General features: G+C 43.3%; 1 protein-coding gene across 2 annotated transcripts; it reads right to left on the bottom strand.

Moving 5' to 3' along the window:
* Nucleotides 1-48,849: 48,849 nt before the first annotated feature.
* LOC125465154 (PHD finger protein 3-like) lies at nt 48,850-93,145 on the bottom strand. 2 transcript variants are annotated; one of them, XM_048558357.2, is made up of 6 exons: nt 92,981-93,145; nt 90,563-90,752; nt 72,207-72,318; nt 69,758-69,847; nt 62,517-62,712; nt 48,850-50,911 (listed from the first exon to the last, which is right to left on the bottom strand). In XM_048558357.2, the coding sequence occupies exons 1-6, from the start codon at nt 93,021-93,023 to the stop codon at nt 49,770-49,772; spliced, it is 1,773 nt and encodes a 590-aa protein (XP_048414314.2). In that variant the 5' UTR covers nt 93,024-93,145; the 3' UTR covers nt 48,850-49,769. The 2 variants fall into 2 exon arrangements, with proteins under 2 accessions (XP_048414314.2, XP_048414315.2); XM_048558358.2 differs by lacking the exon at nt 92,981-93,145 and adding an exon at nt 82,129-82,166 and having other exon boundaries at nt 90,563-90,608.
* Between the last annotated feature and the right edge of the window lie 51,034 nt (nt 93,146-144,179).

The following is a 144,179-nucleotide window of genomic DNA, read 5'->3' on the forward strand; positions in this document are numbered from 1 at the left end:
CTGTTACACCCCTGTCAATTTGACAGAGTTACCAGCATGTGAGAGGAGCCCCTGCGTCTGTGCCACGATCAGGTGGTTTTTCGAGGTGACCTCTCTGAGGTTGGAATCACACATCACATCACACTTCAATGTTCACATTAAATTCTACAAGCTTCATATTAGACTGGAGTTACTGGACAGTAAATCTCTATACTGGACAGTTCCCTCGTGTCTAGTTAATCCCTACACTGGACAACTCCCTTGTGCCCAGTTAGTCCTTCCAGACAGTTTTATCTAAATGTATGTAGCCAGCAATGAACATCAACCACTCCGTTCAGCCAGGCTGATGGCAGCAGCTCCTGGCTCCTCCATTCACGTGGGTTCCAGAATCAGTTAAGGATCCCATTCAACACTAGGTCTCCACACGAGGGATTTGGCTGCTGATGGGCTCACTTTGCACCTACAATGAACAGTTTATGGATTAACTACTCCTCATCATCCAACCACTTGGTTTTGGATCACACCCTTCATGATCCAACACACTTCACAGGAGCCGCATGGGAGATATTCGTAACATCAGTCCCAATGCTGGTCCGAGGAAAAGGTTTTACAGAATGTTTTAAAAAAGGGGAAGTTAGACAGACAGAGAGGTTTAGGCAGGAAATCCCGGAGTTTATTGAAGGCATGGCTACTGACTAAGAATAGGAGTGTTGAAGTGGCCCAAGGTAAGGGAGTGTAGATAACTCAGAGAGTGTGAATGGAAGGGGATACCAGACACAAAGAGATGAATAACTCAGTCAGGTTCGATCTTCTTACTCAGTGACTGATACTGAGGCTGTGAAAGTTGTTGAGGAGGGTCACTAGATAATGTCCATTTTGGTCACTGAGAGAGGCCCAAAGCCTTTACAACAGCATAGATTATTGACCGGTTTATACAATGATAAAAGCAGTAGACTGTGTTTGAAGTAATTATAAGTAATAAATCACGATGACCATGAGTACACAATTTTAAATTGTATGAAGCCAGATCTAGTTTGAAGACTTCTCCCAGAGAATAGTAGCTCACTGCTCCAGGTGGCCTGTTTATAACAGGGGTTTTGATTGATTTGGGTCTGTTTCTGGCTGTTTAGAGATTGCCTCTCACAAAAGGGCACATCCTGCACAAAATCCAGGGCAGAGTGCTTTCCTGCACCAATTTTGATCAGCGATGGAATTTCTGAAGATCATTTTTTTCCATAAATTGTCCTGACTTTTAATTCTCTCTCCTGGGACATCTCCAGTGTGTCAGGGGAGATTCTAAAATCCCTCCATGACAATGCCCCTCCCTCGATCTGTCACCTCCTCCAGCCCCGTGACCCTAACCCTATTGCATTCTGCCAAACCTCGGGCCCTTGTAGCTCCCCACTTTCTAGTATCTCACTGGTGGCAGTATCTTTTCTTTCTGAAAATCTGGAAATCCCTGCCATTAGCTCTCCCACTTTCTAACAGCCATATTCCTCCTTTTGAGAAACTGACATCTTTGATGAAGCTTTTGTTCATCTGACATGACATTTAAATGTATATTTTTCTTATTCATCCATGCGATGAGGGCATCACTGCTAGGCAGCATTTATTGCCCATTCCAGAGGGCAGTTAAGAAACAAACACATTGCTGTGGGTCTGGAGTCACATGTAGGCCAGACCTACAGCAATTAGTGCAGGAAAATGGCAGTTTCCTTCCCTTAGGGGCATTGGTGAGCCACAAGAGATTTTCCCCCTGACAACTGATAATGGTTTCATGATCATCATTACACTTTTAATCCCAGATTTGAATTCACCATCTGCCAGGATTCAAACATGGGTCCCCCATTCTGAAGAAGGGTCGAGGCCCGAAACGTCAGCCTTCCTGCTCCTCTGATGCTGCTTGGCCTGCTGTGCTCATCCAGCTCAACACTGTGTTATCCCCCAAATATTACCTGGGTCTCTGGGTTAATAACCCAGCAAGGATACTACTCGGTCATCACTTCCCCTAATGTGAATTGAATTGTGTGATGATGGTAAAGATGCTTTATGAATGCAAGTTATTGTTGTTGATGCATAAGGCATCTCTGCAGTGTGGAATAGGTTGACTGTACCAGCCTTTCTTCAAGGGGTTGTTGTGTATCAGTGCAAAGAGTATGTGCGTTGGCCAAGTGCAGCTCCAAGATGCACAGACCAGGCTGGTTCCAGCTCTGTTCCTTGGCACGACACCCTTGAGAGGAAATTAGAGGGTATGTGAATTAGTCAAATCTCACAATATCTATCCATTAACCCTGGCTGTCAACAGACTGGGCAAGGGCATGGAATAATGTAGAGGTTGGTGGTGTTAGCCAATGGAACGAATGATGGAGAGGGTGGATAGTGTTGAGCCCGAAAGTCGTCATGGTGGAATAGTCCACAGAGCCAGGGATTTACTGCAAGAATGAGTTACTGTGGTGGTCAGAATGGTATCAGGCAAAGACAGGCGTTTTCCGGGAAAGAAGATTTAACCAGCCCAGGAAGGTCATCTTCTATAAAAAATGTAATTAAAATGAAACAAGACCAAGCTACACTAGTGTAAATCTGATTCGCAGTGTGACCATTAAGTAGACTCGCTATAATTTGTGCTAGGGTGCACTCCTAACAGGTTCCACACTCTCACTGTGATAAATAGGATCATCAAGAGTGAAATGGTGAGATGTTGACTCTCCCTGCTCAGTACAGACAAACATCAATCACCCTGACAGCAGATTACAATCAAAGCAGAACGAAAACTGCTTCACTGAAAGGAAGCATGGAATGAAGACGCAGCACTGACCCAATCACTGCCCATGGGTAAGCTCCAGATATAGGCCTTTACTCCCACCTACTGCTCACTGCATGTAACTGCAACTGACTGCAACATGCTTCTGGCCTTCATTGAAACAGAATATCGAGGGAGTTTGAAGCTCGAGGACTGTGACGGTTGAGATGCAGGAGTGGCTGTTAACGTTATGAATGATGTCTTTAATTTGATTCCCTGTTTTCTGCTTTGAATTAGGGTGTACTTGACTGCTTGTCTCCATCCTTCTCCAAAGCTATGAGGTTAGCAATCATACTTTAACCAGTGTATCATTTTATCAGTATCACAATGGATAACCCGGGCTTCCTCACGTTCATGACTGGAACCAAGAGGAGCAGAGATTGGTATTTCATTTAATTCATTGAAATTCAGGGGAATGCAGCAAAAGCACAAACTGGGAGAAGTTAATTTCCTCATTATTGGCAGTAATGGAGGATAAATTTGAAAATTGGAAGTTTTTGGGAAATCTTAAGTTAAAATGTCATACAAGAGCACAATCTCTTTCCTGTAAAGACTGTGACTCTATTTTTTAAACATGGACTGAAGTGAAAATTGACTTCTCAAACCTGAGGATTTGTAAGGATGGCTACATATTTTGAAGTCCTAGGCCCAACCATCTTCAGCTGCTTCATCAAAGAACTTCCCTCCATCATAAGGTCAGAAGTGGGGATGTTCACCGATAATTGCACAATGCTCAGGACCATTCCTGACTCCCTAGATACTGAAGCTGTCCATATTCAAATCCAACAAGATCTGGACAGTATCAAGGCTTGCTCTGACAAGTGGCAAGTGACATTCGCACCACACAAATGCCAGGCCATGACCATCACCAATAAGAGGAAGCACGGTTTCTCAGTGGTTAGCACTGCAGCCTCACTGCACCAGGGACCCGGGTTCAATTCCCGCCTCAGGCAACTGTCGGTGCAGAGTTTGCACATTCTCCCCGTGTCTGCGTGGGTTTCCTGCAGGTGCTCCAGTTTCCTCCCACAGTCCAAAGATGTGCAGGCTAGGTGGATTGGCCATGCTAAATTGCCCGTAGTGCTCAGGGGTGTGTGGTTTCTAGGGTTATGGGGGGATGGGTCTGGGTGGGATGCTCCAAGGGGCAGTGTGGACTTGTTGGGGCTGAAGGACCTGTTTCCACACTGTAGGGAACCTAATCAAAGACACAATCTAACTACTACCCCTTGACATTCAATGGTGTTACCATCACTGAATCTTCCACTATCAACATTCTGGGTGTTACCCTTGACCAGAATCTCAACTGGATTCACAACATTAACACAGTGTCTGCAAGAGCATGCCAGAAGCTAGGCGTGGAACTCACCTCCTGACTCCTCAAAGCCTGTCCACTATCTACAAGGCACAAGTCAGGAGTGTGATGGAATACTCCCCACTTGCCCGGATGGGTGCAGCCCCAAAAACACTCAAGAAGCTGAACACCATCCAGGACAAAGCAGCCGCTTGATTGGCACCACACCCACAAGCATCCACTCCCTCCACCACCGGCGCTCAGTCGCAGCAGTGTGCACTATCTACGAGATGCACTGCAGAAATTCACCAAAGATCCTCAGACATCACCTTCCAAACCCACGACCACTTCTGTCTAGAAGGACAAGGTCAGCAGATGTATGGGAATACCATCCCCTCCAAGCCGTGGGGCAACACAGTGGCTCAGTGGTTAGCACTGCTACCTCATAGCACCAGGGACCAGTGTTTGATTCCAGCCTCAGGCAACTGTCCTTGCTTTCTCTGGGTGCATCGGTTTCATCCCACAGTCTAAAGATGTGCAGGTTAGGTGGATTGGGCTAAGTGTTCAGGGCTTTTTGTAGATTAGGTGGGGGTTATAGGGGAATAGGTCTGGATGGGATGAGTATTGGTGTGGTCTTGTTGGGCCAAAGGGCCCGTTGTAGGGATTCTATGATTTGGAAATACATTGCCGTTCCTTCACTGTCGCTGGGTCAAAGTCCTGGAATTCCCTCCCTAATGGCATTGTGGGCCAACCTAGATTACGGAGATTCAAAAAGGCAGCTCACCACCACCTTCTCAAGGGCAACTAGGGACGGGTGAGAAATGCTGGTGACACCCACATTCCACAAATGAATTGATAAAAAAAGCTAAGGAATTTGATACCCATTGTGAACAGTGCTTGCGGGCTGTGGGTTCCAGCAACGTGCAGATAACTTGGAGCCAAGCAGGTATTTACAAGTGAAGCTGATTTGTTTGTGCGTTTACCAATTATGAAAGTGAAAGGTTCTCAACTCACCAACAAATAGTGATTGGCTGTTGGTCAGACCGAGAAAGAAACCTTATCTGCAACAGCTAAAAACTCTCTCTGTCTCTCCCTCTCTATCTCACTCTCTCCTGCCCCCGTTAGTTCTCTGCAGTAAGCCACTTTACATAGAACAAAAGAGCTCAGACAACAGTACAGCGCAGTACAGGCCCTTCAGCCCACAATGTTTGCCAACCTATTATCCTACTAAAATCAATCTACCTTGAACACCCTACATTTCACTATCCTCCATGTGCCTATTTAAGAGTCTCTTAAGAGTCTCAAAAGTATCTGACTCCACTACCACTACCACCATTCTCTGTGTAAAGAACCTATCTCTATCAGGTCCCCTATGCCTTCCAGCAATCACCTTAAAATTATGCCACCTCATAATAGTAAATTCCACCCTGGGAAAAAGTCTCTGACTATCCACTCTATCTATGTCTCTCATCATCTTGTACACCTCTACCAAGTCACTTCTCATCCTTCTTCGCTCCAATGAGAAAAGCCCTAGCTCCCTCAACATTTCCTGACAAGACCTGCCCTCCAGCCCAGACAACATCCTGGTAAATCTCCTCTGCACCCTCTCTTAAGCTTCCACATCCTTCCTGTAATGATAAGACCAGAACTGAACACAATATTGCAAAAGTGGTCCAGCCAGAGTTTTATGGAGCTGCAGCATAACCCCATAGCTCTTAAAATCAATTCCTCTGCCAATGAATACCAACGCACCATACACCTTCTTTACAACCCTATCAACTTGGGATGCAACTTTGAGGGGTCTATGGACGTACACCCTAAGATCCCTCTGTTCCTCTACACTATCGAGAATCCTGCCATTAACCCTGTATTCTGCATTCAAATTCGACCATCCAAAATGATTCACTTCACACTTTTCCAGGTTGAATTCTATCTGCCAATCCGTTGCCCAGCTCTGCATCCTGTCAGAGTCCTGTTGCAACCTACAACAGCCCTCCACGCTGTCCACAACTCCACCAACCTTCATGACATCAGCAAATGTACTAACCCACCCTTCCCCTTCCTCATCCATGTCATTTATAAAGATCACAAAGAGCAGAGGTCCCAGAACAGATCCCTGCAGGACACTATTGGTCACTGAGCTCCAGGCTGAATACTTTTCCATCTACTACCACCCTCTGTCCTCTATTGGACAGCCAATTCTGTATCCAGGCAGCCAAATTTCCCTGAATTCATGCCTCCTTATTTTCTGAATGAGCCTACCATGGGGAACCTTATCAAATGCCTTGCTAAAATCAATGTACACCACATCCACTGCTCTACCTTCATTAATGTGTTTTGTCACATCCTCAAAGAATTCACTAAGGTTTGTGAGGCATGACCTGCCCCTCACAAAGCCATGCTGACTATTTCTAAACAAACTGTGCTTTTCCAAATAATCATAAATACTATCTCTCAGAGTCCTTTCCAGTATTTTGCCCACCACAGAAGTAAGACTGACTGGTCTATAATTCCCAGGATTTTCCCTATTCCCTTTCTTGAAAAAGGGAATGACATTTGCCACCCTCCAATCATCCGGTACAACTCCAGTGGACAGTGAGGACGCAAAGATCATTGCCAAAGTGGCAGCAATCCCTTCCCTCGCTTCCAGCGCTAACCTTGGGCATATCCCACCTGGCCCAGGGGACTTATGTATCCTCATGTTTTTCAAAATTTCTCGCATATCCCCCCTCCTAACATCAACATGTTCAAGCATATCATCCTGTTTCATATTGTCCTCACAAACGTCAAGGTCTCTCTCACTGGTAAACACTGAAGCAAAGTATTCATGAAGGACCTTCCCTACCTCCTCCAACTCTGTGAACAATTTTCCTCCACTATCCCTGATAGACCTCTGGCCATCCTCTTGCTCCTCATATAACTATAAAACCCCTGGGGTTTTCCTTGATCCTACCCACCAAGGTTTTCTCTTTAAACTTTAAGAAAATCAGCTTTAACAGATGCTAAAGATAATGACTTGAAATTGCAAAAGTCAGGGACTCTACCAGTGGAAGCATTTAGAAAATGGAAAGTTGTAGAAAATCCTTCAGATCAGTGAGAACAACCCCACCAGCACAGGGGGCAGATGGGGCCTCACAGCACCATGGACCCGGGTTCAAGTCCAGCCTCGGGCGACTGTCTGTGTGGAGTTTGCACGTTCTCCCTGTGTCTCCATGGGTTTTCTCCCACAGTCCAAAGATGTGCAGGTTAGGTGGATTGGCCATGCTAAATGCTGGGATAGGTTGGGTCTGGGGGAATGTTTTTCAGAAGGTCCATGTGGACTAGATGGGCAGAATGGCCTGCTTTCATACTGTAGGGATCCTTGAGAAAAAGGACGATGGAATCATATTCCCTCTGCCCATGTGCTTTTGGTTTCCTGCTTATGTTCTTCTGTCTGTGTAAGTGTGTACAGGAGAGGTATAATAGGTTACAAGTTTAATTTAGAGACACTACTTAATATAGTTTAATTATTTTCCCAGTAGCTAGAATTTAATAACCTGTAATAATAAGTGTGATCTCATTAAGTACAAAAAAACAAGGTCTATCCCAGCATGGACCATCCTCAGCACCGACCACTAGCACTGACCATCAACATAACTGACCATCTCATCACTGACCATCTGACCAATGCTGTGCGCAGTTTTGATCACCTTATAGAGAAAGGGGTGTGAAGGCATTAGACACTGTTCATGGGAGGTTTGCTTCATTGATTCCAGGAATAAGCAAACTGCCTTATAAAGATATATTGGAGAGATTGGGCTTGTTTCCATCAGGACATAGAAGCGTGTTAAATTAAACAACATCAGAATGGTCTTGACAAAGTGCTATGGAAAGGCTGCTTCCTCTTGTGGGTCAGTCCAGAACAACAAGACACTTTTTCTTGGTATGTAATTAGTGTGGCTGTTATAGAACAGAGATTAGAATATTCTTTTATCTAGGGTTGTGTGATTTTGGAACTTGCTGTCTCAGAAGGCAGTGGCGGCAGGAACATTCAGCATGATTAACACAGAGGTGGATACATTCTGATTAGGGAAACATTTATTGGGCGGAGATGAGAATGGGAAATTCAAAACACAATGATCTCATTGACAATAGACAATAGGTGCAGGAGTAGGCCATCCGGCCTTTCAAGCCAGCACCACCATTCATTATGATCATGGCTGATCATCCACAATCAGTATCCTGTTCCTGCCTTAACCCCATAACCCTTGATTCCACTTTCTGTAAGAGCTCTATCTATCTCTTTCTTGAAACTATCCAGAGACTTGGCCTCCACTGCCTTCTGGGGCAGAGCATTCCATATATCCACCACTCTCTGGGTGAAGAAGTTTCTCCTCAATTCTGTTCTAAATGGCCTACCCCTTATTTTTAAACTGTGTCCTCTGGTTCTGGACTCACCCATCAGTGGCAATACACTTCCTGCCTCCAGAGCGTCCAATCCCTTAATAATCTTAGACATCTCAATCGGATCCCCTCTCATCCTTCTAAACTCAAGTGTATACAAGCCCAGTCGCTCCAATCTTTCAACATATGATAGTCCCGCCATTCTGGGAATTGACCTCGTGAACCTACATTGCACTCCCTCAATAGCAAGAATGTCCTTCCTCAAATTTGGAGACCAAAACTGCACACAATATTCCAGGAGCAGTCTCACCAGGGCCCTGTACAGCTGCAGAAGAACCTCTTTGCTCCTATACTCAATTCCTCTTGTTATGAAGGCCAGCATGCTATTAGTTTTCTTCACTGCCTGCTGTACCTGCTTGCTTGCTTTCATTGACTGATGTGCAAGAACACCTAAATCGCATTGAACTTCCCCTTTACCGAACTTGCCTCCATTGAGATAGTAATCTGCCTTCCTGTTCTTGCCACCCAAGTGGATAACCACACATTTATCCCATTAAACTGCATCTGCCATGCATCTGCCCACTCACCTAGCCTGTCCAAGTCACCCTGTATTCTCATAACATCCTCCTCACATTTCACCCTGCCACCCAGCTTTGTGTCATCAGCAAATTTCCTAATATTAATTTTAATGCCTTCATCTATATCATTAATGTATATTGTAAATAGATGCAGTCCCAGCGCCGAACCTTGTGGTACCCCACTGCTCACTGCCTGCCATTCCGAAAGGGACCCGTTTATCACGACTCTTTGCTTCCTGTCAGCCAGCCAATTTTCAATCCAAGCCAGTATTTTGCCCCCAATACCATGTGCCCTAATTTTGCTCACTAATCTCCTATATGGGACTTTATCAAAGGCTTTCTGAAAGTCCAGGTATACTACATCCACTGGCTCTCCCTTGTCCATTTTCATAGTTACTTCCTCAAAAAATTCCAGAAGATTAGTTAAGCACGATTTCCCCGTCGTAAATCCATGCTGACTCTGACCTATCCTGTTACTGCTGTCCAAATGATTTGTAATTTCATCTTTTATAATTGACTCCAGTATCTTTCCCACCACTGACGTCAGGCTAACTGGTCTATAATTTCCTGTTTTCTCTCTCCCTCCTTTCTTGAAAAGTTGGACAACATTAGCCACCCTCCAATCCGCAGGAACTGATCCTGAATCTATAGAACATTGGAAAATGATTACAAATGCGTCTACGATTTCTAGAGCCACCTCCTTAATGGGATGCAGACCATCAGGTCACGGGAACTTAACGGCCTTCAACCTAACAGTTTATCCAACACTATCTCCTGCCTAATATAAATTCCCTTCAGATCATCTATTACCCTCGATCCTTCAGCCACTACTACATCTGGGAGATTGCTTGTGTCTTCCCTAGTGAAGAAAGATCCAAAGTACCTATTCAACTCTTCTGCCATTTCCTTTTTCCCCATAATAAATTCACCCATTTCTGTCTTCAAGGGCCCAATTTTAGCCTTAACCATTTTGTTTCTTTTTGCATACGTAAAAAAGCTTTTACTATCCTCCTTTACATTTTTGGCCAGTTTGCCTTCGTACCTCATTCTTTCTCCATGCATTGCCTTTTTAGTTATCTTCTGTCGCTCTTTAAAAACTTCCCAGTCCTTCGGCTTCCCGCTCATCTTTGCTATGTTATACTATGTTATACATTGAATGGCAGGATGGGCTCAACGGGGTCAGGGGTCACCACCTGCTCGTAATTTGTTTGTTCTTAAGTTTGTATTTACTCTTCGCTGACAGTCTCCATCATTGACCGCCCCTATCGCTGACCGCCCCCAACACTGACTGTCCCTATCACTGACCGTCCCCATCGCTGACTGTCCCCATCACAGACTGTCCCCATCACTCACCATCTCCATCATTGATCATCCCCATCACTGAATGTCCCCATCGCTCAACATCCCCATTGCTAACCATCCCCATCACTGACCGTCCCCATCTCTGACCATCCCCATCACTGAATGCACCCATCACTGACTGCCCCCATCACTCACCATCCCCATCATTGACCATCCCCATCACTGAGTATCCCCATCGCTCACCATCCCCATCGCTAACCATCCCCATCACTGACTGTCCCCAACTTTGGCGATCCCTATCACTGACCGTCCCCATCACTGACTGTCCCCATCGCTGATCATCCCCATCACTAACCGTCCCCATCACTGACTGTCTCCATCACTCACTGTCGCTATCATTGATCATCCCTATCACTGAGTGTCCCCATTGCTCACCGTCCCCATCACTAACCATCCCCAACACTGACCGTCCCCATCACTGACCATGCCCATCACTGCCCGACCCCATCACTGACTGTCCCCATCACTGACCATCCCCATCACTGCCCAACCCTATCACTGACCATCCCCATCGCTGACTGTCCCCATCACAGACTGTCCCCATCACTCATCATCCCCATCATTGATCATCCCCATCACTGAATGTCCCCATCGCTCAACATCCCCATTGCTAACCATCCCCATCACTGACCGTCCCCATCTCTGACCATCCCCATCTCTGACCATCCCCATCTCTGACCATCCCCATCACTGAATGCACCCATCACTAACCGTCCCCATCACTGACCGCCCCATCGCTGACCGTCCCCATCACTGACTATCCCCATCACTGACCGTCCCCATCACTGACCGTCCCCATCACTCACCGTCGCCATCATTGATCATCCCCATCATTGAGTGTCCCCATTGCTCACCATCCCCATCGCTAACCATCCTCAACACTGACCATCCCCATCATTGACTAACCCCATCGCTGACAGTCCCTGTCACTGACTGTCCCCATCATTGACCAACCCCATCGCTGACAGTCCCTGTCACTGACTGTCCCCATCATTGACCAACCCCATCGCTGACAGTCCCTGTCACTGACCATCCCCATCGCTGACCATCCCCATCACTGCCCGACCCCATCACTGACCGTCCCCATCACCGACAGCCCCTGTCACTGACCGTCCCCATCACTGACTGCCCCATCGCTGACCGTCCCCATCGCTGATCATCCCCATCACTGACTGTCCCCATCACTCACTATCCCCATCACTAGCCACCCCCAACACTGACCATCCCCATCATTGACCAACCACATCGCTGACAGTCCCTGTCACTGACCATCCCCATTGCTGACTATCTCCATCACTGACCATCCTCATTGCTGACTGCCACCATCGCTGGCCATCCCCAACACTGACCATACCCATCACTGACCATCCCCATCACTGACCATCCCCATCGCTGACCATCCCCGTCACTGAGCATCTCCATCGCTCACCATCCCCATTGCTAGCCATCCTCATCGCTAACCATCCTCATCATTGGCTGTCCCCAACTTTGACCATCCCCATCATGGCCCATCCCCATCACTGACCGTCCCCATCGATGACCGTCTCTATCACTGACCATCCCCATCACTGATTGTCCCTGTCACTGACTGTCCCTGCCGCTGACCATCCCCATCACTGACCATACCCATCACTGACCATCCCCATCATTGACCGACCCCATCACTGACCGTCCCCATCACTGACCGTCCCCATCACTGACCGTCCCCATCACTGACCGTCCCATCATTGACTGTTTCCATCTTTGAACATTCCCAAATGCAATTTCTGAATTCTACCTGATTTCTCCTTGATCACACACCCCGAATTCTGAATATTTTCCCATCACACTCTCCTCACACCCTCTCAATATTGGCCTGTCTTCACTGATTTCTAATTCTTCTTCAATTGTCCAGTTCTGCTGCGATTTTCAGACACCCCTCCAAACGCTGGCACATTCTGAACTTTGCCCTCTCCATGCTCACCTCTGACCCTCCAAACTAGGCTGCACTTGAACTATAACAGAGATAATGGGAACTGCAGATGCTGGAGAATCCGAGATAATAAAGTGTGGAGCTGGATGAACACAACAGGCCAAGCAGCATCTCAGGAGCACAAAAGCTGACGTTTCGGGCTTAGACCCTTCATCAGACCTCCCTTCAGACCAACCCCAGGGGATCTCTCTCCCACCGCAACTCCCCTGGATCCCTCCTCGGAACTGGATTCGACTGAGTCTGATTGGTTTTTAAATTGAATTTCAACAGGTCCAACACCGAACTTGTCAAATACCATCCAACACCTTGAAATGTCTTGCATCCCTACAGTGATAACAAATATTATGTGCCACAAAGTAATTTTGCCATAAATTCTCTTCAGTGGGTGCATGAAAATATTCAGTCCCGGGGAACACATTCATGTTTTTAAACCAACTATTACCATTATCGCCTTTAATGTAATGTAAAACACTGAATACCAATTCTTTGACAAACCTCTCCAAACTTTCAGATGATAAAAAAGTAACTTTTCCAATTTTTTTTATTTCTATTAAAACATCCTCTTTCAAAGACCCAGCTATATGCTATATATATGTGTATGTGTGTACGTATGTATACATTGCACCTCACTGGCTGGTACTTTGCGGCAAAGGGCTTGCTGTGGAAAGGGAAACATAGAGATTTACACAAGAGCAGAACCACCATCAGCATCTGCGGCTATCTCCTGCAATGCATTGACCCAACAGCAGAGGATGCTATAGGCACACTTGGCCTGCTGTGTTCACCCAGCTCCCCATTTTGTTATCTCAGATTCTCCAGCATCTGCAGTTCCCATTATCTCTGACTCTGAAGTCCTATTGGGCTCATTATTTACCAGGCTATTCCTTTCAGAGCAATGTTTAAAATTCTTAAAGCAGTAAAACAGAGTAGTTCACAGGTTTCTTTCAATGTGTGACTTGCTCTGGGGAATCGGGCCTTCTGCCTTGTCTCACAGCCAGTGACCTTGGGAGGGCAACAGAGGGTCTGCATGAGAAAGCAGAAACTAACAAAGTGTAAACATACCATTCCATTTGTACATTTATATATATTCACCTTCAATGATAAGTACTGGGAAGATTGAAGCCATTGTTTTTGGTTACCACTCCAGACTCTGCTCCCTAGCTATCATCTCCAGCACCCTCCCTGGCTACAGTCCGATATTAAGCTAGTCTGTAGGTGTTACATGGGATCTCAAATTGAACTTTTGTCTTTGCTACCACTAATACCACAGACTTCCACCTCTATAACATTGCTCAGCTTCACCCCTATCTCAGCTCATCTTGCTACAGAAACCCTCATTTACCTTTAAACTATTCCAATGCATTCCTGTCTGGTCAACTAGCTTCTATCCATCATATTTACTCCACAGACACTGCCAGACCTGCTCCAGCAATTTCCTGTTTCATTCTCATCCTTGTTTTGGAATCATTCCCAGGCTTGGCCCTCCATTTCTCTGTAATTTCTTCTAACCCCACTATCCCGTGAGATCTCTGCATTCCTCTGATTCACAATTTCAATGCCTCCCCTTCAGGTCCAGACCTTGCCTCGCCTCCCAAGGTTTGGAATTCCCTACCTACAACTGTCCACTTCCATACCTCACATTCTTTCCTTAGACATTCTTTGAAATATATCGCTTTGACTAAGCTTTGGTCATCTGTTGTAACATCACACTATGTATCTCTCATTGTCATATGTTTTCCAAGTATATCTGTGATTCATCTTGGAATAATTCATCTTGTTAAAGGCATTATATAAATGTATATGTTGTTGGAACCAACTGCTTATCTCTCTTCTGTGATTACATCTGCACCTGGTTAGCTCTGGAAAGGAAGCACAGTGCCCACTACCAAGATTCAGACTTTCCCCAAGCAGTGGGCACCACAGGGATCAGAGTGCATTATCACGGCCATTAAAAAATATTCTAATTTAAAATTTGAAGTTTCATCTGAACTTTTAATTTTGCTACAGTTTCCCTACAAGGACCTGTTAGCTTTTAATGTGGCATTTCCGTTTTATTGTTATTTTCAACAAGGTGTAACTGTAAGATTTTTTTACTGTTTGTTAACAAAGATATTAAAGTCCACAATCAGGAAACATTAAAAGAGCAGAGTTTAGGTAGGCAACAACTGGGGAGCTGGATTTGACTTCAGTGTGCTGAATGGCCACATGCTACCCCTGAATCTCAGCATGGGATTTGTTATACGGCCATAAAAGTTCACAAAGCTGAGCTGCTCAGACTGACATTTGCTGTCACCATCCTTTGTAAATGCTGGAAACTGCATAGCCTGCTTACAGTGGCACCGTGGTGGCAAACCAGCCCTTCATTATGGTTAATCTGGCTCAAGCAATTGACCCATCAAGTTCTGGCAGTGGCCTAATACACCCCCCTCTGCAATATGAACAATATATAATTGCTGCTGGCCTGTAGCTCCTTGGATGACTGTATAAAGCTGATCAAATCCCTGATTTACTCCCTGGTCTAACTAGAAGAGTCTCTTGTAGTTAACAAGATACAGCTGATTTCATGTAGCAATTAGTTACAAGTTGCATTAAGATGACAGACATTGTTAGAGAGACTCTAAGGAATACCAGATATTCAGCCCCATTCCTCAGAGATTCTAAGCTGGTCAGCTCACAGCTCCTTCAAACATTGCCATGGATTGGAAGAGGGATGGGATCCTGACAAGTAGTTCAGAGAGGAAAGAAAGTGAGATGGAATGTAAAGTTAAAACATGAGTCTGGAAAGCAGAAGAAGTATAGGCTAGTTGAGAAAAAAAATGAGTTTGCAAAGCTAGATGGAACATATTTAAATGCAAGACATGTGAGCAAGAGGACATATAAGCTGAGCACACAGATAGGCACAAGGGATTATGATAATATAGCAATGACAGATTCAGCTAAAAGATGGGATGTCTCTTTCTGGACATTCCTGGTTCTAGGGGGTTCAGAAAAGGTGGAGGGAGGATAGAGAGGGTGGAATTAATTATAGTAGGGAGGAGGGATGTTAGCTTGGAAGAATTATCAAATGAAGCCATGGGGGCAGAAATCAAAAACACAAATAGAGCCAGATGTGCTGTTGGGTGAATACTGTATGCCCCCAAATAGACCAGCAGAAATCTAGGATCAAATATGTAACTAAATTTCACAGAAGTGTAAGAAATAATAAAGGGAAGGGATTTTAACTACCCAAATATTAACTGGTGTACTTTCAGTGTGCTGGGGGGTGGGGGTGCTGGGGGGTGGTGCAAGGTGGTGTGGTAAGGAATGAAATTCTTAAATAGTTCCATGAAAACTAATTGTCGCCTGACATTGATCCAATGTTCAAAATAAACCCAAGAAGGTCGAAGATCATTGAATCCCTGTAGTGCAGAAAGAGGCCATTCGACCTATTGAGTCTGTGCTAACCTTATAAGGAGCATCCCACTCAAACCCCACCACCTCCAAGACCATTACTCCACATGGGGTTTTTGCTGTTGCTAACCCACATAGCCTGCACATTATGGGCAATTTCCCATGGCCAATCCACCCTAACCCGCTCATCTTTGGACTGTGGGAGGAAACCAGAACACCTGGAGGAAACACAGGGAGAACGTGCAAACTCCACACAGACAGTCACCTGAGGGTGGAATTGAACCCAGGTCCCTGGTGCAGTGTGGCAGCAGTGCTGACCACTGAGCCACCAAGAGACGAGAATTGAATTAGATTCAGGGTATCGCTGGAGAAGGATAAGAATGATCTAGGTAGATAAGTTTTAAACTGGGGAAAGGCTAATTTTACAAAGATAAGATTTGTCCCATGTAGACTGGGAGCAGCAACTTGCAGATGAAACTGTGTCTGGGCAGTGTGAGGCAATCAAGGAAGAAATGGTGAGAGTATGAGATAAATATGCTCCTGTAAAGACAAAAAGTGAGACCAAGACTGGAGAACACTGGATGTCAAAGGGCATAAGGCTGGAAAAAAGAGAAGCTTAAAGCAGATACCAGGGACTCAAAATGGCAGAGCCTCTACTGGAGTATAAAATGTGCAGACAAAAACTTAAAAAGGAAATTAGGAAAGCTAACAGAGCAAAGGAGAAAGCATTGGTGCATACAATAAAGGAAAAACCCCCCAAAAGAGGAATTCTTAAAAAATATATAAAAAGAATAATTAGCTTCAGAGTAGGGCCCTTCAGGGAGGATAGAAGTAATCTGTGTGTGGGTTCAGTAGAACATGAGCACTGCCCTTAGTGAATACACTGCATCAGTCTTCGCAATGGAAAAGGAAGATGCAGAGCAGAGGGCTGCTAAAAATTAGAACAAATTCATGCGAGCGAGGGCAAGTACTAATGGATATAGCAACCTTAAAGTTTCAAAATCCACAGGCCCAAGGGAGATGTATGCCAGGCTGTTGAGGGAGGCAAAGAATACCAGCGCCTCTGGAAGTAATTTTCAAATCCTCTGCGGTCACAGCCGAGGTACCAAAGGCCTGGAGGACTGCTAATGCTCCATTATTAAACAAAACAGGGAGGGATACACCAGGAAATCACTGGCCAGTCAGCCTGACCTCAGTGACATTGAAGTTATTAGAAAGAATTCTGTGGGACATATTATATCTACACTTGCAAAGATGCTGATCAATCAGAGATAGTCAGCATGGATTTGTGGAAGGAAGGCTGTGTTTGATAAATTTCATCACATTTTTTTGCAGAAGTAACCAGAAGTAGTGCATTCAAAGCAGTCCAGATAGATATTCACAAGGTTCTTGACGAGGTCCCTCATAACAGGCTGGTCAAGAAAGTAAGTAGCCATGGGATCCAAGGCAAAGTGGCACAGTGGGCCGAGAGGCAAGGGTGATGGTAGAAGGATGTCTTTCTGATTGGAAGTCAATTTCCAGTGGGATTCCACATGGCTCAGTTCTGGGGTCTTTGATGTTTATGGTGCACATTAATGATTTAGATTTAAATGTGGGTGACATGATCAAGAAGATCACAGACAACATCAAAACTATTAGGGCGTAAATAGTGAGGCAGATAGCCATAACCAGTAAGTGGAAATCAATGAACTGGTCAGCTGGAATGAGCAATAACAAAATGGAATTCAACTCAGAAAAAAAGTGAGGTAAGACACTTGGGAAATGCTAGCAAGGCAAGGGATTACAGTATGAATGATAGGACCCCAGCATGTGCTGAAGATCAGATGTACCTTGGTCTGCATATCCAGACATGCAAGAAAGTAGATAATGTAGTTAAAAAGGCATATGGGAGATTTAATCATTGAATCCCTACAGTGTGGAAGCAGCCTATCAGGCCCATCGAGTCTACTCCAACCCTCGGAAGAGAATTCCACACAGACCTACCCCCACCTTTACCTGTAACCCTGCATTTCCCAACACACCCCTGGACACTATGGGCAATTTAGCATGGCCAGTCCACCGAAACTACACTTTGGACTGTGGGAGGAAACTGGAGCACCTGGAGGAAACCCACGCAGACACAGAGAGAATATGCAAACTCCACACAGACAGTTTCCAATGCTGGAATCAAACCCGGGTCGCTGGCACTGTGAGGCTGCAGTGTTAACTGAGCACCACAACACCCTTAGCAGAGGCAGTGAATACAAAAAGATGAGGGAGCTTATGCTGGAACTGAATAAAACACTGGTTGGGCCACAGCTGGTGTGCTGTGGGCAGTTCTGGTCACCAGCTTATAGGAGGGATGTGATTTACCTGTATGGGGTGCAGATGAGAATCACCAAGATACTGCCTGAGCTGGAGGGTTTAAGATATGAGGAACGATTGGATAGGCTGGGATTATTTTCCTTGGAACATCAAAGATTGAGAAAGAATCTGATTGAGGTGTATAAAAATGTAAGAGGGATGCATTGAATGTACAGGAAAGTGCTTTTCTCATTAGGAGAGACAATAACTACGGGGCAGAGACTTACAATAAATGTTAGAGATTAACAGGAGAGGTGAGGAGAATATTTTTCAGCCAGAGGATGGTGGGAGTTTGGAACTCACTGCGGAAAGAGTGTTTGTGTCTAAAACTATCATAGCAGTTATTCAGTGTTTAGATATTCACTTGCATTGCCATAACCTCCAGGGATATAGGCCAAGAGCTGGAAAATGGACTGAGCATACCCAGATCTTTATTGAACAGCTCAACCATGATGGGCCAAATGGCCCCTTTCTGTGCTGTAAATTTCTATAAATCTATGAGACACTCCTCAGTGTCAATGCCTTCAGACCGATGTAAAACAGGATTAGTGCTGCATCATTTCCTGTTACCATAATGACTGCACCTCAACAGTGTCACAGTGACTAAGTAAATTTGAAAGGCAGCTGCATTTGAATTGAAACTTTCAAAATATCGAAAAATCCCGAGGAGCCAGAGAGGCAACAAAGGGTGTGTGAAGTGCTGTCTTGCTGTAAGGCAGGAAACCTGGGCAGCCAATTGGTGTAAAACAGGCTCCCAAAGAGCGCAATACGACAATGACCCAATAACCTGTTTCAGTCTGGTTGAAAAGGGACACTGGGATAACTCCTCTTCCACATTGTGCTGCTGAACCTTTTACTTCCACGAGACAGCAGCTGATAGTCAGGAGCTTGGTTTAGTATCTCATGTGAAATACTGAACTTTCACAGAGCAGCACTCCCTCTGTACAGCAATCAACCATCAGCATGAATTTGTGCTTAGGTTTCGTAAGTGAGACTTGAACTCACAACCTTCTGACAAAGAGTGTAGAATTTGATTTGGCCTGACTTGATTTGATTCGAGTTATTAATGTCACATGTATCTCGGTAAAGTCACAAGTTTTGTTTTATGCACAGTATAGGCCGATCATACTGTACAAAGTGCACAGGGGAAGAGAACAGAGTGAAGAATACAATGTTACAGCTGCAGAGAAGATGCACAATGAGCGAGATCAAGACTAAACTTGAAGCTTAAGAGGTCCATTCAGAAGTCTAAGAACTGCAGGGAAGAAGCTGTTCTTCAATCTGTTGGTAGGTGTATCTCTTCTCCCTGACGGAAGAGGTTGGAAGAGATTATAGCCAGGGTGGGAGGGGTCATTTATGACATTGACTGCCTTCTGAGGCAGCGAGAACTATAGTTGGAGTCAATGGAAAATTGGCTTTCATGATGGACTGGGCTGTGTTCAAAATTCTCTGTAATTTCTTATGGTCCTGGGCAGAGCAGATGCCGTACCAAGACATGAACTACAGTCAGTGGTATCACAGGCAGGTCTCGCAGCTTTAGGACGTCTTGAGATTGTGTAGATGTTAGTCATTTCCACTTTTAAGGGTAAAGTGGAGAAACGTGGAATGCAAACTAATAGGGCGTGGCAGCTAACACACTCAGTCTAGCATTGCACAATAAATTGGAATAAAATTTACTGAATTGTTTCAAAGTTAAATGCAATCTAACTAAGGGGAAAGGGCATTTGCCTGCTCCAATCCACGTCATACACAAGTATCTTCGAACTGGGGTTTCTCTTGTAGTTTTTCAGCTCTGAGGAACTCGATTTTGTCACAAAAACTCCCCATTACTTATGACCACCAGAGGGAGCAGCATCACACTAATTCCACATGGGCTCAATTGTTCTAGTGGGCTGTTATCCCAAATGGCACTCACAAACCCCATTTTAAAAGATTCAAAATGAAAATCATCTTAAAATTAGAGCAAGGCTGTCTAGCAGCAACATCTGGAAACTCAAAGCCAAGAGGAACTTGGACACTAGGGACTGCAGCTTTCAAGACTGAGATCGACAGGTATTTGTGAGGGAAGACCTTCTTATAAAATACACAAGGTGTGGGCATCACTGAGCATTTTAATAACAAAGTTAGGATTGGATCTAAGTGCCTGGAGCGCTGTCAGTTTGGAGGGAGACAAGTTGGATTGGGTGGAGGGGAGTGCAGAGAAATTGAGGTGACAATGTCACATTGACAGTTCTCAATGAACAGATTGAGTGCAGGTAAAATGCCAGAGGAAGGGGTCCAGTGGAGGGAGCGTGTTGGAGGTGGGCAAAGGGGTCTGTGTGACGGGGAGTGGGCTCTTTTCCAAAGAAATGGGCCCGGAGGCAAAGGCGATGAAAGGAGAGGTCGACATGTTGTTGTGCCCAAAGTTTGTTCAGGTGGGGACGCAGAGGGATAAAGCTGAGGCCATTGCTGAGTACTGAACATTCAGCATTTATTTGAGAGCGGAAGGTTAATTGGAGTGGTGAATATGTGACAGGAGGTCACTACAGACAATATGGACACTACAGACAATTTAGCATGGACAATCTACACAGTCTTTGGACTGTGGAAGGAAACCCACACAGACACAGGAAGAATGTACAAACTCCACACAGACAGTGGTTCAGGGCTGGAATTGAACACAGGTTTCTGGTGCTGTGAGGTGGTGACAGGAGGTGGGATTTGGGGGAGGGGATGAAGTTTCCACAGGGCCATGGGTACCCTTGAGGTTTTACGTCTTGTGGGCCTTGATGCCTGGAAGGAAAAGAAAAAGTTTTAAGAGCGGGTCACGAGACCTGAAATGTTAACTCTGATTTCTTTTCACAGATGCTGCCAGACCTGCTGAGCTTTTCCAGCAACTTCTGTTTTTGCTTCAAAACAGAAAAAAAAAGTTCTCTGGTTTCCGCCTTTATAAATCACCCTGCCAAAATTGTAGCCTAATTCCAGACTCCTGATCCTTTTAATTATACTTTCTCCTGACTTTTCTTCTGTTACTGGACTCTTTCACTAGATCTTTATAAAGTTGCGCTTTTCGAGCTTAAGTAAGTTCTGAGATCTTCCTGCTTCTCCAGCCCTGGACTAAATTTCCTTTCTGACCCTTTGGCTGTCTCTTTGTGCTGATCTAATCTAATCCTGATAGAAGCAATGCTCATAATGAGAGATGAGAGCACTCTTCCATCAGTGTCAACTATTCCTTTTCTGGTCTTTGTCCTGTATTTGTGAAGTTAACCCCTTTTTTCCTTTTAAAAAACCTAATGATAGGGTGGCACAGTGGCTCAGTGGTTTGCACTGCTGCCTCACAGCACCAGAAACCTGGGTTCAATTCCAGCCCGGAACCACTGTCTGTGTGGAGTTTGTACATTCTTCCTGTGTCTGTGTAGATTGTCCATGCTAAATTGTCTGTAGTGTCCAGGGGTTTAAGTTAGGTGGATTAACCATGGGAATTGCAGAGTTACAGGGCTAGAGCGTGGAGATGGGCCTGGGTGGGCTGTCCATCAGATGGTCAGTGTGGACTCATTGGGCTGAATGACTTGTCCCCACACTGTAGGGATTCTATGAACTCCTGTAGTCTTTCTTTGCTCCTTACTGAGCCACCTTCACTAACTGAACTATGGCTGATGTTCCCTTCATCCCAGAGGGAAAAAAAGGTTGGAACTGAATGTACTGGCCGTGTTGGAGCACTGTTGGAGCTAATTGTACAAAACAAATCAGACAAGTATGCATCATTCGCAAGTTATATAGCTTTTTGTTTCTGGCGTCGCAGCCCACATGCTTTGCCCATTTCACCAGCTGCTAGATGGAAGATTATGATGATAGCTTTTCTCCCTGAGTGCAGACATACCGTGTTACAACTTCCATTACAGCGGGAGCCTCTCTCTCTCTGTCAGTGATCATGATTGACTGACTGTCTGTAGCTTCTTAAAGTCAAAATACTCTTAAAGCAGATCACAAAGAGAGAGGAATTCAGAAAGAGAACATGAAGCAATCGCAGAGACACAGCAATGAAACACGTCTCCACAGCTTTGACAGCGCAGCACATGGTTCGAAACTTAAGTCAAAATGTGATGGCAGAGGAGAGTAATTAACTGTTGGACATTTTCCATTTCACTTTTGTCTAAATACAGAATTATAATCAAGATAATTATTAACATATTACACAATTATAATAAGTGACAAGTCAGTTTCTGGTGACTGCTATCTTACCCTTATAGTTGGTAAGAGTTGTTAAGTATTAATGTGCTGGAATTTAGAAAAGTTAGAAGCCACGACCCAAGATCTTCAAGCCTGGTCAAAGGTTGACACCTCGGGTCAGTGCAGTGTCAATCACCTGGAGGAATGCGCAGGGATATAGGAAGAAGGTCAATGTCCTTCTCCAGTCAGCCAACATAAGCGCCACCATCTTCTCTCCAACACCTCACGTTCAATCTATCTGTGATAATGCACTGCCAAACTTTAAGGCTTGGCCACACACTGCAACCACCACCCCACCACCACCAGCACCAGCCCCAGCCCCACTGACACCACTTATTCTCTGTGGTGCTTACTCATTCACTCAGAACACTTTCTCACCTTTGTCACAAGTAACAACTGTACCTCGCGCCTTCCTGTCCCTTGGGCGGCACAGTGGCCCAGTGGTTTGCACTGCTGCCTCACAGCGCCATGGGCTCGGGCTCGATTCCAGCCTCGGGTGACTGTCTGTGTGGAGTTTGCACATTCTCCCCGTGTCTGTGTGGGTTTCCTCCGGGTGCTCCGGTTTCCTCCCAGAGTCTAAAGATGCGCAGGCTAGGTGGATTGGCCGTGCTAAATTGTCCCACAGTGTTCAGGGATGTGGAGATTAGGGGGGATGGGTCTGGGTGGGGTGCCCTGAGGGTTGGTGTGGATTTGTTGGGCCAAAGGGCCTGTTTCCACACTGTAGGGATTCTACTACCCACCCAGTAGGTGGAAAACTGCCCCCAGTTGGGCGGAAAGAGTCAAGCTGAGTGGTGATAGTGCCAGTCATTGTGCTTCTTGTGTATGAGGAGCAGATACTGAATTTCCAGATTCTCTCAACCAACATCACTAAATCAGATCACCTGCTCACTTACCTTTGCTGTTTCTGGTACGTGGCTATGGGAAAATAGCTGCTGTCTTTTCTACAATCAAACAATGATTGCACTTCAAAAATACCTAAAGCGCTTTAAGACATTCGATATGTAAGATGCTACATAAATGTAGTCTTTCTTGCCTTTCCATGAGTGGCACGGTGGTGTGAGTGGCACGGTGGTGTGTGTGGCATGGTGGTGTGAGTGGCACGGTGGTGTGAGTGGCACGGTGGTGTGAGTGGCACGGTGGTGTGTGTGGCACGGTGGTGTGAGTGGCACGGTGGTGTGTGTGGCACGGTGGTGTGTGTGGCACGGTGGTGTGAGTGGCACGGTGGTGTGTGTGGCACGGTGGTGTGTGTGGCACGGTGGTGTGTGTGGCACGGTGGTTCAGCGGTTAGTACTGCTGCCTAACAACCCCAGGGACACGCATTCGATTCCACCCTCGGCCGACCGTCTGTGTGGAGTTTGCACATTGTCCATTTGTCTGCGTGGGTTTCCTCCGAGCGCTACAGTTTCCTCCCACAGTCCAAAGATATGCTGGTTATTTGAGTTGGCCATGGAAAATGCAGGCATAGGGCAGTGGGGTGGTTCTGGGTGGGATGCTCTTCAGAGGATTAGTGTGGACTCGATAGGTCAAATGGCCTGCTTCCAGTCTGTAGGTATTCTACAATTTCTTTACTCTGACAATAGCTCCCAGTACTGAGAGGGACCAGGTCTATTAACTATCACCACTTTTCACACAATGTCATGGCCCACAGATATTGCCATTGATAGCAAGACCTGTGGCATCTGGATGAACACATTCCCATCTCATGATGTCAAGAAGCACATGACTCTGCGTTCTTCAAACGAGAATTTTTGAAGTGTTGTAACGTTTATTCGGCACTGACTTTGAATCCTGCCTTGGGACAGAGATCACAATCTCCCGTTGGAACCACGCCAGCAGGCTTTCGCGAGCCAGGTTTATTTGGAACAGCTGCCAATCATTAACCCCAAGCAGCTCTCCTACAGCCTGCTCCAGCATTGTGCTGAATTAAAGTTTACAAAAGTGATGCAAAATTATTCGACATTGGAATTTTAATTAGTTTTGGATTTGACACTTGAGCCTGCATGTTTCCAGCACATTAAAAATTAGGAAGCAAAGTAGTTGATGGGACATAGGTGTCTGGTGACAAATATGTGTACACAAACAGGTGCTTTAAAAGGAGATGATCTGGGCAGTGTTTCTGGCCAATGGCTCACCGTCTGATATTTAATTACTGATGACGTTCCTGAGCAGTTTCTTGCTTCCCTGCTCCTGCCCTTGGTGCTCAGTTATTTAAGGCGCATTAGTTACCATGGTAACTTTTGACCATTGCTAGGAATAGAACCTGGTGAGTAGCTGATAACAAAGCGGGCCTCAGTTCCCACCCCAACCCCAACGTAACACCATCACATTGTCAGCACTTTGTTGCAGTTAATTGCAAAGATCACCCTTTACCTGCCTAGCTGACATCAAGTGTCCCTTAAGATTCCACTGTCACAGGAAACTCCTCTGATGCTGTGTTCCTCCACCTCCACACTGTGTTGAATAGAACTGAGCCTAGTTGGTCTCGCCAGGTTGAAATGTCAGCCAGGATCCTTGATCCCAATGACTATTGCTGGAATTCTGCTGGGATATGTGGACGCTGATGAAGGCCAGGATCAGGTTTCCCCACCATATGTTCTGAGAATGTTGGGTAAACACTGGCGAAAGAGATGCCTATTTCCTCTGCAAAGGTGGTTGTGGGCCTTCTCTTTGAATCACTACCTATTGCAATTGAGATGCTTGTACAATTGTGCTGGATTGGAAACTCCACAATAAGGGCCCAACCACGGAGAAAAAACAAGGCTTTGTTTTCGAGGAAGTTTAAGGTTTGGAGAGGAACTTAGCAGTGATGGTGCTCCCACAACACTGCTACTTTTGATAGTACAGGTCACAGTGGGTGGTTGTGGTGTGGAAATATCATTAGTGAGCTCCTACAGTTTATTTTGTGGATTAATAGTGTGATCTGAATCTGGTGATGGGGACACTGATCAATTGTTTTGCCAAGACTGATGTCAAGCTTTTTCAGACAGTGGCACCTACCGAAGTGAAGGGCGAGTCTTCCAGCACACTCCTGATGTGGACCTTGTAGATGATGGAGAGGTTCTTCACTGATCATAGATATTAAAGTAGCCACCCTCTACTCCACTCTTGTAGATACAGTGTTCCAAGGAGGCTTCTCACCACTGCTTACCAAAAGGTGTTGAAAGCAGGGGACACAGCAATGGTCATTTTGTTGAAGGTTTAGAGGTAGACGGCTGGACATGGTATTTGTGGCAGTGTTTTCATGCCACATATATGGGATGTATATTGATTGTCACTTACATGGTCATAGAGTCAAACAGCTAGTCACAGACCCTTTGATCCAAGCAGTCCAAGCTGACCAGGTATTCTAAACTGAGCTAGTTCTATTCGCCTGCAATTTGGTCATTTCCTTCTAAACCTTTCCTATTTATGTACCTGTCCAATTGTCTTTTAAATGTTGTAATTGTACACACCTGTATCATTTCCTCTGGCAGCTTATTCGATATTCACACCACCTCTATATGAAGAAGTAGCCCCTCAGGTTCCTTTTAAATCTTTTCCCTCTCACCTTAAACCTATGCCATCTAGCTTTGGACTCCCCGATCCTGGCTTTGGCTATTCACCACTTGTCAATCTAACTGCACTTTTTTTAGATACTGCTCTACGCTCAAATATGTAATCTCATAATCAGAGGAGTGAATGGGGCTGAATTCTGGAAGCAACTGCAAACAGACTCACATCTAACCGAACAACCTACTGGAGTGGGCCCTTTGCAAATTACAACTATTTTGCTTTGCCTCCAGTAAGAGTATTTTCACTTTGCCCCCATTGATTTTCCTTTGTGGTATCTATCCTCCTCTCCCAGCTGTGCTACACCCTAGGGTTACATACCTCACAGTCGCTCACTGTCCAGCTTCATGAATACACCTTTGGCTCCACATTTTCACCAGAGCTGGCAATAAGAGGGAAGATCAATGAACAAATGAAGAGTGCCTAACAGAAAGCCTACCAGCATTTCAGTCATAATAGTAGATTACATACTCTTCATCACTGTATTTAAATTATTATGTTCAATTATATTTAATAAAAGAAGAACTCGGCATTTCTGTGGAGAGACAGACAACACCAATATCTTCAAGAAATTACCAGGCTCCGCTATTAAACTTAAGCTAATTGTTGTTTCAATGGGCAGAAGGATTTCCGGTCTGGCCTCACGTGATTCCAAAATCACAGCAATGTGGTTGACTCTTAATTGCCCTCTGAAATCCTAATAGTCGCTCATTCCAAGATCAGTTATGACCAGTCAACAAGAGTGAATGATACTGGAGGTAGCAGTGTCATTGATTTGCATCACCTCAGTACCCCACCCCCACCCCCTTCCCACTCTTCTGCTAACAAGCTGTAATATATACAAACCACCAGCAGAAAGAATTGTTGCGTCAATGCTCTCTCAGAGTGCGTCAAACTGATGTTTTGAAACAGCTCAAAACACAGAAAGGTACAACAAAAATGATAGATCCTGACTGGAGATAAATGTTCGAGTGGGTCAGTTCTCCATACATGAAGAAACTTGTTTCTAATGTTGAACAAATGCACAGAAATTGCAAAGTTTATAAATAGTATATGCATATTATATAAACTCGACTGTTAGTAAATTAGTGCTGTCCAGAGCTGAAAACAGAGTTATCACAAATATATCTGCCCTGCCATTGGCATTGCAAGGATTGTTGGCATCATGTGTAAATGTGTCTGTAAGGAATAGCCGCGAAGCATTGTGTAACTGATGTTTCATTTCAACCAAAATCTGCATTTACATCACATCCTTAAGCCCTGAAGAAGGGTAAAACCCAAAACGTTGAATTCTCCTTTCCTCCAGATGCTGCCTGGCTTGCTGTGTTCTTCCTACCTCCTGTTGGTCTACATCCTTTAGAAAGATTTACAGTTATACAGCATCTTTAACAATCTCTGGAAATTCCAAGGTGCTGTACACCTATCAAGCATTTTTGGTACATAGTTATCGAGTCATAGAGTTCGGAAACAGACCCTTCGGCCCAACCAGTCCATGCCGACCATTATCCCAAACTAAACCATTCCCACCTGCCTGCACTTGGCCCATATCCCTCTAAACATTTCTTATTCCTGTACTTATCCAAACATCTTTTAAACATTGTAACAATACACATATACACCATTTCCTCTGGAAGTTCATTCCACACATGAACCACTCTCTGTGTAAAAAAAATTGCCATCATGACCTTTTTTAAATCTTTCTCTGCTCATCTTAAAAGCATGGTCCCTAACCTTGAAATCCCCCACTACAGGGATGAAGCACCTGCCAATCATACCCCTCTATGATTTTAAAAACTGCTATGAGGACACCCCTCGACCTCTCATGCTCCAGTGTAAAAAGTCCCAGACTATCCATCTTATCTTTATAACTCAAACGCTCTAATCCCAGCAACATCCTGTTAAATCCTTTTTGAACCCTTTCCTGCTCAATTATATCCCTCCTATAACAGGATGACCAGAACTGGACACACCATTCCAGAAGAGGCCTCACCAACATCCTGTACAACCTCAACATGACATCCCAACTCTGATACTCAAAGCTCTGAGCAATGAAGGCGAGTGCTAAATGCCTTTTTAACCCCCCGTCTACATGTGAACTAAACTTTAAAGAATTATGCACCTGAACCCGTTGGTCTCTCTGTTCTACAACACTACTCAAAGCCCTGCTTTTAATTGTACGAGTCCTGCCCTTGTTTGTTTTACCAAAATGCAATACCTCACATATCGGTATATGTGCAGTTAAACAGAGTCTGCCCCTCACCGTCCTCTGTAGGGATCTCTAGGACAAGTTTAGTCTACTGTGATAAAGGAACACCACTCTATGTTTAACTAGAAGAGGATTTGTGTTGAACAAGAAGTAGTTTCTGCAAGTTAGCAACAAGTCACAACGACACGATAGACATAGTCTCCTTAACAACGAAGAGAACCTGGATGAAATGTTGTATCCTTTTGAAATTGCAAGCTGCTGTGCGTACATCCGTGTGATATCATCATAGTATTACCCCTTTATTGACCCTTTATAACAATCATGATTGTTATGTAGAAGGCACAACAAAAAATTTGCACCTAGCAAATTTCTAGGAGCAGCAATGTGATTATGCATTGCTTTCAAGATTGAGGGATAAATATTAGCTCGGGAACTGAGGATAATTCTCCTGCTTTTCATTACTATCATGTTGAAAGATTTTGTTTTGTACTTTCAGCTAAGAGGACAGAGTGTGCATCATCTGATTGCTGACAGTGCAGCATTCCCTCAGTACCACAACGGAGTGTGAGCCTCAATTTTTATGTTCAGCCTTGGAGAGGATATTGCACCCATAGCTTTCTGATTAGGAGGCAATAGTGCTACCACTGAGCCATAATTGGCACATAAAATGATGTTTCAAGGTATTTCACAAAGGTTTCGAGCAGCAATTATTTTTTTTTGTTATTCTTTCATGAGATAGAAGCGTCACTGATAAGGCCACCGTTGTTTCCCATCCCCAATTACCCTTGAACTGATTGGCTTGCTAAGCCATTTCAAAAAACAGCAACACTCCACCATATTAAGGACCAAGAGACCGTGTAGATCAGACCAGGTAAGAATTGCAGATCTCCTTCCTTGAGGGACATCAGTGAACCTGCTGGGTTTGTGTGACAATTGATGATAAGATTAACGGCATCATTATTGAGACTAGCTTTTAGATCCAGGTTTTGAAGTGAATTGTATTTAAACTTTTGCCATCTACCATGGTATGATTTGGGCCCTTGCCCACAGCACATTAGGCTGTATTTCTGGTTTACTGGTCTAGGCACATTATAATTACATTATTAGATCATGAGAAAGAAGATCAAAAGCGTTCATGTTAAAACCAAGTGTTAACTATTTTGCATCTTCACTATTTACATGTTGTTTTATAATAAATCAGTAAAGAAACTGAGTTGATGATTTTCTTTATTTGCAGCCTAATAAAGAGAAAGTATGCAATTGATCATATTCAAATCTATGTGAAAGAAATCGTTTATGTTCTGAACCTTTGAGAAGCGGGACTAAAGATAGACAGTGCACTCCTCCCATCTTAATCATAGTAATTAGCACAAAAACACTTCTGGATATGCCAAAATCATGTGAGTTTTTACATTTCTTTGTCATGTAATGCAGGTCAACACAACATCAACTTAACAGGAACGATGAAGGGTCACTGTAGCTGAAACTTTAAGCACTTTCTGTTTTGTTTCACATTTCCAGCATCAGCAATTCTTTATTTTCTTATGAGTGATTAAGTTCAAACTGAAATGGGGAATGAATAGTCCATCTATGAAACAGGTTTCCCAAGCAAATCACAGTTGTTAGCATTGATTTATTCTGATTCAAATTAAGCAAATTTATTTCAAAAAATGACCTTTCGTGATATTAAGGTGGGTACAGGAATTTGAATCAGGATATGTCATTAGTGTAGCGTGAGTAAGAAGAGCAGGTAACTTATTTTTGCTGAGAGTTCGCAAATCTTTCTACCACTCGGATTTCCCTCAGTTCATATCATGTAGACTAATTGATAGCTTGATGTGATGACTAATCAGTCCTTCCATTATCGCTGTAGCCACCTAGAGCAGATGAGCAAAGCAGGCATTGGTTTCTCTTCCTCTATCAATAGTCATCCTCTCCCATAAGAGATTAAATTCATTATGCTTCCAGATGGAGAAGTGGAATCGGAACTGGGAGCAATCCCAGCATTCCCCCTCCAATGTTACAGCAAAGAAATACTTTTGAGTAGGTTTGGTTTCTGTATCACTTGCCTAAAGCAAAACAGCTCTACAAAAAGTAGAGCCCTAGTAATGTTTGGGGGTTGCAGGTTCAAATCACGCCGCGGCAGATGGTGGAATTTGAATTCAATAAAAAATTTGGAATTAAGAGTCGAATGGTAACCAAGAAACCATTGTCAATTGTTGGGAAAAAATGCATTTCATTAATGTCCTTTAGAGAAGGAAACTGCCATTTTATCTGGTCTGACCTACGTGACCCACAGCAATGTGGCTAACACTTAACCGCCCTATGGGCTATTGGGATGGACAATAAATGCTGGTCTGGCCAATGATGCCCTCATCTCGTGAATGAGCAAAACAAAAACAACAAAGAGAATTACAACTGTGTTAGGTACTGAGCATAAATTCTGGGCAGATAACATATTGCCCATTGCTTCCTGTATCTAGAACTTGCTTTATCAGAGAAAGATAAAAACAGATTGAGTTAATCCCCCTGTAACTGTATATAGAGGTACAGATTGTTGGAACCAACACTATGGTTTCGGCAGCCTAGATTTTTATCACATAAAGGATGTAAAACTATTTCTAACCACCCTCCCTGTCAGATCTCACCGACACACATGAACAGCACATGAAGTTGTTATTCTGTCACTGTGTCAACACTGACTGGCTTGAACCAGTTTGTCAGGTGAGTGTACTCTGAACCTCCTCAGAACATTCCAGCCAATCTTTCACTTCATTGACTTCTCCTAAGAATTATTTGCAAAATATAAAGATCAGGTTCTACATAATTCCAGTCCTGTGTTAAAAACAGACAACAGCAGTTGGGCGAACAAGCCAGACCAATCCAGCGCCAAACTTAGGAAAGAACAGGCCAAAAAGTGACTCAATAAAGCCCACCATGTTATTTTTATTTGTCTCTGAGATATGGGTGTCACTGACGTAACCAATGCGTATTGTCCATCAATAACTGTGTTTGAGAAGGTAGTGGTGAGTTGTCTTCTTGACCTGCTGCTGCTGTGTGGTCCACGAATTCCCATAGTGTGGTTAGCGGCTGAATGCAAGGACTTTGACCTGGTGAAGGGATAGTGGTGTATTTCTAACTTGCAGTGGGTGATTCGGAGGTGAGTTTTTAGGTGATGGTTTTCCCACGCACTTATTCCTCTCCCCTTATTCTTCTCAGTGGAGGTTGTTGGTTCAGAAGGTGCTGTCAAAACAGCCTTGTGATGTTGCAGCCAATCTTGCATACAGTGTATGCTGCTGCCATTGGGGTGGGAAGAAATTGAATGATTGAACTAATGAATGGGGTCCTGAGCAAGTTTACTGCTTTGTCCTGAATGGTGTCAAGCTTCTCAAAGTGTTGTTGGAGTAGCACTCATTCACACTCCTGTCTTGTGCCTTGCAGATGACAGACAGGCTTTGGGAAATCAAAAGATATGTTATTCATGATAGAATATCTAACTACTGGCCCTTTCCCATGAGCTATTTATACAGCTGCAACAAAACAAAAGCAAAATACTCTAAATTCTGGAACCCTGAAATAAAAGCAGAAAACAATTAGCAGGTTAGGGAGCCACTATGGAGAGAGAAATACAGTCAAGGCTGTGGCCTTTCTGATCATGCTTTAAGTGAACAGGATATATATGGGTACTTTTACTTTGTCAGGTAGATGCCAGCTTTCTACCTCCACTGGAAATGTTTGGTTAGAGGTGGGGCTAGTACTGCAGCACAGCTTCAGTATAAGAGCTGGGAAGCCGCTCCAGTTTGCTTCATTATGAACCATGATTCATGATTAGATGTGCCCGGATAACAGGTTTAAGCATTCTACAGTGCATAGTGGAGCTGTAGGAACATAGCAGGTCAGGTAGCTTCAAAGGAGCAGGAAAGTTGACTTTCAGGCCAGGACCCTTCTTCAGATTAGGGAAGGGGGCAGGGAGCTCAGAAATAAATAGAGGGAGGTGGGTTGGGGCTGGGGAAGGTAGGTGGGATGGTGATAGGTGAGTGCAGATAGGGAGTTGTGGGGGATTGTTCAGTGGGATGGGAGGGGTGGATAGGTGGGAGAAAAGATGGATACGTAGTGTCAGGTCAAGGAGGTGAGGATGAGAGGGAGGATTGGACATGGGATGAGGACAGGGGTGGGGAGATTTTAAAATTGATGAATTCTATGTTTAGGTCATCAGGCTGTAGGCTCCTGAGGTGGATTATGAGGTGTTACTCGTCCAGTTTGTGGTTGGCGTCATTGTGGCACTGGAGGAGGCCCAGAATGGACATGTCACCCAGCGAGTGGGAGGGGGAGTTAAAATGGTTGGCAACCAGAAGGTGTTGTCGTTTGTCACAAACAGAGCGCAGATGCAAAACAGAACGGTCTCCTCTCACCAAATGTAGAGAAGGCCACATTGGGAGAAGTGGATACAGTAGACCACACTGAAGGATGTGCAGGTGAACTCCTGTCTAATGTGAAACGTTTGTTTTGGGATTTGGATGGAGGTGAAGGGGGAGGTGAAGGGGCAGGTGTAGCACTTCCTGTGGTTGCAGAGAAAGGTGTCAGGAGTGGTGGGATTAGTGGGAAGTGTGGAGTGGACTAAGAAGTCACGGAGAGAGTGGTCCCGACAAATGGCAGATAGGGGTGGGGAGAGAAAATCTCTTTGGTTCTCTCCAAAGAGATTTTGGTTGTGGGTCAGATTGTAGGTGGCAGAAGTGGCCGAGAATGATACTTTGGATACGGAGGCTAGTGGGGTGATATGTGAGGACAAAGGGGATTCTGTCTTTATTTTTGTTGGTGAAGGCGTCTGAGGGCAGAAGTGCGGGACATGCAAGAAATGTGGTTGAGTGCATTTTCAATCACAAGAGGGGGGAGTTTACGGTCCTTGAAACAAGACGACATCTGGGATGATTGGGAATGGAACGCCTCAGCTTAGGAGCAGACACAGTGGAGGTGGAGGAATTGGGAGTAGGGGATCACATTCATGCAGAATGTCATGGAGGACGTGGGGATTAGGGCCAGTGTAACAGCTGAAAAGGGAATGTGCCACATATCGTACAAAGAGGCAGGCATAGCTTGGGCCCATGTGGGTTCCCATGGTCACCCTATTCTTCTGTAGGAACTACGAGGAGTTTAAGGAGAAGTTGTAAAGGGTAAGGATGAGAGATAATGGGAACTGCAGATGCTGGAGAATCCAAGATAACAAAGTGTGGAGCTGGATGAACACAGCAGGCTCAGCACCATCTCAGGAGCACAAAGGCTGACGTTTCAGGCCGAGACCCTTCATCAGAAAAGGGGGATGGGGAGAGGATTCTGAAATAAATAGGGAGAGAGGGGGAGGCGGACTGAAGATGGATAGAGGAGAAGATAGGTGGGGAGGAAAGTATGAGTGGGTAGGTAGGGAGGGGATAGGTGAGTCCAGGAAGGACGGGCAGGTCAAGGGGGCGGAATGAGGTTAATAGGTAGGAAATGGAGGTGAGGCTTGAGGTGGGAGGAGGGGATAGGTGACAGGAAGAACAGGTTAGGCAAGCTGGGACGACCTGGGCTGGTTTTGGGATGCAGTGGGGGGAGGGGAGATTTGAAGCTGGTGAAATCCACATTGACACCAGTGGGCTGCAGGGTTCCCAAGCAGAATATGAGTTGCTATTCCTGCAACCTACAGGTGGCATCATTATGGCATTGCAGGAGGCCCAGGATGGACATGTCGTCTAAGGATTGGGAGGGGGAGTTGAAATGGTTCGCGACTGGGAGGTGCAGTTGTTTATTGCGAACCGAGTGTAGGTGTTCTGTAAAGCGGTCCCCAAGCCTCCGCTTGGTTTCCCCAATGTAGAGGAAGCCACACTGTGTACAGTGGATGCAGTATACCACATTGGCGGATGTGCAGGTGAACATCTGCTTGATATGGAAAGTCATCTTGGGGCCTGGGATGGGGGTGAGGGAGACGGTGTGGGGACAGGTGTAGCACTTCCTGCGGTTGCAGGGGAAACTGCCGGGTGTGGTGGGGTTGGAGGGGAGTGTGGAGCGGACAAGGGAGTCGCGGAGAGAGTGGTCTCTCCGGAAGGCAGACAAGGGTGGGGTGGGAAAAATGTCTTTGGTGATGGGGTCGGACTGTAAATGGCGGAAGTGTCGGAGGATGATGCGTTGCATCCGGAGGTTGGTGGGGTGGTATGTGAGGACTATCTCAGGCAACAATCTACAAACCGATGTCCATTTCAAGCCCACCGACTCTCACAGCTACCTAGAATACACCTCCTCCCACCCACCTTCCTGAAAAAATTCCATCCCCTATTCCCAATTCCTTCGCCTCAGCCGCATCTGCCCCCAGGATGAGACATTGCACTCCCGCACATCCCAGATGTCCTCATTCTTCAAGGACTGCAACTACCCCCCCCGCAGTGGTCAAGAATGCCCTCGACCGTGTCTCCCACATTTCCCGCACCTCATCCCTCACACCCCGCCCTTGCAATAATCGCCCAAAGAGAATCCCCCTCATCCTCACATACCACCCCACCAACCTCCGGATACAACGTATTATCCTCCAACACTTCCGCTATCTGCAATCCAACCCCACCACCAAAGACATTTTTCCCACCCCACCCTTGTCTGCCTTCTGGAGAGACCACTCTCTCCGCGACTCCCTTGTCCGCTCCACACTCCCCTCCAACCCCACCACACCCGGCACTTGCCCCTGCAACCGCAGGAAATGCTACACTTGCCCCCACAACACCTCCCTTACCCCCATCCCAGGCCCCATGACAACTTTCCACATCAAGCAGACGTTCACCTGCACATCTGCTGTACACGGTGTGGCTTCCTCTACACTGGGGAAACCAAGCAGTGGCTTGGGGACTGCTTTGCAGTAAACAACTGCACCTCCCAGTCGTGAACTATTTCAACTCCCCCTCCCATTCCTTAGGGACATGTCCATCCTGGGCCTCCTGCAGTGCCATAATGATGCCACTTGTAGTTTGCAGGAACAGCAACTCATATTCCGCTTGGGAACCCTGCAGCCCAATGGTATCAATGTGGATTTCACCAGCTTCAAATCTCCCCTCCCCCCACTGCATCCCAAAACCAGCCCAGCTCGTCCCAGCCTGCCTAACCTGTTCTTCCTGTCACCTATCCCCTCCTCCCACCTCAAGCTGCACCTCCATTTCCTACCTACTAACCTCATTCCGCCCCCTTGACCTGTCCGTCCTTCCTGGACTGACCTATCCCCACCCTACCTTGCCACCCATACTCTCCTCCACACCTATCTTCTCCTCTATCCATCTTCAGTCCGCCTCCCCCTCTCTCCCTATTTATTTCAGAATCCTCTCCCCATTCCCCTTTTCTGATGAATGGTCTCCGCCCAAAACCTCAGCTTTTGTGCTCGTGAGATGCTGCTTGGCCTGCTGTGTTCATCCAGCCCCACACATTGTTATCAAGGGTAAGGATGAATTCGGTTAAGTGGATGAGGGTGTTGGTTGAGGGGGACTGGTTGGGCTGGCGGGAGAGGAAGAAGCAGAGGGCTTTTAGGCCATCTGCATGGGGGATACAAGTGTACAGGGATTGGAAGTCCATTGTGAATAACATGTTGGGGGCCAGGGAATTGGAAGTCTTGGAGCAGGTGGAGGGTGTGGATGGTGTCCTGGACACCAGGGGAGTTCCTGGACCGGGGGGAACAAACAGAGTCAAAGTAAGCAGAGATAAGTTCAATGGGGCAGGAACAGGCAGAGACGATCGGTTGGCCGGGACAGTCAGGTTTGTGGATTTGGGGAAGGAGATAGAAATGGACGGTGCTGGGTTGGGGAACAATTAGGTTGGAGACTGTGGGTGGGCGGTCACCTGAGATGATAAGGTTATGGATGATCTGGGAGATGATGTTTTGGTGGTGAGGATTGGGGTCATGATCAAAGGGGCGGTAGGAGAAGGTGTCAGAGAGTTAGCGCCTGGCCACAGCAATGTAGAGGACAGTGCACCATACCACTACTGCGGGTTTGATGGTGAGGTTAGGGTTGGAGCAGAGGTAGCAGAGGGGTGCACGTTCCATGGAGGACAGGTTGGAATGAGTGAGATGGATGGAGAGATTGAGGTGATCGATGTTGCAATGACAGTCGGAATTGAAGAGGTTGAGGGAGGGTAGGAGGCCTTGGGGTGGTGTCCAGGAGGATGAGGTGTTTTTGAGGCAGGAGAAGGGGTCTGTAGAGGGCGGGTTAGACTCACGGTTAAAGAAATAGGCGCGGAGGCAGAGTTGGCGAAAGAAGTGTTTGACATCCAAACGTGAACAGTATTCATTGGTGTGTCCATGGAGGGGAATGAAGGTGAGTCCTTTGCTGAGGATGGATCATTTGTCCTCAGTGAGGGGGTGTTCTGGGGTGATAGTGAAGACCCAGCAGGGCTAGGGGCTGGAGTTGGGTATGGAGCTGGTAGCTTGGTGTGGGGGCAGAGACTGTCTCATGAGCGGAAGTGACAACAGTGGCATCAGAAGCATGCTACATCTGCTGCTCCCGATTTGGCCTTCTCTACATCAGTGAAACCAAGCATAGATTCTGAGACCATTTTGTAGAGCATCTGCGCTTTGTAAGAGACTCCCTAGTCCGCTCCACACAGCCCACTAACCCCACCATCCTCGGCACCTTTTCCTGTAACCACAGGAAGTGCCACACCTGCCCCTACACCTCCCCCCTCACCTCCATTCAAGGTACAAAACAATCCTTCCATATCAGACAGGGGTTCACCTGCATATCCATCAATGTGGTCTATTGCATCCACTGCTCCCAATGTGGCTTCCTCTACATCGGTGAAACCAAATGGAGACTGGAAGACCGTTTTGTAGAGCATCTGCGCTCTGTACATGATAAACAACAACACCTTCTAGTTGTCAAACATTTTAACTCCCCCTCCACTCCCCGGGGTGGCATGTCCATGCTGGGCCTCCTCCAGTATCACAAGACACCACCCACAAACTGGAGGAGCAGCATCTCATATTCTGCCTTGGGGGCCTACAGCCCAATATCCTACACATGGAATTCACCAGTTTTAAAATCTCCCCAGCCCTGGCCTCATCCCATGTCCAACCCTCCCTCTCATCCCTGCCTCCTTGACCTGACACAACCTGTCCATCTTCTCTCCCACCTATCCACCCGTCCCACCTCACTGACCAATCCCCGCCACTCCCTACCTGCACTTACCTATCACCATGCCACCTACCTTCCCCATCCCCACCCCTCCTCTATTTATTTCAGAGCTTCCTTCCCCCTCCCCATTTCTGAAGTAGGGCCCTGCCTTACCTGCTCCTCTGATGCTACCTAGCCTGTTGTGTTCATCCAGCTCTACGCTGTGTTATCTCTGACTCCAGCATCTGCACTTCTTGCCATATCTGGGAGTAAGCACTCAGTTGTAGCTCTGTCAATGGTATTCTGGTATCATTATTAAGGATGTATGTTGTCCTGCATTGTAACTTCAACAGGTTGGCATTTTGTTTCTAGGAGTTCCTAGTGCTGCTCTTGGCATGATCTCCTCCATTCCTTGTTGAACTATGCTTAATTCCTTGGCTTGTTGTAAGGGATATGCTGAGAATTGATGTTACGGATTGTGGTTGAATACAATTCCACTGCTGATTTTCTACTGCGTCTCATGGATGCCCATTTTTTAATTGCTAGATTTGTCCTGAACCTATCCTACTGCTATAGAGACCAATAACTATTTGAAAGAAAATTGAATTTCTAGTTAACAGTTCATGTTTCAAAACTCTTATTGACCAAAATGGTGATGATATCCACCGACCGAATACTATTTCCTTTTAATGGGTAACTTACACTACATAAAACAAAACCCCCTTTTTTACACTTAGCAGGACTGAAAATTTCTCATTGTGGTTATACATTACACTTTTGGACAGTTACATGTCCAGGAGGTAGCCAAAAAATTATCTTCAAATCATGCTTTCTTGCTCCAATTTTACTTATCCAGCTGAATAAAGTTTGATCACAGAAAAGACCTTCACTGTTTATGCTGAGGGTTACTCTGCAAAGTCTTCCTTCCAGCCAGGCTAGGTGAACCTTCCAGGTTCCTTTAAATCCTCATAAACTTAGTCACCTCAATTTGAGCATGAGTTCTCACTCACATTCTGTTTTTAAAATAGATTTCTCTGGTTCAAGTGCTGGATTTTTTTTGCCTTATCTCTTGCTTTCTGTCTCGCTCTTGGCTGCAGAAAAAAAATCATACAAATTACTGCCTATCTCTTGATGATCTAGGCAACATCAGCAGTGCAACCTCTAATCAAAATGTTGGTGTTCTGCTTCCTTCCAGATTTATATGATTCCCTGATGTGATGGTCTTGTCGCTTCCGGTTCTGTTGTTTTAGCAGCGGTCTGTATACGAGGTCTATTTCTACCTGTTTGTTAATGGAATCCTGTGTTGAGAACCAGGCTTCCAGAAATTCCCTTGCATGTCTGGTGTTTGCTTGTCCCAGTACAGTCACTTTGCCCCAGTTAAACTCATTGTCTGTACGTATTGAGACAAGTGAACATTGCCAGCTGGTGTTCATGTATTGTGGTTGTCAATTTCCTCCCTGTTTGTCCAATGTAATGTTTATTGCACTCAATGCATGGTATTCTGTATATCACATTGGTTATGTTTACTGGCAGTAGAGGATCTTTAGTCTATGATAACATTTGGCGCAGTGTTGTTGTAGGTTTGTGTGCAATCATGATCTTATGTGGCCTTAGGAGTCTGGTAATTATTTCTGATATATTTTTGATGCAGGGTAACATTCCTTGTGTCTTCCTTTGCATTGTGTCCTCTGACTATTGTTTGTTTTGTGGGCGTCTGTGAATGAAACTTCTTGGGTATCCACTGTCAGTGAAAACTTTGTGTGTAGGTGTTCATTCTCCATTCTCCGGAGTTCTGGGCTGTTGCAGTGTGAATCAGCTCTGTTTGTGTCTGGGGGTGGTTGCTGTTGAACTTAAGGATTTGGTCCATGTGTGTGACCTTCCTGTAGACTCGGACACGGAATTCGCCATTGCTCATGGATTTTTAGAGGAGTCTGTCACTTCTGTCCTCTTCCCTGTCACAACATAAAAAAATTCCTTCAATCTCTCGACATCAAATTACCCAGGCTTACAGTTAAGCAGAATATGAATAGGTCACATTTAAACTAAATTTAAACCTATAATCCCACAACATAATTATCTTGTAACTTTACAATTGAGATACTATTTCATGCAATCCAGTGGTGTGTGTTTTCAGTTTGAAGAGAGTACTTCATCTACAAGGGCCTGGGTGGTGGTCACCAATCATGGGCAGAGATATCTGTTTTACGTAAATTCAATGTGAGATTCAGCATCTCTCCTTGTTGATTCTTGCACCATCTACCTTAAGATTCAGTAAATATGACTATGTCAGATTTCGCTTGACTAGTCTGTGGCTCAAATCTACTGATTTTGATACAAGTCCATCAAGGTTAGTGAGGAGGACTTTGCAGGATTGACTAGGCTGTGTCTGCTGGTCACATCCAGTTCAATGGTTGATACGATGTTGTCCATCCATTTTGATTATCATTCTAGTCTATAGAAGGGAGTTAATCCCAGTCATGACAATGGGTTACAAGTCACATATAGACCAGCCGAGATGGCTAAGGATAGCAGATTGCCTTCCCTGAAGAGCAATAGCGGACAGGATGGGGGCATTGCTGGCTGGGTCAGTACTTATGGCCCATCCCTAGTTACCCTGGAAAAGGTGGTTAGCCACTTTCTTAAAACACTGCAGCCCATTTGGCAATGGTACACTGAATGCCGTTAGAGAGTGTGTTCCAGGATTTTGATCTAGCAATACTGAAGAAATGACAATATATTTCCAAGTCAGGTGAGTGAGTGACTTGGACGAAACTTGAAGAGAGCGGTGCTCCCCTATACCTGCTGATCTATGAACAGTAAATAGTGATTGGAAGGTGCTGCCTGAGGAGCTTCGGTAATTTTTGCAGTGCATCTTGTAGGTAGTACACACTGCTGCTACTGTGTGTCAATTGTGGAGACAGTCACTGTTTATGGATGGTGTCAAACATGTTGAGTGTTATTGGAGCTGCACCCATCCAGGAAAGTGGGGAGTATTCCTTACATTCCTGACTTGTGACTTGTACATGATGGACAGGCTTTTTGGAATCAGAAGTGAGTTACTTGACTCCTAACAAGATCACTAGCATTGGACCTTCTCTTGTAGCCATAGTTCTTATGTGACTAGTCTAGTTCATTATGGTCAATGGTATCATCCAACTAATTGATTGTGATCATTTCAAATGTGTTCTTTTTCCCTAATAGCTAGGTCCTTGCTCTTCTTTTGCAGGACACAGTCTGACAGCTAATTCCTTTAGGACTCAGCCAGCTCACACAGTAATGATATTGCTCTTGGTAATGGACATTGAAGTCCCTATCTAGAATAGATTCTGCAACCTTACCATTTCAGTCCATTTTCCAAGTGATGTTCAGCATGGGGGAATATTGATTCATAAGCAAATACGTGATGTGGCAATCAACAATGAGACTTCACATGGCCTGAAGTCAATGTAGAGGACTCTGAGCAACTCTTTCCCTCTTGCTGGCTCTGCTATCTCTATGCAGGATATAACTGACTATAGCAGGCTATTGCTTCACAATGCTGAGAGACAGCTCTCCCAATTTTAGCAGTAGCCTCCACATATTCATAAGCAGGGTCTGACAGGGTCGATCAACAGGGCTTTGTACAGTGAAGGTCCTGTCTAATAAACTTGATTGAGCTTGTCAACAAAATGACAAAAATGATTGATAAGGGTCAAGCAGTAGATGTTGTCTAAACAGGCTTTCACAAGGCCTTTGACAAAGTCACTCTTAGCAGGCTGTTACAAAAGGTGAAGTCACAATGGATCTGTGGTGAGCTGGTAAGACGGATACAAAACTGGCTTAATCATTTAAAACAGGGAGTAGCGGTGAAGGGTATTTTTCTGACTGGACATCCATGAGCAATGGTGTTCGACAGGGATTAGTGCTGGTACCCTGTTATTTGTAATGTACATAAATGAATGGGAGAGAATGCAAGTAGCCTGACGAGTAAGTTAATAGATGAGACAAATAGTTGGGGAACTGTGAACAGTGAAGAGGATTGCCAAATGATACAGCAGGATGGAGATAAGGTGGATAAATGGCAGATAGAGTTTAATCCAAAGAAATGCAAAGGGTTGCATTTTGGGAGATCTAATGCAGGAGCAAGATATACAGCAAACTGCAGAACCCTTAGTAGGAGATAGCAAGAACTGCAGATGCTGGAGTCAGTCAATACAGTGGAACTGGAAGAACACAGCAGGTCAAACAGCATCAGAGGAGCAGGAAAGTTGATGTTTTGGGTTTACACCTTTCATTAGTACTGGGGGCGGGGGAATGGAGCTCAGAAATAATTGGAGGGGTGGAGCTGGAGGAAGATAGGAGGGATGAGGTTAGGCAGATGCAGGTAGGGGGTTGTGCAGATAGATCATGGACAGGGTGGGAAGGATAGGTGAGAAGGAAAATTGACAGGTTGTGTCTGGTCAATGAGGCAGGAATGCGAGGGAGTATTGGACATGGGATGAGGCCAGGGGGTGGGGAGACTTTGAAACTGGCGAATTCGAGGGTGAGGCCATTGGGCTGTAAACTCCTGAGATGGGACGTGAGGTGTCGTTCTGCCAATTCACATGTGGCATCATTGTGGCTCTGAAGACGGCCCAGGACGAACATGTCACCAATGAAGTTGGAAGGGAGGTGTTAAAATGGTTGGCAACTGGAAGGTGTTGGTGATTATAGCATACAGAGTGCAGATGCTCCATGAATTGGTCACCGAGTCTGTGCTTGGGCTCATTGATGTAGAGGAGACCACATCGGGAAGCAATGGATACAGTAGACCAGATAGGAGTATGTACAAATGAATCCCTGTCTGATTTAGAAAGATTGTTTGGGGCCTGGGACAGAGGTGAGGGGGGAGGTGTAGGGGCAGGTGTAGCACCTCCTGTTGTTGCAGAGAAAGATGCTGGGAGTGGTGGGGTTGGTGGGGAGTATGGAGTGGACAAGGGATTCGCGGAGCGAGTGCTTCCCACTGAAGGCACATAGGATTGGAGAAGGAAATGCCTCTTTGGTGGTGGGATCGGATTGCGGGTGGTGAAAGGGGTGGAGAATGATATGCTGTATGCAGAGGTTGGTGGGGTGGTACGTGAGGACAAGGGGGATTCTGTCTTTATTTTTGTTGGGGGGAGGGAGTTTAAGGGCAGGAGTGTAGGAAATGCAAGAGATGTGGTTGAGGGCATTGTGAAGCACCAGAAAGGGGTTCTTGAAGTAGCAGGACATCTGTGATGTCCGGGAGTGGAACGCTGCATCTTGGGGAGTGGATGCGGAGGAATTGGGAGTCACAATCACATTGCAAGAGGTGGGTGACAGGAGGTGTCATCAAGAAAGGTATAGGAATTGGTGGGTTTCAAATAGATGTAGGTGCTGAGATGGTTTCTGGAGATGGAGACTGAGAGGTCCAGGAAGGGGAGGGAGGTATTGCAGATGGTCCAGGAGAATGAGGGGTTGGGATGAAAGGTGTTAGTGAAGTTGATGAACTGTTCAAACTCCTTATGGGAGCACGAGGCAGCACCGATACAGTTATCAATGTAGTGGAGGAAGAGGCGAGGGATGGTGGCAGTGTAACTGCGGAAGAGGGACTGTTCCACGTATCCTACAGAGGCAGGCATAGCTTGGATCCATGCAGGTGCCCATAACCACCCCTTTAGTTTGTAGGAAGTGGGTGGAGATAAAGGAAAGTTGCTGAAGGTAAGGACAAGTTCTGTCAAGTGGGAAAGTGTGTGTGTGTGTGCGCGTGTGTGGAGGGGGGTACTGATTGGACCTGTGCAGAGCTTCTAGGCTATCTGAGTGGGAGATGCAGGTGTACACAGACCTGGTGTCCATGGTGAAGATGAAGTGTTGGAGGCCAGGTAATTGAATATCTTGGAGGAGGTGAAAGCATGGCTATTGTCCCGAATGTAGCTGAGGGGGTTTCTGGACCTGGAGGAGAAAATAGTCGCGATACGCGGAGATGTGTTCAGTGGGGCATGACCAGACAAAGACAATGGGTTGGCTGGGGCAGTCCAGTTTGTGGATATTGGGAAGGAGATAAAAATGGCTGGTGTGTGGTTGCAGAACAATGAGGTTGGAAGCTATGAGTGGAAGATTTCCTGAGGTAACAAGGCTATTGATGGTCTGAGAGGCAATGGTTTGGAGATCAGGGGCGGGGTCAAAATTGAGAGGGTGATAGGAGTTGGTTTCAGAGAGTTGACACCTGCCCTCAGCAAGGTAGAGGTCAGTACACCATGTTGGTGAGGTTGGGGTTGGAGCGGAGGGCTGCGCCTTCTGTGGGTTAGAGGTTGGAGTCAGTGAGAGGTGTGGAGAGGTTCAGGCGCTTGATGTTATGATGGCAGTTGGAGATGAAGAGGTTGCGGGAAGGTAGGACTTGGGGTGGTGGGGTGGGATGTGTTAGCGGTGGGAGAAGGAGTCCACAGAGTGTAGGTTAGACTGTCTGTCAAAGAATTAGGTTCCGAGGCAGAGGAAAGAGAGTTTGACATCTGGGTATGTACAGAATTCGTTGATGTGTGGGTGCAGGGGAATGAAGGTGAGCACTTTGCTAAGGACTAACTGTTCATCCTCAGTGACAGGGAGGTCTGGGGGGGTGATGAATACCTGGCAGGACTTGAGGCTGGGGCTATGTGTACAGCTGGAGCTGGGAGTGAGGATGGAGACAGTCTCTGGACTGGGTATGTATGGGAACAGTCACGTGTGCCGAATCGGAAGTACGGATATGGTCAGCAGCATTAGTGAAAGTGGCATTGTCAGTGGCATTGGCAACGTTGTTGGTAGTGTTGACGTCAAGAGGAGTGGCCAAGGTGACCACAGAGTTAATGGCGTCGGGTGAATTAAGGAGGTTATGAATAGGGTTGGGGTTTAGGGAAGTGGAGGAGGAGCTAAGCATGAGCAAATTTGGTGTACTAACAATCTGTTATGTTCGATAGGGCAGAGAAAAAGCATTTGTTGAGGGTTTGGATCCGGTGTAGAAAGGAAAACATTACAGGTCCCTTCCAGGTCTGGGAAAGAGGGGCTCAAAGCTGCAGTAGAGCTGACTGTGGTGAGATACGATGCTGGTGCTTTTCAGCAGGCTCTGGGTGCACCATAGATAACAGATGTCATGGTGTGGTCCAAATTGGGATGGTCTGAACATTGTTTGGAATCCATGGCGGATGAGCTAGTTGCATAGACAGGTACTGAGGAAGCAGATGCAGCTGTAGTAATGGGTTTTGTTTCAGTATGTGGTCAAAAGAGCTTCAGGGCTGAGGAGGTCACCTGTGGGTTGCAGTGGGAGAGAGATCCACTGAAGTCTATTTAGAGGGAGGAGGACGACTCCTTCAAGGTGGACATCCATGGAAGGGGCTTTGTGGTGGGGTTTTCATCAAAGAAAATACCAGTATCATATTTACATGTATAAACAAATTTTAAGCTTGACATTTGGATGGAGATGGCTGTGAATTAGTTGCAAGACATATTTTAATGTCTGCCACAGCTCATTTGGTAGCACTCTCCTGCTTGAGTCACAAGGTTCCATATTTAAATCACAGTTTCGAACGTGAGCTCAAAAATCAAGGCTAATGTTCCCTTGCAGTACCAAAGAAGTGCTGCAGTGTCAGATGTGGGGTAATGTTAATTTGTGGGACTTACTGCCTTCTCAGGTAGGTGTAGAAGATTCCAGGACACTAATTCAAAGAGCAGCAAGGGAGATATTTTACCTTGTTTTGCCAAAATTTATCCCTCTATCAACATTACCAGAAAATATTATCTGGTCATTATTAGCATATTTGTGAGAGCTTGCTGTGTGTATATTGGTTGTTGAGTTTATACTATTAAGGTAAAGACTATACCAAAAGTACTTCATGAGTTGCAAAGTATTTGAGAAGTCTTCTGTTAACAAAAGTGCTATATGGATGCAACTTCTTTTATGTGTCAAGCTGTACCTAACATTGTTGACTTCTTCAAGGTCACAGAAGACAGCTGCCTTAATTTCCACCTGTATTTCTCAGTTTAATTGTTCCAGTAGCTTGACAAATTGCCAGCCAGAATTTGAAAATGCCATGTCACCCAGAACAAAGTCTGATAATCTGTGTATGTATTGAACATGTCACTTTCAATATGCTGGTAAGATTTTGATCTTGTATCAGAGATAATGGGAACTGCAGATGCTGCAGAATCCAAGATAACAAAATTTGGAACTGGATGAACACAGCAGGCCAAGCAGCATCTTCAGAGCACAAAAGCTGACGTTTTGGGCCTAGACGCTTCATCAGAAAAGGGGGAGGGGGAGAGGGTTCTGAAATAAATAGGAAGAGAGGGGAAGGTGGATCTAAGACAGATAGAGGAGAAGACAGACAAGTTAAAGAGGCGGAGATGGAGCCAGGAAAGGTGAGTGTAGGTGGGGAGGTAGGGAGGAGATAGGTCAGTCCAGGGAGGACAGACAGATCAAGGGGGCGAGATTAGGTTAATAGGTAAGAAATGGAGGTGCGGCTGGAGGTGGGAGAATGGGATAGGCAGGAGGAAGAACAGGTTAGGGAGGTGGGGACGAGCTGGGCTGGTTTTGGGATGCTGTGGGGGGAGGGGAGATTTTGAAGCTTGTGAAATCCACATTGATACCAGTGGGCGGCAGGGTTCCCAAGCGGAATATGAGTTGCTGTTCCTGCAACCTTCAGGTGGCATCGTTGTGGCACTGCAGGAGGCCAAGGATGGACATGTCATCTAAGGAATGGGAGGGGGAGTTGAAATGGTTCATGACTGAGACGTGCAGTTGTTTATTGCGAAGAGCGTAGGTGTTCTGCAAAGTGATCCCCAAGCCTCTGCTTGGTTTCCCCGATGTTGAGCAGGCCACAAGGGGTACAGCGGATGCAGTTTATCACATTGGCAGATGTACGGGTGAACATCTGCTTGATGTGGGAAGTCTTCTTGGGGCCTGGGATGGGGGTGAGGGAGGTGGTGTGGGAGCAAGTGTAGCATTTCCTGCAGTTGCAGGGGAAAGTGCCGGGTGTGGTGGGGTTGCAGGTGAGTGTGGAGCAGTCAATGGAGTCACGGAGAGAGTGGTCCCTCCAGAAAGCAGACAAGGGTGGGGACGGAAAAATGTCTTTGGTGGTGGGGTCGGATTGCAGATGGTGGAAGTGTCAGAGGATGATGCGTTGTATCTGGAGGTTGGTGGGGTGGCAAGTTTTTAGATTTGGTGACCTGTAAAAGCCTCTGTAGGGAGGTGCAGCATGATTGAATTTACATGGAATAAATATTGCATTACTGGTGGTGCCATTTCTTCGAGGGTGTATGGTTTAAGCTGTAACCTTCATGAGGTAGTTATTTCCTGTCTCTGACTACTTTACAATTACCAAGAAAATGAAAACTCAGCATCATTTCAGCTGGGTACTTCTCAAATAACAGATCAGTTGAAATAAGGTGAGAGCTGGTTCATATGCAGTGGAGATCTGATGGCCTGTTTCTGTACTGGAAGTTCTATCTATTCATAAAAACAAGCAGAAATTAATGTGCAATGAGTTCTGCATTTATTTCTAATCCAATTCCAAAATCATAGCTTCAAATTACATATTTGTATTCACATGGTATGGAAATGATAAATTAAAATACGTTCTTTACCCTGCACTACACAGTTACATGTCAAATATTCACTGTTTTCCCAGAAACAAAATCTAACTACCTGATCAGAAATGTGCTCAGGAACCAGTAATTCTGGCACACAATAAATGATTAAGTGAGTTTTATGACCGATTGCTTGATTATTTTTTTTCTCTCTATATATTAATGCTCTCTTTCCACAAATGCTTATCAGCTCCATTTTTGTATTCTTTACAAAACTTGAAAGGCTTAACTGTCTGTCCAAACTGTCACCAGTTTGCCAAAATAAAAACAGGAAGCTAAAAGCTTAGTGTTCTGAAGGATTTCTCATTCAGAATAACAATGCTGTACATCTACAAAATTTTACTACAGACCACAACCCAGAATCTGAGTTAACAATGTAAAGAGATAGAGCAGTTCTGCAGGAATTACAATTAAACAGCAATAGCAAAAAAAATAGTGTGCTTAATCACAGAGGTGTTGATCATTTTCTGGTAAAAAGGAAGCATTACTGGAAAGAACTGAACTTGTTGAAAGCAAGCACAACAGGAGGGGTATCTACAATTAGTTATTTCCACCTCTCCCGTGAAATCTGTTTCTAAAGATAATCCATCTAAGTCAGCAGTAAACAATTTTCTCACTGTGGTTAGGCTAAGAGTTTAACAACTGGACTTGCTGGAGGATGAGCCCGACTTCTGGTACTGACAGATCCTACACTTGTAGCATTTCCAGATTCCCTTTCTATCTTGCAGCTTGAACAACTACCTTGTTTCCAGGTGTGATCTGATTTGGTGTCACTGTTTGACAAATCAATGTACAATGTGGTTGCTTATAAATTGTTACACTTTTCTTTATAAAATAATGGTGGAAATGACATAATTAAAACAGAAATATCTTGAAAACAGAAGAGTTCTGGAATCTGACTTCGTCTAAATGACATCCTAAGATTTCTGCTTGCTACTTCTGACCATTGCATCAGTTGGGTCATTCATAGCTTTCAGGATTCCCAGAAAAATAGAATGAATACTCAGACTGGAGGATATATAGCTCTTTTTAAATCAGATGGTCAGTAAAGAAAAATGAAGGAAAAACTGTACTCTTACGAATGAGTGACAGCTCCTTAAACAGCACAGGATAAACAATAAAGTCTTTCTACTTTGTAATACTTTCCATTTAAAACTCTTCATAAAGCATGCACACATTAAACAATAAACAGTGGTGTTTTAAAAATAATAGCAATAAACAAAGATCCAGCATTCCTAGATCCACATCAAAATGTATTTCAAAACCACTGTGAAAGAAACACATGGTCTGTTACACATTTTAGCTCTGCCACTGAAAGTACTTGTCAGTCATTCTCTTACACCTGCCTTTGCAGACAGAGACTCCAACAAATACATACACTCACACAACCTCTCACTCTTGCACAATGTCTCATACACACTGTCTCTCATTCAAACACATGCATGTTACCTCACTGTCAAACATATGCACAGACGCTTACCAATATAAGAACATTTGCATGCTCATAAAAACAACTGCTCATATAAACTCATGCGCCTAGATGGGTAAATAATTAACTTCTTCATTATAAACTGATTAAACTAAGTGTGGCTTATTTGTCTGTTAAACCTTGGAACCTTGTTCCATTGGAGAAACGTAATCAGCAGTGGTAGCCTGTGAAAAGTGAGGCGGGATTGCCTGGAAAAATATGGAAATTTGCCAATGGTCCGTCCCTGCATGGGTTTGAATTACTTGTGGAAAACATCTCAATGTCATCAAGTGGTGAAAGTACTGTGAGCATATTTCACATTAGTCCAGGAGTAAGTGATGCTTAGCCTGAAACCTATTTTCACAGGACAGATGAAATTGCAAGAACAAATTAAGGAGCAACAACAGAAGTGCGCTTAGGACTTCTAACACTTCCTGTATTTGTTTAAAAACAATTAAAATATCAAACTCAAAACACAGGTATTCAAATATATCTACCTATTTAAAAGAAAAAGCAGAATGTTTTTATTCAAAGAAGAATTCAAATAAAAACATACTGACTTGTTCTCTATCCAGGAAAACATTCTCAAAAGAAAATTCACAAAGGCTAGCTCAACATCTGTGATGTATCTGGATTTTGAATTTAAGCCTCTACACCAGCTAGAAGCATTCTCACACCTTCCCTCCACTTACTTTTCTTTCTTTCTTTATTCCCAGAAGGATTTGACACACCTGCAGTGTACCAAAAACTGAAATTTTACCAAATATATGCTTTCAACTGTCTCAATCTCCTTTGACATAATTTACACTAGTCAGGCAAGCTTCAAAATAACATTGCCTTTTAAACAAAAAGAAATCTGAAAACACTAGACAAGCTTAACTATTAAGGAGCTAGCACTACCATCAAATCTCCCCTAATTATTATTTAAATCTCATGGCTTCTTTTTCTTGGCAGTCCTGCCAATGAAACTCTCTTATTCTGTTGAGAATCTCTCTTTCTAAGATCAAATTTGAGTTTAATGATAATACCAGGTCTTGAAATGGAACATTTTCAAGAGACATGGTTTAGCTACTAAAATCTGCCATTGCAACAGAGACAGACCAGCTCAGTACATCAGTATTACTGAAAATGGCTTGCCATAAAGCTTTTAGCCAGTGATTTCTGTTGCCTACCTCGTATTATTGCAATCCCATTTAACACATGATTCTGCTGTGCATTTTGTATCCTATTCTTTCAATATTATGTTCCCCTTTCATTCACTAAAAGATTTTTACCAAATCTATTCAGTTGACCCATCCAATGGCTTTACGATCGCATTTTTCAAGATTCTGTCTGCTAAAGTGCACTCTTGGGCGTTATGAGACTCAATCACTGCAGCATTTCAGAACTCCTGAGAGCACTGTTGGATCTTATGCATGTCCACATGTATATCTGTATAATGGCGATGCATTATGAGACAATAGGGAGAGAACAAATGTTGCCTTGGAGGTTGGTGTGACTTTGCATCTATTCCTGTTTGATCATGAGAAGAATTAAACCTGAAGGGATAAAGTTGATCCATTTTGAAATGGAGCCTCTACTTGTTCCATTGTCACTTCATTAGCTAGCAAATCAGGAAAGTGAACACTAGGCTCTAGAGTCATGATTCCACTGTGGCCAAAATGTTGAAAGTTATTGGGTGTCTGAGCTGAGTGCAATGGAAGTGGATCATCAGATTGAGGAATATGTTCAGAACTTTCCCGACTTGCTGTGGCGTTACATCGATTTCCATATGGATCCATTTGGATCTGAAGCTCAGTGACTCGACTGTTGTCACCAGCAGATAGAAGATGGTTCAAAACTTCAGCGCAGCAAGAGATTGTGGAGCGCAGATGGTTACAATCTTCATGTTGTGAAAAGGTGCTCACTGGAACATTAGTGAATAATTTATCCAGTTCTTTAATATAGGTTTGCATATCTTGTGTGTACTGGGCACTCACAGCTCCATCAGCCTCTTGTTCATTTGTTGGTTCATTCCCTTCTATCTTTGGCTCTACTTCTTGTAGAAGTGCTGAATTCAATCGGGTCTCACTGAGTAGAAAGTTTTCGGTTAAGATGTCTGCTGGCTTAAAATGAGCTAACAGGTTTGTTTCAATGTTGAACATTTTAGTTTTTGTCATGCTCTCACTTTCCTTCCCTGCATCATTCCAATGATTGTCTTGTTCATTTGTGACAATGTCCTCACTTTGTCCATCATTCGCCCATTCACCCAGAAAAGCAGAAGCTCCAAACATGTTTTCTATCCCATGTGACACCTGATCTTGACCGTAGGAGGACTGAAATATCTCAACAGCAAAGTTATTTGCTAAGTCAGTAGAAGAGGATTGTTCTTCACTGGACAACAGGTTCCCAGACAGCAAATCTGATGGCTTGTCTTTACACACCCTTGGTTGGGTGAAGGGCAAGATGGGTAACATTGGCAGGGTGCTTGTTTGGGCTCCCCATTTAGCTGAAGGGTGGTCAGAAAGGTGCTCTTTGTTGATGTTTTCAGTGCATTTTTGTCTATATTTGTTTTCCTGAAGGTACCTATCAGTACTACTTCTACATTCATAAGGCTTCCTGAAGGTAGTTGATGAATATTGCTTCTTAGGGAATGTTAATGCCAGCAACAGATCGGAGTGTGATGATTCCAAACCTGTTAAAGACAATAACAGAGTTTGTGTAAAATATTTTCTTCCACAAACTTTAAATCCACTTCTCCTACAGATTGATCAGGATTTTTTTCCAAAAAAAACCATCAATGAGTTACTCTATTTAGTGTGCAATTAAGTTCAATTTACTCTCAACTGTGAGAAGTGCTGAAATAGACAGGTTTCCTTTACTACATTTTAAAGTTTCCTCTGACCTAACTTGGACATTCTTCTCAGGCATCAGGCACTTAAACCAAATACAGTACAAATCAAACATGCAGGCGAGCATGACAGAGGATTTGGAGGTGCAAAACCAAATTATAACCTTTCAAGGGTGGAAATAACACTCTCTCAAAACTTGCGAAAGTACTGAACAAAACCTTCACAGGACACAATGGATGTTTTTACAAAATAAATAGTTTGCGAAGCCTTTTCTAAGGCTGCCTACCTTGAAATAGTTCATGGTTGTGTTTTTTAAACAAATAGCAAGGACAGCTTTGGACTAAAAATTAGTGAAAGACAGAAAATGTTGCCAATAACTGAATATACAGGCAAGAAAGGAAAGCTGGGTGATCAGAAACTAGTATTGAAGGAGTTTGATAAGAACTTGCAGAGTATGGGCAGTTGATAGTTAGATTCCAAAGAACAGGAAGTTAGAAAAATGCTGGATTGGATCAAGATTTTTCAGGGTGTAATAAGAGGTGGAAGAAGTGAAAGATACAGAAGGTTTTAAGCATAATGAAACATTGGGCAGAAACAGTCCTGTTAGTTGTCTGTTCCAGTAGCTGGTAAAACTATTCAATAAATAGCTTAATTGGAGGGTTAGGTTGAGCAACTGGTGGAAACATGTTCACAACATGGTACATGAAGGAAATAATGTGAGAGAAATATGATGAAAGGCTGAGCACAGCGGTCCAGCTCAGGTCAAAACTACCTTCACAGTGCAGAGGCACAAATAGAATAGTGCAGTCAGGCAGAATGCCAAAGAAGGAGAAAGAGTTGTTGTCAGAGTGTCAAGATTTAGTCAAGGCTTAGATACCAACATGCAAGTCCAAGATAAAGGAGAATATTTTATGCATTATAATGGTTAGGGCATAAGTAGGAGAAACTGATGTGGAGCCACCAGAGTGGAGAAATTAATTGGAGAGATGGACAGGAAAATGGAACCAGAAGTAAAAAGCTTCTTCTATGAAATAAAAATGAATGTAATGAGAGGTACACGAACAAGCATTGTGTACCACAGCAGACCCAACTGAGGTAACTAAGTTGAAGTGAGAGTCTGAAACTTGGATACAGCCTAGCCTAGGTCATCTAAGAGGCTTACATAATGGAAGGGGTTCGGTGGGAGTGTAAAAAGCAGGTTAAGTGGTTGGTAAGGAACAAGGTTATTATAAACTGCTATAAGATGTCACAAAGATGTGAGACCCAAATAGCAATCTATAATACTGCTGATTGAGCCAACGTACATCTGTCTTAACATTTGAAAATCACATTTCCAAAATAAAAGATACTGGATACAACAATATTGTATCCATTAGGAAAGAGGTGTTTGGATGGAGAAAACCAGTCTACAATACTTTAACAAAGAGGTCACATGATCCCAGTCTCATGGGTGTGATAAAGCGACTGAATTCTGAACATAAACATTCTGAGATAACTTTCCAGAGGAACAACTGCCTTTTACCTTCTCTCTTTCTCTGAAACCTCTCTCATCCAAAGTGTGCAAGTCGAAGACACTCAAAGGTGTCATCACCACTCGTAAAGGGCTCCCAAAGATTTCAGAATCTCTCTCATTGGTTTCAGAAAACAGACTTCAGTCAGTCTGACGCAGGAAGACACCCCAGTGGCAACAGTCTGTGTGTGCTGACATTGTTGACCTTCAGATCATCATTTGGAACAATGAATAATTCTACAATTCATTCAAGGGTTTGGGCCAGCATTTATTTCCCATTCCTAGTTACTCTTGAGAACATGGTACCAACCTGCCTCCTTGAACTGCTAAAGGTCATTTGGTATAGATACATTAACAGTGCTGTACAAAGGAAGTTCCAGGATTCCACTGAAGGAATGGTAATATATTTCTAAGTCAGTGTGGTGATTGGCTTGGAGTGGATTTGGTACTGTCTAAGCAGCCTTGCTGAATTTCTGCACCTTGTAGACAGGGCATATTCCTGCTCCTGTGTATTGGTTGCCGGAGGGTGAATACAAACGTGGTGCCAACGAGTGGGCTGTTTTGGCCTGGACGATGTCAAACTTCTTGAGTGTTGTTGGAACTGCTCTCATTCACACAATATTCCATGGAGAATACTCCAACACATCCCTGACTTGGGCCTTGCAGGTGATGACAATGATTTGGGGAGGCAGGAAATGAGTTATTCACTGCAAAATTCCTAACATACTCTCAACTGCTTGTGTAACCACAGTATTTTTATAGCTTATCCAATTTTGTTTCTGGTCAATGTTAAACTCCATCATTTTGATATTGGAGGATTCAGTGATGGAAATGCTGTTCAATGTCAAGGGATGGTTGTTAGATTCTCTCTTGTTGGTAATGGTTACTATCTGGCACTTGTGTGGCATGACTGTAACTTGCCACCTGTCAGTCCGGATACGTGCATTTGGACATGGAATTACTTCAGTATCTGAGGAATGACAAATGGTGCTGGAACACTGTGAAATCATCTGTTAACATTTCCACTTCCGACCTAATGATGTAGGGAAGATCATTGATGATACAGCTGAAGATGGTTCAGCCAAGAATGTTACCCTACGAAATTAAGGCGATTTTGAGGTGATTGTACCCCTACCTCTGAGGCAGGAGGCTTGGATTCAAGTCCCACCTGCTTCAAAAGGTAATAACATCTCAACACAAGTTGACTGAAAAAGGTCAACCTGGAACAGGACAGGGAGCGAGGAATGCCTGTTAGATTATATTGCATCATCTATTTCAATGCAAGAAGACTGACAGGTAAGGCCGATGAACTCAGGGCATGGATAGCCATTCCAGAAACAAGGCTAAGGGAGGGCCAGGACAGGCAGTTTAATATGCCAACGTACAGGTTCTTTAGGTGGGACAGAGGTAGGGAAAAGAGGGGAGAGGGAATTGCATTTTGATTGAAGGGAGTATCACAACAGTAGTCACAGATAAAATCACTTAGGGATCATCCAGTGAGGGATTGTGGGCGGAGCTACAAAATAAGAAAGGATAGTGATGTTGTTGGGGGAGTTGTACTATCAGCCCCCAAATAGTCAACGGGAATTAGAGGAACAAATATGCAGGGAGACTGTGGAGATGTGCAAGAGAAATAGGGTTGTTATAGTGGGGAATTTCAGTTGAATTTGTTAAAAATGTTTAGGAAAGTTTCCTCAAGCAGTATAGAGCGGGACATACTCGGGAAGGGGCAAAACTCAAGCTACTCTTGGGAAAAAGGGCAGGACAGGTGACAGTGGGGGTGCACTTTGAGATCAGTGACCATTGTTCTATTAAGTTTAAAACAGTTATGAAAAAGGACAAAACTGGTCCACAGGCTCAATTTCAAAATTTGGGCATAGCAAATTTTGATGAAATTAGAAACTTGCAGGGGTTGACTGGAATAGTTTGTTTGCAGGCCAGGGGACGTCTGGCAAGTAAGAGGCCTTTAAAACTGTGACAGCTAGAGTTCAAAGTCTATATGTTCCTGTGAGGGTTATGGGCAAGGTTGGCAGGAGTAGGGAACCCTGGTTGACAAGAGATATTGAGGCTTTGACCAGAAAAAGGAGGCATGGCTCAGGTACAAGCAGCTGGGATCAAGGAGTTTCATAGGGGATACAGGTGTTTACTGAAGGAGGGAATCAGGAGGGCAAGAAGGGGGCACAAGAGAGCTTTAGCTGAGACGATTAGGGTGAATCCAAAGAAATTCTTTCAGTATGTTAAAGGAAAAAGAATAACTAGAGAAAGAATAGGGCTCCTCAAGGGCTAAAGCGGACATGTATGTGTGGAACCGCAGGAGATGGACAAGGTCCTCAGTAAGTGTTTCTCCTCCGTGTTTACCATGGAGAAAGACACAAAGACTTGGAAGCTTGGGGAGGTTAGGGGCAATATCTTGGGGACAGTCAATCTCACAATAGAGGTGGGTGTTGGAAGTATTAGAATGTATGAAGGTGGGTAAATCTCCTAGTCCAACCAGCTATATCCAAGAACCCTGAAAGAGGCTAGAGAAGAAATTGTGCGGCTCTTGCTGATATATTTACATCATCGTTCGCCACAGGTGAGGTCCCAGAAGACTGGAGAGTGGCAAATGTCATGCCCTTATTCAAGAAAGGCTACAAAGGAAAATGTGGGAATTACAGATGAGTAAGCTTAACATCTGTGGTAAGTAAGTTACTTGAGAAGATTCTGAAGGATAAGATACATGTGATTTAGAAGGACAGAGTTTTATTAAGAATAGTCAGCATGGCTTTGTGCATGGGAGATCGTGTCTCACAAATCTGTTAGAGTTCTTTGATGAAGTGACCAGGAATGTTGATGAGGGCAGGATGGTATTTGTACTCTATATGGATTTCAGTATGGCCTTTGATAAGGTTCCACATGGTAGTCTGCTCTAGAAGGTTAGATTGCATGGAATCCAGGGAGAGCTGACCAATTAGATATACAATTGGCTTGATGGTGGGAAGCAGAGAGTAATAGTGGAAGGATGCTTGTCGGACTGGGTTCCTGTGATTAGTGCGTGCCTAGGGTGTTAGTGCGGCCCATTGCTGTTTGTTATCTATATCAAATGATTTGGATGAGAATGTACAAGGCATGATCAGTAAGTTTGCGGTTGATATTAAAACAGGCAGTATTGTGGACAGTCAGGAAGGGTATCAGAGCTTGCAGCAGGGTCTTGATCATCTGGTGAAATAGGCCAAGAAATGGCAAATGAAGTTAAATATAGGTAAGCGTGAGGTGTTATGTTTTATAAGATTCAAATCAAGGTAGGAGCTTCATGGTGAATGGTATGACCTTAAGGAATGTCGTGGGACAGAATGGAGTTCAGGCGCACAGTTCTCTGAACGTGGAGTTGGAGGTAGACAGGGCTTTGAAGGCGGCTTTTGGCACACTGGCCTTCATCAGTCAGGGAATGAAGTATAGAAGTTGGGAAGTTATGTTGCAGTTGTATAGGATGTTGGTGAGGCTGCACTTTGGAGTATTATGTTCAGTTTTGGTCATCTTGCTATAGGAAAGATGTTATTAAACTAGAAAGAGTTTAGAAATTTACAGGAATGTTGCCAGGACTCAAGGGACTGAGTTATAGGGAGAGGTTGGACAAGCTAGGACATTTTTTTAAAGACCAAAGAAGACTGAGGGGAAGATCTTAAAGAAGTGTAGAAGATCATGAGAGGCATGGATAGGGTGAGTGTATTCAGTCTTTTTCCCAGGGTTGGGGAATCAAGGACTAGAGGGCATCAGTTTAAGGTAAGGGGGAAAAGAATACATGGGAACCTGTGGAGCAACTTTTTTTTTTACACAGAAGGTGGTATGCATATGGAATAAGCTGCCAGTGGAAGTGGTTGAGGCAGGTACGTTAACAACATTTAAGGCATTTGGATGATGCATGATGGGAAAGGTTTAGAAGGATATGGGCCAAGTGCAGGGAAATGGAGTTAGCATGAATGGACATTTTGGTCGGCACAGACCAGTTTGGGTTGAAGGGCCTATTTCCGTGCTGTAGGATTCTATGACTCTAACTCTGAGAAATTTCTGCAGTGATGTTCAGATGTTGATGATGACTGATTTCAACAACCATCATTCTTTGTGCTAAGTATGAACCCAACCAATGGAGAGTTTGTACTGTTGCGATGGGCCACCATATCATTGTGGATGGGGATATTTGCGGAGCCTTGTCCTCCTCCCGAGTTTAACTACCAATGTTCCCATATTTGGGGTATGTTTTATGTGGACATGTGTTAGTTTTCAGGAAAGTTAATTTATCTGGTGCAGCCTTCACTGTAACAATTCTGTGATTCTGTTAGTTTTCTTAGTTTTATATATGTACATATTTGCATAATTTAAACGATTTGTTGATAAACTGTGCATCCTAGCTTGAATAAATTTTACTGGAAATAAACTAATTATTTATTAAGTTTTTATTAACTGAAGAAACCTGGCCGACATGTTTCTTATTTTGAACTAAACAGTTTGATATCTATATAATTGGCATTTTCACCATTTTAAATTCACATATTTTATGATCATTCAGGAATGGGACTCCACCCAATAAATTTGGGAGTTAACTAATAACTGAGACACTACATGCGTAATGTCTCCCAGCCTTCCACCTCCTCCAACCTAATAATAATGACTAAATGTTGTGAGCAGGTAAGCTATTTGCATTTTCTCCCCTCATCTCTGTTATCTTTCGGGATGGTCACCCAGATGCCAAATCCTCTGGGAGCAGGTCGAAAGGCAAAGCTGGAGTCTGTTTAAGCATATAATGGAGTGAACTTACTGGTGCAGAAAACACTGCCAAACTAAAAAAAACTAATTAATTTAAAATAAGTAACCAAGTAGAGATGGCAGGCCAGCTGATGAGTTATGGCTGTATGATGTGGGAGCTAGCTGATCCCATTGAGAACGGCAGTGACCACATCTGCAGCAACTGTTGGCTGCTTGAGGAGCTCCGGCTCAAAACTGATGCGCTGGAATCTGAACTCCAAACACTGCGGCACATCTGGGAGGGGGAGAAATACCTGGATGCTGTGTTCCAGGAGGCAGTCACACCTGGTAGATTAACTAATGTTAATTCAATCGTCGGGCAGGGACAGGAGTGTGTGACTGCAAGTGAGGTAGGTAGAGGGACCCTGCAGACAAGCACACTGGAGCAACAGCCCTTGACATTGTCCCACAGCTATGAGGCACTTGATCCCTGCGTGGATGAGAAAAAGGGCTGCAGGAAGGATGAGTCAACTGACCATGGCACCATGGTCCAGGAAGCCATTCAAGAGGGGGGAGCAAAAAGACAGATTGTAGTTGTAGTGGATTCCATCATCAGGTGGACAACCAGTATCCTTTGCAAGCAGGATAGATAATCCCACGTGGTGTGTTGCCTGCCCGGTGCCAGGATGCGAGACATCTCTGACCAGCTTGAGAGGATACGAGAGAAGAAGGGGGAGGATCCAGTTGTTGTGGTCCACGTAGGTACCAACAACATAGGCAGGACTAGGAAAGAAGACCTGTTTTAAGATTATGAAAAGCCAGCAAGAAAATTAAAAAACAGGTCGTCAAGGGTAATACTCTCTGGATTGCTGCCCGAGCCACGTGCAAATTGCCATAGGGAGGCGAGGATCAGAGAAGTAAACACATGGCTGAAAGAGTGGTGTGGGAAAGAGTTTCCTTTTCATGGGGCACTGGCATCAGTTCTGGGACAGGAGGGATCTATACTGCTGGGAAGGACTCCACCCGAACAGGGCCAGGTCCAGTGTTCTGGCGAAAAGGGTAAAGTGGTTAATAGGACTTTAAACTAGTAAGTGGCAGGGGGAAGGGAGAAGTGAGCGTAGAGGGAGAATAACAATTAATGTAAGGCAAAGCAGCAGGTTAGCAGGTGATGAGGAAGCTTCAACTCCATGAAAAATGAGGAAAAAACTTAAAAGGGAAGAAGAACTCAAGACCTGTTAGTAATGGAGGTAAATAGGATCCAAAAAGAAGGTGCAAACCCTGGTATAAGGTCACTTTATCTGAATGCTTGCAGCATTCGAAAGAATCATGGCAAATGGGTATGATTTAGTGGCCATTACAGAGACATGGTTACAGGATGGTCATAACTGGGAGTTAAATATCCAGGGGTATCAAACTGTTTGGAAGGATACAAAGGAAGGTAAGGGAGGTGCTGTTTTTCTGATTTTTAAGGATGATAGGGCGGTAGTGAGAGATGATATAGGTTCTACTGAACAAAACGTTGAATCCATTTGGGTGGAAATTAGGAATAGCAGGGAGAAGAAGTCACTGATAGGTGTGGTCTATAGGCCACCAAATAATGACATCGTGGTGGGGCAGGCAATAAACACAGAAATAGCTAATGCATGTAAAAACAGTACAGCAATTATCATGGAGGATTTTAATCTACATATCAATTGGTCAAGGCAGCCTTGAGGAGGGGTTAATAGAATGCATCCGCAATAATTTCCTTGAAAAATATGTAACGGAACCTACGAGTGAGCAAGCTATCCTAGATCTAGTCCTGTGTAATGAGACAGGAATAATTAATGATCTCACAGTTAGGAATCCTCTCGGAAGGAGAGATCACAGTATGATCTAATTTAAAATAGAGATGGAGCTTGAGATGGTTAAATCCAGTACCTATGTCCTGTGCTTAAACAAAGGTGACTATGAAGGAATGAGGGAAGAGTTAGCTAAGGTAGAATGGGAGCAAAAACTTTATGGTGGGTCAATTGAGAACAATGGAGGACTTTCAAAACAATTTTTCAGTGTTCAGCAGAAGTATATTCCAGTGATAAGGAAGAACTGTAGCAAAAGAGACAGCCAGCCATGGATGTCTAAGGAAATAAGGAAAAGTATCAGACTGAAAAAAAAACACATGCAAAAAGGCAGAGTAGTGGGAAACTAGTAGACAGGGAAATCTTTAAAGGCCAACAGAAAGCCACAAAAAAGTTATAAAGTGAAGTAAGATGGATTATGAGAGTAAACTAGCTCAGAATATAAAAACAGGCAGCAAAAGTTTCTGTAAATATGTAAATCGTAGAAGAGTGGTGAAGGTAAACATTGGTCCTTTAGAGGATGAGAAGGCCAATTTAATAACTGGGAATGAGGAAATAGCCAAGACATTAAACAGTTATTTCGTGTCGGTCTTCACAGTGGAAGACACAAATAACATGCCGAAAACTAATGGCAAGAAGGTTATAGCAGGTGAGGACCTAGAAACTATTATCACTAAGGAGTCAGCCCCATTAGCTTGCCCAGCACTAAAAGGTAGACAAGTCTCCTGGCCCTGATGAACTGCATCCCAGGGTACTAAAAGAGGTGATGGGGGAAATAGCAAATGCACTAGTAATTATTTACCAAAATTCACTGGACTCTGGGGTGGTTCCCGCAGATTGGAAAACAGCCAATGTGATGCCACTGTTTGAAAAAGGAAGTAGACAAAAAGCATGTAACTATCGGCCAGTTAGCCTAACTTTGGTAGTGGGGAAAATGCTTGAATCTATCATTAAGGAAGAAATAGCAAGACATGTGCATATAAATTGTCCTACTGGAAACACCCAGCCTGGGTTCATGAAGGGTATGTCATGTTTAACTAATCTGGTGGAATTCTTTGAGGACATTACTTGCATGGTGGACAATGGGGAACCTGTGGATGTAGTGTACCTGGATTTCCAGAAGGCATTTGACAAGGTGCCATGCCAAAGGCTGCTCCATTAGATAGAGGATTGGTTGACCAGTAGAAAGCAAAGAATAGGAGTAAATGGGTGTTTTTCTGGTTGGTGGTCAGTAGCTAGTGGTGTGCCTCAGGGATCAGTGTTCGTACGGTAATTGTTTACAATTTAGTGAGTTTTGAGAAGATTTATAGCTCCATCAACAAACACGTTGATTTGGAGCCAATCTAACATCCCCTGAGAAAAAGAACAGGAAATGGCATCACCAACCAAAGGAAACCTAACCAGATAAATAGAAAGCGGGACATAACACCAGCGCTTCGTCGGAGGCTCACTGATGATGTTACCTAGAATGGTGACGAAACGTCTGAAAACTAACCTTCCAGCTCAGCGAGCAAACTCACATCCTGTTTACAATTTACATAGATGATTTGGAACTGGGGACTAAGTATGGTATGTCAAAATTTTCAGATGAGACTAAGGTGAGTGGTAGAGCGAAGTGTGTAGAAGACATTGAAAGTCTGCAGAGAGATACAGATAGTCTAAGTGAGTGGGCAAAGGTCCGGCAGATGGATTACAACGTTGATAAGTGTGAGGTCATCCATTTTGGTAGGAATAACAGGAAAATGGACTATGTTTTAAATGGTAAAAAATTGCAGCACGCTGGTGTGCAGAGGGACTTGGCTGTCCTTGTGCATGAATCGCTCAAAGGAGGATTGCAGGTGCAACAGGTAATTAAAAAGGCAAATGGAATTTTGTCTACCATTGCGAGAAGGATGGAGTTTAAAAACAGGGAGGCTATGCTGCAGCTTTCTAGAGACCTGGTGAGGCCACAGCCAAAGTACCACGTACAGTTTTGGTCTCGTTACTTGAGAAGAGATATACTAGCACTGGAGGGGGTGCAGAGGAGATTCACTCAGTTGATTCCAGAGTTGAGAGGGTTGGATTATGAGGAGACACTGAGTAGACTGGGATTATACTCATTGGAACTCAGAAGAATGAGGGAGATTTTATAGAAACATATAAGATTATGAAGGGAATAGATAAGGTGGAGGCACGGAGGTTGTTTCCACTAGCAGGTGAAACTAGGACTAGAGGGCATTGCCTCAAAATAAAGGGGAGCAGATATAGGACTGAGGTCAGGAGGAACTTCTTCACCCAAAGGGTTGTCAATCTGTGGAATTCCCTGTCCAGTGAAGCGGTTGAAGCTACCTCACTGAATGTTTTTTTTTAAGGCAAGGCTAGATAAATTTTTGAACAGTAAAGAAATTAAGGGTTATGGTGAATGGGTGGGTAAGTGGAGCTGAGTATCAAAAAGATCAGCCATGATCTTATTAAATGGCAGGGCAGACTCGAGGGGCCAGATGGCCTACTCCTGCTCTTAGTTCTTATGGCTCAGAAAAAAATCAGTTCACTCCAACAACCTCAGTCATAATAAAGGTTAAAATGAGTTGGGAAAAGATGATGTAACTGGGTCATTTTAACATGAGAACAGTGTGAGGGAATCTTAACAGCTGCAACATTACAAAAATGAAAATCGGTGATAAATAACTGTGACAACATGAAAACGTGAGTGGGTAACAGTCCTGCCTCTTATTTAAATGGTCATGTGTTTAAGTTTCACATCAGAAACTTCAGCACATAACTTAGGCTGACCCCTCAATGCAGTACAGCTCTGTTAGAGGGTGTCTTTCAGATGAAATGTCAATGACTTATGCTAATTACTGTCTCAGGTAAATGGTAAAGCTTATATGACATTATTTTCAAGAACACAGGGGTTCTCTCTAGTAGCCAGCTCAATATTTGTTCCTCAACAAACATCAATGAAACAGGTTATCTGGTCATTTAACTTTGCCAGTTGTGAGCTCATTGCTCTGCACAAAATGGTTGCCACTCTAAAATGCTTGGGTAGTCCTATTAAAAGAGCTATATTAATGCAAGATAACAAGGTGTGGAGCTAGATGAACACAGCTGGCCAAGGTGCATCTCAGGAGCAGGAAAGCTGATGTTTCGGGCTTAGACCCTAAATCAGAACGTCTTCCGCCTAAGATGCTGCTTGGCCTGCTGTGTTCATCCAGGTTCACACCTTGTTATCTCAGATTCTCCAGCATCTGCAGTTTCTATTATCTCTATATAGACACAAGTTTGTTTTTCTTCATGAAAAATGTAAGAAATATCCAGTTCTACATCTCAGGCATGTTACATTTAGAATGCTCCGAAATCCCAGTGGTACCCATGTTTCAATTCAATATATTTTCTTACCTGGACCACTGAGAGGTGGCAATCTGGATGGAATTTTCTGTAACGCAGGAAGAGGTATGAGATATATGCTCTTAAGTGACTTCTGCTCAAGTACCACAGCACCATACCTCTGCCGGCTATTTAAATACGAGTAGTACAAGGTGTAAGGGCAAACATCTCCACTCGTAGCAGGTTTGAAACGTACAATGCATATTTCCTAGAGGACAAGAGACATTAGAAAAATATCACTAAATCACTTACAAAACAGCAGCACATTTTGTAATTTCCCTCAAAAGGAACACAGGAAGATAAGGAAGAAGAATAGGTCATTCAACCTCTCCATTTTACTGTGTCATTCAATTAGGCCATGGATGACTTGCACTTTAACTTAATTCACCTATATGTATCATAAATCCTTTGATAGTCAAATGAAAAATCTTTCAAGCTCACTGTGGAGACCTTCAATGAACTAAGTATCCACATTCTTTCTGGGACAGTGTTCTAGATTTCTCTCACATTTTGTAATTGGGCACATTATACAAATGAATGAGTTCGAGTTGGTTTCTGATTGTTGCTACCTTTTAAAGTGAATCAGCTTGGGTTTTGACGAAGATTCTCTTCTACCATGTGTGCCCACTTCAATCACAGGGCGTAATTACTATTCCAAAGTGGAGTAAGTAGTCTTAAAGACAAACAATGTGCTTTAACATTAGCCTGGGGCCATCAGTGGAGGCATCAGGTTCAGAATTATGAAATGCAATTTTAGCTCAAAAATTGAAGTGAATTACTAAGTAAGAAATTAATTAACAACATGGTTATGTTGCTAGGAACATTTGAGACTAGGATCTGAAGTCATTTAGAGAAAAGCTAGATGCTGCAGTGGAACTTGGTTCTAGAATGGCAACATTATCAATGAGGTCAAATGGAACAAAGTCCAAAGAGCAAGCCTCATTTAAATCCAGCTTGAGAATCAATTCTAATTTTACTGAACATTTATTCATTCATTGTGAGGACTGCACAATTCAAATGGAAAACTTAGCATGTCTGGTGTCCTTGCTTTGCTCATTGCGATTTTAATTTGACATGCTAACAGTTTGCTGTTTCCTTCTCAATTTATTAAAAAGAGAGATTCAGGTCATAGAACAGAAAAAAATGGCTCTTGAAACTTTACTACCTCAAACTGGGCATGAAAAGGCAACAGTTGATTAACCTCCGAAACAAAATCAAATTCCCCTTCAATCCATCTCCCTATTTATAAGGAGCCGTCAGAGATGCAGGATTGAACACTTCAAGTAATCCGGCTCCTCTAGCACTGATGTTTGCTGAAAGGATCTCCAAAAAAGTATCCAAGAATCCAGAATTCTAACAGGTTAGGTATGAATGCTACAGATATGACATTCAAGAGTCTCTCTCTATCTCCAGGAAGCTACTGAATTTATATCTGCAGTCAAATTTTGGCTGATGTCCTTATTTGAAACAAAAAATATATAATTAAAGCTCAATATGTCAATAGGTAACGTGGCGTTATAATCTGTGGCTGTGGCAATACCCAGCATATCTCCCTGGCCTTCAATGCTACTCTATTACTACCACAGAAAAATCTGTGTCTTAGGTCTGAATGTTCGTTGAGAATCTTTGGAACTACTTGCCACACACAATTGTGCAGCAAGAGTCTTTATGCATATTTAAAGCGAAGGTAGATTCTTGACCAGTACGGGGCTCAAGGGTTAAGGGAAAAGGCAGGGAAGTGGACATGAAGAACTTTGGACCAGCCAAGATCCTACTGAATGGTGGAGCAGACTCAAGGGGCCAAATGGCCTATTCCTGTTAATTTTTAATGGATTTATGGGCCGGGTGTTGTTGAAAGGATGTTCCTATTATGGGAAACTCTATAACTAGGGATCATAGTTTTAAAATAAGCGTTCATCCATTTATAACAGATGACTAGACTTTTTTTTCTCTCAGAGGGTTAAGAATCTTCGGAATTCCCTTCCACAAAGGGGAGTGGATGCAGAATCTTTAATATCTTTAAGGTAGAAGTAGATAGATTCTTGATTAGGAAGACAATTAAATATTTCTGTGGGCAAGCACGAATGTAGAGTTGAGGTTAAAATCAGATCAGCCCTGATCTTACTGAATGAAGGAGCAGGCCCAAAAGACTGAGAGCCTTTGTCTCATTCTTCAGCATCTGTTTCAAATTCTCCCAAAGGAAGTAGCTTTTCCATATCTACACTATTCAAATTCTTTTAACATTTTAAACACCTCAATCAGGTTACCCCTCAATGTACCGTATACAAAAGAATACATATCAGGTTATCTAATCGCTTCTCATAATTAAACCTAATCCAAGTATCATTTGGGTGAACTTGTATCACATAAAACTCCAATACCTTTCCTGAATGGTTCCAGGGGCAAGAAGCTTCCTGAAAGTATGGTGGATGCAGGTTCAATTGAGACATTTGAGCCCAACATTTAATTTGCATCTTTTGGATTTTTGTTTGTAGTGTATGTGTATGTGTATGTGTATGTGTATGTGTGCATTCTATGCATACTCATATAAATGATTTGCTTACTTGATTCAAATTCTTTGCTCTTCTAGCATTTCTAGTTCCTCACCTGATATGTATTCTTTTGTATACGGTACATTGAGGGGTAACCTGATTGAGGTGTTTAAAATGTTAAAAGAATATATTATAATTAATCTTTCTGATATAGACGCCAGAGGCTGAGGTATGATCTTATAGAAGCTTATAAAATCACAACAGGCATGGATAGGGTGAATAGTCAAGATCTTTTCTCCAGGGTATGGGAGTCCAAAACTAGAGGGCATAGGTTTAACGATAGAGAGGAAAGATTTTAAAAAGACATAGGGCCAACTTTTCATGCAGATGCCTTTTAAATGTTGTAATTGTACCAGTGTGTATGGAATGAACTGTCAGAGGAACTGGTGGAGACTGGCGCAATTACAACATTTAAAAGGCATCAGGATATCTATATGACTAGGAAGGATTTAGAGGGATATGGGTCAAATGCTGGAAAATGGAACTAGAGTAATTTAGGATAAAAGTGTGGAAACAGGCCATTCAGCCCAACAAGTCCACAGTGACTGTCTGAAGAGCCCCCACCCAGACCCACCCCCCTACCCTATCACTGCAACCCTCCATTTCCCATGGTTAACACAGCTAACCTTCACATCCCTGAACTCTATGGGTAATATAGTATGGCCAATTCACCTAACTTGCAAATCTTTCGACTGTAGGAGAAAACTGGAGCAAGCAGTGGAAGCCCACACAGACATAGGGAGAATGTGCAAACTCCACAACGTCAGTCACCCAAGGGTGGAATCAAACCCAGGTCCTTGGCACTGTGAGGCATCACTGCTAATCATTGAGCCACTGTGCCACATAAAAGAACTTGCTTGGACCTGTTATGACTCACTTCCAGCAGCAGCAGGAGTTGAACCTAGACTTTCTGACTCAGAGATAGGGACACTGCTACTGCACCAATACATTCATATTTGCTATAGTCATCCATTTACTCTTCAAACCCAATGTCATTATTGAATGAAATGTTTTCTTCAACAATTTATTCATGTAACAACATAAAGTACATACCAACTGTGTCAAACATGAAAAGCCATTGCTAAGGCTCGGGAGTAATACTAGTCAATAGTTAATGTTTGGGTGACACGCACCTGGATTGTAGGCAAGTCTCCAACACTAAGAAACAGCGACAAGGAATTGGTAACAAAAATCTGAAGGTAAGTATACTCAGTCAATCCTGTTTAATCCAGAACGCTCTATCATTTAGAATTCTCAACCATCCAAACGTTTATCAAGGGCTGACTTACAGCAGTCCAATTTCCATTTGTTAAAAAAGAAGTCTTGTGCTGTAACTTTGGCAGTTATGATGTGGAGGTGCCTGTGTTGGACTGAGATGGACAAGGTCAGGTGACAAAGGGAATACGCTCCGAAAACTTGTGTTTTTAAATAAACCTGTTGGACTATAATCTGTGCCATGTGATAATCTGTGCCATGTGATTTCTAACTTTGATATTTAAGCAAGGGAGCACAGCAGCTTTGTAATGTTCTTTTTTTCTTGAAAACTGACAACATTTCTTTTGTCAAGGTAGAAACACTTCCCAAAATGAGCAACTGAAGGTCAGAACCTTCCTCAGCTTTTTCATTCCTTCAATATTTACTCTGCTATTTACATAACCTAGAATCAGATCCCCTCTGTATTAACAGCTATGTGGCTTTCTCAGTCTCTCTGATTCACACAGGTTACTGTCGTACGGCATCCTCTTTATTAAATGTGTTGACCCAATCTTCATTGCAATCTCTTAATCTACTTTCTACTCGCTCCCTTGGTGAAAAGGAATTTAAAGGGTCACTTCATCCAGTCTTAGCACCATAAAATAAGGTTCACTCAGTCTTTCATCTGTGATAACTCTTTAAAAGCATTATTCAGTTAGTGATTCTCTTGGCTCTTGCCCCGATAGCCACTCAATTTTCTCCACTCAACATATTTATCCAAATCCCCTTATCATGTCACCACTGAATCTGCTTCCACCATCCTTTCAGGTATTGAATAACCCAAATAAAGTCTCCTCACACCATTGGTTTTTTTGCTAATTAACTCAAATTTGTCCCCTCTGGTAACACTTCACTCTGAGTATTCACCTATGTCAGTCCCACTTCCTGCAAATGTACATTTTACAACAGCAATTCACTTCTGATTAGTATTTCATGGTTCCCAAGAGTAGCAGTGCCTGCTTCAGTGTTTACACAGTTTAAACTTCACCATAGATCCGAGAGGATCTTAGGGCTTTTCTCTCATTAGAGATGGACAACTGGTGGTGATCTAACCTGAGGATCACTGCAGGTCAGGCAAGGGCTAAGGTTGAAAAGGCAGGATTTTTATAGGAATGTCATCCAGTGCAGGAACTGAATCTATGAATTGGCACCACTATGCATTGCAAATCAGCCATCCAGCCAACTAACCTAACCAAAAGGTCTGTTTCCACGCTGTGCAGCTCCATGACAATGACTCTACATCGATGGTCCGACACTTGCCTACATTAACCTCCATTTGTAGAATCCTAAAGTGTGGAAACAGGCCATCTGGCCCAACAAGACCACAGTGACCTGCTCTTTACCATAGATGCACAATCATAATACAAGTCTATTCCCCACCAGGAGGGTCTTAGGGCTCTCCGCTTCTTCCTGGAGCAAAGGCCTGAACCATCCCCATCCACCACCACCCTCCTCCCTTTGGCGAAGCTTGTCCTCACCCTCAACAACTTCTCTTTCAACTGTTCTCATTTTCTTCAGGTAAGAGGGGTTGCGGTGGGTACCCGCATGGGCCTTAGTTATGCCTGTCTCTTCGTGGGGTACATGGAACATTCCTTGTTCCAGTCCTATTCCGGCCCCCACCCACAACTCTTCCTCTGATACACATATTATTATTGGTGCTGCTTCCCTCTCTCATCTGGAACTGGAAAACTTCATCAATATCGTCTCTAATTTCCACCCTTACCTCACCTTCATCTGGTCTGTCTCTGACTCCTCCCTTCCCTTCCTCAACATTTCTGTTTCCATTTCTGGGTATAGACTAGCCACTAGTATCCATTACAAACAAAGTGACTCCCACAGATACCTGGACTGTATATCCTCACACCCCACTTCCTGTGAAGACTCCAACCCATTCTCTCAGTTCTTCTTCTCTGTCGCATATGTTCAGATGAGGCCAACTTCGACAAGCAAGCCTCCGAAATGCCAACTTCTTCCTCAAATGAGAATTCCCCAGCTCAGTTGTCATCAGGGCCCTCACAGCCAGGTCCAATCCATCTCCTATACTTCCGCCCTCACCCCTTCTCTTCCTTCCTGCAAAGTGATAGGGTTCCCCTTATCCTCACCTACCATCCCACCAGCATCCACATCCAGAAGATCATCAGACGCCAGTTCTGCCACATCCAGCAAGATGCCACCACCAGACACATATGTCCCTTCCCTCCCTTGTCCGCCTTCCGCAGGGACCATTCCCTCCGGGATACCTTGGTCCAAACTTCCTTCATCCTGAACACCTCCCAACAACCCTGCCGCTGTAACCGGCGAAGATGCATGACCTACCCATTTACCTCCTCCCTCCCCTTCACTTCACCTGTACTTCCCAGAATCTAGTCTACAACATTTGCTGCTCACAATGTGGTCTCCTCTACATTGGGGAAACTAAGAATAGACTTGGTGACTGCTTTGCAGAACATCTACATTCTACTCACAAAAAAGACCCTGAGCTACCTGTTGTCTGCTACTTAAATGCACCACTCTGTTCCCTGGCCAACATCTGTGTCTCTGGGTTGCTGCAGTGTTCTAGTGAAGCCCCAACGCAAGTTGGAGGAACAACGCCTCATTTTCCACTTGGGGACCCTACAGCCCTCCGTATTCAATATTGAGTTCAATAATTTTAGGGCCTAAACTCTCCCATGTCCCAGCGACGCGACCCGATCCGATCCAATCCGAACCGACCCCACGACCAAAATCCCCGCACCCCCCAACCATCCCTGGCCTTGTTACCACATAGCCTGCCATTATACACCCCCTGTTGTTAGTCACTAAGAGTCCCTTAACAGCTATTCACCCTCCCAGCCTGATCATTAACAACTCCTTTGTCTGTCCAACTGTCTTTCTCAATCTTTGGGCTCTGTCCTCTCATTTACTCCCTAACCCACCCACCTCCCTATTTTCTGCATATAAACTGACGTTTTCTCAGCCACCATCAGTTCTGAGGAAGGGTCATTGGTCCCGAAATGTTAACTCTGTTTTCTCCTTCACAGATGCTGCCAGACCTGCTGAGCTTTTCCAGCAACTTTGTTTTTGTAACCTAACCAAACCTTTCACAAAGTATACATTTATTAAAGGGAATAATTCCACCCCTCTGAAACAGTACAGTGGTATATTCCTCATTATAAGCTACTGTACATGTATAGCATACATATGAATGGAGGCAATTCAACCACGATAAGTACTGCACAGCTTGTGTTCGCTCCTGTTTCTAGGCAGTACACACTGGGATAAAATAAAGCAATTCAGTCCTGTCTGATACTGTATGATTTGTATGTTTCTCAGCATGAATTCTTGTTTGAATACACTACGCAACAGGTAAAAAGACACAATTCATTCATTCTTGGTACTGACACACCGTTTGCGCATAATCAATGACACTTACAATCACAGCACTGAGTTTTACAGGTCAAAAATTACCTTTCTCCCAGAACAGCACAACCTGTTTACAGAATCCCAAATTGGTTCAGGCAGAACACACTTTCCAACAGTGATGGTAGTGGATAAAGCCTAGTAAAAAGAGAGCAGCAATAGTTAGGGACAGGATTGTAATCTCTGTAGATACAATAAATGGGCCAGAAATAGAAGAAGCCCATCACTTAGGGACCAATGTTAGCTCCCTAACCCAGTAAGATTAGTGCATTAGACAGGTTATAATCAGGTAAAAATCACTTGATGAAACTGTACTGATACTGGAGTTGGCCAAGTTTCCCACTGCAGGCAATGAGGTTTGCATTTAACTGCAAAGGTTTCAACATAGTATGGGGAAGTCCTGGCAGATGTCAATGACACCAATCACAGTACAGCAGCTACAAGTTAGGATAAGTAAAAGATTTGGTTATTTAGAGCAGGGAAAATCATTGTCTCTATTCCATCCTCCAGCATTTAACTTGCATCTAAACCCATTCCTTCAGGTCTCTTGCTGCTACCAACTATCCCTTCAATTCCTACTGTTCTAAGAAGAGGATCTAACAAAACTTAGGTTGGAACTCAAGAAACCTTATTCAAATGAGATGTAGCCCACCCTTCCAAAATTCCCAGGTACATCTCCATAAAAAAGTCAAAATCACAGGCTGGAGAATTCTGCAGCCATTGGCCATATCACCTGGTTTAAAGGTTGGGTTTGAACCTGCCCGCACAATGGCCAGGTCACCCAAACTAATTTTATGGGTGTCAGCTCTTTAGCCCCAGCAGCATCAAAGGGAATGGTGGCTCTTCTTGAGATTGCAGGATTGTCCCCCTTCAGGATTATTACTGGAGGTTAGTGGGTGAGGGAGAGGGAGTTTCATCAGGCACTGGAAGAGCTGGGGCTGGTGAAAGGGGGCTGTTATTTGGAAGACCAAACAGCATGTGACAAAAGTTAGTACCATGTGGAGAAAAACTAGGTTTCCACCAGAATAGACAAACCCCTTCCAGCCTGAAGGCTGCCAGGGCTCACCTTGTCACATGCCCTCTCAACTCCTGCCATTCACAAAATAACTGCTGCAGCAGTCAGAGAACTTAAATGGCTATTAATGGTCAATAATTTGGCCAAAAGAGCAAGGAGCCTACACAACGGCCTCTTCTAACACCAATGAAATCCCTACAGAGGCTGGAAGCAATGAATTGAAATGAACCTGGTATTGCAATCAATTTCACCCCACCTCCACTGCTGCTAATTCCACTCACACAAGAATTGGCAAGAACTCAAGGATCAATGAATTGAAATGAGGACTGAATTGAATGCTGGGAATATGCTATGCAGTGTACAGGGCAAAAGAAGCGCTGCTTTTAATATCCTTTATCAGCATCCAAAAGTTGCTGAGTTTTCTTCTTTTGTCTCCTAACCAGAGAAATTGTGATTGTTTTAACTGTTTTTACTAATTAAATAAGTGAGGCTAGATTGACATGGCAGAAATACAAGCGTGTATCTGAGTGTCAGGTCAGTGGTCCAATATGTTCCAGAGATCAAGTCATCATCAGAGACCCAATTTAACAAGTAACTGCTCATTTTTGGGCAGCACGAGGCACTGCCATGATCTGATGGTGAATGATTCACTTACAGAGGACAAAGTCCAGCAGGTGCCTAGAGACAACTCCCTGGCAGGAGAATACAACCCCCACAATGAAGCCACCTGGTCTCAACCCACTGGCCACACTCCTACAAATGAAATGGCATGGAACAATGGGCCTTAGCCGCATCTACAGATCATTCTGAGACCTGGGAGCTGTGTCAAGAGTTTATTTTCTAAAAATGTAAACCTCTTCAGAGGGCACTTCAAGATAGAAGTGTCCTCACAGCCTCGACCTTTAGGTGCCAGGGCTGCCATCCACCATAGGCTCCAGGTTTCTGTTAGGGCCTGCAAGCTCAGGAATGCCATTCCTAATTGGACAGCGGACTCAGATGTGCCAATGAGGAAGTCATCTCCCAGAAGATCACGTTTACAGCAAGTTCAATGTGGGAGACTGGAAATGCTTACAAGACAAAATGCAAACCTCAACTATTTTAGAAAGTCATAAGGTTCCATTAAAGAGAGAGAAGCAAAGAGACAGACAGACAGAGATAGGCAGAGTGATAACTAAAAGTAGAGGGTTAGAGTTGGGTTAGGTTCCGGACTGGGATTGGGATTGGGATTGGGATTGAGACGTTTGTAATTGCACAAGGCATACAAAGAATCATAATAATGAAAATATGCAAGCAAATATTTCCAGTTGACAAAACTCACACAGTGCTCCATACTTTTTAGATTATCCGGATCACTTTTTGAACCTTTTTAACTCTCCATGATTTGTAATTGTCAGCATAAGCCCGAACTCTTAAGTCATCAAGTCAAGTGTAAGATAGTACAACATGCAAACTATATCACCCTGTAACTTCAATGGTCTGTACCTCTGTGAGATGATCCGTGCGACCAAGCACAGGATATGCTTTCACCAAGAACCGTTTCATGTTTAACACCTGGATAAATCCCTTCCAAACAACATGGGTCTGAGGATGAAATCTATAGTAATAATACATATTTTTTAAATAAACATAAATTGTTTGCTCTTCAAGTATTATGTCAAGGCACGGGGTGTTAATTGTTTAAAACATTTAAAAGCTTACTTGGTACTAAACCACAATCGCTCGTCCCAAATTTTTAAATGTTTCTCTGTTAAGGTTCTGAAAAGCTCTTGCACATTCCAGGATCTTGTTTGTGCCTAATCTGTTTGTGTTAGTGCAGCAGTAGCAATGGTTAATCTGTTGTATATATTGGTGGCTGTCCTAGACTGGAGGTGCTCCATCACCTCATCCCAGAAACAGTGACGCGCACAGGACATTTTTTTGTGAGAAAGAACATTAAGAAGATTGTCTGAGAGAGGACTTCTATTGTAAAAGTATGGAGTCAGTATATAAAATATTTTTCTAACAAGAGACCAGAACTGAAGGTGATAAATATTAGATGGTGAATAATATGTTTGGTAGAGAATTCATGAGAAAATTTCTTTACTCAAAAAACAGTGAAAATATAGAAATGGCTATCATATCAGTTTTTAATTCTATTCTCTACCTGGAACTAAAAGGGTGGCACGGTAGCTCAGTGGTCAGCACTGCTGCCTCACAGCGCCAGGGACCTGAGTTCTGTGTGGGGTTTGCACATTTTCCTTGTGTCTGCATGGGTTTCCTCCGGGTGCTCTGATTTCCTCCCACAGTCCAAAGATGTGCAGGCTAGGTGGATTGGCCATGCTAAATTGCTAAATCTGTTTAGATGAGCAAGTGAAAAAGCAGAAGCACACATTGATAGGTTTAAATGAAGATGGGGAGGATTGTGTGAAGTATAAACATCAGCATGGATCTGGTGGAACAAATGGCTTGATTCAGTACTGCAAATACGATGTCAAAACTTCAATTTTGTAAGTTGAATCTATATTCCAGGGGCTAAGGTGAAGAGCAAACTCCTAAGACACGTGCAGGATGTTGCTGTTTAAACAAAACCTTTTCCCTTTAAAACATGCTGTAGCAGTTTAGAGTACTCCAAGAACATCTATACTAAAGATTAGATGCTGTGCAAATTTCCCTTTATTTATGTGCCTTGATCCTAATTTGAGAAATGAAGCCATCATTGCACCTGACACCAGCAAATCCAGGCCTGCAGCACAGTTCATTATTGCGAAAAGAAAAGAATAAGTAGACGACTGTCGCATGTATTCAGATCCTTTGCAGGCACGAATAGGAGGATGGTTGTGCACAACATGTGTGGCCTAACCAGCAGTCTTCTGAGTGGCCAAGAATGCCCACTGCCATTAAAAAGATTCCGGTAACAGTGGAAGTACAGAGTGAAGGGCTGACTGCACTGAGGGACAAGTACAAACCTTTCTATAACTTAGTAATACTGTCAATCTCTCACTCATAATTCCACATGGTCAGAATTATTATCCAATAATTCCTTCCAGTTCAATGTCTCCCCCTATTCAGAAGCTGAAACAGATGTGTCTGCCTCTGATGAATAACATCACAAAATCTAGACACTGCATCAGTTTTTAATTCTATTCTCTACCTGGAACAAAAAGGGCGGCACGGTAGCTCAGTGGTCAGCACTGCTGCATCACAGCGCCAGGGACCTGGGTTCTGTGTGGGGTTTGCACATTTTCCTTGTGTCTGCATGGGTTTCCTTCGGGTGCTCTGATTTCCTCCCACAGTCCAAAGATGTGCAGGCTAGGTGGATTGGCCATGCTAAATTGCCCATAGTGTCCAGGGATGTTTAGGTTAGGTGGGTTAGACATGGGCAATTGCAGACGTAGGGGAATGAGTCAGGGTGGGATGCACTTCGGAGGGGCGATGTGGACTAGTTCGATTGAATGGCCTGTTCTCACACTGTAGGGATTCTATTGAAATAAAGCTGGAATTTATCAGTCACATATCTTTGCTGCAAGTACATGTCTAATCACAGATTCACAGCTGTCATATTAGCTTCTAGAATAGAAAGTTTCCCAACATCTAAACTTAATTCAAAGTTTATTTACTACTACAGGGTTTCAAATTTAAATCAGGTAGGTCGAATCCTATCTCCACAACCCAACTGCAGAGATGTCACAAAAGCAATACTGCGCTGTTTTAAGTTGGTAGAGTTCCCTTTAATTGAGCTACAAACACATGACCTAATTTACGTCCTAGCCTAATTTGATACAAATGATACAATGATGCTTGTTCAGCAATCCCTAGCCAGTTAGCTTAAGGGATCAGCCAAGTCAGACAATACAAATAAACCATGTGGTACAGTTAGCTCAGATGCGTGCATGACTTCTTTTGAATTTAATAGAATTATGAAGTGTATTAATAAATTTTCATCAATACATGTCTAAACATTTACCAGATAAAGGTATAGCTTCATAGACCAGAGGGCAGCTCATGCAGTTCCTACATTTGAAATAACAGATAGCAGCAGCCCTGGGAATTAATTATAGGCCCATTCGCTTAACTAAGATCAGAAAATAACGAAATCTCTTCGAAAGGGGAATAGAATGCCATTTAGAAATGAAAAGTATAAGAAGGAATAGTCAAGGTGGATTTCAGAATGGAAAATCTTGCTAAACCAGCTTTAGTGGAATCTTGAGGAGATGACCCATCTTAATACTGCAGACATAATATATCTGAATTTACAAAAGGACTTCAATAAGATGCTCCCTAATAATTTTAAAAGGTCAAATAATGTAGAGTTAGGAACAAGTGACAGAATGCGTTGCTAGTTGATTTCATGACAGAAAGCAGAGAACGGGAGTGAATGATAGTTCATAAGAGTGGCAAGAGGACTGACAAAGAACAATGCTGGGACCACTATGTTCACTATTTAAACGAGTAACTTGGACTGTGGAACCAAAGAAGCAATTTCTGAACTTGCAGATTTTGCGAAATTAGATGGAACAATTAATATTGATGAGGACTGCACCAAATTATGGGAGGAAGTTAGTAAACCTGCAGTGCAGGTAAATAATATTCAGGCAGATAAATGTGGAGGCAATATATTTTCATAGGAAGAACAAGGAGGTTACTTGTAATATGGAAATTGCAAGTCCAGGTGAATAAGGGAACAAAAGGGATCGAGTATAAACCCCTCAAATTATTTAAATCCAGATAGCCACTTGGTGAAAGAAGAAAGCTGGGGCAGGCAGTCCTTACTTGGAACAGATGTATACAATGTGAAACAGTACAGGTACAGACGATCTCACTGTTGTACTGAAATAAAATGTGGATTTTTTTTTTAACCAAATCAACCCGTGATTTGGACGTGATATCACACTCCTCTATGACCATCACAACCTCAGAAGAACCTTGAACTCTGGCCCAGAGAGAGAGAGAGGGACATTTGTGAATCTAGGGTCAGGGAGGGGGGCGCGGGGAATGAAAGTGAAGGACAGAGATCATGCACTGAATCTGTGGAACTCAATATTGAATCCTAGAGACTGTAAATGCCTAAGTGGCAAATGAGGTGCTTTCCTTCTGCTTGCATTCAGTTTTTGGGGCACTGTAATTGGCCCGGGACAGAAATGTTAGCTCAGGAGCAAGGTAGTTTAATGAAATGGCAAGCAACTGGGATGTTGGCGTCATTCCTAAAGATAGTGCAGAGGTTCTCCGCAAAGCAGCCACGAAGTTTGTGTTTGGTATTGACAATGGAAAAGAGACCACATCGTGAGAAGGAAAAACAGCAGACTAGATTTAAAAAGAAAGTAAAATAAAATGTGGCTTCACCTGTAACGTGTGTACAGGGCCTTGGACAGTGAAGAGCAAAAAGGTGAAAGGAGAATCTTCCACCTTCTGCGATTGCATGGGAAGGAGCAAGAAGGGATTGTGGTAAGGAAGTGTTAGAATTGATAGAGGAGTGGACCAGGGTGTCTCAAAGGGATTATCGCCTGCGGAATGCTGACACTGGATGGGCAGGAGAGATGTTTTTGGCAGTGGCATCCTGGTGGAGGTAGTGAAATTAGTGGAGGATAATCCTATGAAATAAAGCAACTTGTGGAGTGAAAAATGAGAAGAGGAACCCTACTGTTATTCTGTGAGGGAGGGGAAGGATGCTGGCAGAAGTGTGGAATTTAGATCATACACAGCTGAGGGTCCTGTCAACCACACTGTGGGAAATCCTCAGGTGAGGGAAAAAGACACAACAGATGCACTTCAGTAGAAAGTGACAGCGTCAGAACAGATGTGATGGAGATACTGGAAGAATAGACAGGGAGCAAAGAAACAATCGGCTGATTATCCCCCACCAAGTGGTGAATCAGTTCTCCTACATGTAGAACACCATTTAGAGTCCTAGGGTCATAAAAGTTGTACATAACAGAGACAGACCCTTCAATCCAACTTGTCCATGCCGACCAGATATCCTAAATTAATCTAGTTCTATTTGCCTGCATTTGGCCCATATCCCTCTAAACCCTTCCAACTGTACCTTTTAAATGATGTTGTAATTGTAGCAGCCTCCACAACTTCCTATGGCAGCACATTCCATACACGCACCACCGTCTGCATGAAAGGTCCCTTTTAAATATTTCGCCTCTCACCTTAAACCTATGGCATCTAGTTTTGGACTCCCCTACCCTGGGTATTCTTCCCCGGGTAGGGGTGTCCAAAACTTCTCGCTTGGGGGATGCAATGAGAACTGCAAAAGCACAGAATGTACCTTGGTAAAGGTCAGGAACCTGCATTACCAAGAGTGGTGTGGTAGTGACTGAGTTGGTCGAGTCCTAAGTGATATAGTTACTGGACTAGGCCCGCGGCAGATGACGAGGAACCAAATGAAGATAATGTACCTGACCTCACCCTCACAGATCTACCTGTAGCAGATGCATCTGTGCATGGTAGTATCAGAAAGAGTTCGTGCACAGTCTTTAGGGACACAAAGTGCCATTTTCATACTGAGGGCGTCCTCAGTGTTGTGTGGCGTTGTTACCATACTGAATGGCTACAGTGGATAATCACTGTTAGCCAAAATTGTAGTCCAACATGATCTGCAGCCTCGGGGCATATAAGACATAACACCTGCTCTGTCTTTGTCACTTAACCCGAGGATTAACCTTGATTCAATGAAGGCAGCAGGAAGGCACAACAGGAGCAGCACCAGGCATACCTAAAAATGGGGTGATAATACAAACTACTTGCCAAACAACATAAGTTTAAAGTGATAGATAAAAATAACAATCCCACAACAAATGGTTCAGAATGTCTTGCCCTATTCAATCATGAACGATTATGGACAACTGAACAACCCATGGAAGAGGTAGTTTCACAAACATCCAAATCCTCCATGAGGAGCAAGCCCAGCACATCCATGCAAGAGAACAAGGTCGAAATATCTGCAACAATCTTCAGCCAGACACGCCAAGCAGGTGATCCATCTCAGCCTCCTCCGTCTGTCCCCAGCATCATTAATGCCAGCCTTCAGCCAATTCAATTTATATCACATTAAATCAAGAACCAGGTAAGGCAATAGTACCAAAGACTTGTGCTCCAAACCTGTGATGCCCCTGGCCAAGCTGTTCTCATACAGTTACAACACACCTGACAATTTGGAAAACTGCCCATGTTTATCCTGTCCACAAAAAAACTGGACAAATCTAACCCAGCCAGTTACTGTCCTATCAACCTACTCTCAGTTATCAATAAAGTGATGGAGAGGGTCATTAACAGTGTCATCAAGCAGCAGTTTCTCAACAATAACCTTTTCACTGATACTCAGTTTGAATACGACCAGATCCACTCAGCTCCTGACTTCATTCCATCATAACATAAAAGAGCTGAACACAAGAAAGGAAGGGAAGGTTACTGCCCTTAACATTAAGGTCATATTTGACTGAGTGTGACATCATGGATAGATTGACAGTAAAACAACAAGTTAGAACTTAAAGTTTCAAATTCAGTTTGAGAGAGACCAACTTGGGTCTCAAACCAATGATCTCAAATTAAGTAAGGATAATTGTACAGTTATGAAGAAAGAGGTGTCTAGAGCAGACTGCGAAAATAGACTAAGGAGAAAGTCAGTCGATGATAAGTTGTACGCACTTTAGCACATATTTCATCATTCTCAGAAAAATGTATTCTGGTCAAAAAGTACTCGATGGAAATGTATGAATCGCCCATGGTTATTAAGGGAATCAAGACTACCAAAATCTAAGGCATTCGAAAGACGACAAGTTGTGGCAGGCCAAAGAATTGAGAATCTTGTACAAACCAGCAGAAGAGTAGTAAGATAATAACGAGGGAGAAAACTGCTTATGGAAATAAATTGGCAAGAAATACAGAAACAGTAAATGCTTCTACAGATGTGAAAAGAATAGCTAAAGTCAGTGTTGACACTTAGAAGATGCAACTAGGGAATTCAAAATGAGGAACAGGTAAATGCCAGACAATTTCAACCAATATTACACGTTGGTCTTCGCTACGGATGACACAGAAAGTACCCCAATGATAACTGGTAAGCAAGATACCAATTGAAAGAAACATTTTGCAACAGTCTTTATCACAGGGACAAAGTACCTCAAAAACCAATGGGAGTAACGGCAGACAAGTTGCTAGGACCTGATGGCCTCGATTCAATGGTTTTAAAGTCAATGGCTGCAGAAATATTGGTGGCTTTGGTCAAAATATTCCAGGCGTCACTCAATTCCAGGAGGGTTCCAGCTGATTGGAAAATTGCTAATGTTATTCCCTTGTTCAAGATGGGAGAGAGACAGAAAGCAAGAAACTATATGCCAGTCAACTTAACGTTGTGTTGGAAAATGTCAGAATCAATTATTATAGGTGAAATAGCAAGACATGTAGAAAAGCTTAATGCAATCAGGGTCAACATAGTTTTGAGAAAGGGAAATCACATATGACAAATTTTCTGGAGTTCTTTGAAGATACAACAGGCAGAGTTAAGAAAGGGAACGGTAAATGTAGTGTTTTTGGATTTCCAGAAGGCGTTCAATAAGATGCCTCACAACAGGTATTTGTACAAAATTGAACCTTAGCGTACTGTGTAATCTATCAGTGTGGATTGAGGATTGTTAACACACAGAAGATGGAGTCAGGATTCACAGGGTTTAATTTTAAAAGGCTGTAAAGACATGACTAGTGGAGTGTCCTATTGCCTGCATTATTTGCTATCTGTAGTAATGATTCAGATGAGAGGCCAGAGTATGATTTGATTTTGAAGAACAGATGAAAGGAATTGTTGTGATGAGGACATGAGAAATCTGCATGGGGATAGGTTGAATGAGTACGTGGATGCCACCCAAACATTACCACACTATCCTGACTTGGAAATATATCATCATTCCTTTACTATTGCTGGATCCAAATCCTGGAACTCCCTCTCCAACTGCACTTATTGATGTACCTGATATGGATGTACTTTAGGAGTTCAAGATGGCAGCGCACCACTACATTCTCAACAGCAATTATCGATGGGCAAAAATGCTGGCTTAACCTTTCCTATAACTCAACAAAAATAATTCTCAAATGTTATTTTCAGTAAAAGATATCTCACTGAAAAATACTACTCTTTGATGCATTATTAAAGCTATAGATTAATTTGGTTACTTTCTATCTTCCTGCTCTATCTCTTTGGGCAGTTTCAGATATACCTCTTTCTGAAAGTCATCTTCATGCAGAAATGCCATTTTTTTATGTCAATTCATCCATACTTGCATGACTATGCGGCCTAAAGAGCTAAAAGGATTTTCAGGATAATTCTTGGTGCAGTGAAATAATCCACTCTAAAATTGCTTTTACCCAGTCACTTCTCAAAGCCTTAAGCCTCTTATGCTTGAAGTTTCAGCAGCAAGCACCCTTTCTACATAATCCATCTTTGCCACAGAACTGGGTGATCCCTATGTAGTACTTTAGAATAAACTCCAAATTATTTCCAATTACCTAGCTTTCTGTTGTTTTGCCCCACTTACTGGTTTTCATACTGTTCACTGGCAGCCACCAAGTGTTCTTGAGGATTTCTGGTTTTACTTCTACTTTGTGATGGTTCCATGGGTTTCATTTGACCATATAATGTATTGTAGCTAAAATCTCATGCTTGCACGAACATGAAAATTACTGGAGAAGCTCAGCAGATATGGCAGCAACTGTGAAGAGAAACAAAGACAACATTTTGAGTGCAGTTTGACTTCTTTGGAATTGTTCTGAAGAGGTCATACCAGACTCAAAATGACCCACATCCCCAGGACATTAGTACAAGGTTCTGCATTAAGAGGCCAGTGGTGTTACTAATCCATTTAAGTACCAGTACAATTCCTTCCAACTGATCATTATCATAAACTGCAACCTCAGAATTCTGTGTTACTTGGTTGTTATGTAGATCCTGCTTTTCTACTTTGAGCAGTTCATTAAGCAATGATATTTTAAGTCACACTTGAAACACTTGCTAATCGTTATTGCACATTCTTGGGGTTCAATTCCATAACCTGTTCCAATCCTATCATCTGCTGCAGTATCCAGATCGACTAAAGATGCTTTCAATCACATTAATTCTGGCTTTAATGCTTCTGCTTCACTAATGCATGCATCCAAAATCTGATCTATCTTGAAAAGTGAAATCAATAAGTCAATTTTGTTTTAATGACACTGCAGAATTCATTCATTGTTCCATTTAGGCTGCCAGAAATGACTGCAACCCCAAGGATATTTATTAAATCAGCACACATCTAATCCAACTGAAAGTCTTGCTCCGAGAATCTCAATTAGAACCAGGAGCCCATCCATACGTGACAACCTAACGTATTCCAGCAAATTGACCGAATTTAAATGAACCAAAGTATCTCTAAATTTATTTTCAGTCCTTTACCAACCATTAAAGGACACAATATATTCTTCCATGAAACAACATGGTTTTGCAAATCTATCAAAACCTGACCAAGCTTCACAGACATCCAATAAATCATCTTTCTTACAAATTTATTCCATGAATTCAATATAACACAAACATTCATTAGTTAAAGCCTAAACTTTCATGTAGTGCTGTGAAATCCTGCTGCTTCTTAAAAATGTGAAGAGCTACATGGCAAACACAGTGGCTAAATAAATCCAAACAAAAAATGGTGTTTATTTTTACAGACATTTTATTGGAAAAGGGTGAACTCTTGCAGAAGCCAGGATCGTTTGCAATGGCAGACTGGGACACAAAGACCAAAGTATGTCCGAGTGAAAAAGGAAAATATCTTAAAAGGAGGATTGTGCAAAAGGAACATGCTTTTCAAAACAGTATACATATTTATTGAAAACACCATTCTCCCAAAATGGAATACCCCACCTGAATGCAACTCCCAAAATAGAATACCTTTCCTAAAACAGAACAATTCTCCTGAAAGCATCACTTCAACAGACAACTACCAAAATGAAAACAGCTATCCAAAAGATTTCTTGCTTGATAAACAGCAGCAGTTAGGCAACAAAAGAGTACTTTTTTCCAGAAGCAAGCCTCTACCCCTAAAATCAGCCACCTGTTGCTCCTTGAAACAGAATAGCTTGCCACACAGGCAGGAAATCTTTCAAAATATAAAACCTCTCCTAAAACAGGAGATATCTGCAGAATCAGAAAATCTCCCAGAATAGAACTCATCTGCAGAAACAGGACACAGCTACAGTAATAGAACACAATTCCAAAAACAGAACATAGGTGCAATCTGCAGAACACTTCTACAGAAACAGAACACAACTCTAAAAATAGAACATTGCACCAGAAATAGAACAGCTTCAAAATGGAACTTGTCTTCAGAAATGGAACAAAGCTCCAGATTCAACACGTTTGCAGAAATTTTGGGAACAGAAAATATTTATATATCACCTTTCATGTCCTCAGGAATGTCCCAGAGCATTTCACAGCTGCAGAAAGAAAGAATGTGTATTTATAGTGCTTTTCATTACCTCAGCACATCCCTTAGCACTTTGTAGGCAATCAATTAAAATGAGTGGATGTTAATATAGCAATACATTTCTTTGTCACTTTTCTGCTGAGTGCCAGACGTCCTGGCGACTGTATTCTGAATTTCAAAACTTCCTCCAACAATTAATTTCAATCAAGAGAGTCTGTCAACATAAAGGCGATACATGCTTTCCTGAATCCACTCATTCTTAATGGACTGACAATCATTTAAGATCTGTGTGAAAGTGACCCATCCTGCACTTTAAATACTTCTCAACTGCTTGAGCATTCATCATTCATCACAGGAGTATCTCAAAAACCTAACAACTATTAGGCAAAGTTTGCTGAATGTTTATACTGTATTTAAAAGAGAGGCCTCATTTTCTCATTGAAAATATGGCCAGGATTCCTGGCCCATGACAAAGGAAATATATTTGACCATTGAACTATATCTAGTTGGCAAGGAAAAGAATGCTTAGTTCCCAGTGCTGATTTCAGTAATTAAACAATTAATACTGAAATAATTCATTCCTTATACAAATGATCATGTTGCTTTTCCATTGAAATCAAGAAAAAATAGATGACTTCAGGTGACATTTGACACACAGCTTAACATTCTAAAAGGTAAGTTGAGAATGGTCTCTTCCTGACACTAGGAATATCTTTTTCAATTGCTTTCCAAGTTCTTTCACTGAAGTTGTGCATCCCAGCCACTCAGCTCTCTCCTCTTGCAATCTGTAACATGTGACTCTTGTCAAAGCGACACCACAAGAAAGCTGCCAATCTATATATGTCTCAAGAAAAAAAAACTAATGTAAATAGTTGCAACAGTTGCATTTGAGTCATCAATAATAGTGTAAACTCTGAAAGGAGTGAGCAAATGTTCAAATATGGAACAAAGCTCTGAAAAAATCCTGAGTAATAACTTTTAATACTATTAAATAATGTGATAAAGGTATTTGGTAGAGATGGAGAGATGCAAATTAGTCTAAGCTTTTTGGATTTTAGTGCGATTTTAGTGCGAGATAGATTTTAGTCTCAACTCTTTTAAAAAGAAAGCTTAAATAATTTCTGATGAAGGGTCTAGGCCCAAAACTGCTTGGCCTGCTGTGTTCATCCAGCTCTACCCCTTGCTTTCTCGGATTCTCCAACATCTGCAGTTCCTATTATCGCTCATACAATTTTAACCCCACTGCGAAGCCTCTTCGAAGGAGTTTCTGATGAAGGGTTTAGACCCAAAACGTCAGCTTTCCTGCTCCTAAGGTGCTGCTTGGCCAGCTGTGTTCATCCAGCTCTCCACCTTGTTATCTCGGATTCTCCAGCATCTGCAGTTCCTATTATCTCCGATTAAATAAACAGGCCAGTTTCCCTTTAGGAAGCATAAGAAACTATTTCCTAAAGAATTAGTGAATGTGTTGAGAGCAGTTAAGGGAATAAGTTACCAAAGTGTAAGAGTTTCAGTTTGTGAAAACTTCCAGACTGGGAGTGTTTGGTTTAAAAGCTGTATTTGTTATTCAAAGGAGGGAGCGTCTAAGATCTGAGTTGTGAGGTCAAATAAAAAGGTTTTGTACATCACAAGACCAGAACTAAAAATAAGCATTCATCGAGATTTTAATTACCCACAACATGTTGGTGTTGGAGGCTGGATGGGATTTTGTTTTGCCAAGCATTTGAATTTTTAAAAATTCTGTTATATGCAATTGGTTTGATTTTTTGTGTAATAAACTTGTTTTAATGTTAAAACCACATCTGCAGTCTTGTGTGTTCATACTTCAGTAACGACCACAATGGTAAATTCAAAGAACAAAATATGATCTACCAAGCCAGGTTTCATTCCAGGATCTTCCCTTTCCCATATTAACATCAGCTGAGGGCATAGCACTATTCTAAAGAAAGCTCCAAAAATAACTCTGGCTACTCATGTAGAAGATCAAAAGGCAATTTTTGATGTGCAAATCAAAAGTGCCTTCTATCCTCAATCGCAATCAGTCAAAAATCATTCATTGTTCTTTCTCTGAATACACCTTTCACAATGCTATTCCCTGATCCTTCATATATGATCCAATTTGGATCAGGATACCCATGTTTCGGGGCTAACTACGGATCTGGTTGAGCCAACAATTTGACATTTATTACATGACTGCAACTATTACACGATACATCAATACCATACAGTTTACTATACAGATTACTGGAGCACAGTAACCCCAGGCTTATATTCTACAAGCTCCTTTCCTACACTGACCAAGTCCCTGTGGCATGATTACGGTAATGCTGACTGCACTCTATCAACTATTAACCTTGTCAAACACAGATACAATATCCACCACTCCCCAAGTTCCTCAATTATTGTAAAGTTCCATATGTGTTTATATGTTCACATTTACTCTATCTTTGCTCAAAATGTTAACTTTACAAGTTTACATTATCTGGAGGCTTTAATATTCTCTTCAAAAGTTCTCCGTTTGGAATTGGAAGAACAGCTATTTGTTAAAAAGAGTTGATTTGGTTGGTCTTCCTGAAGATCTGATGTTTGTAAGTCTCTCTTCAACTGAAGGGCATTTAACTTATGGCATTTCTTTTGAAGCGGACTTCAAAGTTGAACATCTATTCTTTATTGCTGTCAGTGTAGTTGATGCTACTGCAACTGCTGATTTTCTTTGTAGTATCTGAGTTCTTAACATATTGTTTGTCTCAGCTGTGTCTTCTGTGGATTTATATGCTGTCAGTGGAATTTCTCTCTTATTCAGATTTGGGTTGGCATAGACAAAGGTCTAACTTCTGCTTCTTAAATATTTTGGATATTTTCCTTCTCTCTCAGAAATTGAATTATTGTTGAACCCAGCTTCTCCACTCTCTCAATTTTATTCCCTGGAGGTTCATTATTGCTTGATCTCATAATCTGCATCATTATTATTAATCAACGTAACAAACCTGAGGAGGTTCTACTTTTTGTTAAGGTTCCACCGTAAGCTTACAGAGCCCAGCAAAATCTTCTGCTGGCATTTGTTTTGACATTTTTGAGAAGGTTTTCCAAGGAGTGACAATTGCATGCAGACTGTCACCCTACTTTTCCTTTCTCACGGTAAGGGCGACCTCATGAAATCAACAAATCAAAGAAGGACCTCGTAGTGCAGGATAGTTGAAGGAATGCAAACCCTTTCCTGACCTTTCAGAGCAAGTCTGTGGTCATCATGTGTAATTTAAAGGCTCGGCATCACAGCCAGGTACTCTGACAGTTGCTGTGAAATGTTAAGATGCCATGTGGGTAGGGTCAGTAAGTGCACATCTATCCAGGTCAGAGATTCTTTGGTTGTGAGGTACATAAACAGTTTTTAGCACTTTATGCCCCTAAGATGGAAAGTTGAGTGTTCCATCTGTGGGGAGAAGCATCCTGCCACTTTTCGTCTTCCTTTTTCCATGCCTGTGTCCAAGGGGCTATTCGGTTTACACTGATAGAGAAACCAATCGCCAGTAAGTCATAACAAAATGAGGCTCTTGTCATAACAAAATGTAATTTATTGCAAAATATCAATTAAGTACAAGTTATATTAGCTAATTAAATATTATTACAAAGGCTTTTGAGACGATTAGGAACACAACAGGTCAGGTCTGGGTCCTATAAGCTCTTTCTTTACTCTGACCAAAACGCCATGACATCATCAGCAGGTGGTATGTCATGCAGTTAATCAAAAAGCCATTCTTCCAACCCATCTTCCTCCATCTGATAGTAATTCAAGAAGACAATCACAAAGGCGTCCTTGGGCAGATTGCCATTTGGAGTGTGTGCACGCATGTATGCGCACATACACGTGTGCATGCCCCCGTGCATGTTTAACGTATGAATGCGGGTAGGGATACTAAAGTACCCTGGTTTCTTTCTGTCACACATCATAAGAAACACCCGAGATGCTCTTGGGCCACGACTCAACATAATGCTACATCCAAGATCAGGAATTCACATGTCTTATCATTCAAACCTACTCTAGCCATGAGTATAATTAAATAATTTTCAACATTAATAAAATAAAGAATCCCTGAAATACTTAGTGGATCATATAACATCCTCATGGGAAAGCAGATGAGTTCACTTTGGAGCGTAGAACCACTGTCAGAAGTCATTTATTGAAGGGTTCATACATATGAAACAAAACTCTGATCTTTTCACAGATACAGTCCGAAATGCTGGGTGCTTTGCAAAATTTTATGTTCTTGTAACCCATTTCCAGTTCTAGTATTTTTTTTGGCTTTTTGCCGTTGATTTTAATGACAATTTACATTTCTACAGGCTCTTTAAAAAACATCACAGGACATTTTACAGGGTAGACAGAAAAAGGTAGAGCATTCAACATCAGTGAACATTGCTTAGCTTATATTTTTGCTTGAGAAATTTGAAACCCAAATTCATGGCAGTAATTTCAATTCTGCATTGAGCTGGTATTCTCTTTACAGCTTCGGTTTTTCTCGATCACATTTATTACTATCAGCCTCGTGGGTGTATACAGTGTTCAGTTTGACTCAAGTTTTGGTTCTACTTGGCAAGCAGACTGACTTGGAAACATTAGACCGAAATAAGAGGGAAAGATTATCATCAATTGCCCATTTTCAAAGCCACTGGTTTATTCCCTTTTCTTCTAAAGGCTTGAGCACGAAATGAGGTTGATCATCAAATTTAATGCAGTACTGACGGTGTGCTGCATTATCAGACCGGCACTTTTCTTGTAAGGTTAGGTCCCTTGTCCTCTTTCAGATGGACATTAAATATCAAAAAATATTGCTCTGAAGAATGCCAGTGAAGTTCTCTCCCATCACTCAGCCATTAGTTATCCCTAAATAGACATCACTGAAATTAGGCATATGCCAGATTTACTCAATAAAGTATTCCTACAATGGACAGAAGCAGATTAGCTATCTTTTAGGATCTGGTTCTGCCATCAGAAACAGGCACTATGATACGATGGTTATGGAAGCTTGCTGTATGGAAACTGGCTGCTTCCCACATTACAACAGTGGCAACAGTTCAAACTACTTCATTTTCTGTAATGTATTTTGAGATATCCCATGTCTTGAAATGTAAGCCTTTCTCTATTTAATTCAAGTACACAATTCTACAGTACAGTTTTCTTGGTGTCACCTATCCCATGTTGCCCAATATCTTTTTTCCACTTGTAGTGTCAGGTAAACCAAATGACATCAGTGGCCATCAGAAGTAAATTGATCACATCCTCTTTCAATTTCCACAAATACACACACTTCCAATAGAGGTCACCTACTTCAGTTGTATTTTCCTCTGTCAACACAGGGTCACTGATTACAAAGTGTGGAGCTGGATGAACACAGAAAGCCAAGCAGCGTTTTAGGAGCACAAAAGCTGACGATTCGGGCCTAGACCCTCACTGACATCAGTTATAGCAGCAACATCAGCCAACTCACCATTGTTTGGCCTTAGGCCTCACTAATCTATATGGTTGACAACAAATGTTAACTACATCCACTGAAGCAATTGTAAGTTCACTCAACCATCTGTGATTCAACAACATTATGAGATATGCAAATCAGCTTCCCAGGGTGCCAGTATCCCAACATTTACAGAACAATCACTATAACTTCAGTGGTGGGGAAACATCTGGAAACAATTATTCAAAACAGAAAATTATGGCCACATAGAAAAACCAAGATTGATTCAGAAGAGTCAGCATGGGTTGTTAAGAAAAATCAAGTCTGATGAATGTAGTGGAGTTTTTTTTGGAGTGGCGGCTGCTGAAATTAACATGGACTTCAAAAAGAATTGCAACACACTTATGAGATAATGGAATAAACAGACAGAAGCAACATAGATGTAAAATTGTCTTAAGAGTAGGAAATAAACAGTATTAGTTTAATTGGTATTTTCAGTATGGGCAGAAACTTGGGAGAATTGTAAAGGTTGAGCAGAACGTTATAGAATTTCAAATGAATATAGTCACATTGATGGAATGGGTGGATAGGTGAAATATGAAGTTCAATGAGAAGAAATGTGTGGTAATGTAGTCTGGTACAAACAACATGGAGAGACAGTATAAAATAAAGGATTATATTCTAAAGGATATGTAGGAGCAGACTGACCCGGATTTTACACACACAAGCCACTAAAACTGGCAGGACAGATGGACAGGAGCTGATGTTTAGAGCCTAGGCCCTTCATCAGAAAAGGGAGAGGGTTCTGAAATAAATAGGGAGAGAGGGGGAGGCGTATCGAAGATGGATAGAGGAGAATATATGTGGAGACAAGTTAAAGGGGCGAGGATGGAATCTGTACAGGTGAGTGCAGGTGGGGAGGTAGGGAAGGGATAGGTCAGTCCGTGGAGGACGGACAGGTCAAGGGTGTGGGATGAGGTTAGTAGGTAGGAAATGGGGGTGTGGCTTGAGGTGGGAGGGGGGGGGAACAGGAGAAAGGAAGAACAGGTTAGGGAGGTGGGGATGGGCTGGGCTGGTTTTGGGATGCAGTGGGGGGGAGGGGAGATTTTGAAGCTTGTGAAATCCACACTGATACCATTGGGCTGCAGGGTTCCCAAATGGAATAGGAGTTGCTGTTCCTGCAAGGGAGACTGCATCCTCTATACACGGTGTGGCCTCCTCTACATTGGGGAAACCAAGCAGAGACCTGCAGACCGCTTTGCAGAACACCTACGCTCGGTTCGCAATAAACAACTGCATCTCCCAGTTGCAAACCATTTCAACTCCCCCGCCCATTTCTCAGGTGACATGTCCATCCTGGGCCTCCTGCAGTGCCACAACGATGCCTCCCGAAAGTTGCAGGAACAGCAACTCATATTCTGCTTGGGAACCCTGCAGCCCAATGGTATCAATGTGGATTTCACAAGCTTCAAAATCTCCCCTCCCCCCACTGCATCTCAACACCAGCCCAGGTCGTCCCTGCCTCCCTAAACTGTTCTTCCTCTCACCTATCCATTCCTGCCACCTCAAACCGCAACCCCATTTCCTACCTACTAACCTCATCCCGCCGCCTTGACCTGTCTGTCCTCCCCGGACTGACCTATCCCCTCCCTACCTCCCCACCTACACTCACCTCTACAAGCTCCATCCTCACCCCTTTAACTTGTCTGTCTCCTCTCCACCTATCTTCTCCTCCATCCATCTTTGATCCGCCTCCCCCTCTTTCCCTATTTATTTCAGAACCCTCTCCCCCGCCCCTTTTCTGATGAAGGGTCTAGGCCAGAAACGTCAGCTTTTGTGCTCCTAAGATGCTGCTTGGCCTGCTGTGTTCATCCAGCTCCCCACTTTGTCATCTCGGATTCTCCAGCATCTACAGTTCCCATTATCTCGGACAGATGGACAGAATTGTTAATATGAGCATACAGTATTTTTTGTTTCATAAATTATAGCACAGAGTACAAAAGCAGAGAAGCCATGATGGGCTTGTACAAGTGTGACAACAGTTACACCTCATTTGGATTACTGTGTGCAGTTCTGGACGCTACACTATAAGCATGTAAATACACTGCAGAAAGTACAGAAGAGGTATACAAGAATGGTTTGAGGAATGAGACACTTCAGTTATGAGGCAGGATGGAGGAGTTGAAATTGTTTCCCTTTGAGAGGAGAAGACTCAATAGTTTTCAAAAAATAGAAGTTTTCAGTATCATAAGGGATCTAAATATTAGGCATAGAGAGGAGCTGTTTCTGCTCGTAAATGGACGGAGAACCAGATGGCACAGATTTCAAGTATTTTGCAAAAGAAGAAAATATGAGGTGAGAAAGAGCTTTTCACTCAGCAAGTAGTTAAGGGGTATGGATTGCACTGCCTGGAAGGCTGCTGCAGCAGCTTCAACTGAGGTATGCAAAGGGTAATGAAGGATTATTTCAACAGAAACCATGATCAGGATTATAGGGAAAAGACAGAAGATTAGATTCCCTACAGTGCAGAAACAGGCCCTTTGGCCCAATAAGTCCACACCGACCCTTGGGAGCATCCCACCCAGACCCATCACCCTATAACCCACACACCCCTGAACACTATGGGAAATCCAGCATGGCTGATCCATCTAGCCTGCACACCTTTAGACGGTGGTAGGAAACCAAAGCACCCAGAGGAAACCCACATAGACACGGGGAGAATGTGCAAACTCTACACAGACAGTTGCCCGAGGCTGGAATTGAACCCGTGTCCCTAGCGCTGTGAGGCTGCAGTGCTAACCACTGAGCTACCGCGCCGCCCCGGCAATTAATTAAAATGTTCAGAAAGCCAGTATTTACATAATGAAACAAACGGCCCACCACATCAATTCTGTGAATCTATGACACCTATAAATGGTGTTTGCTTTGCTTTCACAAGGAAACATGTATGAACTGTTACCTTTTGAGTGCGGCAGGGCACTTGCTGGGGTTTGGTAAACCAGCCGTATTTTCTTTCGGTGAGAAGCATTTTGATTCTAACAAAGTAATCTCATCACCCAAAATGTCTGGAGCCGAATTCAATAAATTGGAAGCCAGGCAAGATTCTTTTGTTCTTCTTAATCCACTCTTCATAGGTGGAACCATTGGACCTGAGAAGGAAAAGCAATTTTGAAAGAATTTTTGTGAAATCAGAATCAAGCTAAGTGTCTCATTCTTATCTGCCCTATCTGGTGAGACAGTTCCATGAAATGTCCTTGGCAAACAGGATTAAGAGAAGTCCCAAAGTGTGTTACGTACATATACAAAGCAAGACTGTGGTTGGGTAAAGTGTACATCCACTCAATGACAAAGGAGAGAATTTAGGCATCGGGCTGGAGGAAATGGGTGAGCTCCTGAACGAGTATTTGCATTGGTATTCACAAAAGAGAAGGATATGGTGGATAGTGAGTCTAGAGAGGAATACATTGATAGTCTAGGGAATGCTGTTATAAAACAAGAGGTGGTGTTAGGTGTTTTGTCATACATTACGGTAGAGAAGTCCCCAGAACCTGATGGGATCCATCCCAGAATACTGAGGCAGGCAGGGGAGGAAACTGCTGGGGCCTTGTACGAAATACTTATATCCTCTTTAGTCACGGAGAGGTCCCAGAGGATTGGACAATAGATAATGTTGTTCCCTTGTTTAACAGGGCCAACAGGGATAATAATGGGAAATTACAAGCTGGTGAGCCTTATGTCAGTGGTAGGAAAAATATTCAAGGGATTCCTCTGGAGAAGATTTAATCACATTTGGAAAAAAATGGACTTATTAACAGCACAGGTTTGTGTGGGTGAGGTTGTGTCTCACAATATTGATTGAGATTTTTCAGCAAGTGGAAAAGATTATTTATGAGGGCAAAGTTGTAGATGTCTACAGTGACTTTAGCAAGGTCTCAGACCAGGTCCCTTACTGAGGTGAAGTCACATGGGATCCACAGTGAGTTAGTAAGACGGATACAGAATAGGCTTGGTCACAGAAAACAGTGAGCAGTGACAGAAAGGTGTTTTTCCTCACTGGAGATCTATGACCAGTGGTTCTGTAAGAATAAGTGCTGGGACCCCTGCTGTTTGTGGTATATATATAAATGATTCAGAGGAGGATGTATGTGGCCCGATTATTAAGTTTGTGGATGATGCAAAAATTGAGGGGAATTGCAGATAGTGAGGAGGAGTGCCAGAAGATACAGTAGGATATAGACAAGCTGGAGACTTGGACAAAGAAATGCAGATAGAATTTAATCTAGACAATGCAAGGTTCTGCATTTTGGAAGGCCTAATGCAGGACGGAACTACGCAATAAATGGCAGAACTCTTAGAAGCATTAACATATGGAAGATCTGGCCGTACACGTCCACAGATTCCTGAAAGTGGCAATGCAAGTGGATAAAAAAGTCAAGAAGGCATATGGCATGCTTGCCTTCATCAGTCAGAGCACAGGGAATAAACATTGGCAAGTCATGTTGAAGTTGTATACAGCACCTTAGTTAGGCCACATTTGGAATATCATGTATAATTCTGGTCATCACATGATGAGGTAGATGAGGAGAGAATACAGAAAAACTTAACCAGAATGTTGTCAAGTTAGGAGAGTATTAGCTTTGAGGAGAGATTGGACAAACTGGTTTTGTTTTTACTTGAACGTCAGAGGCTGGGGGAGTGATCTGATAGACATGTACAAAATTATGACAGTTATGAATAAAATGGATAGTTGGCATATATTTCCAAGGGTAGAAATATTAATTACTAGGGTACATATGTTTAAGGTAAAAGTAGGAAAGTTTAAAGGAAACGTGACAGGCAAGTGTCTTTTTTGACACAGAGGGTAATAAGTGCATGGAATATGCTACCAGAGGAGATGGTAGAAGCAGATACAATAGCACCATCTAACAGACATTGTGATAGATATACAAACAGACTGGAAATGGAGGGACCATGTAGAGGCAAAAAGCTTTTGGTTTCAAAGGTGTTATGTGTCGCTGCAGGCTTTGTGAGCCAAAGGGCCTGTTTCTGTGCTGCACTGTTCTTTGTGTTCCCAGCTTTTTGTCAATTGTCCGTGATATTGTATACTGGACAGGCTGTCAATCTATTGTTAGCATGTGGACAGGAGGCTGCAACAAATTTTTTTAAAATAAGACAGGGCTTCTACTCTCAGCTTTGTCGAGATTTCAACATGCATCTGTGCGGTCACTGCCATGTCCCCAGCCCCACACCCTTCCTGCCTCTCATTTATACTGGAGCCATGTAGTTCATGGTTACCGACGATAAGTATGGTTACACATTCAATACATGATGTTCACCCAGACATTCAGAGTTAATTCACAATTTGACTACTACATACCCTTCAAACCACAATTCCATATGCTGGAACAGCAAAATACCATTCAGTCTTTCAAGCACTCTGTACCATTTAGTCAGGTCACATTCCATATACCCAACTCAGCTCCATATTCTTTATAAACCATTCTCAGTTCTCGTTCATAAAAGCTCCAAGTGACTCTCAATATCTTAGGGGTGATGTTTCTAGATTCTACTACTGTGTGAGAGAAAACTACGCTTCCAAATAGTTGTTTAGCTCAGTTGGCAAGGTGACAGGAATGTGGTGCCAAATGATGCCGATGGTGTAGACTCACATACCAGTCAACAGGCTCTTATAAAGTAAGACTGTGACTCATAGGTCTATTAATGGGACCTCAGAGTAAAACTGTGCAGGGTGATTAATAGGCAGATAATATGAACGCCTTGATTTCCTACCAATCAGGTTGGATAAAAATCGCCCTCTGGGGTTTCCCATGAGACGGCATGAGTGAAATTAGAGGGAGCCAGCAGGCCGCACTCTCTCACATCATCTAAATAGCTTCAAATTGGCCTGATGAAAAACACTGATGGCTTTCTGAATCACTAGAACCAACAGAATCTAAGCAACCCATAATACAGGGTGTGATGTTTTCACTAAGAATGATCATTCAAACGTAAAGGTAACTCTATTGGACACGAGCTACACAGTTCCAAAAGGATTTATTTGTTGTTTTATATGCACTGTGGATTTCAATTTTCAGGGACTGACACTGACGGACACACAAGCTAAATATCTTCAGACAACAAATAGTTGTTCTTCCTTACCAGTTACAAACCCCTGTGAGAAATCTGCCAATGAAGTGGTATCAGAGTCAGTTCAAGAAAATTATAAATGTGACTGTATATTCTGAGAGTTTCTGCTTCTATTACCTGCACAGATCTGACAACTGGGGTCCAGCAGGTGGCTTCTGTGTTGATGTGTAGTGTCTACTACGGTGCTTTTCTCAGACACTGATAATTCTGTATTCCCAAAGGATTTCGGCGATCGGTCCTGCAAGGTAAATAAATTTATTGCAATAATTTATTCATTTAGGGCACTCGGTGGCTCAATGGTGAGCACTGCTGCCTCACAGCACCAGGGACCTGGGTTTGACTCCACGCTCAGGTGACTGTCTGCGTGGAGTTTGCACATTCTCCCCATGTCTGCATGGGTTTCATCGAGGTGCTCCGGTTTCCTCCCACAGTCCAAAGATGCGTAGGCTAGGTGTCAGGATAACTCATCTGCTCTCGTCAAAGTAGTGCCATGTGATACAAAAACAGAAGTTGCTGGAAAAGCTCAACAGGTCAGGCAGCATCGGTGAAGAAAAAAATCAGAGTTAATGTTTCGGGACCAGTGACCCCTCCTCTACTGATGGTAGCTGGGAAAATGTTGGTTTATATGCAAAAATATAGGGAGAGGAATGGGGTAGTGAATAAATATTAGGATAAAGGATAGAGCATGAAGAGAGAGAACAGCAGTTGGATAGACAAAGGAGTTGATAACTCCTCTGGCTAGGAGAGTGAATAGCTGTTAATGGGGGTTGTTAGTGAAACTCCTACATAAAGTCAATCCCCTTGGTTGTGTTTCTCAGGTTTTGGGAAACCAAACAAAGATGACAAGAACTGCTTCAAACAAAAGTTTAGGAGCCCTCAAAATACAGTATGTCAGCTGGTGGTGAACAAGTAGTTTGCCTGGCATACTTAGGTATCTTGTTCAGATGCCATCACACACAACACCACTGCTTTCCCCCTCTTCTCAAACTCTTCCCAACTCATTCTCTCATCCAAACCCCTGCACATAGATAGGCTACCAAGCTTCCCTGCACTTGACATCCTCATGTGGGTAATCAGACATCCTCCCAACACCCTCTGGTAGGTTCAGGATCTTTTCTCCAGGCTGTTTAGAGTATTCCCAGTCTGGTTGAGAGCCAAGCCTGACGATGAGGCTTCCGGAAGGGATCCTATTCAGAAAGTGTCAGTTTGTAAATAGTATTCTACTGTTTGCAGGGAAAGAAACCTCAGCTTTCTAATCAATACTCTATCTGTTGCTTATTAAATCTGCCAACACTAAGTCCTTGTTATACCTGGTGGGCAACAATGATGGTAAGACTTCACCCCTGCTTAGTTTTCTCTGCCAGCTCCCACATCCGTGTACTCACCATCTTGGATTGGATCTTCCACATTACCTTTTAAAATCGAAACTCTTTAACGCCCTGCTACAAACATATGAACAAGAAACAAGAGTAGGCCACTTGGTCCTTTAGTCTGCTCAATAAGATCACAGCCTATCTAATTTTAGCCTCAACTCTATTTTCCTGTCTAGCCACAATAATCTTTCAGACATTGGTAATCAAGAATCTAACAATCTCTGCCTTAAAAATATTCAAATATTCCACATCCTTTGCCTTTTGAGGAAAAAATTCCAAAGATTTACAACCTACTGAAGGAAAAATATATTTCCTCATCTGTCTTAAATGAACAATCCCTTATTTTTGAACTATTGCCTCCAGTTCTAGGTACTCCCATAAGAGGAAATATCCTTTTGACATCCACATGCTCACCATCCAACTGCCTAAACAGTCTTTCCAGGTGAAGCAGCATTTCACCTGCACCTCCTTCAATCTGGTCTACTGCAATCGCTGCACCCAATGTGGCTTACTCTACATTGGAGAAAACAAACGCAAATTGGGGGACCCTTTGCAGAACACCTCCAGTCAGTGCACAAGCATGACCCTGACCTTCCCATTGCCAGTCATTTTAACATAGCATCCTACTCGCATGCCCACTTGTCTGTCCTTGGCATGCTGCAATGCTCCAGCAAATCACAGCGAAAACTGGAAGAGCAACATATCTTCAAATCAGGGACTTTACGACCTTATGGACTTAACACTGAGTTCAGCACTTTCAGATTGTAAACGCACAACTATTCCTTTCCTTTTTTTAAGCTTTACTTGTTGCATTCTCTGTCACAATGTCCTGTCTCCTCTCTCATTACTCCAGTGGGACAATCTGTTCTTTCCAATTTGGCAGTTGCACACGCTATTGTTCTGCCATTCTCACATTCTGATCACTTAATCTAACCTCAGCACCTTTTCTCCCAATGCTATTGCATAAATGCTGCCCCCTCCACGTCAGTTATTCAGAATCAAAACGTCAGCTTGTTCTCCCTCCAAAACCGTTTCCTGACCCGCTGTGATTTCCAGCACTTTTTGTTTCCCTCAGGATTCTTACAATGTTTCAATTAAGTCATCTCTAACTCTCCTAACCTCCACAGGATGCAGGCCTAGGCTGTCTAACCTTTCCTCATAAGGCAATCTGCTCAATGGGCTAGGAGTAGCAGGGGTATATCAACTCGTCTACATGCAGTCCAGGATGAGATGACCACTATAGCATCCACACAAAGCAATTTTCAACTCAATGTTACATCCTTCTATTCCTCCCTTGATCCATGATGAACCCTGCCTGATCCCAGACACTCCAACGACATAAATCTCAGTTGCATCAATTTCTCTGCCCCCTCAACCATTTCAAGCTATATTCCCATGAACTGACTTCACTCAGTGGTCTCAGATCCAAACTTGACTTAATCCTTGTAATTAATCCTGCTGACAAGGGTGGTGCTGTTGTTATCTGGCAAACTGACCTCTACATTGCAGAGGCCAAATGCCAGCTCTCAGATACCACCTCTTATCTCCCCTGGACCATGACCCCGCTATGAAACATCAGGCTACCATGTCCACAACCATTATTAACCTCATGGCATCTGGCGATCTCACTCCCAGTGCCCCCAAACCCACACAACTCATTTCTACCTCCTTCTCAAAATCCACAAAGAGGATTGCCCAGGTAGACTCACTGTTTCTGCCTGCTCCTGCCCCAGAAAACTCATCTCTTCCTATTTTGATTCTGTTTGTTCTCCCTTCAACCAGTCCCTTTCCACTTACATGCATGATTCCTCTGACACTCAGTTTCAGAATTACCAGTTCACAGGCTCCAGCCGCCTCCTCTCCACCATGGGTCATCATCCATCAGGATGGACTCAGGGATCTCCACTTCTTCCTGGTAAAAAGGCCTGAACTGGCTCCATCCACCACCACCTTCCTCCAAATGACTGAGCTTGTGCTCACTTTGAACTACTTCTTTTTCAACTCCTCTAACTTTCTTCAAGTAAAAGTAGTGATCATGGGTACCCTGACAGGCCCTAGTAATGCCTGTCTCTTCGTGGGGTTACGTGGAACAATCCTTGTTGAAGTCCTATTCCGGCCCCCATCCACAATAATGCATCAATGAAATAATTGGTGCTGCCCATCTCTTGTCCAGAATTGGAGAAGTTTACTAATTTTGGTTCCAATTTCCATTCAGGTCTCATGTTCATTTGGTCCATCTCTGAATCTTCCCTCCCCTTCTTTGACATCTGTTTCAATTTCTGGGGATAGGCTTGCCACCAATATCCATTACATCCACTGACTCCCACAGTTACCATAAGCATACATCCTCACTTTCTAGTTCCTGTAAACACCCTATTCCATTCTCCCAGTTCATTCATCTCCACTGCATCTGTTCTGATGATGCCAATTTCAACAAGAGCGCTGCTGAAATGCCCACTTTCTTCCTCAACCAAGGACTCCCCAACAATGTAGTTGACAGTGTCCTCAGCCGAATTCGACCCAAATCCTCCACTTCAGCCCTCATTGCCTCTCTTCCCTCCCATAACAGCGATTGGGTCCCTTTGTCTTCACCTACTATTTCACCAGTGTCCACAACCAGAGGTTCGTTAGCCACCATTTTTGCCACGTCCAGTACGGGATGCCACCACCAGATACCCCTCCTTGTCAGCCTTCCACAAGAACTGTTCCCTCCAGGACACCTTAGTCCACTCCTCTTTCACTCCCAACCACCCATGGCACCTTCCCCTGCAACCAGATAAGGTGTAACACCTGCCCATTTACTACCTCACTCCTCAGTATCCAAGGCCCCAAACATACCTTCCAGGTGAAGCAACCCTTTCCCTGCACTTCACTTAATCTAGTCTACAGCATTCGCTGCTTACATTGTGGTCTCCTCTACATTGGGGAACAAAGCTTAGACTGAGTTGTTTGCAGAACATCTACGTTCTCTCCACAAACAAAAACTGAGCTCCCAGTTACCTGCCACTAAAACCCACCACCTCGTTCCCTGGCCAACATCTCTATCTCAGGCTTACTGCAGTGTTCCAGAAAAGCTTAGCACAAACTGGAGGTAGAGCGCTTCATTTTCTGCTTGGGAACTCTACAATCTTCTGGACTCAATACTGAGTTCAACATTTATAGAGTTTGAGGCATCTTTTCTCATGTCCTTACCACAATCCCCACTCACAGGTCTCATTATCACATGGTCTGCTATTACACACTACCCATTGTTAGTCACTAAAAGGCCCCTTTGGCAGCCATTCACTCTCCTAGGCTGACTGTCATCCACTCCCTTGTATGTCCAACTGTCCTTCTCTCTTTTTGGGCTCTATTCCCACTTATCATTTTATCGTTATCCACTCCACCCACACTATATTCTACATTAAAAGAACTTTTTTTTACTACCATCAGTTCTGAAGTAAGGGCAATGGGCCCAAAAGGTTAACTTGATTTCTCTCCACGGATGAGACCAAACCTCCTGAGATCTTCCAGAAATCTCTGCTTTTATTGTGACATACATCTCTTCCTGCCTTCATCCCTAATCTTCAAATTCCTTCACCAAACCCCAATCTTTGACTCTTTAAATTTGCTCTCTTACATTCCCCTCAATCTAATCTTCTTGCTGGTATACAGTCTCCAGCTACTTTCCCACCTGAGACATAACCATCTGTCAATCAGGCTGGCTGTCAGCAAAGAAACCTGTTGAAAAAAATTTTTTTTAAAACTCTGTGACTAATTTCATCACAGTGTCATGGAAACTTCCAAGTTTCTCAGTCTCCCCTCTCACCATTATTTGCCCACAATGTTCTCACTAACTCTTCAAGATAAATCTCAGTTCTCCCAGCCACTGAATCCAAAGTAGCGCTATTCTCACAAACCTTTTCTTGACCTAGCAATAAAGGTGATATATGTACTATTTTAACCACAAATTACCCACCATTAAATCCTCAAGGGTTAAGTTCTGATCCAGATCTTTTTCAATTTCTATTTCTCCTTTATGCGTCAGTTTACTCAGCGGCGGTCTTTCGAATTCATCCGATTCTGTTGTAGTTAGTTTTATACTCTGTAAATGACAGCAATTGAGAATAAGGGTGGGACTTCAGCACTTGAATGTGGTATATAGACCATAAATAAGAGCCAATGTCACAACAGCCCAGGAAAATGGGCGTTCAGAAATTGGAGACAAGAAAAACTGCAGATGCTAGAATCCAAGGTAGACAAACAGCAGACTTGAAGTACTCAGCAAGCCAGGCTGTTCTGAAGAAGGGTAAGGCCCAAAACGTTGCCTTCTCCTTTCCTCCAGATGCTGCCTGGCTTGCTGTGTTCTTCTAGCCTCTGATGTGTCTATTCAGATATGGGTTACTGTGCAGAGCTGAGATATGCATAATGGTAAACAAGTTATTCCACTAACATATGCCATTCACACTTGTATCACATTACATGGTTTGAGAAAGAAATGACTGAATTCCAGCTTATTATACTGCAATATCCACTCTATTTAAACATTCTGCAACTCATTGTACTCATCCATGTTAAACATAGTGCAGTAATTACTCTGAGGGATAGCTGATTCACATGAGTTCACAACAGGATACTGTGTTCTAGTGTATTACATTGACATGCCTGCTACATTAAACACCCTGTAATGTTGTACATTATTATCCCTATCCCAGAGATAGTAGGAACTGCAGATGCTGGAGAATCTGAGATAACAAGGTGTAGTGCTGGACGAACTCAGCAGGCCAAGCAGCATCAGAGGAGCAGGAAGGCTGACATTTTGGGCGGAGACCCTTCTTCAGAAATAGGGGAGGGGAAGGGGGTTCTGAAATAAATAGGGAGTGAAGGGGAAGCGGATAGAAGATGGAGAGGAGACAGACAGGTCAAAGAGGCGGGGTGGAGCCAGTAAAGGTGAGTGTAGGTGCGGAGTCAGGGAGGTGATAGGTCAGTCCAGGGAGGATGGACAGGTTAAGAGGGCGGGATGAGGTTAGTAGGTCGGAGATAGGGGTGGGGCTTGAGGTGGGAGGAGGGAATAGGTGGAAGCAAGGACAGGTTAGGGAGACGGGGAGAAGCTGGGCTGGTTTTGGGATGCGGCAGTGGGAGGAGAGAATTTGAAGCTTGTGAAATCCACATTGATACCATTGGCTGCAGGGTTCCCAAGTGGAATATGAGTTGCCATTCCTGCAACCTTCAGATGGCATCATTGTGGCACTGCAGGAGGCCCAGGATGGACATGTCATCTGAAGAATAGGAGGGGTAGTTGAAATGGTTCGCGACTGGGAGGTGCAGTTTAGTGCGAACTGGGTGGAGGTGTTCTACAAAGCGGTCACCTAGCCTCTGCTTGGTTTCCCCGATGTAGAGGGGGCCACATCTGGAACAGCAGATACAGTATACCACATTAGCAGGTGAACATCTGCTTGATGTGTAAAGTCTTCTTGGGGCCTGGGATGGGGGGAGGCGTAGGGGCAGGTGTAGCACTTCCTGTGCTGCAGGAAAAGTGCTGGTTGTGGTGGGGCTGGTGGGGAGTGTGGAGCGAACAAGGGAGTCCTGGAGAGAGCGGTCCCTCCGTAAAGCAGATGAGGTTGGGGAGGGAAAAATGTCTTTGGTGGTGGCATCGGACTGCAGATGGCGGAAGTGTCGGAAGATGATGTTTTGGATCTGGAGGTTGGTGGGGTGGTACAAGAGGATGGGGGGGGGAATTCTGTTTTGGTTGTTATTCTGGGGAGGGGTTGTGCCCGATGATTTGCGGGAAATGCGGGAGACATGGTCGAGGGCATTCTCGACCACTGTGGGAAGGGGGGATATTGTGGTCCTTGAAAAATGAGGACATCTGAGATGTACGGGAGTGGAATGCCTCATCCTGGGAGCAGATGTGGCAAAGGCAAAGGAATTGGCAATAGGGGATTACATTTTTGCAGGAAGGTGGGTGGGAGGAGGTGTATACTGTGTCTCCCGCATTTCCTGCAACTCAGCCCTCATACCCCGCCCCCCAACAATAACAACCAAAACAGAAAACCCCTTGCCCTAACGTACCACCCCACAAACCTCCGGATCCAATGCATCATCCTCCGACACTTCCGCCATCTGCAATCCAACCCCACCACCAAAGACAGTTTTCCCTCCCCACCCTTATCTGCTTTCCAGAGGGACCACTCCCTCCGGGACGCCCGTGTCCGCTCCACACTCCCCTCCAGACTCACCACACCCGACAGTTTTCCCTGCAGCTGCAGGAAGTGCTACACCTGCCCCCCCTCACCCCATCCCAGGCCCCAAGAAGACTTTCCACATCAAGCAGATGTTCACCTGCACATCTGCTAATGTGGTACACTGTATCCACTGTTCCTGTTGGGGCCTCCTCTACATCGGGGAAACCAAGCGGAGGCTTGGGGACTGCTTGGTAGAACACATACACTCAGTTCGCATGAAACAACTGCACCTCCCAAGTCGTGAACCATTTCAACTCCCCCTCCCATTCCTTAGACGACGGGTCCATCCTAGGCCTCCTGCAGTGCCACAATGATACCACTCGGAGGTTGCAGGAACAGCAACTCACATTCCGCTTGGGAACCCTGCAGCCCAATCGTATCAATGTGGATTTCACAAGCTTCAAAATCTCCCCTCTCCCAACTGCATCCCAAAACCAGCCCAGCTTGTCCCTGCATCCCAAACCTGTCCTTCCTCCCACCTATCCCCTCCGCCAGCCTCAAGCCCCTCCCCTACCTCCTACCTTCTAACCTCATCTTGCCCCCTTGACCTGCCCGTCCTCCCTGGACTGACCTATCTCCTCTCTGATTCCCCACTTACACTCACCTTTACTGGCTCCATCCCCACCTCTTTGACCTGACTGTCTCCTCTCCACCTATCTTCTCCTCTATCCATCTTCTATCCGCCTCCCCATCTCTTATATTTATTTCAGATGTCCCTTCCCTTCCCCTATTTCTGAAGGTGGGTCTAGCCCCGAAACGTCAGCCTTCCTACTCCTCTGGCCTGATGTGTTCGTCCAACTCTACACCTTGTTATACAATCAGAGATATTCCCTGTGCAGCACTCGTCTAGCTTTCATTACTTACATGTTTGTATTCACGCTTCCTCCATTCCATGAGCTCCAAGGAAGCAAGCTCTGTGGGACTCATTAGAACCAAACATTGAGGTGTGATATCACCCTGCAGAACCTGTCTAAACAAATGCTGCAACAAAAACAGAAAACAGTGGCATCAGTGAGCGCTCCACAGGAGATATTTTAACAGCAATTCCAACTCAAACCATTGTTTCCACTGTTTAGCCAATGCAATTAATATCTTGCACTGACATTCAGGTCCACAGTTCACCAAAGAGATAATGGGAACTGCAGATGCTGGAAAATCCGAGATAACAAAGTGTGGAGCTGGATGAACACAGCAGGCCTAGGAACATCTTAGGAGCACAAAAGCTGACATTTCGGGCCTAGGCTGCTTGGCCTGCAGTGTTCATCCACTTCCACACTTTGTTATCACAGTTTATCAAAGTAGATTTGAACAATCACATGTCTTTTTCAGGATGTAGCAGAGAGTGCAGCATTCTGGCAAAGTAATGCACAAGAGACAAACAGCCAGAAGTACAGGGTCTACAAACTCACCTAATCCACACTAAGATTTTCTCAATTTCAGAGACAGGTAGGGCATTTTTGCCCTATACCCAATGTTCTGATAATTTTGCTTCGTAATAAGATTATTAAAAACTTGCAAGAATAATATGGATTAACTTGCCCTCCAATTGCCCCCTTGCTCCTCATACAGTAATTAATGGTCTTATCTCTGCCTTCCAATCACATTGTGGTAAGGTCTGCAAGTTTGCAGTAAAAATAATTGATTTTCCAATCAGACTGACACAGATAGCCTGAATTATGATGCTAATCACATTTAAAAAAGCAAACACCTGCATAAACATGAGCACATAATATAGAATAATACATTAGTATAGTGTTAAGGGAGTAATGCACTTTTCAAGGTTCTGTCTCTCAAATAAGACTTTAAAACCAAGGTCCTGTTTATCCTCTAAAGTAAGCATAAGACGACTGCAATGTGTTACCTGTAGAAGAGTTGCAATTCTCCTGGTGTCCTGCGATATTTATACCCTCAGCTAATACAATGCAAAAGATTACCGGTCCTTTATCGTACTGCTGTTTGTTGAACTGGCTGTCATGTTTCCATTGAGTACTGCTGAGGCTATAACAAATGCTATAGAAATGCAACTCTTTATTCACATATCCAGGCACGATCATTGACCACTGCTTACTGTGGACTAGATTCTACAATGGTTTCAGACAGTAAATTGGAAGCAGTTCGACAGAGGCATTGACACTGCTGAGTAGAGTGCTGGTTTGCCAATATCCACCTAGTCTCGAGGCTATTTTAGAAACATCAAATGACCACCTGCCTGCAAATGGGGGACAACTAAATGAAGAAATGACGGGCTTCTGGTGGCTGTAATATGATCGATGAAAGAAGAAAGACTCCTGACAGCAGTCCAAGGGCAGTAATTCAGATAAGTGAAGTGCAATCACGCACTCCCCACATCCTCAACTGCAAATGAAAAAGATTGACCACGGCAATGGCTAGTCTGTTCTGCGGGGAGGAAATTTCTCCTCTACAATTGCCACTTAGAAACAGCAACTTTTATTTTGAAAATTATTGCATCAATGGTGGTGGGTCTTCACTTTGACAGGCCATTTCCATCTCTTACCCGCATAAATAGGTTGTTATTTTCTCCATGCTGCCTTGTTGGTGAGCTGCTTTCTTGAACCGCTGCAGTCCACCAGCTGTGGATTGACCCACAACTGGGGAGAAAATTCCAGCATTTTGACCCAAAGGTTGGCTCCCTGCTTCTTTGAAGGAGGACAAACCAGTCCCCAGTCACCACCACCCTCCGCCACACCTACATGAGCTTGTTCTCTGATTAAATAATTTCGTCCTTAACTTGTCGTAATCCAAGAAATTTTTATAATGCCCACTGATGGGGGGTTTGCAGAGCATTCCTTGTTCAAGTCATACACAGGCTTTTTCCGATAATTGTTTTCTGGTACTTCAATGACTGAATCAGTACAGCTTCCAGCTCTCATCCAGAACTCAGAAAACTAATCAAATTTATCTTCAACATCCCCCCTTCTCCCACCTATACCTGGTCCATTTCTGAATAGTCCCTTTTCATTCTTGACTTCCCTGTGTCCATTTCTGGGGATATTCATAATAAATGCACCAACTATCACACTGGGTAACACACAGGAAGGATGTTCTCAATGACCAAAAGACCAGGACAAAGGGTCATAGTCTGAGGAGATGGGGTAGGTCATTTAGAAATGAGAAGAGGAGTAAATTCTTCATTCAGAAATTGATGAGCCTAGGGAATTCTCTGCCACAGAAGGTGACTGGGGATAAAACACACTGTTTTAGATAACAGTTCTTAGAGCTAAGGGGATCAAAGGAAATGAGGCGAAAGTGCAAGCACGGTGTTGATTAGGGTGAACAGCCATCACACTGAATGGCGCAGCAGGCTTGAAGAACTGAAATGGCCTAATCCTGTTTCTATTATCTTTGTTTCTGTATTCCAAACTTAACTCTAGACCTCAGCATCCAGTCAAACAAACCATCTGTTGTTTACCACCAACATTCCCTCTAAGCAACACAGTGGCATGTTGGTTCCAGACCTTGGAATCCCATCCATCCAGAAAGAAAATATGACAGGCAATAATGGTTATCACCCTCCCTTTAGCTGACAAAGCAGTACTGTGGCTTCAAGAGCAGATCAGAGGCTAAGAATCCTGCAGAATGTAACTCACTTCCTGACTCCCAAAACCTGTCCATCTACGAGGCACAGCTCCAAAAACATTTTAAAAGCTTGACACCACCAAGGTCAAAGGAGCCTGCTGGAATGGCACCACATCCATCATCTTCAAGATTTACTCCCATCACCAGTGATGCACAATGTTAACCATCCACAAGGTTCACTGAGTAACTCACTAAAGCTCTTCTGACAACATCTTCCAATTGGAAGGCCCGCAACCTAGAACAACAAGGACAGCAAACATAAGGGAACACCAAAATCTAAAAGTCATAGGATCCCTACAGCACACATAGAGGCCATTCAGCCCATCAAGTCTGCACCGACCTTCTGAAGAGCATCCCACACTATCTCCATAACCTCGCATTACCATAGTTAATCCACCTAGCCTGCATCCCTGAACACTTCGGGGCAATTTAGCATAGCCAATCCACCTAACCTACACCTCTCTGGACTGTGAGGGGGTAAGCTAGAGCACCTGGCAGAAACACATACAGACAAGGGCAGAATGTGTGAACTTCATACAGTTACCCAAGGCTAGAAGTGAACCAGTGCCCCTTGTGCTGTGAGGCAGCAGTGCTAATCATTGAGCCACCTTGACGCCTATGTGGTTAGTCCTCCTCCAAACTATCCTGACCTGGAAATATGCTGCCCTTCTTTTACTGCCGCTCAATCAAAATTCTGGGAAGCCTTTCTTAAAACACTGTGGGTGTCCCTACATTCAAAGATCTGTTGTGGTTTAAGAAGGTAGCTCACCAGCACCTTCTCCAGAGCAATTAAGGATCAGCAGTAAATTCTGGCCCAGGAAATAACACCCATTTCCCACGAACAAATATTTTTTTAAAATAAGCCTACCATAGGTGCTGCACCGCATATACAAATCTCAATTCTCTACCGCCTCATAAGTCCCTTCACCCAGCAACCTCAACAGAGGAGGCCAGGAAAATCCAGCCCAGCTCAAGTCCACGGTTTATTTTATCACTCACTCAAAAGCTTGCTGACATCAACAGGCACAGGCTTAATGAGAAACTCCTAAACCCCTTTTCCTTCAAAGATTCTACATTATAGATCAACTACATTCAAAGGCTGGTGGAACTTCAGGCCACAAGTAGCCAGTACCGTGTTATGTTCCAAGTTAAGTATTTGAATCCGATAATCAGAATGTATGTAGATAGATTGTGGCCTTACCCTGTTGTTAGGATCTTTAAGGTTGAACATCAAACTCCTGTATTTGCTCTTGTATCTGGTATTAGTGCAGTAAAATAGCACGAACAATTCCTTTTCAATGTTTGCCGAAATAGCCTGCACAGCATCGTCACTTATTTTTAAGTCATTGGTTTCTTGCAGCCTGATAAAGAAAATATAAAAATAATCCTTCAGAATTTGGTTCTAAGTTAGCAGTTCATTAGTCTAAATGCAGGCTGATACTCCAGTGCAGCACTGACAGAATGCTACATTATTTCATCCTGGCCTGAATGTGTGTATTGGTAATCAGGTCTCGCTTTTCCAAGAGTCATTATAAGCATGCAATTTTAATTCAATCACCAAAATGGCTCATTCTTTTCCTTTTGAAACTGCTGTGCAAAATGAAAAAAGCTTTCACCTGGTTCTTTAATTCACTCAAAATAATCCATTTATTATAGAACAAAATCATTCTTAAAAAACAAATAGTAAAACAGTTAACAACTAAGCTATAATCAGGAATTTGAACTATATCCTCTTTTAATCACAAAACAACAACACAACACAACAGGCAGCACAAATCTGCAGAGGTGATATTTAGAAAGGGAAAAACAATAGTCTGAAAAACAAGAGACAGATTTTGACAAATTATCACAATTCTTCATGCTTCTTATTGACAAAATCAAGTTGCTGACAACTACAGACTAATGGCAACTCTTCCTTGCAAGCTTTGGCTAGGTTGAAAATCCTGATTATAACTCTTTAGAAAATGATTTCAGTTCAACTTTTCAGGTTTTACAACACTGTCAAGAGATTAAGAAATGGAAACTTCATCAGATTCCCAAATACTTCAAACAGAGGATTTCAGGAGACAGACTTGCCTTTTCTGCAAGCTTTGGGGATTGCTTTCTCTCCTGATAGCTTCTGTTTCAAAACCCTAAGCAAAATGCAGAAAGGGCTGCTGGACAGCCATTAGTACAAGACTATTAACCTCTTCCAATTAAATGTCATAACCCCTATTTCATATCATCTGAAAAGCTCTGCTTGACTGTTTTTCCAAAGTCATTTAATTTTCTGTAATTAGCAGTGAATTTAATCCACATTAAACTGACCCTATTCCTTGATAAATGCAGTTTAATCCATAACACGTCCAAGTAGTTCAACACCTTCCAGTTTTCCATATAGTACCTAAATATTGAGATGTAGTCCCAATACAGAAACCATCTCTTGGATGAGATACTAATCAAGATCCTGTTGGTTTTTTTTAAGATGGACATAAAGCATTACATGTCCTTGTAGTGAAGAAAAAGATAGCCCTTAGGTCCTGGTCAACATTTATCCCTTAAGTTGCACTATCTCAGCAACAGATTATCTGGTCATTATCACATTTCTATTTTTAACAGTTTGCTCAGCACGAGTCAGCGACCTTGTTTCCTACATTCCAACAGCAGCTACACTTCAAAAGTGGTTTCCTAACTGTAAAGAGGCTTAGGACAGCGTATGGTTATGAAAGGCAACTTTGAAAGCTCTTTTAGACAAGAATCCCCATGGAATGATTTCTCTCCTTATTTTGTAACTGCAAAAGACAATTATAATTGGCAACGGGTAGTAAAATATTTCACTCTGAATACAAATCAGCTGAATAGTTTTAATACTTCTCATCCACGTCAGCATCAATGGAGTATCACAACAATATGCACCCCCTCTCAATTCTTGAGTAAGAAAGAAATTGCATCCACAGAGGTCTAATGTCTCTATTTCTGAACCAGAAGCTCCAAATTTAAGCCTCACTCCAGGGCTTGAGATGTGTTTATTTTGTCATTAAATAGACTGTATGTCAACCTGCAAATCCTTCCAACAAATGCCAATGGCAGGTGGTAAAAACAAGTGATAGTTGTAGTCAACCACGTGATGAGAAGATGGATCCTCTACAATCACTATCCATAGCGACAGGGCTACAAAACTAAAATGCATATTGTGGTCGGTTGGCTCGCCGAGTCCATTGCAATGGACTCCAGAGTTTAAAAACCAGGCAGGAAAACACATTTTCTGATGAAGGGTCTTGGCCCGAAACATCAGCTAACCTGCTCCTAAGATGCTGCTGGCCTGCTGTGTTCATCCAGCTCCACACCTTGTTATCTCGGGAAACACACCAGCATCATCGGAGGCTGCACTGATGATGTTACCCAATAGGGCAATGAAATGCCTGTGGAACAACAAACCAGCTCGGCGAGCCAACCAACCACAACACCCACAACCCGAGCTACAAATCTACGCCAAAACCTTAAAATGCATATTGCCTGATCAACCAGAACTTCTTGGGGGAGGGAACTTGTTGGTTTGGTTGGCTGAATGGCCAGTTGGGAGCAAATAGCTGACAACAGCACAGAGTTTGACACCATTTTGGTTAGGGTGGATTTAAAACATAGACGATCTTGTGGAGACCCAAAAAGGTAGATGGTGGAAGGATGATTCCCCTTTGTAGAAAAGCCTAGCAGGAAAACTGTGTCTTCCACTCCCTCAAAGAAAATGAGCTGCCAGCAAACAGGCCAGAAAGAAGCTGCATCCCATGTAGCCATCATGTAGGGTGGCACGGTGGCTCAGAGGTTAGCACTGCAGCCTCACAGCGCCAGGGACCCGGGTTCAATTCCAACCTCGGGTGACTGTCTGTGTGGAGTTTGCACATTCTCCCCGTGTCTGCATGGGTTTCCTCCAGGTGCTCCGGTTTCCTCCCACAGTCCAAAGATGTGCAGGCTAGGTGGATCGGCCATGCTAAATTGCCTGTAGTGTTCAGGGGTGTCTGGGTTATATGGGGATGGGGCTGGGTGGGATGCTTCAAGGGGCGATATGCACTTGTTGGGCCGAAGGGCCTGTTTCCGCACTGTAGGTAATCGAATCTAATCTTTAAAAAAGTGCAAAGATGGATTAAATTGATAGAAAAAGAGACCTCAACCCTTCAGTGAGAAAATGTCAGACACTCCAGCAGTCTCACAGGTGCCAGAGCTCTGTTGTGGGCACTGCTGGGACCACACTCAATCCCACAAAGGAGGCCCATGCAACTCCAAAACCATGTGTATTGGAGACATGGAGCAGGAAACATTTGGTCACTTTATGGACGATACAATGAGAGGGGTGGTGTTGAGTGGTCGATTTTAAAATCCATGCAGGACGCAAGGATGAAGATATGCTATATTCTCAGGAGGAGGGATCCTGATGTGCAATAGGCATGCTCCAACAGCAAAGAGTTAGACATTCTTCCTTCCTTTGTAAATTTTTTACAAAATAATAGGCTGCCCTCTCCAACAATATTACTGTTTCAGCAGTATAATACTGGGGTGAAGTGAAATTTAAACAAGCTCAAGTGACCCTCGATTATTTATTTACATACATATGACGTGTGCGTTGCTGATTTCAACACTTGCACATATTCCCTATTACAGGGGCAAGTTTTGGGAGAGTGCTGTGTTGGGCACTTGCCCTATGTTACATGCTTGGCCACTGAAAAAGAGACCAAACAAGACATGTAAACCCAGTTCAAAACTAGGGGACACAGTTTAAACACAAGGTGTCACCTATGTAAGATGGAAAAATATTCTCTCAGAGGGTCATGGATCTGTAGAATTGTCTACCTGCACATAGCTGTGGGGTTAGGGTCACTGAATACTTAAAAGGTGGAGACAGATTCTTGACTAACGAGGGCATCAAAAGATACAGCTGGTAGTCAGGAAAGTGGACTGAGGCCACAAATAGATCAGCACATGTTGAATGACCTACTCCTGCTCCTAAATCATATGTTCACAGATTTGACTGGCTCCTTCGCTATTTTGCAAAAGTGAAGGCTGTAGTACTGTGGTTTGAAACGGCCTTTGGACATTCAAGAAGGAGAACATCATTCATGACATCAGGGCATCCTAAAGTGCTTTGCAGCCAATAAAGTATTTTTGAAACAGAGCCAGCATCATAATGTAGGAAATGCAGCAGCCATTTTGCATGCAGCTGAGTGATAAATACTGATCGGTGTGGAAAATTCTCCTAAATTTTTGTTTTAAAGTAGGCTTTAGTGAGTACAAGCATATCATCCAAATAACAGCACTTCTGACTGAATGAACCGGAATGTGGTTAAACCCACTACCTTCTCACTTAAAATGACAATACTACCCACCTTATACAAGAAATTACTTACGTTAGTGCAGTAATACATCAAATAACAACCGAAAGAACTGCGGATGCTGTAAATCAGCAACAAAAACAGAAGTTGCTGGTAAAGCTCAGCAGTTCTGGCAGCATCCGGTGATAATGGCTCTAATAATCCGTTTTGTGGCGTCGATTGACGAATATATATATATTGACTAGGATGTCAGGATTACTCATCTGCTTTCTTCAAAGTAGTGCCATGTGATACAAAAACAGAAGTTGCTGGAAAAGCTCCGCAGGTCCAGCAGCATCGGTGAAAAAAAAAATCAGAGTTAACATTCTAGTCCGGTGACCCTTCCTAAAAACATTATGAGGAAGGTCACTGGACCCAAAACATTAACTCTGATTTTTTCCTTCACAGATGCTGCCCAACATGCTGGGCTTTTCCAGCAACTTCTGTTTCTGTAATACATCAAATTAGTTTGATAGTGTACAGAAACCGACAAACACAAAACTTCAAAAACCAATTGTTACTGATGGTCTTGGCTACTGTGTCGGACTGAGTCATTATACTAAGTCCTCAAGGACGTTCCCTTTAATTTAGCTTTCTTCTGCATGCACCTGAGTTCCATACACAGCAGCGACTTCTAAGCTGGAAATCAATGCTATAAATGGCACCAGCGTGATGAACCCACATAGCAGCCGAGTCAAAATGTAGGTCATTTCCAATCACAGTCATCTCCAAATATCAATTATGTTACCCTACAAAGGTGCTTTCCAGAGGAACAGGCAAAAATTCACAAGTACGTTGATTGTAATGAGGTCAGCCAGGGAATCTTATAGAATATGAGTTCCCTAACTGGACCAGATTAACAGCCCCAATGAGGGAGGCTGGGCTGTCAGATAAGAACAGGCGTATTCAAGGTTCTCTTGTCTCTGATGCGAGCTGGATCAGTGTCAAGGACTCTCCACATGTAAATAAAGGGTGACTTGGTGATGGGATACTAGCCTCTATGGAGTTATTTTGTGAAAAAAAACTTCAGTCTTTTGTGTATCCTTTCAATGGGAGATGAGGATTCTGAGAAGTTCTAAAGAAAGGAGGAGGAGAAAAATATTTTAAAAATCAGGTCAAAAAACAATTAACATCAAAAGAGTGGTTAACTCCAAGCTTTCCACGAACCTGTGTGTTTTGGAGTTATTTAGGGTTTATGCAAGAGTACAACACATAACAACTGATTAATCCCAAGAAATAAATAACAAACCTGTTTCAGAAACTCAACTGGAAAAGGTATTGTTTTGTGTGGACACAAAACACACACACTTCACGATATTTTAGCAGGTGTTAATGTACCTATGTGTCAGGATATCCTTAAATGACGTGTACACAATAATCCTGATTTCTTCACTGGACAACCGAGGTATAACTGTGCAAGTAGTAGGAACAGTGCTGCTCTTTCGATTCTTCCTTTGTCTACGTACAACATTCTGCTTAGGAACTGAACAGAGAGGAAACAAAATCAACAGTCCTAAAAACTACACCACAAAGATCAAGTCTGGGAACTTGTAGTTAATACATCAGTACAATGATCATGTCACTTCTGCAAATTGACCTAGAATTTTTAAAGAATTCATTTATGAGATGAGGGTGTTGCTGGCTAGACCCATCCCTGATTGCCCAGAGGGCAGTTAAGAGTCACCACATTGTTACGGTCTGGAGCTACTTGTAGGCCAGACCAGGTAAGGATGGCGGTTATCATCCCTAAGGGACATTAGTAAACTAGATAGGCTTTTCCTGATAATTGGTAATGGTTTCATGGTCATCATGAGACTCACATTCCAACATCTGTCGTGTCAGGCTTCAAACCCTTGACGGCAGGAGATGACCTAGGTCTCTGGATTAACAGTTCAGTGATAATACCACAAGGCTACTGGCTCCCCATTCACTCCAAGCAAGGTACCAAAATGAAAGGTTCCTCATCATCATCCATGCGAATCTTGTACATAATTCGGTGAAAATAAACACAGCACATTTTGAGACCAAATGAAATTTATAGAAGCCACAGGGCATTTTGTAATCCCAGCTGATGATAATTTTGGAATGAAACATGACTCAAAAGATCATAAGCTTTATTTTTACCGTTGGTTATGATGGTGGTTAGTCACTGAACATATTTATTCAAAGGATAGAAATGTTCTTTTCTTTATTCATGCATGGGATGTGGCCATCTCTCCTCGGCCAGCGCTTATTGTCTGTCCCTAACTGTTCTTGAGAAGGTGGTGGTAAGCAGTCTACTTGAACTGCTGCAGTCCATGTGCTATAGATCCACAATACTCTCAAGGGAATTCCAAACAAATTTCAAAACCAGAACACAAGCTTACTACACAAATAAAAACACACACACACACACACACACACACACACACACACACACACAAACATATCAATTTGAAAAGATCTCAACATGAACAGCAAAATAAAAAAAACCCTTTTCCCTGAAATATCCTTTTTAGACACTCAATTCCAGACAAATATTGCCCCTATCTTAACTCTCTAATTCCACGCCCTAACTAACTCTTTTCAGTTTTTCTCCTGAAATGGCTGAAATAGTTTTAAGACTCCTTCAAATGGCATGGACTAGTTTTCAGCTGAGGGCAAAAATATTTCTTCAAATTCCTAACAAACTGCCTTGCTACTGGGGTGAAACTGCTCCTGTCAATTGCAAAACCTGATTTTTCTGGTAGGATGAAACTCAAACTTGATTCTTCCGAACTTAACTCAAACTAAACTAAGATCAGCAGTTAACTCATTAACTTTATTTACCCAGTAGCCTTAGGTAGTAATCCTGAGAGGGGAGGCCTATGGGCAATTTTCCTGACCTGCCAACAATCAAGACCCTTAAGCAGTCAATTAAGTCATTTTTAGGGGAATGTTCATTTTATCACCCCGAACCACTCTATTCCCAGCTGGCAAGAACCGTGGCAGCCTGGTCAATTAGCAAACTGGTACAGCCTGCTTGCCATTTTGGTGTGGGGATACACTAGCTGCCCAAACAGGGAATCATAGAGACGTAGTGCATGGAAACAGGCTCTTTGGTACAACTTGTCCATGCCGACCAGATATCCTAATTGGTCTTGTCCCATTTGTCAACATTTGGCCAATATCCCTGACTGACAACTTGAATGTGGCCTAGATTGATGGGGTGGGGTGGCTACTGAAATCCCTCCAACTCACTTGCCTCCAACTCTCCTGATCCTTCCTCTTCTCCGTGATCCCCATTCCGCAATCATTTCAACTCCCAATAAATCACAAAGATTGCTCATTGCTCCAGGTTGCGACATAGCCAGCAGCCTCAGACTGCGAAGGGTCTTGCTGCTCAGTGTCCATTGGTGTCTGATTCTTGACTGCTTCAGGTTGGGAGTGGGGGTGGGTGGGTGCAGGGAGAAGTATCACTCTGCCTGGAAGTGGGACACCACAACGTCCATGGGAACCTGACAGACTCCATTTGCATTCATGGGACATAGACATTACTAGCTTGGCCAGTATTTACTGTTCATTGTTAATTGTCCTAAACATGGTGGTGATGAGCTGACATTCAATCCAGCAGACATTCTGATTGGCAGTAGTGGGGTATCTGTTACGGGCAGGCTCCACATTTGGAAGACAAATTGGAGAATCATAGCCCGTGTCTTAGGGTTAACAAAAATAGATAAGTTCTCAGAGAAGACAGAATGTGGACGAACTCAGCAGGTCAGCTGTGAGAGAAACAGAGCTAACATTTTGAGTTCAATATGACAAGGGGGAGGCCATATTGGATTTAGTGCTTAGCACCGAACCAGGCCAGGTTTCAGATCTCTTGGTGGGACAGCATTTCGATGATAGTGATCACAACTCCCCGACCTTTACTGTAGTCATGGAGAGGGATAAGAGCAGATGGTACGGGAAAATATTTAATTGGGGGAGGGGGAATTACAAGGCTATTAAGCAAGAACTGCAGAGCATAAATTGGAAACAGATGTTCTCAGGGAAATTCACAACAGAAATGTGGAGGTTGTTCAGGGATAATCCTGGGAATTACAGACCAGTCAGTCTTGCTTCTGTGGTGGGCAAATTATTGGACAGGACTCTGACAGACAGTATTTATGGTTATTTGGAAAAGCACAGTTTGATTAGAAATAGTCAACATGGCTTTATGAAGGGCAAGTCATGCCTCGCAAGCCTTAGTGAATTATTTGAGGATGTGACAAAACACATTGATGAAGATCAAACTGTGGATGTGGTGTATATGGATTTTAGCAAGGCATGTGATAAAGTTCCACGATAAGCTCATTCAGAAAGTTAGGAGGCATGGGGTTCAGGGAAATTTGGCTGTCTGGATACAGAACTGGCTGTCCAATTACAAGATAGAGGGTGTAGTGGATGGAAATTATTTAGCCTGGAGCTCAGCGATTAGTGGTGTTCCACAGGGAGCTGTTCTGGGATCCCTGCTCTTTGTGATCTTTACAAATGACTTGGATGAGGAAGTGGAAGGGTGGGTTAATAAGTTTGCCAATGACATGAAGGATGGTGGATTGTGGATAGTGTGGAGGTCTGTTGTAGGTTGCAACAGAACACTGACAGGATGCAGAGGTGGGCAAAAAAGTGGCAGATGGAATTCAATCCAGAAAAGTGTGAAGTGATTCATTTTGAAAGGTCAAATTTGAATCCAGAACACAGGGTTAATGGCAGGATTCTTGGCAGTATGGAGGAACAGAGGGGTGTTGGGGTCCACGTCCAAAGATCCATCAAAGTTGCTACCCAAGTTGAGAGGGTTGTTAAGACGACATATGGTATGTTGCCTTTCATTGGCAGTGGAACTGAGTTGAAGAGCTGGGAGGTTATGCTGCAGGTCTATAAAACCCTGGTTAGACCACACTTGGAATATTGTGTTCAGCTCTGGTCGCCTCATTCTTGGAAGGATGTGGAAGCTTTAGAGAGGATGCAGAGGAGATTTACTAGGATGCTGTCAGACTGGAGGGCTGATCTTATGATGAAAGCTCGAGGAGCTAGGGTTTTTCTCTTTGGAGCGAAGAAAGATGAGAGGTGACTTGATCAAGGTGTATAAGTTAATGAGAGGTATAGATAGAATGAATACCCAGAGACTTTTTCCCAGGATGGAAATGAGTATTATGAGGGGACATAATTTTATGATGATTGGAGGAAGGTATAGGGGAGATGTCAGAGGTAGGTTCTTTACACAGAGTGGTGGGTGCGTGGAATGCGCCGCCGGTGATGGTAATGGAATCAGATACATTGGCAGATTTAAGCAACTCCTGGATAGGCACATGGATGATTGTATAATGTAAGGTATGCAGGTTAATTTGATCTTAGAGTTGGATAATAGGTTGGCACAATATTGAGGGCCAAAGGGCCTGTACTGTGCTGCACTGTTCTATGTTCTATCACTCATTTGTACTTAATGTCTGAAATTTCAACCTCCAGGATCTGCTATACTTTATTTCTATTTTAGATAATTCACCGACTGTTTCCTGTAACTGAAATGGACCTAACCCACTAAATAAATGGAACCAATAACCATGCAGTTATTAAAATGCTTGGTAACTGTGGTATCTTCCAGTTGTTTGTGAAATACAACACACAACCAACCAAGAGAGATAGTACGAACTGCAGATGCAGGAGTCTGAGATAACACAGTGTAGAGCTGGAGGAATACAGCAGGCCAGGCAGCATCAGAGGAGCAGGAAAGTTGACGTTTTGGGTCAGGACCCTTCTTCAGAAATGAGGAGGAGGAAGAAGGGAGGTCAGAAATAAATAGAGGAGGAGGGGTGGAGTAAGAGAAGGTAGGTTAAGTGAGTGCAGGTAGGGAGTGGTGGGGATTGGTCAATGAGGTGGGAGGGGAAGATAGGTGGGAGAGAAAAATGGGCAGATTGTGCCAGGTCAAGGAGGCAGGGATGAAAGGGAGGGTTGGTCATACAGTAAGGCTGGGGGAGACTTTGAAACTAGTAAAATCCATGTCTAAGCCGTTGGGCTGTAGGCTCCCGAGGAAGAATATGAGGTGCTGCTCCTCTAATTTGCGGATGGCATCACTGTGACACTGGGGAGGCTCAGATGAACGTCACCCAGGGATTGGGAGAGGGCAGTTGAAATGGTTCGCGAACGGAAGGCGTTGTCGTTTGTCACGAACAGAGCACAGATGCTCTACAAAACGGTCTCTGAGCCTCCACTTGGTCTCATTGACATACAGGAGGATACACTGGGAGCAGCGGATGCAATAGACCATGTTGATGGATGTGCAGGTGAACCCCTGTCTGGTGTGGAAGGTTTGTTTTGTACCTTGAATGGAGATGGGGGTCGGGGATGTAGGGGCAAGTGTAGCACTTCCTGCAGTTGCAGGGTAAGGTGCTGGGGTGGTGGCATTAGTCGGGTGTGTGGAGTGGATGACGGAGTCGCAGAGAGTGCCGTCCCTACAAAATGCAGATGGGGTGAGGACGAAATATATCTTTGGTTGTGGGGTCAGACTGTAGGTGGCAGAGAATGATACTTTGGAAACAGAGGTTGATGGGGTGATATGTGAAGACAAGGGGGATTTATTTTTCTTGGTGGGGGGAGGTGATGTAAGGGCCGAGGTGCAGAAAACAATAGAGATGCGGTTGAGGGCATTTCTACCAGTCCCCACTACTCCCTACTTCCACTCACCTATCACCACCCCACGTATTTTCCCCAGCCCACACCCCTTCCCTCTATTTCAAAGCTCTCTTCCACCTCCCTATTTCTGAAGAACGGCCCCGTTCTGAAACGTCAACTTTTCAGTTCATCTGATGCAGCCTGGTCTGCTGTGTTCCGCCAGCTCCACATTGTGCTATCTACAACAAACCAAGTCAGTGCTAAGACCTCCAATAAAAAACTGGACAGTATGTTGCAGTGAATGAAGTATCATTTCCATGTGCATAGTGATGACCTGCTCCAAAGGAGTATTTCACAATTAGCAGTGTTACCTCTTGCTTGGTGTGAGCGGAAGTCCAGTTGCTTGCCTGGAATCTCTTCAAGTTCTTGATCCTTTTGGCATTGATTAAAATCATTGGAATATTTGAATTTTGCACCAAAGTGCTGCAGCTAAAGAAGTTTTTGAACAAAAATGAAGGATAAAAGGGGAAAAGAAATTACAGCAAATTAAAATCTAAAGCACTGAAACCCACAGCCTCCCCCGCGTTAATTTCCCACTTGCATGTGAATGCCAAAGCATGCTTATATAAATAGGTAAGGTTGTTGTTATCATCGCTATCATGACCAACAACTTTGAAAAAGAAATTCAAACTTCAGGTTGATAATTAAAAAGATGAGATGACCACATTTTACTTTTTACAATTTTTATTGTAACAAACTAAAAACACAATTAAGCAGACACTATTAATGTATACAACCTATACGTCAAACTTTCCTTTTTATTTTTACTTTGAAAATCCTACTTCAAAGGTATACTCCAGAGTAAATAGTAGTTCAATTTTTCCATTCCCTATCCAAAGTCATTCTTAACTTTCAAAGGTTTACTGCCTCTTCCTCTTTTCCCAGGACAGTAACATTTAAACACAAAACTGTCTTCCAAGGTGAAGGCTTCTTCTGCCAATTTTTCCTCTTGCGCAAGCTAGATAAATTTTCCAGCCTTGAATAATATCCTCACAAATTAGGTCTTTTTAATCCAAGCATGAGCTCCCTAACACCCTGCTACGCAATGTTGCACAGAGACTTACAGCCTTGACTACTTCCAATCTCTTGATCCCTTGTAAACCAACTGAATCTTGTGGTTTTGTTTCGGCCAAATTCAAAGCGTTTTTGGGGGGATTATTTGCCAAGAGGCCTTCTGGATATTCTTACCCAATATTGTCAAACTTGCTCAGTAAAATGCTGCATGGCCCATGGCATCTGTCATGTCAAATTTCCGCCCATCTATTTATGCACCACTCCAACAATAAATTGGCCTCCTTTGCACCAGTGCCATCTTTGAAAGGCTAATTTCAACCCCCAAAATTTCATGATGGCAGGCCAACTAATCATTGTGTTCACAGTTCCTCAAGCAAGTCATGAGCCATAGTCTGGATTTGAGAAAGTTTTGTAAGGTGCAGTCAAAGATCTTACCCATGTACCACCATTTGCAAACTCTTGTTCCTCCACCTGGCACCCTCTCAAATGCACCTCCTCAAACTCTGGGTGAAGGAAAGCCACCTCATCTCAGTCTTAAATATGAGACTGCTTATTTTTAAACAGTGCCCCTATCTTCAGATTCCCCAACAAAGGAAGCACCCTCCCAGTATCTGCTCTGTAAAGCTCCCTCAGATTCTGATATATTTCATTTGATAACTCCTCATTCCTCTAAAGACTAATGAGTACAGGCTGAATCTATTCGACCAGCCCAGTGAACCATCTCTGAATTGCTCCCAATGCAATTTAGACAAGGAGACCAAAATAGCAGTTCAGATGCAGTGTAATCAGTGCTTCGTATTGTGCTGGCAATATTTCTCTACTTTTATACTCTATCCTCTTGTAATTCTAACTTTCCATCTATCTTCCAAAGTAGTTAATGTATTTGCTCATGAACATATTGTAATTAAGAACAGAAGAAGAGCATACTTATTTGAATGAGCAGGCCATTTGATAACTCAAGCTTAATAAACCATTATGTACGAATGTGACTAATCCGTTTATAGTGTCAGCTCCACTTTTGTCTACCATCCCATAAACCTCAAACATGCTCAAAAATCTATCCAACTCGGCCTCAAATACATTCAGTCATTCTGCTTCCACTACTCTCCTGGAGAGAGAATTCCACAGATATGTCTGAGAGGGAAAAAGATCATCTCTGTATTGAATGTAAGGCCCCTTTTTTTTTTAAACTCTGTCCTCTAATTTTAGACACCCCACAAGGGGTAACATTCCGCTCAGCCTCCAGCCATTCATTAAGATCACCTCTCATTCTTGTGAATTTCAAAGGACATCGACCAAGTTTTCTTCATACCATAACCCTTTCAGACTAACAATCAGTCATGTAAGCCTATTTTGATCTGTTTCCAAAGAAATTATACCTCTTCTTAAATATGGAGACCAAAACAGTATACAAGAAACCAGATGCAGATTAACTAAGGCCCTGTATATCTGCGGCAACATTCCACTTCTTTAATACTCAAATTTTCTTGTTTTAATTGGCAACATTTCATTACCTTCCTAATTTTGTGGCTGCACCTACATCTCAATTTTTTGAGATTGTGTCCACATTATACCCCATCCCATTCACTTAGCCTAACTATATTCCTTTGCAGATTCTTTGAATCTTCCATACAGTTTGCTTTCGTATCTACCTTTTATATTATCAGTAAATCTGGCCACTGTGTAATCAGTCTGTCTTTTCATCCAAGCCACTGGACCAGATTTTCTGAGTGGCAACCTCATGCAGGAAAGAGGAGCTCAGGGTTTCTGAGAAAAGATTCCACCCAAGGTTCCCACAGAAATGCAGAGCCATGCTTCCATTCTGACAGCCCATTTGGAGCGCAGAACCAACAGAGGAAGGCAAACTATGCTCATTTTCACAGCGGCAGGCTGCTGTATTTGAACAAGTAAAGGTCCTGAGAGCCAAACTGACAGCTGTTCTCAAACCCTAAGGATCACTGCCACACAGGGCAATTCTCATTGCGGGGCACGTTGGGCCTTCCAGAAAGGGTGGGAGGTTAAAGGGGTGAGAGTGTTGTTCCATCAGGACACACGCTGAACGAGATGTTAGGTCAGGTTCAGTCAGGCCTGGGAGGGTAATACAAGTTTGGTTGGGATGTATCAGGTCAGCTCAGGATCAATGAAAGGAAAAGAGGGAGTGGTATGCCCAATGGTTGGGGTGGGTGAAGGCCAGTTCCGATGGGCAAGTGCTGGGGGCGGGTGTCAGGTCAGGCTGAGTGTGCAGGGTACAAGCAGTTGAGCAGAAGTGTAGTTAGAGATGTTTGAGTTAAGTATGTTAATCAACAATCAGGAATTCGAATACATATTTAATAATCCAAGTTTTCCTAAGTAACTATTATGCTTAATTTAATCAGAATCATTCAGTTTCCAATGTGAACGGTTACTTTCTGAGGGTTCTCAGTGTAGAAGATTCAATGTTCACGGCAATTCCTTCAGAGCGTGCAACTCCTATCTACACTGGAATGATGAAAGTCTGGTCAATCGATAATTCAGGTCATTACTTTTTCTTTTTAAATTCTTTGCTTGATCACATTGCCATGGCTTCCACCTTGGGAAGGGCAGGAAGCAATTCCCAAATCCAACTCATTGGAACGGCAATTGAATGTCTCCAATCTCATCCACACCAGTCATTTGGCAAACTGAACCAAGCACGCCCCTAAAGGAAGCCAAGTCAGTGTGCCAATATGTATTTTTGATCCAGGTTGTCATCAGAAGCCATGGATAGTGATGGTAGAGGCTCCAATTTTCTTTCCATCACATGGATGAGCAAGAGTCGCTCTCACTCTTACAACCTGTCACTGACATAGTTCAGAAGGGTTTACAGATTGATTATCAATCGTTTGGCCACATTATGCACTTTCCTCATCCATCAAGCCCTTGAGTAGGTCTTGAACCTGGGACATCTGGCTTAGACATACTATCCAGTTAAATAACTGAAGGCCCAACATCCCTGTACCACTTGTTACACTTTGTCAGTTGAAAATAACCCATTAATCCTGATTCTATTTCGTTTAAACTCACCGAACCTCTATCCATACTTATATATTACCATACTAATATCATGCTCAACACCATGAGCTTTTATCTTGTGCATTAACATTTATGTCGCATATTATTTGATGTTTGTTGGAAATCTAAATATATACATTTACAGTACCTCTCACAAAGAACTCTAATAATATGTTTATGCAATTCACAAACCATGCTGACTCTGCCTAATTGTACTGTAATTTTCTCAACATCCTGCTACTTCTTTCATAATGGATTTGAGCATTTTCTTAGTAACAGATGTTAAACTAATTAGCCTATGGCTTCATGCTTTCTGTCTCTCTCCTTTCTTAAATAGAGGTGTCACAGTTGCAGTTTCTAATCTATTGGAACTTTTCCAGGATCTAAGGAATTTTGGAAAATTAGAACTGATGTATTCTCTTATCCTGAAGTTAATCTTTATAAGGTCCTAGGATTTAAATCATCAAATGCAGGGGACTCGTCAGTCTTTTGTCCCACTCATTTCCGCAGTGTATTTTTGCCTCTAGAGATCATTACTGCTTTAGATCCTCAATCCCTTTTGCCTCGATTTTTTACTGTTTTAGGCGTTTATTTGTGCCTTCCACTGTGGAATTATAGACCTTAGGCAACTTTGTCCTTTTAAATATATCTGTAGAAACTTACTATCTATTTTTCTGTTTCTTGCTAATTTCTCTCATGCTTTAACTTCTCTCTCATCTATTATTCTTTTCATCAGTTTTTACTGATTTCTCAATTGTTCCCAATATTCTGGATTACCATTAACCTTTACAGCACTGTACATTTTTCTTCAATTCGATACCAACCCTAAATTCCTTAGTTAGCCCCTGATGGTGCACACTTCTTGTAGTCTTTCTGAATGCAATATAGGTTTGCTGAGAATTTTGTAATATCTCCTAAAATGTCTACTGTTTCTCTACAGCTTTTCATATTCATATATTTTCCCAACTCACTTTAAACAATTCTTTCTTCATACCCTTGTAACTGCCATTACATAAGACCCTAGCTTCATATCAAATTTCTCAACCTCAAACTGAATGTGAAATTGTATATCATTATAATCACTCTCACCTGGAGGAAATGCTGCTTCGAGTTCATTAATTAATCCTGTCTCATCATACCTGTTCCCTAGTTTGTTCCAGAACCTACTGTTCTAAGAAACTGTTCTGAATACACTTTATGAACTCCTTCACCAGGCTACCTTTTCCAGCTTGATTTGTCTAATCTATATGAAAAATAAAATTGCCCTTGATTAATATATATTACTGTTCCTTCAAACTCTTGTCATTTATTAATTTATAATTTGTCCTACAGTGTAACAACCATTTAAACAGGCAAATATCCAAGCTGCATACCATCCTGATCTGGAAATATATTACCTGTTCCTTCCTCCTTATCAAAATTACAGAACAATCAGCATAGTTGCAGTACCCTCACCACACAGACTGCAATGATTTGAAGAAGATCTGCCAACATTAGTCCAAGGGCAAACAGTGGTGCCAGCACAAACGAGGAATGGAAATTCAGGCAAAGTAGAGTAAGTTTTCTCAGAAACTGCCCTATTAGACTTTTTGAAGAGAGTCAGAAAGAAAGGGAAAAAGACAAAATACAAAGAAAGATGAGAAAGAGAAATGAGAAAGAAGTAACAGAGAGCGAAAGAGAAGGATGGTGTGAACAGAAGTAAGAAAGACAAAGTAAAGCGAGAGATTTCTGCTGTTCTTCAACTTGGAGTTCGTAGAATAAGGCTAGTACTGTACCAAGCTCTAAAAGGTGAAAGCCAAAAGGTAAACATTTTTTTGTGAAGAGGAGTCTACGCCCGAAACATCAGCGTTCCTGCTCCTCAGATGCTGCTTGGCCTGCTGTGTTCATCCAGGCCTACACCTTGTTGTCCTATATTCAATACTCTGACCAATGAAGGCAAGCCTGCCAAACACCTTCTTCACCACCCTTCTACAATGCCATTTTCAAGAAACTATGAACCGGCACTCTAAAGTCCCTCTGTTCAACAGCACACCCCCGGGCCCTACCATTAACTGTGTAAATCCTGCCCTGGTTTGCCTTATCAAAATGTAACACCTTACATTTATCTAAAATTAAACTCCCTGCCACTTCGCAGCCCATTTACCCTGATCAAGATCTCACTGCACTCGTAGATAATCTACTTCACAGCCCACTAAATCACCATCTCTGACACTTCACTATCAGAATGAGCATGGTTCAGTTCTGAATGTGATTAACAACAGAAATAACAGTAAAATCCACCCATGAACACTTGTGAACTTGCTGGTATGTCCGCAGAATGGATAACAAAGTGAATCCGTTCCCAGAGAATGGAGCAAATGAACAGCCCCTCCCGAGTGTGTACTTGTTGATGCGTCAACAAGTACGATGACCAAGCGAACCCAGCCCACACTTTTGGCAGGTGAACTGTCTCTCCCTTGGCTGAATTCTTCAGCATGCGAACAGGGTGGATGAATCACTGAATACCTTCCCACACCCAGAGCAGCTGAATGGCCTGTCTCCAGTACGTGTTTGCTTGTGTGGCTTGCATTGAGCTGTCACAAAGGATGTGCTGGAAAATTAAATCCATCTTGGCATATATGATATTCACACAAAGGTGACTTTACAATCATGAGTCACAAGCATTAGTGAAGTGATGAACATCAACTAGCCACAAAACGACATGACCCACTATCACTCGTATCCTTACATACAGATAAGGAAGGACACCACTTTGATTGGGACAACACATCCATCCTAGGACAAGCCAAACAGAGACATGCACGAGAATTCCTAGAAGCATGGCATTCCAACCGGAACTCCATCGACAAGCACATTGACTTGGAGCCAATCTAGCATCCCCTGAGAAAAAGAACAGGAAATGACATCACCAACCCAAGGAAACCTAACCAGATAAATAGAAAGCAGGACATAACACCAGCGCTTCGTCGGAGGCTCACTGATGATGTTACCTAGAATGGTGACGAAACATCTGAAAACTAACCTTCCAGCTCAGCGAGCAAACTCACATCCAGAACCTCAACCTGAGCTACAAATCTTCTCAAAACTCGCTATTAAATAAGGGCCTTGAAACTTAGATTTTAAAAGGCCTTTTCCATGTATCTAAGCCCTCATGTAATACAGACCAGGTTAAATCTCTTATTAATAAGAATAGCTAGATTGCAAGTTAATAATTAAGAACTAAAAAGCACAGAAGGGGCCATTCAGCCCTTTGCATCTATGATGATTGTTTGAAAGAACTAATTAGTCCCACTTGCCTGCTCTTTGCCCCTGAAATTTTGGGGAAATCTCTTTGAAAGCTACTACTGAAATTTCTTCGATCATCTTTTCAAGTATTCAAGACCATAACAACTTGCTGTGTAAAAAAAATTCTATTTCTTTTATCAGTTATCTCATATCCGTGTTGCCTGGTTACAGAGCCTCTTGACATGGAAACTGATTCTCCCTGTTTATTCTCTTTATCTGCTAAATCTGACCTTAACTTATCTTCTCTAAGGGGAACAATCACAGCAACTTTTTGTACAAACCCCTTTATGGACCAGCATGCAGCTGTCGTTACCACTCAAGCTGTTGTTCCATGTCACTCTCTCAGATGCATCTTCCAGACACGCAAATAAGCCAGGCTGGATATCTTGGTCACAGGCTTTTAACAGCTGAATCACTGAAGAGTTACACACCTGAAATGGGAAATGACAATTTGCAAATTGGTCAATGTGGTTAAAAAGGTCTATAGTGGCTTTTTGAACAGGTTTTACCACTAAGACTGCCATTACAGCAAAAGAATTATTTTAAGCACCCACTTCAAAGAACCGAACCCTGCTGAGGCCTCCTGCTTTCTTTCCTAATTATATCTACCATCTCTTCCTGTCTCCTACATACATCTGCCTGGGGTCCCTTTCAATTCATCTATCCAAAGTCCAAACAAAGGTGTTAACAGCCCTAGTTTCAACCCTGATTCCTGTTCCTTATAGGGGGTAAGGGAGAAGTGAGCGTAGAGGGAGAATAACAATTAATGTAAGGCAAAGCAGCAGGTTAGCAGGTGACGAGACAGCTTCAACTCCATTAAAAATGAGGAAAAAACTTAAAAGGGAAGGAGAGCTCAAGAGCTGTCAGTAATAGAGGTAATAGGACCCAAACAGAAGGTGCAAAAACTGGCAAAAGGGCACTTTATCTGAATTCTTGGAGCAGTCGAAACAAGGTGGATGTGTTGACAGCACAAATCATGGCAAATGGGTATGATTTAGTGGCCATTACAGAGACATGGTTACAGGATTGTCATGATGAGGAATTAAATATCCAGTAGTATCAAACTGTTCGGAAGGACAGACAGGAAGGTACGGGAGGTGGTGTTGTTCTGATTTTTAAGGATGATATCAGGGCGATAGTGAGACATGATATAGGTTCTACTGAACAAAACACTGAATCCATTTGGGTGGAAATTAGGAATAGCAGGGAAAAGAAGTCAGTATAGGTGTGGTCTACAGGCCACCAAATAATGTCATCATGGTAGGACAGGCAATAAACATTGAAATAGCTAATGCATGTAAAAATGGTACAGCAATTATCATGGGGGATTTTAAGCTACATATCAATTGGTCAAACCAGGTCAGTCAAGACAGCCCTGAGGAGGGGTTCATAGAACACATCTGCGATAATTTCCTTGAACACTACGTAATGGAATCTACAAGGAAGCAAGCTATCCTAGATCTAGTCCTGCGTAATGAGGCAGGAATAATTAATGATCTCACAGTTAGGGATCCTCTTGGAAGGAGCGATCACAGTGTGGTCGAATTTAAGATACAGATGGAGCAAGAGACAGTTAAATCCAGTACCTATGTCCTGTGCTGAAACAAAGGAGACTATGAAGGAATGAGGGAGGAGTTAGCTAAGGTAGAATGGGAGCAAAAACTTTCTGGTGGGTCAATTGAGGAACAGTGGAGGACTTCCAAGACGATTCTTCACAGCACTCAGCAGAAGCATATTCCAGTAATAAGGAAGCACTGTAGGAAAAGAGACAGCCAGCAATGGATGTCTAAGGAAATAAAGGAAAGTATCAGATTGAAAAAAAAACATACAAAAAAAATTGTGAGAAACTAGTAGACAGGGAAATCTTTAAAGGCCAACAGAAAGCCACAAAACAGTTATAGAGAAAAGTAAGATAGATTATGAGAGTAAACTAGCTCAGACTATAAAAACAGGCAGCAAAAGTTTCTGTAAATATGTAAATTGTAAAAGAGTGGTAAGGGAAAACAGTGGTCCTTTAGATGATGAGAAGGCGGCGCCCCAGAGGAGCTCGAACAGTTCATCCACTTCACCAACACCTTGCACCCCAACCTTCAGTTCACCTGGGCCATCTCCAGCACATCCCTCACCTTCCTGGACCTCTCAGTCTCCATCTCAGGCAACCAGCTTGTAACTGATGTCCATTTCAAGCCCACCGACTCCCACAGCTACCTAGAATACACCTCCTCCCACCCACCCTCCTGCAAAAATTCCATCCCCTATTCCCAATTCCTCCGCCTCCGCCGCATCTGCTCCCACGACAAGACATTCCACTCCCGCACATCCCAGATGTCCAAGTTCTTTAAGGACCGCAACTTTCCCCCCACGGTGATCGAGAACGCCCTTGACCGCGTCTCCCGCATTTCCCGCGACACATCCCTCACACCCCGCCCCCGCCACAACCGCCCCAAGAGGATCCCCCTCGTTCTCACACACCACCCTACCAACCTCCGGATACAACGCATTATCCTCCGACACTTCCGCCATTTACAATCCGACCCCACCACCCAAGACATTTTTCCATCCCCTCCCCTGTCTGCTTTCCGGAGAGACCACTCTCTCCGTGACTTGCTTGTTCGCTCCACACTGCCCTCCAACCCCACCACACCCGGCACCTTCCCCTGCAACCGCAGGAAATGCTACACTTGTCCCCACACCTCCTCCCTCACCCCCATCCCAGGCCCCAAGATGACATTCCACATCAAGCAGAGGTTCACCTGCACATCTGCCAATGTGGTATACTGCATCCACTGTACCCGGTGCGGCTTCCTCTACATTGGGGAAACCAAGCGGAGGCTTGGAGACCGCTTTGCAGAACACCTCCGCTCAGTTCGCACAAAACAACTGCACCTCCCAGTCGCAAACCATTTCCACTCCCCCTCCCATTCTCTTGATGACATGTCCATCATGGGCCTCCTGCACTGCCACAATGATGCCACCCGAAGGTTGCAGGAACAGCAACTCATATTCCGCCTGGGAACCCTGCAGCCATATGGTATCAATGTGGACTTCACCAGTTCCAAAATCTCCCCTTCCCCTACTGCATCCCTCAACCAGCCCAGTTCGTCCCCTCCCCCCACTGCACCACACAACCAGCCCAGCTCTTCCCCCCCACCCACTGCATCCCAAAACCAGTCCAACCTGTCTCTGCCTCCCTAACCGGTTCTTCCGCTCACCCATCCCTTCCTCCCACCCCAAGCCGCACCCCCCGCTACCTACTAACCTCATCCCACCTCCTTGACCTGTCCGTCTTCCCTGGACTGACCTATCCCCTCCCTACCTCCCCACCTACACTCTCTCCACCTATCTTCTTTACTCTCCATCTTCGGTCCGCCTCCCCCTCTCTCCCTATTTATTCCAGTTCCCTCCCCCCATCCCTCTCTCTGATGAAGGGTCTTGGCCCGAAACGTCAGCTTTTGTGCTCCTGAGATGCTGCTTGGCCTGCTGTGTTCATCCAGCCTCACATTTTATTATCTTGCCTTCTTAAACTGGTACATTTCATATGGCAAAAATATTCTGAAAATGCTAGTACAAAGGGAGTTTAAGGAAATTTATCCAGCAACACACATGGAGCAGAGGTACCTTTCCAAGTCAGGATGTGATATGGGAGAAATCTGCAGCAATGGCATTCGTGTCCACTGCCTGCCTTATCCTTTGAAGTGCTAGAGGAAGTAAGTTTGGAAAGTGCTGTTGAAGAGGATTTAAAAAGTTGTTGTAGTGTATCTTACAAATCATAAGAATTGCAACCAGTGGTGAAAGAAGTGAATGCTTTGAGGAAGTTGATGGGATCCCAAATAAGCAGCTGCTTTGTCCTGGATGACGTCAAGCTTTTTAAGTATTGCTGAAGTTGCCTTTAGTCATGCAATTGGAGAATATTTGATCACAATCCTAACTTGTGCCTTGTGTAGGACAGTCATTCTGCGCTTCTGGCCTGACTTATAATACTACAGTATTTGTAAAGCTGATTCAGTCTGATCAATAATGATCCAATTGGATGTGGTGGCAACCTGATGGCAGTGATACCACTGATTATCAAGGGAATATAGCTACATTCTCACTTCTGGAGACAGCCACTGAATGTTTATGTTAAATTTTGGGCTTCTATTTAGATTCTCTCCAATTTTTCTAAACTTTAGAGAATACAGGCCAGTCTCCCCAACCTCTTCTTCGAGTCCACCATCTCAGCAATAACCTTCCCTGCACTGCCTCTATGGAAATATATGCTTTGTCATCATCCTAGTTGATACAACAACTGGACGAGTCAATCCCAGAATAAATGTGGCTTGGTAAATCATATTTTTTAAAAAATCTAACACGGCAGATTTTCATTGAAACACACGCACATAGTTTTATTGTTAAATCATTTCTGCAGCTCTAAGTTTTACATACAAGAAGAATTAAAATTAAAAATAAACCAAGTTATTTCCATCCACAGCTGGAGAAATGTCAAGATACAGCAAAACAAAAATCCCATCGCTACTAACACTATCACTTTACAGTCACTTAAAAAACTTGACAATTTGTTTCCTAATCAAATCTGTACGTTTGTCTTAACAGCTTCTTCTCAGTTCTAATCTAATGAGTTACAAAGTCTTTCATTTAACTCGCAAAGCTGACATCTTTGATTTTCTCAGTATAGAATAACCAATGCAAGTTTTTAACTAAAAACTCCTGGTCTGGTTTTCATGATCTACACTCTTTAATTGAGGTGACATTTCTTTAAACACTCTAAAACAACCTTGTTCTAGGACAGCGCATTCAATTTCAATCAGGTCCCCTGCTAATTGTTCAGAAGTTTACCTGTCTCTGCATTTTTCTAAACAAAAATAAATTCTCGATTGTTCTAAACCCAAAGCAAGTTAGTATCTTGCAAAGATTTCTCCCTCCCATTGTAAACCTCTAGAAGGCCATGCAGACCAGGTCTCTGACACATACTGGTTTAAATTCATGGCAACCTAATCACAAAAAAAACTGACCAACACCTATAGGCTTAAAATCCAAACTCTTTGAAAAAAAGAATATTAACTTACATAACTCGTATACCTTTTATCACACCTTGCTTAGGCAAGAGACCAGAAGTGCGTACAATACTCTTGTTTTGGTCTCAACAGTGTTTTACAAAACTGAAGCAAGATTTCTTCGCTGCTGTACTCAAATCATTTTACAATAAGAGTGAACATACTGCTTAACTTCAAATTGCTTGTTGCACCTGCACGCTAAATTTCAGAGATTTATGAACACAGGCATTGAATCAATGTTTTAACATCAGATCAACTGTTTGAACTTTACTTTTACTATATATTGTCATAGCAGCTTGGTGCAACCCAGTAATCTGCTAGATGATTTGAGAGGGCAGCTGAGAATCAGCCACATTAGATCTAGATCTAGAGTCACATGTATAGTCAAACCAGCCAGGTAAGGACACAGATTTCCTTCTCTAAAAGATATCAGTGATTCTGACATTTTTAACAAGCTAGTTGTTACATTCTCATGCTACAATTCCCGTGGGAATCTAAACTAAACGAACTGAATTTACTGAACTACTCCCAAATGAAGTTATCTACTAAACAATATTACACGTTTTCCAGGTTTTACCCTCACATGAATTAAAAATAAACATTAAATAACCATGAATTAACTAGCAAATCACGTGTGTTAGAAAGTATAAATTGCACAAAGAATGGCAGACACAACAAAGACTATCTCATGAATATTATCAGTCTTGGCTGCCTATATAGTTCTTCAAAGCAGAATTCCAGTATCAGTCCCTTTTGTTGAAGACACAGCTAATTCTCCAATAGCAGTAGTTTTCGTCCCTGGTCCACGCCACACTCCCCTCCAGCCCCACCACACCCAGCACTTTTCCCTGCAACCGCAGGAACCTGACCCTACACCTCCACCCTCACCCCCATCCCAGGCCCCAAGAAGACTTTTCCACATCAAGTAGATGTTCACCTGCACATCTGCTAATGCGATATACTGCATCCGCTGTTCCTGTTATGGCCTTTTCTACATCGGAGAAACCAGGTGGAGGCTTGGGAGCTGCTTTGCAGAACACCTCCACTCAGTTCGCACTAAACAACTGCACTTCCCAGTCACGAACCATTTCAACTCCCCCTCCCATTCCACAGACAACATGTCCATCCTGGGCCTCTTGCAGTGTCACAACAATGCTACCCGAAGGTTGCAGAAACAGCAACTCATATTCCGCTTGAGAACCCTGCAGCCACTGGTATCAATGCGGACTTCACAAGCTTCAAACTCTTCCCTCCCACTACCGCACCCCAAAACCAGCCCAGCTCGTCCCCATCTCCCTAACGTATCCTTCCTCCCACCTATCCCCTCCTCCCACCTCAAGCCCCACGCCAATCTCCTACCTACTAACCTCCTCCCGCCCCCTTGACCTGTCCATCCTCCCTGGACTGACCTATCTCCTCCCTAATTCCCCACCTACAGTCACCTTTACTGACTCCATCTCTGCGACCTTGAACGGTCTGTCTCCTCTCCATCTACCTTCTCCTCTGTACATCTTCGATCTGCCTCCCCCTCTTTCCCTATTTATTTCAGAACACCCTTTCTCTCCCCCATTTCTGAAGGAGGATCTAGGCCTGAAACGTAAGCTTTCCTGTTCCTGTGATGCTGCTTGGCCTGTTGTGTTCATCCAGCTCTACACCTTGTTATCCCAGGATTCCACCCTTACAATCTTTTCCGTATGTCACATTTCCTTCCAGAATCTCCTCAAAGCTCCTTTGCTTGTCTCTTATTGTTGTTTCTTTTACTATTCTTGTGGCTCTCACATGGCCTTTGTAGTTTAACTTACTTCTTACTAGTACGTCTGGGTCAAAAGTTACCAGGTCGCATGGACCAGTATTTATCAAAAGATTACAACTGACCATTTTACAGATGGTACAAACTCTTCAATGTTCCTTTCCAAACCGCTTAAAAAAATTAGTTTCCACTCACATGCCTCACCTAAGCCTGGGGTCTGCCATGAGCGAGGAACAGGTCCCAGGCTGACACCCCCGTCTCAGACTCAGCCGAGGCTCCTTGTCCACAGCTCGGCCCAGGTTCCTAAAGGAGCAGAAGTGTCAGCAAAATGGACAGACAGCAGATCAGCAGCAGAATTTGCAAGAGTGTTGAATGGGGAAGGAGAGGCTTCTCTCAACTCAGCATTGAGGTGGCTTCCAGCGGCCTTACATGGCAGTCTCATTGCGTGCAGTAGTCTTGCCCCCATTTGGAGGTGTTCTTCATCTTCTAGGACTTGTCCTGGTGTGGCGGTCTCATTCCAGTGCGGAAGTCTCATTCATCTTCCAGGTACTCTAGCGGTCTGGCAGGCAGTCTCATCCAGGAGTGGCTATCTCTGCCTGTCATGGCAATGGAGGTTTCCAGCCAGTATTCCAGTAGCACAGCATGCCGGTCTCTTCCCGGCTGTGTTTTCAGGGTATTCCATCATTCCTTAATTGATTTCCCCAGAACCCAGGAGCCGTTAACCAAAATGTGATGAACTTTGTTTTAATTTTACCTGAGATAATGGGAACTGCAGACGCTGGAGAATCCTAGATAACAAAGTGTGGAGCTGAATGAACACAGCAGGCCAAGCAGCATCTTTGCGCTCTGCTTCGCCCGCTGTGTTCATCCAGCTCCACGCTTTGTTAACTTAATTTTACCTTTTTATTTTCATGTGTGATTTCTGTCACTTATAATAGGCACGGTGGCAGGCAACTTATAAAACTTTTCACTGTATTTTTCAAGTAAAAGTACATCTCAATAAATTTGAATTCTATACTATTCATTTTAAAGTAAATACAACTTTTCCTTATTATTACTGGTTCTAAGTTAAAGATCGTTACAATCACCATGATCAACATTAGGATCACAGAAATCCCTTCAGTATGGAAACAATACACTCAACCCATCAAGTCCATATCAACCCTCTGAAGAGCATTCCATTCACACCAAAGCTGCAAACTATCTCTAACCCCATATTTCTAAGGTTAATCCGACTAACCTGCACATCCTTGGACACTATGGGCAATTTAGCATAGCCAACCCACCTAAATTGCACAGAGTCATGGAGTCATACAGAATGGAAACAGACCTTTCAGCCCAACTAGTCCATGATGAACATTATCACAAACTAAACTAGTCCTACCTGTCTGTTCCTGGCCCATATCCCCCCAAACCTTTCCTACTCATGTGCTTATCCAAATATCTTTTAAACACTGTAACTGTACTCATTTCCACGAGTTCCTCATGAAGTTCATTCCAGGCGCAAAGCATCCACTGTATCTAAAATTTGCCCCTGTCTTTTTTAAATCTCTCTCCTCTCACCTTAAAAATGTGCTCTCTAGTCTTGAAATCCCCCAATCTAGGGAGAAGACAAATGCCATTCACTCTATCTACACTCTCATTATTGTATAAACTTCTATAAAATCATTTCCCAACCTCCTATGCATCAGTCAAAAATGTGCCAGCCTATCCAATCTTTCTTTATAACTCAAACTTTCTATACCTGCAAATTCCTTGTAAATCCAGTTTAATAATATCGGTTCTATAACTGGGCAACTAGAACTGGACACAGTTCTTATTGGTAATCCAGAGGTTTGGGAGAATGAGTTCAAATCCCACCACGACAAACAGGAAATTAGTTCAGCAAGACATACACATCTGGAATTAGAAAGTAACGAGTGGAATTTGCACATTCTCCCCTGTTCTGCATGGGTATCCTATGGGTGCTCCTATTTCTACCTACAGTCCAAAGATGTGTAAGTTTGGTGGACTGGCCATGGTGAGGTGGTTAGAAGGGTGGGTCTGGGTAGGGTGCTCTTCAGAAGGTCAGTATAGGCTTGATGGGCTGAATGGCCTGCTTCCACGCTGAAGGAATCTATGAATTCAGTTTCAATTGTGAGAGATTTAATGCTGTGGTTCCCCGTATAACCAACTGTGACTCAAGGGTCAGTCAAACTCATTTCACATAAAAACTGGATATAAGAAACTTTTATCACGTTAGCTCATTTGCTTCAAACCCTGGTCCCTGAAGTAGGAAATAATGCTATAGCAACTCAGACCACAATTCAAAAGAAATCAACACAATTTTGCGACTTTTCTAAGGAACTCTTTTATATTACTGAACTCCATGGCTGAATGCAGGATCGTAAATATCAAACTTTGGTCATTGTATCAGAAATAATCAATTTTACTGCTTCACTGTTAACTTTCTAAACACCACTGGCAGAATGTACCACAACCACTGAGGTCTGGGTATACAACACTGCAAACACAATCTTTTTCTCATTACTGCAGGTATGAAATGAACGATATTGCACGCTGACACTTAATTTACCTACCAACTGTTGATTATTAATAGCTCCCTGCTGGAAACTGTTGAGAATTATTCCCAGAGATAGATCCTGATTCCATTTATGTTCACTGATACAATACTGAAATGCCAAATTTCTGCCAGAAGGGTCTTCGGTGAATAAAGATAATAGCATGAGCTGTATGACTCCATCCAATTTAGGTGGGTTGGCCATGCTAAATTGCCTAGAGTGTACAGGGATGTGCATGCTACGAGAATTAACCTTAGCAAGGAATTCCAATAATTCTATGAGCATTGTACAGTTTTCCACCCCGGATCCTGAGAGTGTGAATGAAGAGAACAAATTTCAATCTGCCTTCTATGAAACACAATGTCTTCTTATCTTGCTATTTGAAAGAACGCAGGCTAGCTATGGGTTCCATTGTTTTGTTGGTTAGTTTTAGATGTTGGAAAAAGTCATGAGTCTTCTGTTCTCAAGAGGCATCATTGAACTGAAAAGTTAACTTGATTTTTGTCCACAAGATGCCAGAGTGACTTGTCCCAGCGATTTCTGTTTTTGTTTCCGATTACCAGAATCCACAATTTTGCTGATTTTTTAAGCAGTCTTGACTACCTGGCACATTGGTTAGCACTGTTGCCTGACAGTGCCTGGGACCTGGGTTCAATTCCAGCCTAAAATGACTGCCTGATTGGAGTTTGCACATTTTCCTCGCATCTGCATGGGTTTCCTTCAGGTGCTCTGGTTTCCTCCCACAGTCTAAAGATGTGTAGGTTTGGTGGATTGGCCATGGGAAATGTAGGATTACAGGGATAAGGAGGTGGGTCTGAGTGGGTTGTGCAGAGGTTCTATGATTTTAGGATTTTGTTCAGTTACACCCAAATCTGGCCCACATCTGCCAATTCTTACAACATGAGGTGACCAGTTTAGCTTTCAAAATACAATGAAGAAAAGGGAGTAGAAATGGACTATAGACAAATATGAAATACAAACAATATCAAAGATAATGCAAACAGAAATGGAGAACAACTTACATAATATACAGCCAAGACTCCATTCCCACAGCGGCCAGAAACACCAGCCTGAATGAGAAGAAATGCACAGTACAGTATTTGCAGGATAAAATAACATTACAAATCCACTAATCTAATCAATAACATCTATCCCACCATTAAAATCAATTATCTCAGTGTCTCCTATTGTAAGACATTCTCACCTACTGTGATCAATATGCCAGTCACAACCACTGTAATTAACAGGGGTATCAATGGCCCTGTGATATTATTGTCAGGCCGGAGACCCTGGTAATGTTCAAAAGGCCTGGATTCAAAACCTGGCAGATGGTAGAATTTGAATTCAATAAAAATCTAGATTTAAAGGTCTAATGATGACCATTAAGTTTCATAAAGACCAACTTGGTTCACCAATGTCCTTCAGCCATCCTTACCTGGTCCTCAATTACCTAAAACCCCCATCATTTCTACCATAATCAATAATCCCAATCTCATCCACAGTAATCAATAACTCTAGTCCCACATACTGTAGTGAATTAGTCCTTAAACCAAAGGTGTGGGAAGAATCAGGTTAGGAGGATCTTGAAATCTCAAGAGAATAAGTCAATGGAATTGTACAGATTTTGTACAGTAGGACAGGCAGGACAAAGAGTTTAAACAGGAATCAGCAACTGAGGTCCATGCAAAGAGTAGTGATTGTAAAAGGCTCTTTATTCTGACACAGAAAGCATTTTCAAAATAGATAAACTAATTGCACAGAGATAAATGGTTTTGCTCCAACAGCCATTCCAGAGACATACTTGCATGATAATGAAAGATTTGGAAAATAAATATTCCTGCCTGCAAAATGCTTCAAAGATACTGGCAGTATGGAAAATGATGAGGAATAGTAACAACATCAAATGCAAGGACCTTATTTCAGTAAGTCAAGAATTTGAATCATCATGGATAGAGATTAGGAAAAACTAATGGCCACAGAAAACTGCGACAGAAGCAGCTCATAGGCTCTCTAACAGCAGTTGTGCCATTGGACAAAGTATTAAACAAGAAAAACCAGAGTTTCTACAAAGGCAACATATAAATCATGAGGGATTTCAACCCATGTGTAGACTGGGCAAATTAAATTGGCAATGGCAAGTCTACAAATAAGTTAATAGAATGCATTGTGATAAAATCCTGAAACAACACCGGTGAAACCAACTAGGAATGAGGTTATTTTAGATGCAGCATTGTCTTATGAGGCAGGTTTTATATATAAAAGAGCCCCTTGTAAAAAGTGATCCGTATACAACTGAATTCCATAGAAAGTTTGAGAACGTGTTCCATTCCAAAAGAAGTCTCACACTTAAACAAAGCCAGTACACAGCTGAAGGTAATAAAATGTGAGGCTGGATGAACACAGCAGGCCCAGCAGCATCTCAGGAGCACAAAAGCTGACGTTTCGGATTATCTTGGATTCTCCAGCGTCTGCAGTTCCCATTATCACTCACACAGCTGAACGTAACTGGATATGTAGACCAGAAGCGATGGTAGTAGATAAGCAACGGAAAGCAAATCAAGAAAATTTCAAAATGTTTGACAAAAATAAGTTCCACTAAAAAAAAAGCTCAGCAAGAAAGATCTAACGAGGAAGTTAGAGGTAGTAATAAACTAAAATAAGTTTATAATGTTGCATTTAGAAGAGCTTCTTAAACGAAAGGAAACAGAATGTTTATAAAAATAGAAAAGTGGAAATGAGAGCAAAACAGCTAGGAATATAAAAATGAAATATAATGGCTTTCACAAGCATACAAAAGAAGACCAGCTAAAGTGAATCCTAGTGTCTTTAAGGCAGAGATGGGAAATTGTATCATGGGGAATGCCGTAATGGCAGAGAGATTGAAAACACATTTTGCACTGAATTTTCACAGAATGGGCAAGAATTTGCAGGTTTTTAATGATGGTGATAAGGCCTAGATGCAAACATTCCACACCCACTTCCAATAAATTATTATTCAAATTTTTGACATACATTGCTTTTTCAGGTTAACTTGAGGTAGCCCAGACACTTTTGAAGTCTGAAGTGAACAACGGTTTAAGGATGCCATTTCATTCTGCTACTACGCAGTGGCTACGTGACAGGATGCTGCTGCCATCAATCCAAAAAGACATTCTGTCTACCATGAAACATTGCTCTATCAGCACATGTGCAATCTCAAGTGACATTCTCCATGGCAACATCTCCACCAAAGTCAAGCTGCAAACCAATCAACACTCTTTTCCCCGGTAATATAAATTGGTGTGAATGATTTGGTATTTGGCCCATCAGATCAAACAGCAGTGATAATGGGAACTGCAGATGCTGGAGAATCCAAGATAATAAAATGCGAGGCTGGATGAACACAGCAGGCCCAAGCAGCATCTCAGGAGCACAAAAGCTGACGTTTCGGGCCTGGACCCTTCATCAGAGAGGGGGATGGGGTGAGGGTTCTGGAATAAATAGGAGAGAGGGGGAGGCGGACCGAAGATGGAGAGAAAAGAAGATAGGTGGAGAGGAGAGTATAGGTGGGGAGGTAGGGAGGGGATAGATCAGTCCAGGGAAGACGGACAGGTCAAGGAGGTGGGATGAGGTTAGTAGGTAGGAGATGGAGGTGCGGCTTGGGGTAGGAGGAGGGGATGGGTGAGAGGAAGAACCGGTTAGGGAGGCAGAGACAGGTTGGACTGGTTTTGGGATGTAGTGGGTGGAGGGGAAGAGCTGGGCTGGTTGTGTGGTGCAGTGGGGGGAGGGGAAGAACTGGGCTGGTTTTGGGATGCGTTGGGGGAAGGGGAGATTTTGAAGCTGGTGAAGTCCACATTGATACCATTGGGCTGCAGGGTTCCCAAGCGGAATATGAGTTGCTGTTCCTGCAACCTTCGGGTGGCATCACTGTGGCACTGCAGGAGGCCCATGATGGACATGTCGTCTAAAGAATGGGAGGGGGAGTGGAAATGGTTTGCGACTGGGAGGTGCAGTTGTTTATTGCGAACTGAGCGGAGGTGTTCTGCAAAGCGGTCCCCAAGCTGCCACTTGGTTTCCCCAATGTAGAGGCAGCCACACCGGGTACAGTGGATGCAGTATACCACATTGGCAGATGGGCAGGTGAACCTCTGCTTAATGTGGAAAGTCATCTTGTGGCCTGGGATAGGGGTGAGGGAGGAGGTGTGGGGGCAAGTGTAGCATTTCCTGCGGTTGCAGGGGAAGGTGCCAGGTGTGGTGGGGTTGGAGGGCAGTGTGGAGCGAACAAGGCAGTCACGGAGAGAGTGGTCTCTCCGGAAAGCAGATAGGGGTGGGGATGGAAAAATGTCTTGGGTGGTGGGGTTGGATTGTCGGAGGATGATGCGTTGTATCCGGAGGTTGGTGGGGTGGTGTGTGAGAACGAGGGGGATCCTCTTTGGGCGGTTGTGGCAGGGGCGGGGTGTGAGGGGTGTGTTGCGGGAAATGCGGGAGACGCGGTCAAGGGCGTTCTCGACCACTGTGGGGGGAAAGTTGTGGTCCTTGAAGAACTTGGACATCTGGGATGTGCGGGAGTGGAATGCTTCATCGTGGGAGCAGATGCGGCGGAGGAATTGGGAATAGGGGCCACCGACATCCATGCCACCACCCATGCCCTCCACCTCCTCCAGGACTTCCAATTCCCTGGCCCCCAACACCTCATTTTCACCATGGACGTCCAGTCCCTATACACCTGCATTCCGCATGCAGATGGCCTCAAGGCCCTCCGCTTCTTCCTGTCCCGCAGGCCCGACCAGTTCCCCCTCCACCAACACCCTCATCCGCCTAGCTGAACTCGTCCTCACACTCAACAACTTCTCTTTCAATTCCTCCCCCTTCCTACAGACTAAGGGGGTGGCCATGGGCACCCACATGGGCCCCAGCTATGCCTGCCTCTTTGTAGGTTACGTGGAACAGTCCCTCTTCTGCACTTACACAGGCCCCAAACCCCACCTCTTCCTCCGTTATATTGATGACTGTATCGGCGCCGCCTCTTGCTCCCCAGAGGAGCTCAAACAGTTCATCCACTTCACCAAAACATTCCACCCCAACCTTCAGTTCACCTGGGCCATCTCCAGCACATCCCTCACCTTCCTGGACCTCTCAGTCTCCATCTCAGGCAACCAGCTTGTAACTGATGTCCATTTCAAGCCCACCAACTCCCACAGCTACGTAGAATACACCTCCTCCCACCTGCCCTCCTGTAAAAATTCCATCCCCTATTCCCAAATCCTCCGCCTCCACGATGAGGCATTCCACTCCCGCACATCCCAGATGTCCAAGTTCTTCAAGGACCGCAACTTTCCCCCCCCACAGTGGTCGAGAACGCCCTTGACCGCGTCTCCCGCATTTCCCGCAACACATCCCTCACACCCCGCTCCCGCCACAACTGCCCAAAGAGGATCCCCCTCGTTCTCACACACCACCCCACCAACCTCCGGATACAACGCATCATCCTCCGACAATCTGACCCCACCACCCAAGACACGTTTCCATCCCCACCCCTGTCTGCTTTCCGGAGAGACCACTCTCTCTGTGACTCCCTTGTTCGCACCACACTGCCCTCCAACCCCACCACACCCGGCACCTTCCCCTGCAACCGCAGGAAATGCTACACTTGCCCCCACACCTCCTCCCTCACCCCTATCCCAGGCCACAAGATGACTTTCCACATTAAGCAGAGGTTCACCTGCCCATCTGCCAATGTGGTATACTGCATCCACTGTACCTGGTGTGGCTTCCTCTACATTGGGGAAACCAAGCGGAGGCTTGGGGACCGCTTTGCAGAACACCTCCTCTCGGTTCGCAATAAACAACTACACCTCCCAGTCGCAAACCATTTCCACTCCCCCTCCCATTCTTTAGATCAAACAGCATGTTTATTTGGATGTCAGCAATAAGAACAGTCCAAATTATGTAAATTAGCCCACACTTGCAAAATCCAAAACAAAACATTGACCATATGATGGGATTCCATACTGGGCATTAGCTGCTGAACAATTGATTGTACTAATTTAGGATATCCAATTGAGCTCATAACATGGTTCATTCATGCCTGCTGGAAGCAACATAAGCACTGTCGGCAACCAAAACAAATTTATTCAAGCGTTACATTCGTTTGAAATGTCTTAGAGCTTAGGGAGGCCATAATTCCCTGTGGCTTTCTCCACGACAACATCACCACCAGAGTCAACTTGCAAACCAATCAACACTCTTTCCCCCGTTATAACTTGATTTTTGGCATTCTTATATTTTCCTGATGGATGCAAAATGAAAAGCTTCAGTAAATGCTCTCTTTTCAGTAATTATAAATGTTGTACCACAAAGTGATTATTTTCGAGGTTTATTTTATTTCTTCTACATGTGGCTCCTGAGGTCTGCCCGTGATTGATATTGGGTGCATTGATATCAAAGATTTGAAATTCTATTGGCATGAGTCCAGCAACAAGTTGGCATGGAGGATTTGGTAAAGTGGGTTGGGGTCATGAGTTGGCATGCAGTGTAAATGTGACTGGATTTGTAATGCCAAGAACCAGGTTATGCTCTAGGGTAATAAAGTGTGAAGCTGGATGAACACAGCAGGCCAAGCAGCAAAGGCTGATGTTTCAGGCCTAGACCCTTCATCAGAGAGGGGGATGAAGAGAGGGTTTTGGAATAAATAGGGAGAAGGGGGGCTGGCGGACCGAAGATGGAAAGAAAAGAATATAGGTGGACTTCACCAGCTTCAAAATCTCCCCTTCCCCCACCGCATCCCAAAACCAGCCCAGCTCATCCCCTTCCCCCACTGCATCCCAAAGCCAGCCCAGCCTGTCTCTGCCTCCCTAACCTGTTCTTCCTCTCACCCATCCCTTCCTCCCACCTCAAGCCGCACTTCCATTTCCTACCTACTAACCTCATCCCACATCCTTGAACTGTCCGTCTTCCCTGGACTGACCTATCCCCTCCCTACCTCCCCACCTATACTCTCCTCTCCACCTATCTTCTTTTCTCTCCATCTTCGGTCCGCCTCCCCCTCTCTCCCTGTTTATTCCCGAACCCTCTCCCCATCCCCCTCTCTGAGGGAGAGTCTAGGCCCGAAACGTCAGCTTTTGTGCTCCGGAGATGCTGCTTGAGCCTGCTGTGTTCATCCAGCTTCACACTTTATTATCTTGGATTCTCCAGCATCTGCAGTTCCCATATCTCTAATACTCTAGGGTCATGGATTAAAGTACCATCAGGGCTGTCAAAACTGAAATTCACAAATCACATGTGAACAACAGTCTCAGTAAAGGTGACAACAAAACAATAATCAATTATCACCAAACCCCATCTGGTTCACTCGTGCCCTCTAAGAAAGGAAATCTGCCGTCCTTACCTGGTCAAGCTTACAAATGATTCCAGATTCCAAAATGGCCTAGTAAGCCATTCAGTCCCAGGGCAACTACGGATGGACAAATGCTAGCCTTGCTGGTGATGACCACATCTCATGAAATAATAATTTTTAAAAATGAGTTTCTATAAGATGAGAGATACAAGGTGGCAAATATTTGCTGTGCCAACTATGAACAATCATGGACATTGGTTCGGGGCATGAGTTGGCTTGGAAGGTTATGGGGGTTATGGAGGATGGGTGGGGTGCACATGTTCCAGCTTTGAGTTAACACTAGAGGTGAGGAGATGTCCAAGTATGAAGGGTAAGGGCTACTGGCCTAATTTCTTCCCAGAAGGCGCACTGTCCATCCCTGGCCACCTGGGTTCTGTTTCCTGGTTCAGCAAGCTCATCTCCATCTCATAAGCAACTACTACTCATATAAGGTCTTAACATGCACTTGAAAATCATAGTATCTTCAGACAGAGCCATCATGATCTCAAGTAAAGAAAACTGCACCTGACAATCTGTTGGTTTTTTTGAGGATACAAATAGATTAAGGAGAGCCATTGGAGGTAATGTAGCTAGATTTTCAAAAGGTTTAAGTAGAGTGCCACAATTGAAATCTTCATTTTTTAAATCAATTTTTGTTTATGGAATCATAGAATCATTGAGACCTAACAGATGAAGATGACCATAGGACAAATAGCAGCAGTTTGTTCTAAAAAAGACAAACAAACTAATATTTGTTTAGGAGGCCAGGCCTTGAAGTTAACTGCAGGTTGATTCTTGTTCAAATAACACTCTAGACGTTTTGGCTCTGGTGGTGTATTATGTTTAGACAGTAGATGTTTGAAAATAAACAGGGGCCTCAGGGGAAGATGCGTGCCAACAGAATGTTGAAAACAAAAGCAGAAAGAGAAATCAATGTTTGAATTGGCTTTGAACGGTGTGTTTTGTCAAAAGGATTGTGGTAGCCAAAGCTACAGGTTTGAGATTTCACTGCTCCTTCTTGTCATTAACTTACTGGAAGTTTGGAAAATAGAATCTTGGTTACAAGTATCAAGTGAATATTATTTGCAGTCTATTGGAAGCTATTTACATGCAGTGTCTTCAGAAACCTAACAAAGTTCCGAAGAACAGTCACTAGACTTGAAATGTTAAATCTGTTTTCTCTCTACAGATGCTTCCAGATCTGCTGACTTTCTCTAGCAATTTCTGATTTTAACATACAATCCTATGAGCTTCTGAAGTTACGGCTTAAGTGAATTGGCCAGTCACGTCTCATTTATATTTTTCTTTTGATTTATCTCTTAACTGTGTCTGTTTTTCTGTCTCCATGTTGTAACAGCACACAAAAGGTTACCATGCAAGATAGTCACAAACTTGGAGGTGATACATTTCTACGTATTGATGATTAGTTAAAAAACAACTAGTGGGCAGCACTGATAAAAGCCATTTTCACATCAACAAGCAGTAACTAGTGAAGTATTACAATGATCAATTCTAAAGTTTGAACTATTTACAATCTGCATTAATGACTTAGGTGAAGAAATGGAGTATCACATCTAAGTTTACTGAATATACAAATCTACGTGACAAAAAAAACTGTGAACAGCACAGAAAGAGGCCGAAAAATGATACAGACAGCTAAATCAGTGGGCAATAAGATGACAGATAGAGAATTAATAGAGAAATGAGAGATTATTCACGTTGACAGTAAGAATAGAAAAGCAGAATTTTTTATAAGTTATGAAATTTCGAAGTGTTCACAGATATGAGAGTTTTCAAACTAGGAACACAAAATTACCATGCAGATTCTGCAAGGACTAAGCAAGCAAATAATCAAGTCGGTGGTAATTGCGTGGGCAAGTGGCAAAAGGACTGGCATGATAAAAAGGGGCTTCTTTTCATAGTATGGATTAGGGTACAAATTCTGGTACAGAAAGGAGCTGTACAAATGGGATGGGTTCCAAATGAATCAAAGTGATGCATTTTGGAAGATAAAATTCAGATGTGAATAAGACAATAAATGGCAGAGCCCTTAGGAACACTGACATACAGTTGGATCTGGGTGTACAGGTCTACAGTTCCCTGAACGTGGCGACACAAGTGGATACGGTGGCCAAGTAGGCATATAGCATGCTTGCCTTCATTGGCTGGAGCACTGAATATAAAAGCTGGCAAGTTTCATTACACCTGTCCAAAACTATAGTTAGGCCACATTCAGAATACTGTGTGCAGTCCCACATTAAAGAACATGGATGCTTTAAAGAACATGCAGGGAAGGTTTATCAGGATGTTGCCTAGACTAGAGAGTTTTAGGTATGAGGAGAGGTTGCATAAACTTAGATTGTTTTCACTGCAAAACAGATAGCTGAGGGGTGACCTGGCACAGGCATATAAAATTGAGAGGCATGGATAAGTCGGATAGTCAGAGGCTTTTTCCTAGGATGGCAAGGTAAACCACAAGAAGACACAGGTTCAATGTGAGAGGGGAAAAGTTTAAGGGGGAAGTATGGGGAAAATTTTACTTTATAAGTTTGTTCTGCCATTTCTCTGTAACTGTATCTTGTTTGTTTTTTTAGCACTAGCTAAATCAATTCTACTTTGCCCTTATCAGGCATTCTCATTTCCAGCATTTCACCACCTCTTCCCTTTTCCTCACTTCCTCTTTTTTTGTACCAAGGAATATTTAACATGCAGTTCTACCCTTATTTGAGCAAAATCTCCACTGGAGCCACTATGTAATATTTCCACATGGCAATCTGCATCTGTAACTCACCAAAATTCTTGTTTACCACATGCTGTCCATTCATACATATGCCCATTAGCCCTGATTTAGATTTTATGATTTTCTCCCTTAGTCTGGCCTCACCTATCAATTTACCACTCCTATTTATGTGCTATTGTTCACTCCCAAAAGTCCTCCTTCCTGCACCAACTTTCTAGCCATGAATTAGTCCGCTTTATTTTCCTACTTCTATGCTTACCTACGCAGCACTTGGAATAATCAATTAGATTACTATTTTTGACATCACGCTTTCTAATTTCCTACCTAGGTCTCTAAATTCTGACAGCACAATAACATCCCTTTTTCTATCTATATCGTTGGTACCACTTTCTCTTAGCACGCTTGCAGCTGTTCAGTGATATCCTTGTCCATTACA

Source organism: Stegostoma tigrinum, chromosome 24, assembly GCF_030684315.1.
Source record: "Stegostoma tigrinum isolate sSteTig4 chromosome 24, sSteTig4.hap1, whole genome shotgun sequence".
Taxonomy (NCBI): domain Eukaryota; kingdom Metazoa; phylum Chordata; class Chondrichthyes; order Orectolobiformes; family Stegostomatidae; genus Stegostoma; species Stegostoma tigrinum.

Bases quoted from the DNA above. Each gene is read 5' to 3' on its own strand.
- LOC125465154 (XM_048558357.2), bottom strand. From the start codon at position 93,023: ATGGTATTTTGCTGTTCCAGCATATGGAATTGTGGTTTGAAGG. The intron at 90,753-92,980 runs GTATGTAGTAGT...TTTCCTTCTCAG, and splicing joins ATGGAATTGTGGTTTGAAGG to GTCCAATGGTTCCACCTATG. The intron at 50,912-62,516 runs GTAAGAAAATAT...TGTCTTTAACAG, and splicing joins GCCACCTCTCAGTGGTCCAG to GTTTGGAATCATCACACTCC.